We start from the raw sequence: 116,192 nt of genomic DNA on the forward strand, positions 1-116,192 counted from the left end.
CTGGGCAGTTTTCATCCTTCAAGTCTACTCTCTCTGTTTCCTCAGGAACATACAACTTGCTTGGACTCTTACAAAAATGTTGTAAGTATAAACAATTAAAGGTGGACCCTAACCTACCATATCAGTGCTGTTTAACTGCATGCTAATGGCTGAACATTTCTTGCAGCTGTCAGTGAGGTTCTTCTGTGACCCCTAGCAGTACTCACAGTCCCTTAGGGAACTGTATTTTTTAAAAAAGCAGTACTTAACACTTGGAAATGTGACAAGTCTCTGTAGAGCCATAAAATTACAGGCAGTTTTGCAGAAGTGTCTATTGAAAGGCAGCAGAGCATCCCTGCTTCTTCCATTCAGAATTGATTAAAAAAACTTCTGCCCATACCTCTTCCCTACTTTTAAACCAGAACACAATGCGCTTTTCTCTCTCTTGAATAAAATTTATTTTAAAGAGGTGTGCACAACAAGTTTGTATGTCTGATGACTTGGAAAATATTTATACTTACATTCAGAACATGTTGGAGTCCACTGAGGGGCGTACATTGTACATAGTTTAGTATACACAAAACGAACAAAATGTATTTGGCATATGTCTAGATGTCATTTACTGTGGTTGAGCAAAGCAAACATAAAAGGTTCCAGACTACATTTCTGACAAGCATTTTATTAGAAAATGTGCAGAAGAAGTGTGTTAATAGCAAAGTTCAGAAGAAATCAAGCCTATTTTGTTGGCTGGCACTTCTCTTAAACAAAGTGAATAGGGAAATGTTTGAATCACATGAACATTTCCCTATTAATACTTAAGTGGAAGAGTTACAGTGTGTAATAAATACCTTTCTCTCTCTTAAGTATGTGTACAATGTATTTTATCTTATATATAATTCAATATAGCAGTTGCAAAATTGACGGTAATACAGTAATATTTTAAGATATTTTGAGCATTCCAGACCTTTCTCCCCAGGTCCTTGAGTTTCCTTTCTGAAGAATTTTGAAATGTTGGGTTGTTGGCCATTCAAAAGAATAAAAACATAAAAATTCTTCATAAAACTGCCACTGCTCAGTACTAGCGATGACTACTTTATTGACAGAGCTCTGGTGGCAGTAACAGATCAGATATAATACTTCAGAGAAAGTGGAAGAAACTTATTTGAGACAGCTACAACCTAGAAAACATAGCTCAGTTGGTCAGAGCATGGTGCTAATAATGCCAGGGTTGTGGATTTGATCCCTGCACAGGCCAGTCACTGAAGAGTTGGACCTGATGATCCTTGTGGGTCCCTTCCAACCCAGAATATTCTGTGATTCTGTAATATAGTGTTCTTGAGATTCATGATAAAATACTGTCTTGCTTTCACATGTGCAGTGAATTTGTTGATAGAGGATAGCTGAAGACTGGACAAACAAAAATGGTTTTCCTATCTTCTGTTTTTCTGATTCTGTGAAGTGATACAGTCTGCTGTTAACCTATTAAAATAAGCTTTGAGTGCTCACCATCAATTTTCAGTTTTACATTCAGTAACAACAAAATCTGGGGCATTACTCAGGCTCAGACTGCTGCCTGGCACTAGTGGGTGTACTGTGACCTGACATGGTCAGAAGATGATCAACCCTGATTCTGAGCCTCTCCCTGAGGCCACCAAATAGTTTAGAAGGTAACTATTGAGTAGTAAGATTTTCTTGCCTTCCTGCTTGTCAGGTAGGGCAACTTTTTTCATGAAGAAAGAGGATGGAGGCAGCTGAAGATTTCAGTTAAATCAAATGCTGAATCACCTCAGGGCAAACGTTAAACCACACAAGTTCTTCTGATTTCTATGGCAGTGTCACCTTTGTAGTTGGAGGAAAGAAGTTCAGGTAGGAAGGTAATCTAGTCTGGTTCTTTACACTGGGCTTCAGCATACTGAGCAACTGGCATGGTCTAAGTGGGATATCTTTTGCAGGACATGCAATTTCAATTTAAAGAACAGGTATAAATTGTGACAGAAAATACAGTATACAGGAAGCTACCTACATACTTGTAACTAACACATGCAATTACCCATGAATGAAACTGACATTTTAAGAATGCAGAAGACTTGTCCAGTCACAGAAATCTTTCTGTTTCCACTATAGGAAGGCTTAAACAGCAAGAGAAAACCTCAAATTTTGACTTATTGTGGGTTTTTTTATACATTCTTCTTATCATTTCATACACAGACTTCGTGAGATGTAGCAACATTCAGGAAAGCCCATTGATCTTCAGTAATGGCTGGGTCATGCCTGCACTAGCAGAAGCCTGTCCCCGAACTTTTTATAATTCTACATTTCCTCTTTACAGCTGCTCACCAGCAGCCATGTTGTTCTATATAGGAGTGCTTTGAAAAAATTTGAGGATGCTAAAAAATGTCACCTTTGCAAATCAGCTTCTTTGCTGTGGTATTTGACAGGAATGATGCTGCAGAAGTGGAAAAAAAATGAAAGAGCCTTAAAAATATATAGAATTTACAAAGGGCAGGCCAAGGAGATAAGGCCATGAAATTAAGCAAAAGCTGCACTTTAAAAAAGGTTTTCTAGCTGGGGAGGTATTAGGCTTGTGCACTGGCAAAGAATTGGTGGAAGTCTGTATGCACCTTTCATAAAAGGACTTGAAAGTAGTGCTGAATATATGTCAGGGAACAAGACTGGCCTGGTAGCAGAAGGATGGAAGAGATCATAGATCATTTCTGTCTTTAATTCTTGTGATTCACATTCTATCAGTTAGCACATGGTATAGGGAAAGAAAATGTTGTGCAGCCAAATTGGTGCAGTTTTACAGATGAGATTGTTTTCAGCAGTTATTTCACACCTGCCAAGAACCACTTGAGTAAAGTCCTCAACCCATCAAACATGGGCATATTTCAGCCTGCAGGGCCTCATTGACGCTAAGGGAAAAGAAATCCACCTTTTTGAGAACTCACTGTTTTCCTTCCTGAAGCATGGTGCTGCACTTTGTAGGCAAAATGGTTGTATACAATCCCTGTAGTGTTGACTCCTTGCATTCAAAAATCAAAAGACCTCAAAAATATATTGCAGAACAACTGTAATATACTTCGGCTTCCTAGAATGTTTGTTCTAGCTTTAAAGTCTTTGTGTTTACACTATTATTAATTTTCTTCTTCAGGAACAGAAAAGAGAATCTCTTTCATAAAACCAGGGATCTCTGTAATAAGTGAATACTCAAGGAACTAAATATCCATCATTAAATCAGACATGATTCTGGGTGTACTGTTCACTTACCTGCATGAACAAAAGTTACTTGTGGGTCAAACAAGTCCCCAAGCTTTCATATGATTTGGGAATGCAGGGTAAGAGTTGTAGTTTAGAACATGGACCATTTCAGTCCGTATTATTGTAACCTGTGCTGATGGCAAGGAACAATATTAGTCTGGATCCCCAGAGTCCATCAGGGGATCAGAAAGAAAGAATTAAGTCACAGGATGGGATGAGGGTTGGTGGGAGTGTGCAGAGTTAGTTGGCACTTGTACATCTGCACCTTCACTTCAAAAAAGAGAGCCCATTGTCACCCCACACTAATCTGCATGACATCTCATGGGATCTCCTGATAGACTCCTGTCCACCCACAGCTTGTGGTGGGTGACTTAATGACTGAAATACTCCTGAGGGTCAGCTGAGGATGCAGTCCCACTGGAGGGGACACTGTATGACATGGCTTGGGTCCTGTCTGCCTGGCTAAATTGCAGGTCAGGCCACTATCAACAGCTCTCTTGTTGGCCTACTGCCATGAGATGCTAGCCAGACAGGTAGTGCTGCACCTTTTGAGGCAAAAGACAGCAGAGATAAGTGTTCTGTGATAATTTATTGTCTCCTGTGCGATGTCATTCACTCATGTCCAGAAATTCTGGTCTGCTAATACGCAGAAAAGGTGAATGTTTGAGCAGTATTTACTTTCTCAGCTGATCCAAGGTTCCTGTGTTGCAAAATAACCTGGCAATGACAGGGTGTTTAAATGGACAAATAGCTGGCAAGAAAGTAAGCAAAGCAAGCAGTGTCACTGAGGAGGTGACGATTCCGGTTCCACCCTTCCATTAAGGTGCCGCCTTTTCAGGTTTTGAAGCAAACTTTACTCTTAGCCTTCTGTAAGACCCAATGTTCCTATGTTATCTCTTCTGTTAATCTTGAGGAAAATACCTGTGGCAAAATATTCCAGTTTTCCAGGCTGAACTGATCTGGATGTTAGGAATTTAAAATTACGATCTTGTCATTAAATTGATGTGGAAAAAGGTGAAAATAATTTCATAAGGAAACTTTACTGCAAAAAGGACAAAACTCATTAAATTAGTAGATAAGATGTGTGTTATTTCCTTTTCTACAAGGAAGAGAGATTTTTTCCTCCCCCTTCTAGCCTTCTTCTGTGGAAGGCTATCCTTCTGCATGTTACAGTCCTGGATATGTGTTATCCATAAGGACAGTGAAAGGCTGTCTTTAAACACAGCTCTGCTTGACAAATATAGAAGGCAAATTGAGGCTGATAATTCATTAATGATTTATTTCTCCCTCAACAGGTATTTTTAACACAAACTGTGCAAACACTGAAGAATATAGATCAACCTAGAAAATGAGTTGTCCCCTTAAGATTAGTGGGATGATTTGCATGAATAAAGTACACTCATGATACTTACTACAGGCTGTCCTCTCTGGCATGGGTTTTGCAGCTGTGGAGTCTGAAGTCCTGTTCTGAGCAAGTACTGGTTAGAATGAAGAAAAAACCAATATCATCCCTGTACTACTACAGCTGTATCCTTTTGGTTTGAAAATTGAGCAGAGATTTTCTGGATTTTTTAAAATTTTATTTTTCCTGACCTTGACTGGGCCTTTGGCTTCTGAAAAAGCAAAATATTAGGCCATAAAGTATTTTTTCCAACATTCTTTCTACATTGAAAATAATTGTAAAATTTGAAACATAATCTGTCCAATCATTTCTTTCCACTTTTAAATCTGGAGTACTTCTTTTGGGATACAAACACAATGAAAATTTGGGTTTTCAGAGGCAGTTTTTAACCAGCGTAAGTAGTCTGTGAGGTTCTAAATATTTTGGAAGTCTGTTCAAACCCAAAGCTTTTCTACTGAAAGTCAAAGCAAGGTTGTAGTACTTTAAAGCAAACTTATTAACAGTCAACAGAGCTCACTGCTTGGTAAGAACTATTTGCCATCTTCCACTAGTTAGACCAAAAATTTTGCTATATAAATAGATGTAGTAAAAGGGATTGAACAAGACTGTAGCCTGATCATGTGTGCAGGTGGTCTGAGAGCTGGGAACCTGAAGGCAGTGGTCACCTGTTTCCTGGGATGCAGCCTTGGAGCTGGAACATACCTGCTTCTCACCATTACTTGCTACAGCCAAGTGTAAGGCATCAGAAGAAGGAAGGAAAATGCTTTTACTGAAATCTCATTCTGGCAACTCTCAGAATTCAGGAACTGTCTGCCTTGGGAATGGTATCTTTGATTCCTCAACCTCTTGGTTTGCAGGTATAAATTTGAGGGTCTCAAAACTTTTGAACTGCTAATTCATCTGTAGATGCCAACATTTTTAAGAATCTGACTCTTTTTCACTCCTATAATGCTGTCAGGAAGAGAAACATCAACTGACTCGAGCCCAGTGAAGATCCTTAGGGCAGCTGCCTTCATGTTGTGCAAAATTCCTCTAAATAAAACGGTCCAATTGTTTTGAAACAATATTGTAGAAGTGTGGATGTTTTCCCTGCAACAGATTATATAAAACCATCCTATTAACCAGTTTCTGTGGTTCCACAGACTGTTAGTGGAAGTTAAGTGGAAAGCATTTTAAAAATGGTGAGTGTAATGGTCTGTATCCAGTTGTAGTTCCTGACTGATAGTGGTGTCAGGAAAGGAATTGTGTCTGGCCTATCCAGGGTATGACTGGGGGGACCAGGCACATGGGCTTAGGTTTAACTTAGTAACTGCAGAAGAGGATAACACAGCTGAACAGTGACCAAGCGTGAGTGCAGATGTATGACATCCCTTCACCTTTATGAGATAAACACCAGAAAGTACAACTGGAGGAGAAATTGTGGACTCAGAGAGCTGTAAAAGCCGTTTATTCTGCAAACCTTGCATAGAAAGCACTGAGGAGAAACTCAGAACTCTTCTTGGTGTGATGCTGGGCTAAAAATAGCTAAATTGTAGACATACATTTTTTTAGTTTATGCTCTAGTTTCTTAGGATGGTGAAGCTACTGTAACAACAAGGGAACAGAAAGTTATTTAAAAAACCCCAAAAATTTATTCACCAAGCAGCAGTATTTGGATCATTACCCGAAATGACAAGATCCTCTACTTAGTCCATAAGGATACTGTGTCAGGGGAGGTTTAGGTGGGATGTCAGGAAAAGGTTCTTCATCCAGTGGAGCTCTGGGCACTGGAACAGGCTCCCCAGGAAAGTGGTCACAGCACCAAGCCTGACAGAGCTCCAGAAGTGTTTGGACAATATTCTCAGGCACATGGTGTGACTCTTGGGATGTCCTGTACAGGACCAGGAGTTGGACTTTGATGATCCTGATGGGTGCCTTCCAGCACAGGGTATTCTATGATTCCATGACTTAATTGGCACACATACTCGACAGCAAGTACTTTCAGTCTGTCTGCAAGACGAGATGAGTAATCAGTATTGCAGATCTGGCATGTTCATAACAGCATGTGTTTCATCCAACACACACAACACACACGCACACGTGTTATGTTATGTTAACCTAGTTGATAATTAGTCAAAGCTTTTTTATGCCTTATCATATTCATCCTGAAGCAGCTCATTGAATTATCTTACATTATAAATATTAACCTATTATTTCTCTAATATCATCCCTTGAAATAGCAATAACAAAGTTCTAGTCTTGTCATGAATGTTAATTTGCAACTGATGTTTTTGAAGAACCAGTTTACTGTCTGAAATGTTTTTCTTATAGTTGGCTTTATTGCTTTTGCCGTACTGAAACTCCTACAAGTTGATATTTGGATATATCCAAGTGAGATTACATATAAATAGCAGTTCAAACAGAACAATGGCAGTTTGGCATTTCTTCTGGAAAAATTAGGTATTTTGATTTGGAGATAATGACGATTAAACTTACAAACTTAATATGTGACAGTTACGGCAAGAAATTTGGATCAGCTCTAAAAATGACAAAGGTATTATTTTTCTCCTCCCCTCCCAGAGAGGAATGGGCATCAGGGAACATTTATTTCCTTCCAATAATGTACATAACTATGACAGTAATGGAAAGGAGGCACTACCATAGTGATAGGTGTGTTTTTGTGAAAAGATGGTTTTGCAGTGACCTTGCTGTAAACTGCACGCAAAGACTATTCTCACTTCAGCTGGCAATTATTTGCAACCTTCGTCCTATTCCTGTTAAAAGTTTTGTCATCGTTTTAACTACATGAACAATCTTTTCACTCTAACAGTGAAACGTGGTGTTATGAGATTTTCTGATCTCAGGAAGAAAAGATCTGCCTCAGGTTGCTGGAACCAAATTAATTCAGGTTTTAATTTTAGATAGCTTCTGAGTTCAGTTGTGAAGTGGGGCAGACATCACCAAACTGATTTTAAGTGACTTGAGATGCAGCAGGAATAGGCCATGAGGTGGGCTCAGAGTATTACAGGAGTTAATTTGACATGTTCATTACAGCTCAGCTTTAGTACTGGGATTTGAACAGGTTATTAAGGCAGTGAAATAGTTTTCTGTTTGTGCTCACTTCTAGTATTTTCCCCCTTAAAATTAATGATGAAAACATGTTAGAGTATAGATAATATCTGAAGAGCAATAAATCTCATTGATGAAATGTGTGAATATCCACTATCCAGAAGCAGGCTGGACAAAGAATCATAAAATAGTAGGATCCTACTCGTTCAGAGATTGTTTAAAGCTTTCCTTCTAAATAGGGTGGTTTTTGTTTTGGCTTGGGGTTTTATTCCACTTTTATTCAGGGTTGTTTCACTGGTGCCCAGCACTATTTTCTCTGTAGTTTTTGCCAAAATATGTATTTCCAGCAACAAAGTATCAAGTTCATAGAGTGACATGGGCAGAGAAAGAAAACAAGGGGGAGAAGAGGTGCTGAGGAAAATAAAACAAGAAATTCCAGAGCAGTGTGCCCCACATCCCTTTCCTTGATTAGTGCTGGGCTGTACCAAATATCTGCTGTGTAAACATGACCCAAGGCGGACGTGCAGGCTGTTTTTCAGGACCATTCCCACCTGTCACAGGGGAATGTATTTCCCAGGGGTTAAGGGTTTTTTTGTTTGATCATCCCTGTTCCAGCCCTTGGTGGAGCGGTGTGGGAGAGCGTTGTGTTTTGTTGTTAACTAGGGAGTAACCTTCACCTCTTGCATCTGCCTCCAGCTCCAAGATATTTAACCAACAGAAACATGTAGTGTGTCCACGGGGTTCGAATAAACAAGTTTCAGCTCATGCACTTTGTGTTAGCTATCTAGAGGGAATTTATTTACAGCTAGTTCTGCTGACATTTTGACCTCACTAGCTTTCTGCCCCCCTTCCCCAAATTCTTGATTGATTTCCAAGGTATGACTAATGCATTTCTCTAAATGCTTTGGGCTTCACACCCCAGCTCTTTTACTTCGATGATTTGTTTCGTCATAATTCTATTTACTAATGTTTCAGTCAACAAGACTTGTTTGCTCCCTGAGGGGAACACAGGAGTAACAACGCCTAAAATTATTCCTAATCAAGTTCCAACTACTAAATGATGAGAAAAATGAGAGATTTATTATTGTTCACATAATCTTGTGGGACATCAGATGGTTTGGTAATGGGCATCAAGATAAGCGGTCAGGTACTTAATGGAGAAGGAGATAAAAGAATGGTGATATAAAAGTTTAAAATGGAAGACTGTACCCTTCTGCCAGTGAGTGTAAATCAATTGAGAGAACGGTTGCAGACATTTTCTGTTGTTTCATTTAGACTTGACTAGGCTAGCATTTATCCAGAGATTTACCAGTGTTACAGCTTCAATAAAAGTTTTATAGTCTAGGAAAAATGAAATTACTTAATCAGTTCTAGCCCTGGTTTAAATACCATTGATTTCTGTCTGATAAACTGGTGGCAAGCAGTGCAGGAAAGCCACCTCAAGGAGACACAGTAGAGAAGCTGCAAACACTGGAAAATGACCATCTGTGTGTCTCCATCCATGTCCAACAGAAAGGGGAGGTTGGGGTCTGTCAGGGATTAGTAGCTGGCAGGAGGTCTTTGGGGAAGTGCAAAGGAGCCCTGAACTCCCTTTAGTCCTTGGAGAGGTTTCTGTGGGTATGGGGTGATAGGTATGACTATGAGGGTGATCTAAGCAGGAATTCAGGATTGGGGACTGGCGAGGTCACTGGGACTTTATGTTCTTCTACATCTACTCTCTTCTGCTTGGCTGAAGTGAGAATCTTTCCCCATCCACCACATGCATGACTATTTATGTTTTTTCCTGCCTCGTGTCACCCCAAAAGACACGATCCAGGATTGCATGGAGGTCCATAATGTTATGATTAAGACACTGTGCTCACAATATGTGGAAAAGTTAATTAATTTCAACACAAGAGAATAAGGTGTTGAAGTCACCTATTCATCTGAAAAAGCAAGTGGACATAGTGGATTAATTTGTGTAATTTCTCTTTAATATCACATTATAGGGAGATGTAATATTCCAGGGAGGATCCTACAGACATGGGAGAGAAAGTGACTTAGTCTGGAACCTCAGCGGGAAGATGAAATAAGACTCAAACTGTCTTGTGCAACCAGGCTGATGATAACAATATGGGCAGTTACCTGGGAAGGGTCCTAAGCCTTTGCTGGAATTCCAGGCACATAAGTTGGTGTTGTGTAAGAACTGTCCTCACAGAGTTTTCTAAATTCTAACCTGTTTTAAAGACTATGGTAATCCAGGTAATTAAGAAAAGGCACAATTTTTCTCTTGTTGAAATCCAAAAATCAAAAAGCAATTATACTGAGAGTATACCTACTGCAGCTGCTGCTTTATCATTTCTCATTCCAAAATACGAGCAGGTGAATTCCTTTCATTTTTTACATTGCAATTGACAAGAACTCATCAGCTAAACCTTTTAGCTCTTGCTTTGCGGATATCATAGAGCTGATAAGTAAACACTGATATAATCAAGTGACGCTTCAGCTGCTTTCTCCAAACTGTACTGAAAGCCAGTGTACACAAAACAGGAACTATAATGAAGTTTCAGCCACATCTAATCTAGTTTGAACCTTAGATGCTGATAGCAGTGTTATGTCACTTTTTGGGAAAAAAAGTATCTTGCTTGATGTTAATTAGGTGAATTCTGTATTTGAAAGTCATGCCCCAGATATTTTAAAGCCTGTCTGATGCTTTTGATACTCCTCTGATTTAGATTGATATGAAAGTATTTGTTTTTGTAGCATTTTCCTTGTCAGGGGAAAGAATTTTGCTGCATCTTCATGTGTTCTAATTGGCATTTAAAATCTAATTTTTTTTTAATACTTTTTCCATTAAATTACACATGTTTAACAGCAAAGGAAGTACATATTCTGCTATGTAATGTCCTAAAATAACACTAATACATGCTGCTTCAGGCCTGTATGGTATTTGATAAAGAAGAAATTGTTCAGGGAGTTCTTTCTATTCTATTCCCAAGCATTTATTTAAGAAAAGCAAACAAACAAACAAACACAATCAAACAAACAAAACCAACCCAAAACATGAACAAAAAGCCAAAACAAATGCCAACCAAACAAAAAACTCCAAAAAACCAAACATAAAACCAAACCCAAAATAAAACGAAACCAAACTCACAAAGAATCCCCAAAACAAACCTCTTTCCCCAAACCAAAACCTGAACAAAAGGAAAGTTAATCAGTCACAGTGACAAGGATAAGATGTACCCAAGCTGAATTCAGTGTGCTCATCAGAGTCCTTATCTGGCGCATTCTTCCTCCAATTATAATACATTTTTTTACAGAAAGATGAAGTTTGCCTCCTGCAAACAGTTCCAAAATTCCATCAACTTTGAGTATGGACAAGCTGGAGTCGAAAAGTGAGTAATTTTTTCTGAACACTTGAGCCAGTATGTGTGTGAGGAGTGGGTGAACCAGGGTAGATAGGGACTTCCCTACTGGACTTCCACTCTATCCCTTCAGTATTTTCCAGCTACAGTTAAACTGTGTGAGCAGCTCAGGAAAAAAAAAAGGGCTATAAATGACATGATAAAAGGAACTGAGGAAGCACTGTAGTCTGCTCCAGAGCTGCTGGCTGCTAGGAGTCCAGCGGGCCATTTCAGTCCAGCAGACATGAACTGGTGAGCTGGCAGGAGCAGTAAAAGGACTTGTGTTCTTGTTAGGAGTAGATTTCTAGGAAGTCGCTCAGCTGGTGAGGAGCACTTGCTGGATTTCTTATGAAGGCTGACAAGGTTTTAGAGTGGTGGTAGGGTGTTCCAGTACCTAAAGGGGGCCTGCTGGGAGAAAGCTGGAGAGGGACTTTTTACAAGGGCATGTAGTGATAGGACAAGGGTGATGCTTTTAAACAGAAAGAGAGCAGGTTTAGATTAGATACTAGGAAGAAATTCTTTATTGTTGACTGGAAGATGTTGCCCAGAGAAGATGTCGGTGCCCCATCCCTGGAAGTGTTCAAGGCCAGGCTGGATGAGGCTTTGAGAAACCTGGACTAGTAGAAGGCATCCCTGTTCAGGGCAGGAGAGTTGGAATTAGATGTTCTTTAATGTTCTTTACAATTAAAGCCATTCTGTGATTCTATTGACTCTGATTTACTCAGACACATGGAAAGGTTGCTCTTCAGTGAATTTTTGTTAAAGAGAATTCCTGTAGGAGAATAACACCACATGAGGAAATGAGGAGTTGGGGTGTTACTGACTGTTATTAACCTGGGCTGCTCATAGCAAGGATGATCCAAGCCATTGAATGCAGCAAGCTTTTTTGTTCAAAGTAAATCAAGGACTCACAACACCCTCCTAAACCAAAGCCAAAATCCTCCAGGTAAGTTATCTCTGACAGGCTGTTTCAGCTAAAGAAGCTCAGTTAGTAGCTGTTTCTTGGATCTTTTCTGGAAATGAATCTGTACAAAATTAAAAAGGAAATATTAGGGCATGTTCATATAGAATCTATTGATGTTTCTTAGAAATCCTTCTGTTTGGATATCCTACACTTAAAAGCGAAGTGTTAAAAGGTAGAGTCTTGATACCAAATGCAGTTGGTTATGATACTAAGATATTTACTTGACTGACTAAACTTGCTACAAACGTAATTTGTCCTTTATGTATTTCTCCTGAATTTTAGTGGGTTGACTGGTAAGACTCAGGTGACCGTATGAGTGTACACATTTCAGGAAATAACATGGCATGGCATTTCCTAAGCAATAAATTACAATCTTTTCCTTACAGCAGTCACAATGATCGGCAGTGACAATGACATGCTAGGTACTTTCCAAACACACAGAAGAGTCTGTAGTGCAATGGAATAACATCTAAGTGGAAGGCAAAGTGAAAGAGAAGAGAAAGTAGACAGTAAAAGCTAATTGCTATTGAAACAAACAAGATTCTCCACAAGAGAAAACAAGATTAACAAAAATCCCTAAAGACCTCAGTAGTTTGTTTGGTGTTGGGGGTTAAAAGTGGAAATAATTATGGCCTGTGGGGAAATTAATGTGTTTTGGCTGGAGAAGAGCTATTAACAAAGGTGTATAAATGGCTTTGTGCGAAACTGGATGATTTTTCAGCAGTGTCATGAGACACAATGAATGTAGGGGGACACATTTACAAAACTGTGAAAATGGAAAAAATATGCAAACCCAAACAATCCTGTAATTTCAAGGAGAAACTGGGCAGAGAACAGCAAGACACATTGCACAGGTAAATAATAAATAAAATATAGCACGTAGAGCCTATGTGGTCATTTCTTTTGTGCCATGACACATTTTCATTTTGCAGTCCCATTCCACTAGTACAGTATTAGTGAGAACACTAGTGCAAGTAATGCACCACTAACATTGCTGCCAAATTCTTCCCTGTTCTCAGAGGCAAATCACCTTCAGATATGGTACACAGACATAAGAAGGGATGGGTGGTATCTTTGGAGGACATGGAGAGGCCTTGCAATTAAAAAAGAGAGGAAGTTGTAAAGCCAAATAAACAACTCTGACCACATCACTGTTTCTATTCTAGATGAATCATCTGTGTCTTCCTCACCTTTACAAGTGGTTTTGTGCAGACCTTGTCTACAGAGGAAAGATGTTCATGTCAAACAGCGAGGGACAAGGATCTTAATTTGTTCTAAGGGCTGCTAAAATTACTCTCTGGATGTTTCCAGCCTACTTCTTCCTCCTCCCATTTTGCATCCTTTCTCACCGCTCTTTGAAATAAGTCTTAGTTAGTTAGAATGAGGTAGAGTATGAACTGCTTCAATGTTCAGCTGCTTTGATCCTATTCCTTGTGGCCTTTACAGCTGCAGGAACAAAGTTTATTCCTGTCCTATTAGTTGTGGAGCTTTATTCAGCATGTGTTGTCGTGACTTCCGTGGTAAGGGGGTGCTCATCAGCGTGTGCAGCAGCAGCAGTAGCAGCAACAATAGCAGCACCATTTGGCGCAGTCTAATCTGTGTGAGAAAGTGTTTTGTGCAGCCTGAAAGGGCTATCATATAAGAGCTGTCAGAGTAGTAATCCCTTTCTAAATGAAAGGAAAAGAAAAAATGTCACAAAAGCAAATTGGAAAGAGAACAGAAGGTGAGGGTTTGCACGTACCTCAACATCACACAGCAAAGTTCAAAGTTTCAAACAAATGTAACAGCAAGGTTACATTTGTAACCAGGGAAACAATTTTTCAGCGATGAAGGACAGGGTGGGTGTAGGAGAGGCTTTTGTTGTTCAGACATAACCAGAATAAAGGCAACAGTGTAGCAATCTGCCTTCCTCCTATAGCTCAAGAGGGTAGCTCAAGTTACAGAAAAGGGTGTCTGGGTAGAACTAAGCGCCCTAGGAGAGCATCAGAGGTGTGAAAGTGGAGATCATGTCAAACAACCAGAGACAAGGGTCTTAATTTGTTCCAACGGCTGCTAGAAGTACTTTCTGGATGTCTCCAGCCTACTTCTTCTTCCTTCCATTTTGCATCCTTTCTTACCACTCTTTGAAATAGGTGAGAAGCGCTGACTGAAAAATACACCGGAAACCCTTTGGTGCCTCAGTGGGAGTGGGAGAGGAAGGGGGAGTAGGGCCTGCTGAGGAATCATTGCAGGGACTCCATTGCATCTTGCTATGGTGGGCTTACTTCTACTTATTTCAAAAGTGCTGCAGAAAGGGATTCCTGGGTTAACTGACTACATCTATGACTAGCTCCATGTTTTAATTTTTTCTTTTTTAATCATAGCTAGAAGTATTAAGATATTACAAATATCTGCTGAAAGGAATGATTTTTTAAAAAAGAAACAAACTTGGGGGGAGAAGAGAGAAAATGAGGTGAGGAAAAAAAGGCTAGTTCTAACTAATTGAATGTTATTAAGATTATTAAACTTATGTGAAAATATTTAGTGATCTTTTTGTGCACTCTATTATATTTCTAAGCTATATATCCTAATGGCTGACTCTATTGCTTTGTGGACAAGAAAGGACTGCCAAATCAGCCATTTATTTGCTGTGGTTATTAGGCTACACATCTTTTAAGTTGTGTAAAGGACAGTAGTGTATCACAATTGTTTTCAAGAGTAAATGATTCGACTGCAGTCTCCTCAAGGCAGGAATTTTATGACATGTGCAGTGCTTGCCCAAAGAAGACTTTGTAGAGCAGCATTTACTTGTGATGCTGTCAAAATGCTTGTAATAATCATCTCTTTTTAGCTTAGTGAACATTTTTACTTTTAAGAGTTTAAGTGTCCAAGGTACCTTAAAGATGTACCCTACCCTGGGAAGGATTTTTCTTTTCTGTAGTGGATTCAGTGTTCAGGATTCACAGATTTATGGATTGCAACTATTTTATCTCCCACAAAATAATGAAAAGCGTTAACTGATAACAATTTCTAGATAATGAAAAACAATAACTGCTAACCCTACCTCCTTGTATTTTTAAATTTTTGTGTTAGATGGCAATGCTCTAACCAACTTTGCTTAACAGTGAGTGACTCTCTGGAGGTGCCTGCTGTATAATATCCTCTTAATTTCAAGATGCTTGTTTAAGGACTTGCCTGGTCTATTAACATCTGAAAGAAGTCGGTTTATATTTTTGTGGTGGATCTTTCTTTCTACTGGTGCTTGCTCTTGGCATTTGGGGTAGGTGGTGTATTTTGGCCACCAACTGCTTAGGTCCATCACCCCCAAAACCTCTGGATGATCTAAAAGGGGGTTTTCCCATTTCTGAATATTATTCTCTTAGGTTAAGACATTATTGTTACCAGCTTTTTGCTGCCATCAGCCAAGGAAAGATTGTTCTAGTTGAAGGGATCTCAGGAGCTGTGAATCATCCACATGAGGAAAAATCAGGTAGATCAACTCAGACTACCTGGTTGGATAAACCAATTTTGAAATTAACAGGAGAGTGCTTCTGTAATCCATTTTCCAATGTTGTTTATAGCTGGCAGAGAATGGTAACAATCAACCATCAACCAGAATACCCATTTACCAGCTAAGCATCTCTGTAGTCCCCTGAATATTTAGTTTGGGCTTTTTGTTTTCCCTGAGTGATCTGCGAGTCAGGAGTACCAAACAAGAGTCTTCTCTATATGAAATATCCCCATAAGACGTGAGTTTTCTGCAGTCTTTCTGACAGTTTATTCATATTTAATTGCATTTACCATATTCAGCCAAGCTGAGAATGAAATCTAAATAAAAATGCTCAAGTAGGCCACAATGCTTAGATAAATTAAGTACAGGCTAATAATCTCTTCCCTTGAAATCTCAGATGGATGATGGAAAGAGAAATATAGGAGCTAAAGTCCACATGAAATCAAACATATTTTCATCAAGCAACCACTTACTGAAAGACCACCACACTCAAGGCTGTGTTTTCTGAGTGTAAAAAACAGTGGAAGAAACAGGTTTTGTTTGCACACAGCAGGGCCCTTTATATTACCATTGCTTTTCTTGTTAGTGCTAATAAACAGATGTATTACCCCACAGTCCTGATAATTAGTCTATCATCAGAAGGAGCTGGTGTTGCAAGTATGAGTGATGATAAGGAGGGATGAGGGATGATAAAGATGAGAGAGATAAAGATAACTCATCTGGAACAGGAAGGGCAATGTGGCGGGTGACTATCATCACTGCACTTCCACTCTACAGGGAGAAAAATATGTATAAGACACAAGGACATTTTTAACTGCTGCAGAAGATTTTACTGGATGCCTAACAATAGAAAAAAACATTTATGTGGTTACATTTTCTAGGTTACCAGCTATAAGAAGCACCCATTTTCTCTGCAATTGCATCTGTGGTGTTAAGTTTAATTTCTGATCAGTACAGAGAGACAGTAATTGAAGTCAAGCCCTCAAATTGTAGTGCCGGTTTGTGTAGCTGTTTTTCTCTTTAAGAAGCTACTCATTGATTTACTGATTTTCTACTGTGCTCCTCACCCTTTTCCCCTTTAGCAGTTTGCTTTCCTGTGGAGTAAATAAATAATTGATCACCTGGAGCTTATTTTTCCCTCCCTGTCCTATGTGTAATATTTAGAAGAGACTTAAACATATCAACAATTTTACACTGCTTTTTCAACTTAATAAAAACGATCCACTTGATCTTTTTTTTTTTTTTTTTCAGAGACTCATATTCTTGAAGTCCTTAAGGCTATTCAGTTTTGCCACTTGAGGAAACATGTACACATTTCCAGAAGATATGTAGAACATTTTTCAAGTTGTAGATTGGAACTGATTATAACTACTGGGGTTTTTTTGAAGTATGTAATCAGATTAAGTTTTATGTTTTGTCCTGCTTTTTTTATACCACCTGTTACAGACTCCCAACAGACAATAGAATATAAAATCTAGTTCTTTAGCCAGCTGATCATGACTATATTTGCATAGCATGAACTTTTCCTAACTAGGCTTCGGAAAAGAAGGAAAAATAACATTTAATGAAAGGTACTTTTCATAAAGAAACTGTGAATTAACAAGCATTTCTTTTAGCAGTGGTGCTGTTGTTAAAGCTTGCCTTTATTCTCACCCTATACTTGAATAACTTTAATTTAACCCTTCATTGTCACAGGTGAAATGGATTTCCAAGCCAAATTTGCCTTTACAATGGGGTTAGCTCAATTTAGTTATATAAACTCTTAGCTGTAAAGATACAAATTGGTTGTGAGACCATACAGTGGGCTAGATTAGAGACCTCATCTGTGACAAAAACTGGAAAAAAGACAGAAAAAAATATTTCACAAGCAAATCATTTTCGTGAACTGTAACAGCTGAAGAGCTGAAACAAGGATGCCTTGAAGGCTAGGCCCTGGCTGAATACCAAAGATTTCTATCACTCCTCAGCTGGTCAGGGCAGAGACATATATTTATGGAGGGAGACAAGGAAAGGGAGAGATCACTCATCAGTTTTCATCATGGGCAAAACAGAGTCAGCTTGAGGAAAGTAATTGAATTTAGTCAAATTCAAATGAGAGTGGGATACTGAGAAGTAAAGCCAAATCTTAAAAACACTTTCCCTGGCAACCTCCCTTCTTCCTGGGATTAACTTTATTCCCAATTCTCTACCTCCTACCTGCAGAGGCACAGGGGGATAGAGAATGGGGTTGTGGTCAGTTCATAACATGTCTCTGCCACAGATTCCTGTTTAGAGGGAGGATGCCTTCCCCTGCTCCATCATGGTGTCCCTCCCAAAGGGGACAGTCCTCCACAAACTTCTCCAAAACAAACCCCAGGATGAACTTCAGTTCTTCCAAACTGCTCCAGTGTGAGCTTCCCCTGTGGTGCAGTCCTTCAAGAACAGATTGCTTCAGCACGGATCCCTTGCAGGGTCACAAGTCCTGCCAGCAAACCTGCTCCAGTGTGGGCTTCCCATGGGGTCGCAGCTCCTTTTAGCATCCACCTGTTCCAGTGTGGGACCCTCCACCTGTGGGGTAGGTGGATCTTTGCTCCATCACAGACCTCCAAGGGCTGCAGGGGCGCAGCTGCCTCACCATGGGCTGCACCAGGGGCTGCAGGGGAATCTCCGCCCCAGCACCTGGAACATCTCCTGCCCCTCGCTCTGAACTGGCCTTGGTGTTTATAGGGCTGCTTCTCTCACATGTTCTCTCTTTTCTCTGCAATAGCTTCTGTGCAATAACTTCTTTAACCTTCTTTAATATGCTATCCTAGAGGGGCTTACACCATCACTTAGTGGTTCATACTTGGCCAGCATTGGGTCTGTTTGGAGCCAGAAGGAACTGGCTCTATCAGACACAGGGGAAGTTTCTAGCATCTTCTCACAGAAGTTGCCCCTGCAGGCATTCACCCCATCCCCTCTTCCCAAAATAACCTTGCCACCCAAACTCAGTACAGATGCAGTTCCTTCAAGCAGGTGAATTTCCTTGTGGCTGATTTTTGCCTCAATACTTTAGTATTGAGTATTTAGTATTGAGTACTTTAGTATACTTTAGTATTGAGTATTGAGTATTTAGTATTGAGTATTGCACTGCCAACCCCTTTCATAGAGTGGTTGGGACTCCTTCTCTGATGAAGGATGATAAATGTCTAATATGTATCCGATACTGCCTGAAGGCTCAACATGCTTCTGTTGACGTAGTAGTAGTCAGTGTTTGGACATATCATGGTCATACAATTTCATTGCCAGCATTTTTCTTGTCTGCCTAGTGAAGGTAGTAAACAATGCATACTTCACAAAATTTACTCAGATCATTCAGATATGAGCAGAAGTGATTGGGAACTTCTCCAAAGTTGCCCCACTGCCTCCATAGTGTCTTTGGAAGGAGATGTTCTTCACACAACCCCAAATCTGAGCTCCTTTGTCCATTAGACTTAGTTCTGTGTCCATTAGAACAGGACGGAATAAACACAAAGTCCTATCTGCATGGGAAGCCCCTATTCTTTCCAGTCTTGTTGGCTTGCTTCTTGTTTTATGTCCTCCTGAAGCTGAATTAGGACACTAAAAATTCTGTTACTCTGTGGTGCCACAAGCATAGGCAAATAGTGTGATAGACTAACATGATGGAGACGAAGGATATGATACTGGTGGACTTGTAATTACGTGTATCAATATGCTCATTTTATTGTTTGCTTCGTGATCCCTGGATGGAAGTTATTAAAGATATATGGAGAAAGCATAACTATTCTTATTAAGTTAATGAAGACTATTAAAGGTAAATCTTAACATTCTGTAAGTGAAGAATAGAGCCATATTAATTTTCATCATTTTTCTGAGCAGGCGTCTCAGTAAGTGCTGGCCACCCCTTCTTTCAGGCTGCAGAGCAGATTATGGAATTTCTGTTAGCTAAGAAAAAGGCATATGGTACACTACTATTGAAAGTCAGTATGCAAAGTTATGAGACAGATTTCAGCCTGGGCTGTAGTGGTCTGTCTTCTGTCCCTGGCTTGACTGTATTTTGGGCAGGATTCAAAAAGTGGGGAAACTGGTGAAGTGGTGGGAGCCACCAGTGTTTTTATGGACAAACATGAATGAACCAGCTTTTGAGAGGTTTTTGGTAGCTATTACTCAGCTGATATTTAATATTCAGAAGGTGCAATTTTATCTTGTAATAATTCACTTGCTCTTGTCATTTTCTTTTGGTGATCTGCTTGGACAGTATTTATCAAATATTTCTGTTTCTTCTTCAAATGGATTTTACTTCATCTCTCAGCAAATGAATGTGTTTGATGAAAAGATGATCAACAAGAAATAGGAAGTCTGGTGTTTCCAAACACAGAAATGAGATTATCTTTTGTAAGATGAAAACTTGTAAACATCCAAAAATACAAGGGGTACTAGTAGTTTGAATCACAGTCTGTCTCCTCATTCAGAACTCTTCAAAATGATTGCTACTCTCACAACAATGTAGCAACTCTAAAACCTGTAGTGTAGTTGAAAACCAATTCATGGTGTGAGTTGATACTGTTCTTGAGAGAAAATCTTTCTAAAGGTACTCTTCTCGGAAGCTATATATACAAGAAGGTATTTCAGATGGCTCTTGACAACAGAATATAGAAAATGTGTTGTGCTTCCTAATTCACAAGAACACCTTTTGGTTTTGTTTGTTCTTCTCTGCTGACTTAAAAGAACAGCTACGTGTTCCTGTATCCAGCATTGCCCTTTGCTTAATAATGGTTATGGTATTTTCTTTTTTCATTCTGAGCAAGTTTCATTTTTTAAATGCAGGTAAGTTAAATATATAGTTTAGGTCCTGTTTGATGTGACTGCTTTGTCAATGGTACTTTGCTATGGAAGAGATGAGATGCTTTCATATTAAATAAACATACTGTCAGGGTGTGAAAGGGTTCCTCCCCTGTGTTGTGCTTTTGTGAGTTGGAATTATCATCCAGTACAGCTCAGGTGTGCTGTAGGGTCACGACTGAGCACCACTGCTCTTCCCTACTAGTGTCTTAGTGAGGTGCACCTTGTGTGGCTTTAAAAAACAGATAAAGTCTTATCTGTTGCTGTGATTTCAGTGAAATCCAATCTAGAGAAATTTGACAAATTGTTTTTATGAGCACTGGAGGTTTCCTTGAGATAGAGCTATATCCATTTTTAAACCAGACTTACAATTTTGGAATATTTTCACCTGCATTAATTCAGACTTGGTAAAAACAAGAAAACAAAGATACACTTTGGTTAGTGATATCTGAGACAGTGCATGAAGCAATTTTGCATATGGGTAGTATTTTAATGATATGACACAAAAAAGACAAATTTTTTTGAGATTTACTAATAAGAGGAATAATTTCCTCAGGAGGCTGGGTGAGTGAAAGGAAACCAGAACCATAACTCTATCTACCAGTGGAATTGTTTACTTATTTGAAGCAGCAAACAAGTATGGCTTGATAATTTCTGTATTTTCTTGCTTTTATTAAAAGGGAAGGAAGACAGTGTGAAGTGAAACTCTTAATATATTTTTTCCCAGGCCCAGGAATATCAATTACTGTTCTAGGTTTTAGGTCTTCCTACACAGCTGATGAGGGACAATGGAGAATGGTCTGAAGGATAAGATAGATTCTGAACACAGAGTACACAGGTATCTTTTACAGATCTGTGTGCTCCTTGTGCCTGTTCCTGAAGCACCACATGGATTTTGCTGTCCTTTTCAGTTTACATCCTTCCCATCACAACAATATCTCAACAATATAGTAAGAGTCTCAGCTTCACCCTCCTTGTAATTTATCTTTTTCTTATTTAATCGAGTGTGTAGGTGGGGGTGTCTTACAGATCACACTACAGCGTAAAATCTGAGCACTCAGTCTTCTGCCTAAGAAGTAAGGGCTTTATCTCAGTGAAATGAGACAAAGCATTTTAAGAACATTGTTAGAAGGCTTGCTTCAGGCATGTTTTTAACAGAAGTTTTCTATGTCATAACATTTGGCACATTACAAACTACAGTTCCTCATTTATCTTAACAGAGAGTGTGTCTAGATCAGAAAGCTGAAAATCTTGTGAATAAATCCAAAAGCATGTGGGTTCTTCAGGCTTTCTAAAAATCATTTACTAAATGGTATCAGGTCTGCAAATCAAAATTGCTAGTCTAAGAGTCACACTGAACAGGACACAAGAACCAAAATGTGCATCAGATGACCACAAAAGTATTACCCAAATTCAGCATGAATATTTGAAAAGGAGGGAAAATGGGCTTTTCACAGAGAAGAATTTTTAACCTCAGGTGTATTGAGAACAAGAGCTACTGCCTGAGCCCTGGTTGCCTGTGGTGTCCTGTCCTGCAGGACCAGGCTTAGTGGAATGAGTAACAAGTAACTGTATGCACAGAGTCTTCAGCTCCTGCAAAATGAATTAGTTTTGCTTGGTTCGGCTGGACTAACTTTTAACTAAACTAAATCACCCCAAGACTAATGACCTCATCAGAGCCCATCTCTTGTCCATATCATGTAGTAAAACATCTTAGCTTTTCCCCTTCTTTCAGTTACTAACAAATAAGTTGCTTTGGACACAGCTCTGCATTCATCATTCACCCCCTGATACAAAGCAGGAAGACATGACTGGTGCCTCTGCCTTATCCTATCCAGTGCTCCCAGAGAGCAGCCGGAGTGACATGGTCTAGAGAGAGAGGGAAGGATGACAGCAGTTACCATACTTTTATCTAGGCTAACACTGAGCTCAGCTTTAGCAATTTAGAGCATGAGAAGATGTATTTTGCTAGCAAAGACATAATAGGTAGTTAAAGAGCATGTGGAAAGCAGATATTTTCAGTATTCCCCCCACCAGGTTTATTTAACATGCCGACTAATTGAGAGCATCTTCTGATATCAGCTCCAGGGAAGTATATTTTCTTTGTTTGAAAATATCTCGGTAGGAAACCTGTCACTTCCTTGGCTACCTGATTGCTGTCTTTGCAAATCCAGGCTAGAATATCATCTGGAACTGAGAACTAAAAAAGTGTCAAAGGGACTAGAAGACCTTATTGTGCTAAATTCATTCACTGCTCTTTTTCTTCCTTCCAGGAACAAAAAAAAATTCTCAGGCTTTTCAGCCACAGTGTTATAAGCATCTGATTAATTTCTTGTGTAATACAGATCAGAGAGGGGAAGTAGCTGGTTGAAGAGGATGGTTTCTTACTGGTGGGGAAGGTCCTGCAAGGTGTGGCCTTGATGGCAGCTTCAGATGCGATGCTGCAGACATTCCTACTGTTTCTGAGTTGAAAAAGTCATTGGAAAGCAGCTCATACTTCTTGTCCTGTTTTTGTTTGCTTCATCCAACTGCACTATAGTGAGAAACCCTGTAATAACATGAATGAGTCATTTCTTACGTTGCTCAATATTTGTTTTGAAATTCTGAGACAGATTTGAGCACCTGACTACTTCTTCTATGATGACTTGGTTTTAAAATCAGTTGTGTAGCTGTTGAACACTTGATTTAAGGAGCTACAGCAAGTGCCAGCTCTGATCAAGCAGAGACATGCTTCTGTTCGTTTGAGAGTAGAGTTAGTCTCTGGAATGGCTCAAGGAATTTTTGTGTATGGTGCAGTTATTCACTCTCTGGAGTCTCTAAATATTTTTGTGGTCCCGAGGCACACATGGGGACAGCATCTATGCATAAAAACAGGCAGGGAACTTGTTTTTGTACCCTGCCACTGAGTCTCAGCCAGGGAGACCATCCAAGGTGGAGAGAGGGGAACAGGAGGAAGAGAAGACTTTCGAGGCCCTATCAAGCAGGACTTTTTCCAGTGTGCATGCTCTGGCTCAGGGTGTTAGAAAGGAGCTTTGAAAAATCTCTTTGCCTGCACACATGAACGTCACAGGGTGAAACAGATTGTTTTAGCCTTTTTTTTTGGCATGTTAAAATCCAAACGCCTCCTCGCCTTTTGTAGAAGAAAAGAACATTGTTCATTAGTGTATGTAGGTGCTGGTCTTGTTTTTTATTTTCACTTTCTAACAGTCAGTGAAAGCATAAAGGCATCAAGAATGAATAAATAAACAAACAAAAGCAAAAATCTTAATTATTAATTCCAAGTGGCAATCTGTGACTTTTATTTTGGGAATACCACTTGTCTCTACAGAGAGATTCCAAGGGTCCAAACTTCCCCTGTTCCACCCTTCAGTAGGTCTCTCTCACTGTAACTTGTGGTGAGTTATCCTACTGTGTCCCCACAGGGTCTCTCTGTTACTGCCTCAGGAGAACTGGCACTAGTTCCTTGATGGTAAACCTTCAGCTGGCCTGTGTATGGCATACTTGGCATGGTGAGTGAGGGCTTTGCAGAGGCTGGCCATGGCTGAGATATCTGATAAAGCCAGTGAGGCTTTTCCTCAGGGATCTATCAAATCATGAATGCAATGTACCAGGCGGGGACATCTCTTTGCTGTCTCTTCCAAAATGAATGTTGGGAGGAACCAACAAGCAGAGACACAGGTTCATCAGGCTGATAGGGGTCAGGGTGTGAAAGGGCACCTAAATCATGCATGGATTGATGGAAGAATTAATGAAAAAGAAGGACTGGTTAGTGCACAGTGACTGTGTCAGGTTTGGGAGGTCTGTGATCTGAAAAAGGTGAGAGGCTGCGAGGAGGGCACTAGAGGGAAGAGTCAGAGATGCCTGTCTTCCACAGCTGGAAGTGCTTATGTGGCCATAGAACTTCGGGCCACAGGCAGGAGGGACCTTTGGTCCAGTCCAGAAGAGCTGTTCTTATTTCTGTTTATGCAAAAGTACAAAAATTATTTTGAAATAATAAGCCATAAGAGTGGAGTGTTGCTTTGAATAATGTCCTAGGAGTATTTTTGAAGATGACAAAAATCACAGGGGATCTTGATTTTCCTGATGCTTTTTAAAAATACTGTTCTCTGCTTACTCATCTAAAATGTTTCTAACATGTTCCTGTGTAGTCAGGGATATTGACTTTGCTGGGAACAGTGGGGATTGTCCATCATGAATGGTTGACTTCCCCCTTTGCCGTAGGGAAACATTTTAACTCAAAATTTTTGTATGGGCTCTTAATGTAAGTTATACATTATTTTTTAAGAATTCTGTGAGGTAGAAGGAAATTAAAAAGTGGAATGGTTTCCAGAGGCAGCCTCTGTCTTGCAAGAAGCCTTCCCTACACACGTTTTACTACTTGTGACTCACGTTGGAGTGTGATACTAATTGTTAGTGCCAATACCTTCAGGAGAGCCCACTAATTCAGTGTGGCTCCATGTTTGGGTGCTCAGATGAGAATGTCTTTGGAAACTTCCTCTAATTAAGTCCCACTAGATTCAGTGGGTGTTAAGAGCCGCACTACATAAATACGTGAGTCTCACTGGCTGTTCTGCATTTTAGTGAATATCTTCATTTATGCTCTCTGTTCTGTCCTGAAGACAAACAAAGGTGTCTAAAGGATGTTATTTGCCCTCACACATGCCTCTGCTATGGAATCTTTCCATAGAATATCCCCATAGCCTCAGCTCACCAAAAATTGATTGAGGTGAGGTCTCTGTCAGGGCACAGACAGTCCACACATTGTTTTCTTGGCTCATGAGGCAATGAGTAACTTAGCTAGACTTGGCACCCTCTACAAGAGTGGCACAGCTCTCACATGACAGATCAGTGTGGTTAAAAACAGGAAGGTCAGCTTCCATTTTTAAATCATGGGGTGCCATATAAACACTAGGATATATGAGCTTGTCATACCTAGCAGTGATCACTGCAGCTAAATGATGTAACTGGCACACTGTGACAAGGTGGTAATTAATCTGAAGCACATTTTACCATGATTGTTCTCTTTATATTGACTCACAATAAACCAGCACATATAAAGACAGCCATGATATAAAATGCCATGATAAAAAATACATTTTTTGTTGTGACAAAACAAAATTTAAGTGCTGGATTTTTTGCTGTCTAAATCATGAGAAACCAGAGACGGAGCACATAACTCCTGACTATGGTTGTGTTCTGGGGCTTCCTGCCAATTAGGAACACAGCATTTTCTTGAGCATACCCTCTGTGAAAACAACCGAGTGTTGATCACTGGCAATCTTGCAGTACCTGTGTGCCCTACACTGCTTTGATTGACCTACTGACAGTAATGATTTAATTACTCTGACAGGCACAGAATCCAGGTTGCAAATGGTGTCTGTATTATTTTTTAATAAAATTATTATTATTAAATTATTTTTTAATGATCAATGTAAAACCGACTAGTAGAGAAACTATCATCAACAGCTATACACACCGATAAGGCTCCTGCTGATGGAGGGCCATCTCTGTTCCCTACCCTACAGAAAGAACAAAAAAAGATAGACTAATTGTGTTAACTCATTAATATAGATACTGAAATCTGAGCTGTATATGTACACACAGTATTTAACCATCATCATAAAAAAAATATAATTTTGTATATTTTTTTTCCCTCTCTTCTGTATTAATTATGTCAAGGAAATTTTGACTTTAAAAATTAACCCCAAAAAGTAGCATATTAGTACAAAAATACAATAATAAAATCTATTCTGGTTTCATCTCATCAAAAGTCAATCTTTTTGGTTGAAAATATGTAATACATGAAATATTTTTAAACCAAATTTTAAGAGAAGAAAAATGAGTGAAAACAACAGGAGTAAATCTCTCATAAGAGACTAAGCTGTAAATTAGTTGAGACAGAAATATATATTAGGTTTGTCATAAATTCTGAGTAGAATGTTAAGATAAGGATGCCTGCCTTCCTTCCTTCCTTTTCCTTAGCTTTTATGTTTGAGCTGATGTCACTTGGTATGAAATATCCCTTTGGTTAATTTGGATCCGCTGGCTTAGTTGTGTCCCCTCCAAGGATCTTGCTCACTCCAGCCCCTTGATGGGGGGAGAATGTTGGAGAGACAGCACTGAGGCTGTGACAGCCCTGATCAGCAGCAGCCAAAACACTGGTGTGCTGTCAACCACCTTCTAGATACCAATGCCGAGCGCAGCGCTGCAAGGGCTGCCATAGGAAAATGAACTCCAGCTCACCCCAACCAAATGCAAATGATTTGCCCTTACAGAAATCATCCTGACTGTCAATTATCACCTCCTTTCACATGCAGGAGAATCTGCTTCATGATCTTGCTGGGCACAGAGGGGTGACTGGAAGGTCTGTAGTTCTTGGGTCTTCTTTTTTTAGAAATGGACTTAATATCCCTTTTCCAGTGAGTGGGATCTTCCCCAGACTATGCCCTGACTAACCATTCAAATCTGTGGATATATGTCATTGGGTACCATGGACTTGTACACCTTCAGCTTCCTTAGACGGTCTTGAATTTGATCTTCTACAGCTCCTCATTCTCCCAACCCCTGCCTCTGACTTCTGCAACCCAGGTGATGCAGCTGGCATACTTGCTGGTGAAGATCAAGGCAGAACTTTGTTGAGTACCTCAGTCTTCTTCATACCCCAGGTAATCAGGTCTCCAATTTCCTTCTTGTCCCTACTCTTCCTTTTAACACCAGCGTACCTTTAGAAATTTTTCTCATTGTTCTTGATGTCCATGTCAATGTTTAACTCTATCATGGCTGTAGATTTCCTAACCCATATTTTCCTTAGGTTATCTATCCCTGTTTCCACCCTCTGTAGGCTTCCTTTTTGTGTTTGAGTTTTTCCAGGAGCTGCTTGTTCATATACACTGGCCTCCTGGAATTTTTGCCTGACTTCCTTTTTGTCAGGATGCATTGCTCCTGAAGTCCAGGGCAGTGAGCTTGCTTCTCGCCCTCCTCACTGCTGCAAGGATCTTGAACGGCACCATTTCATGGTCACTTCAGCCCAGCCTGCCCTTGAGCTTCGCCTTTCTCGTCAGGCCCTCCTTGTTGGTGAGAACAAGGCCCAGCATAGCACCTCTCCTTGTTGGCCTTTCTCTCGCTTGGAGAAGGCAGTTGTGACCAGTGTATGCTAGGAACCTCCTGGATTGCCCGTGCGCTGCTGTAGTGCCCCTACAACAGATGTCAGGGTGTTTGAAGTCCCCCACGAGGACCAGGGCTTCTGAATGCAAGTCTGCTCCTCTCTGTCTGTAGAGGGCCTCATCCACCTTCTGTTGCTGGTCAGACAGTCTGTAGCAGACCTGCACTATAATGTCACCTGTCCCTGCCCTCCCTTTAATCCTGACCCATAAACTCTCAGATGGTCCCTCATCCATGCCCAGGCAGAGCTCTGTGCACTCCATTGGGTCACTGACATGAAGGGAGACATGCCCTCCTCACCTCCACTGCCTGTCCTTCCTAAACAGCCTGTTTACTTCCATTCCAACACTTGAAACACAGAAGTCATCCCCCTCCATCTCTGTGATTCCAGTAAGATCATAGTCCTGCAGGCATGTGCATGTAATTCCTCTTGTTTATTCCCCATGTTGTGTGCATTTGCATAGAGGCATTTAGATATGACTCCCTATGAAGCTGACTTGCTAACTGCAGTGGCTGGAATTCTTTTGAACTGTCTTAGCTCTCCTGCTGACCTGTGATCCCTCTCTAGTCTGTGAGCATCTGTTGCTGGTCCTGGCACAAAACTGGTAGGAGTGGGATGGATTGAGGTTCCCCTCTTCTGGCAACTTTAGTTTAAAGCAACACCACTCCTCCCCACACCACTGCTTTGTTTCTCTGTCTTAAATTGATGACTTGTGTTTAGATGAAGGCAATGAAAAATATTCTTTATAATTAATGATGAAAATTTAAAGAGTATTTAAGCCTTCAGCAAGACCTTATTATTAACATGAAAAAATGAAAAGGACAAGACAGGATATGTTGTGTAAAGGAGTTTGGAAGAAACACTATACTTGACAAAAACCCTCATCCCCTCTCCAATCTTTTTATTGATTCACTACATGAAGCTCAAAATTCAAGAAATACTTGAATTTTATGAGCATTTTAATGTCAGTTTCTTCATTAAAGGTATCAGATCTCATTGGAAAGGTTTGGTGAAGCTTGGGGATGCTCCAGTGCTACCTCTCCACATCCAGCTGGTTATGTGGCCAGATACTGCAGGCTGCATCTGAAGTGCTATGCTTCTGCCCATTTAACTATTTCAGTACAGCCCAACCACTGCTGCTCCACAGGAGAAAAAAATAATGGTCAGCTGTAATTTTGAACTCACTGATGTTGGTAAAAGAACACTCCCTAAGGAAGCACATCAAAATGCTGAATCCTGTCGGAAGACAAGAAGGGTTTGTGCATTCACAGCACAGTTATCCTCTGCTTGTCATGTTTCTGAAACACTTTCCTCTGTTAAGTCCTTGCTGACTCTGGTTTGCATGAACACTTTGACTAACTGAGTTCTGTAGCTTGTCCTGCTGAAGTGAAGAAACTTTAGTGGTTCAGTGTAGAGGCCACAAGGTTCATGAGCACCTTGGGGACTGTGGAGACCTCCAGGAACACTCATGCTGACTGCTTGGGAGATGCCTCGTTCCTGCACCTTCATTTTTAACATCACTAAAAGATTCAGATTTTGCTTTGTGTGCGAAAAGCCGCACACAGCATCCCGAAGGCAAGTAGGGCAGCAGGTGTTATGTGTCCTTGTCAACCCCAGGAAGAGTGTTACATATACTGGAGTGCCATCTACTGGCTCTTTTCCTCTGTAATAGGTTCGTAAAAGTAGCTGTACTTCTCTTAGAAGAACTTTTGTATTATCTCCTTCACGGTAGCTTTCACTCCCTGCTTTGCGTGTGTATGTTACTTTACCCAGGATTGTAGGGTAAGTTGCATCCCAAGGAGGATCCCTCACTTCTCCCACTGCATCCAGGACCCAGATCCCCAGAGACTTTCACCCAGCTCCTAGACTTACAAAGTATTTATGCTGGTATTCAGACAAACTATACATATCTCAGCATCCTAGTTCTTCCCTGGTAGTGGTTCTTCCCACTCCTTACCATTTCTGCTGCCTTTGAAGGTATCTTGGGAGAGAAGCTCAAGTGCCTCCACTGAAACATTCAAGCACTGTACACGTAAGTAATGGCAAAACAGTAAATCATAGAATCATAGAAATTGAACATCTCAGATCAGAAGATGCCCATAAGCATCACTGCTCCTCTCAGGACTAACCATAGAACTAAGAGAGTCATCCATAATCTCCTTGATTTCTGATAGATTTGGTGCGGTAACCACTTCCCAGGAAAGTATGTTTCAGTGACTGACAGTGCTTTCAGTGAGGAATCTTTTCCCAAAGACGAATCTGAACTTCTCTTAAGCAGCTTCATTCCCTTTCTTCATGTCCTATCACTGGTTCCCAGAGAGAGGAAGTCAGCATCTCCCTCTCCACTGCTCCCCTTCAATGGGGTCACACCCTGCCTTCTTTTCTCCAAGCTGAGTAAACCAAGTTACCTCAGTTGCTCCTCTTAAATGTTGCCCTTGAGTCCTTTCACCCTTAGCTTGGTCACCCTCCTCTGAAAATGCTCCAGAGTTTGATGTTCTTATATTGAGGTGCCCAGAACTGGACAAAAGATTTAAGATGAGGCCACGCCAGTGCAGTGTAGAATGGGACAATCACATGCCTAGACCAGCCAGTGATTCTGTGCTTGATGTATGCCTGGGAATAGTTGGCCCTCTTGGCTGCCAGGGGACACTGCTGATTCGTGTTCAACTTGCCACCAACCCAAATCCCCAAGTCTCTTTCTGTGGGGCTGCTTCCCTGCCTCTTTCCCCCCAGTTTGTATGTATACTCACCATTTTTCCATCTCAGATGCAGAATCCAGCACTTGCTCTTACTAAATTTCATGTGATTGGTGACTGCCCAGCTCTCTAGCCTATCCAGATCTCTCCCTAAGCCTCTCTACCCCCAAAGGAGTTCATAGTTCCTCCTAGTTTAGTATGGTAGGTAAAATTATTGAGTGAATTTACGTTTGATTCCTGTGTCTAGATACAGGATTTACAAAAAACATTAAAGAGCACTGGCCCTAAATGTCAGTTTGTTCTAACCCCACTTAATATAACCCTTTGAGCCCAACCCATTAGACAATTCCTCATCCAAAGTATCATTGACTTGTCCAGCTGTGTGCTGGCCAATTTATCCATAAGGATACTGCGAGAGACACCATCAAAAGCTTTGCTAAAATTAAAATCCCCACACATTTCCTGGCTTCCCTTAGTCAACTACATGGGTGACCTTGTCAAAAAAGGAAATTAACATAGTTAAGCAGCATTTTCCCTTTGTTAACCTGTGCTGGCTGCGACCAATGACTTTGTTGCCTCTCAAGTGTTTTTCAGTAACTCCCAGATCAACCTTCTCCATAATTTCAGCAGGCTGAAGTGAGACTGACAGGCCTGCAATAACCAGCCTTCCTTCTTTCCCTTCTTCAAAACTGGGGCATCATTTGCCAACTGCCAGTCCACTGGGACATCTCCAGACTCCCAAGATGTTGAAAGTAATGGAGGGAGACCATGCAATGCCATCAGCCAGCTCTCTCTGTACCCTGGAACAAACCCCCGTGGATCAATTTATGTGCATCCAGGTGAGGAAGCAAGTTTTGAACAAACTTGGAGTTGACAGAGAGTGTATCTTTCCCCCAGTCATGGTCTTCCAACACCAGACTCTGAGGGCACTAGGGCCCACCACCAGTGTTGAAGACAAGAGCTGAAAAAGGCTTTAATGTTTTTGCTTTGTCTGTGTTCCTATTTATGACCAGCCTTGTCAAGAACCAGACCAGTGTTGTGCCTGATTCTCCTTTAGCTTTTCAAATACTTATAAAGCCTTTTTTGTTGTCCTTCACAGTGCTGAGCAGCCTGAATTCCAACTGAACTTTGACTGCATGCATTTTCTCCGTACATGAGGAAACAGCATTGCTGTAATCCTCTTGTGTTGCCTGCTCTTGTTTTCAACATCCGTACACCTTCATTTTTTGCCTAAGTTCTGGAAACAGATCCCTGCTCAGCCAAGCTGGTGTTCTGCCCTGCTAGCCTGACTTCTGACACTTCGAAATTGCGTGCTCCTGCACTCATAAGAGATAACAGAAAAGCAACCAGCATTCATGGATCCAAGTAAATTCAAAACCGGATCCTCAGAGGACCTTACTAAGTAGCTCCTTCTGCACCGTGAAATCTTCTCTCCCTGTATCCTCTTTATTTTCTTTCCCCTTCATCCTTACACAAAGGGTCTCCACCATGTCATCTCCAGCTGCAAGAGCCATACATTCCAGACCCAGCTTTACATAAAATGCCACCCCTTCACCTTGCCTGCCCTGCCTATGTCTCCTTAGGGGGCTGTACCCCTCCAGCATGGCACCCCAGTCACAGGCACGGTTTGCTTTTGTCAGTGATGTTTTTTCTCTAGGACTGGGCCAAATCTTCTACCTTCTCCTGTATTTTCCTTGTATATCTTTACAGTCTTGAACAGAAGTCTTCTGATGGTAAGGATGGGAGTAACAGTCATAGATTTGAAGGGATGATACAGGTAAATAAATTTATATGACTGATTATTAGAGGAAAACTGGACTTTATTTAAAAAGAGGGGACAGGTGAATGGTAAGGTCAGTATATTTGAAAATACTTATTTACACGTGTCCACCTGTCCGTCTCTGTAGTTATGTCTGTCTTCTCTGTAGCAGATTGTTGGTACAAGTTGTTCCTGTAGTGGTGGGTTCACAAATTTTTTGGTAGGTGTTTATATCTTACAGCCATATTTAGGTTTTTGATTCATGTGCTGTTTGAATACATGGAGATGGAATTAAGTTTCTATTCTTTCTCCTGGATGGAAGGAGATATGGAATAAAGCATATAGATCTTCTTGCATATAGAATAAAGCATATAGATCTTCTCTAGCTCTTCTTCGCTTTGTCGAGTGGAAAAATTTGTGCATATAAGCATTCATTTACGGTTAGAAACACCAGCCAAAAAATAAGGTTTGCATGTCATAGCAGAAGTAAACCATTTCCAGAGCCTTTATCTCCTGTAGCTAGCTGCTCTTTGGGTGCTGCTTTGAAGTTATTTCCATACAATGAAGCAAAAGAGTGCATTTTTTATATCACTGACAGGTTGACCAAGAATGGTATTTTATCTCTACCATCCAAACGGTTGATTAATTTAGCTGTAACAGGTCATGGAAAGAACGGACATAACTGACACGATGCAGGATTAATGTAGTTTAATTTCATGCTCTCTCTTTTGCTGCTTTTAAGCAAACCATCTGTTGAGTGGTCCACTGCTTTCATAAGTAATGAGACTGTGATTTTCCTCTGATTCAGGTTTTGCTGTGAAGGGAGCTCTTGCATTAAGGTGCAGTTGGTTTGCATGCATTGCCCTCTGTTGATAGCTGAAACTGCAGATCTGCAGGAGAGGTCATAGAAAGACAGAATCACAGAATAAGCTGAGCTGGAAGAAACCCATCCAGATCATTTAATCCAACTTCTGGCCCTGCACAGGACATCCCGAGAATCACACTGTGTGCCTGAGAGAATTGTCCAAACACTGAACTCTGTCAAGCTTGGTTCTGTGACCACTTCCCTGGGGAGCCTGTACAGTGCTCAACAGCCCTCTGGGGGAAAACTTTTTCCTGATACACAACATAAACCTCCCTGACACAGCTTCATGCTGTTTTCTTGAGTCCTCTCACTGGTCACGAGAGTGAAGTACTTGCCCCTTTACTTCTTTTTGTGAGGATGTTGAAGACCACAATGATGTCTCTTCTCAGTCTCCTCCAGGCTGAACAAACCAAGTGACCTCAGCTGCTCCTCACACAGCTTCCCCTCAAGAACCATCACCATCCTTGTGGCCCTCCTTTGGACACTCTCTAACAGCCTAATGTTGGTTCTATACTGTGGCACCCAAAACTGCCCCCAGCACTCGAGGTGAGGCCACCCCAGTGCAGAGCACAGCGGGACAATCCCCTCCCTTGCCTGGCTGGTGATGCTGTCCCTGATGCCCCCAGGACAGGGTTGGCCCTCCTGGCTGCCAGGGCACTGCTGACCCATATTAAACTTTCCCTCAACCAGGACCCCCAGGTGCCTTTCTGCAGCACTGCTCTGCAGCCTCTCATTCCCCAGTCTATACACACAGCCAGGGTTACTTCATCCCAGGTGCAGAATCCAGCACTTGTCTTTGTTAAACTTCGCATGGTTGGGGATTGTACATCTCTCTATTTTGCCCTCAAAGGAGTTGACAGCCCTTCCATTTAGGGACATCTGCAAGTATTCCTTTGAGTCCTGTGTCCAAGTTGTTAATAAAAATCTTGAAGACCGCGGGGCCGAGGATGGAGTCCTGCACGTCCCCACTAGTGTCCCCACCAGAGTCTCATGTTACCCTATTCACTGGAGTTTTCCCCAGCAAATTGTAATCCAGTTTTGTCTGTTTGGCTCTCTGTCATCTGTGTGTGTGTGTACGTATGCATGTAAGTATGTATGTGTGTATGTATGTATCTATCCATCTATATAGAAGCTAGAGATATGACATATCATTCATCAACACTACCTATGCTTTTATCTTTGAACATTTTTACAAACACAATGATAGGCTTTTAAGGTTCTTGAAGGCTCTGTCCAGTCACTTCTCATTATTTTGATAGCCAAAGAATGATGGAAATAATAAAACAGTAATTTTTCTCTACTTCTGCATAAATGAGGAGCATTAAGTCAATTAATATAATTTGACAGGCATGAATATGTCTGTGTGGAAAACTGCAATTAATGTGTGAGTGTTGAATCATGTAATGAAAACAAGTATGTGCTAATAGAATTACAAAATTATTTCTCAGAATTTGGCTGAGAGGCCTTGGCCAGGACAGTGCAAAATGGCATGTTAACCACAGCAAATGGATAGTGATACCTCTGAGGCATCAAGAAGCTTTAGGAGGAAAAGAAAAGAAAGTTCTTTCCACGGCTCATACCCAGCTGTCTCATCTACTTTTGGGGATGATTAGAAGGGTGAGCCAGGGCTTGGAGTACCAGGAACACCAGAGATTTAAAATGTTAATTGAGGCATTTTATCTCAGTGGTGCTGGAGATCTTTGTGCTCAGGAACACAAGGCTGTGTTTTTCCCAAGGATCTTGTGTTGCTAAATGATGACACAATGCTGTTGTGTTAAGACACAAGGACAAGGGTATTCTGAAAAAACTCTTGCAAAATTACCTTTGTCTTCCTGCAAATACCAAAGCTTATGGGAAGAAAAGCTCACTAGCACGTCATAATGGTGCAGTTTTCTGCAATATTTTCAGAGTATTAGCTGATGATCTGAATTTTGTCCAAATCCTATCTTTGAGACAGGCTTTAGTGTCTATTACATCTAACCATGCTTTTTTCTCAAAGGATCTTTTATGTTGCAAATAATTCTTAACTTTTTAGCTTCAATTTTAGGGAGAATGTGATTTTATGGCTTCAAGCATGTAGTTCAAGCCTCAATTTGCGTGTCCAGGGTTTGAACACGTTGGTATTTTTCTAGTCATGGAAAAGATCTGGAGTTTCTCCATTGGGAGCAGCCACAACTAAGTAGTAAATGCAATTATTTGAGCAGTGTGCCCATTTGTCAGCAAAGCAGGTGCTAACAGCAGTCACACTGGAAGTCTCTGCTGGCAGTGTGTGCTGCTGGATTTTAATAAAGAAAGCAACTCTATTAATGGCCACTCACTCAGCCATTCATTTTGGGTAGAATAAAGACAAGAATACGATTCTAAGTAGAATTTTTTCATTCTAAGTAGCATTATCATTAGAGGAAATATATATATGTTTTTCTTCACATGAAATTCTCAAACACTTCCAGCTACAAATTTTCAGAAGTGGTGCAAAGAACAGAACATATGGATCTGTAGAAACGCTGCTAAATATCTCCTTTTCTAATTTAAAAAATAATTACAGAATTTTAGTGAATATTTAGTGAATATTTAGGATTATAAAGTGTTTTTTGATGTTTTAATAAGACATTCCAATTACTAATAGGGCAGGATAAATTCATTGATCAAGACCAATTTGGATAAATTCCTCTAAAACATATCACCCAAATTTATTGTCATTCACATCAATTGATCAGAATTTTTTTTAATGGCTTCTTTGTGAGACTTTTGATGTTTTTTCTCTCAAGCCAGTTCTTTTTTCTACCATGAGAATCTAATGAAAATTACATCCTGCTGTACTTTTAGGTTAAATTCCATTTTTTCAGAAAAACATGAAATACAGTGTTTCAGAAATGTCAGAGAAGTTACAAATGGCTTTACAAAGAGTAATTGTAAAAGTGTGTTGGAATTCCCTGTAGTTTTTTTGACTTAGTCGTTAAATTTCCTTTTCACCAGGGGCTTAGAGAACTCTACACAAATAAAGTCTGTCTACAAGAAGATTTAATCTGTAACTCTTTTCTCAGTCAATACCTGTGCAGCATCAGAATAATGTTACTTGTTTGGCATTCGTTATGTTTGGAATTCGTTATGTAACATAATGTTAATGTTTATGGCATTCCCTAATCAACAGCTGTACTCATTGACTTGGGAATTAATTAATATTCGAAAAGACTGTGAGTCAGATTTTGGAAGTTTCTGGCACGAAATTAATCAATCTGATTTGTCATCTGACTGTGCCTTTCACCCTTGCCAGAGTCAGTGTCACTTCCCTGCTCTGCTAGCACTGCTGCAGGCTGATGCCACTAGAGGAAGTTTTGACCCCTATCCTACCCCAGATGCTTCCTGGTGCAGTCTCCTGCTGCTCCCAGACATGATTGGCAAAATCATCCACTCAGCTGTGAAAAAGCTATAGGGATAGCTAAAGGGATAATGGGGGTCGTAGGCACAGACTTACCAGTTAATGCTGTTCAGACTCCTCTGAGTCATTCAAATGCAGAGTTAGGGAAAGATTGACATTAAGTAGTATATTAGAATGAAAAAAGCGTTTCTGCTAGCACAGTGACAGTGCCATGCGTTCACATTGTTTTCCTATCTACTTCCAGAGCTCCCTGATTTTATCATGTCCTTCAACAGGCAGAATATACATTTTGTGTGCCTCTAAAAAAAATGGCATTTTAAAATTCTGTCCTGAAGAGAGTAACCTTTAGCCAAGTCTGTCAGAAAATAATTTATTGCCCTAAGTTTTGGATTAAGTTTAGAAACAGAGGAAAAATTCACCTTGAAACATGTAAAAATCAGCATTCAGTGCATTTCATGGTTGTACAAAGTGTTTTTAGCTGCTATGTAGAAATATGAAGAAGGAAATTACAGTGGCTCTTTGTGCAAAGGTTGTGACACTGTAACTTAAAAGCCGTTTACAAGCAAAATCAACATTGCAGATTTACTGAGGCATTAATGTTTGCACAAAACATACTTAAGTTGTCATTCTTTGGTGTCATTGCTCTTTTGCTTGGGTAGATTTATCTGTTTGGCAGATGACTATCAAGTGGGTTATCACTTTAGCAGTATGCAGACCGGTATGCAGACCAGTACTTTCCACTTCTCCTTCATTATGGGCTTTCAGCTGAGTTAGAGATAGTTGTGTATCTCCATCCTCAGCTTTTGCCTGCCATGCATGCTTCAGCTCTTAGAATATATACTAAATGTTTTTGACAAAGAGATGCAGATTTGAACATAGGGAATAAAATGTGATGTGATTGCCAACAATGGAAACTTTCACAGTTTTCAACAAACTCAGTCAGGACTAAGGCCAATTCTCTAAACCTGCCTGCTCTAGGGCTATTTTGGTAATTTTTTATTTATTAATAGCATTCGGTATTGTTCTGGTTTCATTGCTATTGTATAGAGCTAAGTTAAAGTTGTTTGGGGTCTTTTTGTTTGTTTGGGTTTTAGTTTTATTTGGTTTGGTTTGGTTTTTTGGGGGGTTTTTCATTTTTTTGTCTTTCAAGCATTGTGTGCTGTAAAGAGAACCTAGTGTTAATGAAGACTGTTCTCAATCTCTGATTAGTATTTGAACTCCCAGGGTAAAGGGAAATCTAGCACGTATCTCCTTGCTGTGTTAGCTCCAGTGACAAGTCTGTCTTCAAAGGTTTGCAGCCTCTTCCTGTCTCCTGTCTCCTGACCCTGGCTGCCCTTTCCCACATCATGTCAAAATTTGACTAGCTCTTCTGTGCTAATACAATTGTTTGTGGACTGTGCTGTGGATGGGATCACTGCACTAAGCTGACTTAAGAAATTGATTATTTACTTTGATTAGTGATCCAGTGTGCAGCCGCACAGTGGCACATTGATGAGGGCAGCAAGTAGTGGAACTTAGAGAAACATTTGACTCTACAGCCACAAATATAAACTACAAACCAGACTGGAAACACTAACAAGTCGTACTCTGATAAAAGTACTTTATGAAATCTGATTGCTGACTGGGTCAGGACACCTTAAGAAACAAATGAAATGGAATGTGCAAGTGACATATGTCATAGCAACTGTTTACCCGCAGACTGCATTCAGACTGCATATATGACTTTAATTCTTTTGTTTATGTATCTTTTTAAATACTGCCTTTGCAGCTCTGATTTTCAAGTTTTGTCCTTTTTTTAGGGTAAGATTAATAAGTCAGCCCTCAATATATGTCCCTTTCCTTTTCATACATCCAGTAAAATATTTTTCAATGTGGCTAATAGACGTGAGTTTTATTAACTTTAAATTCTGAAGAAGGCTTATAGGACCAGTGCTATTGTCCCATTTTGACTGCAACTACAAAATATCTTGTTAGAATTTTTTGACTGTTTCTTTTTGCAAATGCTTGGGAATCCATGCTCATCATTCTTCCCAAGATGTTCTTCTTTCTGTTATTGAAGAAATACAGAAGTCTACCAAATGAATTTTTAGAACAGGATTATTACTTTTCTGAATACTTAAAACATAGTCTAACTAGGGATATTCAGCGATTATTTGAGTGCTTTCTTAAATTTCTTATTTTGCATTAGAAGTCTTTTCCAAGTATATAAAAACACAGGATCTAAGATGTTATGCAATGACTAATATAAGAATGCAGCAAAAGGAAATAATACTAGTTCAGAGAACATATTTTATAGCACAGGGACTCTTATAATTGTAAAGGCAAACTTAATCTCTTCAGGAATATTTCAAATGTGTGATTTTAATGTTCTAACAGAAATAGGCATATGTTTCAAAACAAAACAAACCTCAGCCCAACGCTAAAGTTTGAAAATGAAAAGGTAAAGTAGCTATCATCACTGGATTAGTTTCCAGGTAAACTTCCTCCAGACACCTGAATGACAGCTCCAAAGAAAAAAAATGGCTTTCATAGCTGTGAGTGTAAGAGGATCCAGAAACCACTGAGTAGCATCTGAGAAGGTAAGCTATTCTGCAGATGCTTACACCCTTTTTCAGCTGGATGACACTGAAAGAATTTCACATAAGGAGTTATGATGGAATCATCTAGTTAAATACAAATACTTAATGCAAGAATTGCATTTCATGTTCTATTTGTAACGTAGTCTTCCAGATTTTTACTTCCAAGCCTGACTTGTCTTGTAAACTACATTTTGTCTTTCTTTCACTGTTAATTTAAATAAAAGGCCAATCTGGGTAAAACTGGTAAATTTAGGGCATAATATCCGGAAGTGAGAGTCCTAATAGAACTGCAAGGAGATGCAAATGTAAACCAGCTGATATATCAGAATCTGGCTAATTTTGCTAAGACTTTTTAAATCAGTGTCAGGCTGTTCTATTAAACCTATGAAATTTAAGCATGTCTAAGGTAAAAACTCACTTTCCTGACAGAAAAATAATCTACGTATCTTCCTCCACATGCAGACCTGTAGGTTGGTATACAGCATGAGAGCATACTCATGTGGACATTGTGCAACCTCCTTCCTCAGTAAGGCACTTAAGCACTTAAATGTTAGTGTTAGTCATAAGTAAGTACATTGCAGAAGAGTTTTTTCAGCAATAATAATAAAGAAGGTGAATAACTTCTTTGATGCTTTTAATCCTAGCATGCCAAAGCTAAATAGTAAACTAAACATTCATGAAAGATTCATCACTTACGAAATTAGTATCTTCTTATATTTCAGTGGGTGAAACTTCACCAGCACCATCCATTCGGTGACAAAGAGGATGATATTGTGGTGTGCTTCATCTTGAACCACTCAGCCTCCAGACGCTCTCCTGTATAGAGAGCACCTGCAGCAGCCCTGTGAAATATCACAATGACCAAACAGGACAAGTCAACAGAAGGAAACGGTAATTACAAATATAATTATGCAACTTAAGCACATATTCATTTTCTGCATGTAGCTCAACAGTGTGCAAGTTTTGGTTTTTTCTACTTCTTTTTAATATAAAATCTTGTTAGTCACAATTCATTATCTTTTGTTCAATGATGTGTCTTATTTGGAATTTGCTAGTTGTAGCATGGTAGTGTGGCTTTCCACTGATTAGTAAATCAAAGGATTGTGACCACAGCCCTGTTACTTGTCTTACATTTATATGTGGTTTGTAGGAAAGACTAGGAAAACTGTGCTATTTTGTGGCTTCTCTAAGGTGCACAAAAACAATGCCTCCTTTTCTTATAGCTTTCAATATTTAGTATGAAATGTCGAACTTTCTTTACAGTAAGATTAACAATATTTCCATAGTGATACTATACTGTTCTAGATCTAAGAAAGGCTTTTGTAGGATAATAACGGCTAATGGCTTGTATTGGCAATGTGCAAGGCAAGTCTAATATGGGAAGTGCTCTCAGCTCTCATGAGCAGTACTACTCTTTCTAAAGCAACGATCTCTGTTGTATGCAACAAGCATGATATTTCTTATTGTCAGCATGGAAGAAAACTTCCAGGGGTCTTATTCTTTAGCTCTTGCTAAGTACCAGGGCTGGTACTACAAACCAGGTCTTTCTAGATTTTTAATCCATAATTGGAGCACTCAATAGTAAGAAAATATGTTCTACTACTATAGAAAATAGCAGAAGGGACTGCTGAGCATTTTGACAGAGTATAACACACCATTCATTTTAGAAGTCCATCCCATTTTCTTTCCTTTTATTGTCTGATCTCCTCTGTTATTTTTCTTCACCCCCATTTTTTTCTACAAGACCCTTTACTGACCAATTTAATTTTCAAGCAGTGTATGCTAATGGATCTCATTTTGACATAAGAGAATCACAGAATTTAATGCAGCATAGGCAAAATCCTTAATGGCTACAAAAGAATTTTTATCTCCATAAGAAACATTGTGAGCATGACCATAAAACATATATATTTTTATATGCATTTATAATGAACAAATTCTAAGACTAAAAGGGTTCTAAGTTTGCCATAAACATCTGCCTTTTACTTGAAAATAGCTGACTTGTATGGTGATTCTGTGACTTTATTATTAATTCAAATTATAGAGGATATAATTCCCATGGCAAGTCAATGCTGCACACTTTTTACCTGGAGAAGGTAAAGAATTTTGTTGCAGAATCATGATCACTCTTTGACACCTTTTTAAATGAACATTTATCTTGTATATATAATTTACAATAAAATCTAACAATCTTAATGACAGATACGCGTGTATTTGGAGATGAGATCATGTGAGTAAACTTAGGGCTGCATTCTGATTTCAGAACACTTGAAAAGTCTATTACAAGTAACTATGAGACACTTTCAGAATGCAGTTCTCAATCCACTTCTAACTTAAAAAGGTCCAAGGGCTGGAGTTATGCAGCACAGAGTTCAGGAACTAATCTAGTTGCAGTTTCTTTCCAGGAGGGTTTGTTTCATCACTGCTGATAGTCCTGAGGAATATTCTTGCAACACTTACAAATAATGCATTTTTGCTTTTTGATATCTTTATCACCAGTGAAACCATTCTTGGTTTGGTGATTCTTCTTGTGTCATAACATGCCTGCTGCTAAGTCTAAAGTAGTAGAAGCTGTATGGTTCATTATACTGAGTTCATGAATGTGAACTCATTGTTCCTGGCATCTCATACAGGAAAAGACAACCTTGGCCAAAAATCTTCAGAGTGGATTTCTGAAAGGGAGCGGTTGAAAAGTGCCTATTACCTTCTAAATATAGTAAAAAGAATATATGATGAGCTGGTCAGCTCTAGTTATCAACCTTTAAAGAGCCTTCTTCTCATGAGATAGCAAGAAATAAAATTGCCTTCAGATTCACTAAGAACATTTGTAACTTGAACATAAACTCTTTTCTCCATATTATCAAGTGTTCTTCCCATTTTAACAGTATTATTAGTGAATGACAATGAGCGAAATAAATCCCATTTCAGAACCAGAAAAGGCCAGACTGGTATGGTTTACTGCAGTCTCAGACTTCTCAGAGTGCACTGAACACTTAGTATTCTGACCCTAATTCTTGCAGTAAAGACTGCAACAAAAGTGAAAAATTGCCCACCACTACACCATTGTGTGATGGAGACCAAATGCAAGTGTCACGTCTCCTTGTTGTTTTATTGCAGTAACCAATGGATCCTGCAAGTTTGTAATCTCTCTAGCCTTGGATAAGGCAAAACACTCCGAGGTAGATCTTTGTCAGGCACAGGTAGGGGAACATAGGTGTATCCACAGAGATGGAGTAAGATACAGAGGCCTGGAAATTTTTGTGCATGTCTCCCTGAAGGGGGTGAAATACTGTGGGGCTTCTCACTCAGTTGTCTTCCTCCTCTACCTTTTGTAAGCTTTATAGCCGTAAAATCAGATTTGGCCTAAAATACTTGCACGGAAATCAAGCAATAAGCAACTTATTTATCCCTGAAGGGAAGATTAGCCTAGAAAAAGTCCTGACTCACAAACTGAGAGCCAGCTCAAACCTTGCTATGTGTGAGTACAGCCCAGAAGGAAACTGGGAAGAGGAGAATGTAATCAGATGATGTGCCCCATGCTAGCTACAGTGTCAACATGACCTATGTTAGATCAGTCTCTGTCCTTTCAGTAGAAAATCAGTAATTTTTTCTTACCAATTGAGAAAAAATGAGCTATTTATGGATGTGAATTGAATGGATTTCATTTGCTCCCTGTGGTGCCCAGGTGCAGTTTTCAAATACTGCGTGGGTTACAACTAGGTGGGCAAATTTTCTTTGCTGCAGAGCGGGAAAACTCATTTCCCCTGAGACAATTTCTGGAAACTCTTTAGCCATATAGGCTTTCAGGGCACAGCATGTACATTAGTAAGTCTTCCAAGATCCTGGTGTCATTATGACATTGTAGCATAAATATTCTGCCTACTTTAGTATTTTTGATATTGCCAATTTAGGTGGGAAAAATAAGCAATATATTAGACAGTTTCTGTGTAGCTGAATAGTAATTATATTTTACTTTATAAATTCATAGCTACTGCTGGTCAGGGTACATTTTTTGAGTTGTGTAATTTTTATTTTTGTTCATTGGAAGTAAAATTTGTGACACTTACTGGGAAAAACAGAGGAAAAATAAAGCATGGTCTCACATACTGAGTGCTATGGTTGCTCTATAAATGTAATTTTTATTTGAGATTTCTGTGTTTCAAGCTCTCATCTTTTGTGCCCAAGGTGGGCCAAGGTGTTCTTCCCAAAGTCTGGAAAGAGACTAAGAGGATGGGGTGTCTAGTGTTATGGTCTCAAATTTTGGATGTTGAAGTCTGCACTAATTCACTTTACAACATTCTGTGATATCTTGATATTTGATTTGTGGTGTATCTCACCAGAAGGGTGTTACTTCTAGTGATATTTATTGTTACAGAAGTGTTGTGAGATACTCTCATGTTTCAATGATCAGGAAGAATAATTTGGAAGTGTGCGTAAATATGTACAACTGAATATTACAAAACTCTTCCCTCTTTTTGACTAGTACTTAACAGGCATTTATTGTCTAATACAATCTTGCATTTCTGACATTTCCTTGTGTTGGACACTCGGTTTATTATCCATGTAGGCTGATGTCTTTCCAGCACTGAAAAGATGTGGTCCAATTCAGAGGAAAACACAGTAATTGCTTACAAGGCTCTGTTGGTAGATGATCCATTTAACTGGCTTGACAATTAATTAATAAAGTAGGAATTTATTTTATGACATATATAAAAAGTCACACAGCATTTTTTGATATACAGGTTACTTTGCATTCCACTGAATTTTTTGTAGCATCAAAATGCAGAGTTGCTTAGCAGCAGTCAGCTTTACACAGTAATAGTGGGAGCACAGATATTACAAGACTGGGCCATGTTGTACGAATTAGTTTCAAGAATTATTATCCCTCTCACAGTGAAAGATCCTGAAAACTATGTCAGTACAGAATAAGTTTTAAAAAATCCAAAGCATGAAATCCGGGTAGTAGCTTCTGATAGAAGGTGTATGAACAACTTGGGAAAACAAGGTAAGGATAAAACAATCCTTATGATCTACTAAATAGACACCTCATAGAACAAAGACTATGGTGTTAGCATTTTTTTCTGTCCTTCGTTTCCTCAGCAGCCAACATGTCAATGTTTGGAGCACTCTCCTGAGCTGTCTGATATTCTGCCTTGTGGCTGTGACTTGCAGGTTAGTCTGAGCCCATATTCAGGACACCATCTTTAAGTCTTGTAGTCTTATATATGGCTATAGTCTAAATAAGACTTCAGGTAAAATGATAGCTTACTTAGATTACACTATCACTGCCCTTAATCTAGAAAGATGAGAAAGTTTCCCTTAAACAGGTGTGAAAAAAAAAATAAGAAAGTGATTGGATTTCCTAGAGTAAAAGGACTTATGGACTATATCTTCAAACATACTTAATGATCTATATGCAAATACAGATCTTGTCATTAGGACAAGATGATGTATCCTGGAAGATGTAGAAGTTGAGCTTTTGCTCTGGGTCACACTAACTCAAGTTAGCTGAGTCAAAGGCTGCTATTAGACTATGAATATTAATGATGTGAAGATAAGGGGTTCTATCAACCCTCTTCTGGAAAAATTAGTAATTCTAGACAGTGCTTTCGTGATACTTAGTTATTTTTACAGGAGGATTCACTGAACTTTCGATAAGTGGGATCACATGATCTGTTTAAATATTCCCTCAATATATGATTTTCCCATATAGTGAGGATTTTGTTCCTGCAACGAATACTACCATTTAACTTCAACAATCCAAAGCATAAAATATGCATTTCATCTTTCTTTAGGATAACAATACAGGAACGTACTCCACTGTTTCTCTATGTTGTGGTTTATAGCAGAACATTTAAATTAACTGCTAAACTGCATTTAGATATAGTGTCATCATGAAGCATAATTTGTGTATTGTTAAAATGCTTCTGCGATAGTTCATTGAGACAGGCTTTCATGCAAGCACCTGAACTGCCCCATTGTGAACTGCCCAGCCTGTTCCTTTCCTCTTTGAAAAGTATCACGGAGTTTATGACCTGAAATAGCTTAATAATAATAATAATAATAATCATCATCATCATCATCATCATCATCATTAAAGATGGTAATAATAATGTTACATACGGTAATGTATATTTATCTCTTGTTACTCAAATACCCAGCCAGCTATCAACACTGGTCTTTATATATAAAGATATAAATAAATGCAAAACAGACACAAAAACCAGTTATTAATACAGCTTGTCTGAAATGCAAGTTGCCAGGGGTAGCTGTAGTGTGAATGCAGTGTGGGGTGGCTGTGTAGCTTACATGAACCCATGCACGTATGTGGTTCAGGACAATTCTCAGGGGTGGTAAAGATCATCCAGTCCCTCTCCTCAGTGATTTTTTTCTCTTCTAAGCAACATGAACTGCTATCACAACTGTCACAAGTCAGTAACTTTTAGTTCTACCTTGAGCTTGAGCAAAAAGCTCTCTGCATGCATCTATGTCCTAGCCAAAGACGTGGAAGAGGTCTCTTATTTTGTAGACACACTGGAATGAGAAGAACACACTTCTAACAGTCTTCATAGTAACATAGCTTATCTCTATGTGAAGTTCAGTTTGGAGATACAATTTTAAATCTTTGCAGACACAAATTTTGAAGCTGCACTAGTTCTTGCTGGGCATGTTTATAGTACCCACTTTCAGCTGCATAATTCCATGTAATCACTGGTCTTGCTTTCTAGGTTTGTTTTGTGGCAATAGCTATTTCTGTTTGATTTTAGGCTTTTTCTTTATTTTTTAAAAAATCATTCTTTATCACTCATGTACCTGGTAATTTAGATGAAAAAAACCTTTAACACATAGAACTTAACATTCGGATATGCTCACCCTAGCAGTGTTTTCCATGCTTTTTTTTCAAGCACTCTGAAATCTGTAAATTAGCTTAGAATTTTTTCTCAAATTTTCAGTGTAGTAAATCTGTTATCCTTATGCTACTAGAATTAAACAGACTCCAACAGCTATCTTTTACCTTGTTTAACTCTCTGTGTCTCACAATCCCTTGTCACTGTTATTGTTATGTCAATATGATGTCGACTCAAGATTGGTAAACTTCACTGCTAATGCATGTTCCAGTATATATGATAAACTTCCATTTGTCTGCTGGTTGTATGGCCTCATCAGACTCTGCACTGAGGCCAATCTCTAACCCATAAAGTACTTTTCTTTTCTGGGCATTTCTCTTTGGCCATAGGAGATCAGCCAAAGCATTTGTTTCGATAAGAAATAGTGCCCTAGTGTGGCATGTGAAGTATCTCTTTAGAGGTGTCTGTCTTCATCTTTGCAAGCTTTCATTAGCAGCACAATGGTCTTTATCAAAGGAGATCCTGTTACTGTCAGCAGCAGAAGGTATGTGTCCAGGCAGAACAAAGGAACACTTATTGCCACATTTCAATGGTGATATCGAATGACAATATTTTTGCATAATCTTAAAAATCATGGTGCAGATGTTGTAGAAATGGTAGAAAGTGTTAATTACAATTAAATGTTTTGCATAGGGAAGTTAGACCCAGTTTAAATATGTTACTTAAATTCTAGTTAATAACTCTTTTCCTATAGCTGCACGTAGTGAAACAAGACCCTGGATTCCTTCTTGTTTGCAGCCTTACATCTTTTACTCATTTTCTTTGATACTAGGCAAAGTCAAGAAGTTGCCCTTCATAGTTTGCTACAGCAGTCCCTAAATAAACCAATTTGTATATAAATTTTCAATGAGTCACTAGCATCTTAGTAATATTTATAAAAGAAATTGGGGAACCAGGGAATGTGTGAAGAAAGAATATAAAGAAAAATTCAGAAATGTTAGAGATGAATGAAAAAGGAAGATACCTACAGTTTCTTCCCAAAAAATGCAACTATATGGATCATCACCTATCACCTATCCAGAGGGAAAGCTGGACAATATACACATGGAACATGCAGATTATATAGGTGTGGAATGACTGCTACCTACTTCTACTGTTTCATGGTAATCTCTCTTAGCCTTCTCTTTAATTTCCTACTACCATCTATTTCTGTAAATACCACTGATGTGTCTAAAGTGCTTTCCCATGCGTAAAAGCTCAAGGATACCTTAAAAGAGCCCATTAGAACCTGGCTTCTCAGATATTGCTTCTGAAGAAATTTTGCTAGGGAATATCAGTAGCAGTTTCAGAAATAACCCGTTAAGTAGTATGTCCATACCAATGTATTCAAAGAGCACATTAATTAGATATTAATTAGATATTATGATATATATAATACATATGAGAGTATTTTAATTTATTCTCTATAAATCCATGATTGCAGTTTCAAAGTGTACCAGGCAAATGAAGTGGATAATTTTCTACTTATTGATGGGTAGCGCAGACACTGTCTCTTGTTGAACTTACAGAGAATGCAAAATTAAGCAAGAGATCCACTCCAAATCAAAGATGTTTCTAAGGAGACTCACTACAATCTTCTATAAATAGACTATCCCTCTAAAGCCTTCAATGTTAAAATCATCTCATGTGGTAGAGTGGTAGAATAGGATTGTGGTAGAGCACACAATGAGCTGGATCAAGTTTTGTCACTGTGCTTAGAGATTTGGTTGCTGGAACTGAGAGTAGGTCTTCTCTTTCTTCTGGAATTGCACTCTTCAGCTATGCTGCAGCTCTGGATCTTCATGCCCTCCAGTCAGTCAAATCACAAAATGATTCTTTCAGTATTTTTTAATCTCAGTCAGTGTTTGATCTTTCATGTTTAAGAAAATCTCAGAGAATTTTCTGAGAAGCATTTTCATCCTTGTTCTCCAAATTTTAGGGTATTTTTAGCATCCTCCTTTCCTATATATTTCTTCCACGAGAAAGAGTTCCTCCCAGCATCCCTTTGAGGTTTATTTATCTGAGTGCTGAAGGAAAGTGTAACTGTTTTTTCTATCTTCATTTACCTCTTGAAAACTATTTGCCATGTTCCAAAAAGCTGGGTTCGTAAAATGTTGTAAAGAAATATAAAGCAGTAATTGCCAAGAATTTCTTGAAAGCCCTGCATTCCTAATGATTGATCTACTCTTCACATGCACTGGCCTTTCTTTTCATTTCACAGATGGAAGTGATGACAATGAAGAAGGCAGTGCAGTTGAGAATGAAGAAACTGTCAAAGGAACAGGTCAGTAATGTGGATTATTTTGAGGCCAGACACAGATGCTTTCTGATTATTCATAAGAATGAAGGAGGAAGAAAGGTCTCCTTCTGACATACTCCCATTCTCTCATGTGTTTTTAATTTTTTTAATCAATCACAAATAAAGGGAGGAAGAGAGCAACACCAAGAACCAGAAGGGGACGTGCCAGAGGGAGAGATAGGCATGGTGATGAGGAGGATGAGGATGATGAAGATGGGACAAGGAGAGCTGGGCATCGCAGGCACAGAAACCGTAGACGAGGACGACCAGCTGGAAATGAGGCCAGTGATTCTGATATGGAACCTGCAAAATCCAGAAAGAACCAGGAAAATCAGAAATCCAAGGAAGATGATGAAGAAGAGGAAGATGAGAAAGAGGGTAAAAGTGGGAAGGGTAAAAATGAGAAGGAAGTGGACAAAAAGGCTGATAAAAAAGGGAAAAAAGAAAAGGCCAACAAGAAGAAAAAAGACAAAAAGAAATCAGGATCAGGGTAATGAAGTTACTTTTTTTCTTATAATAAAACCATAGTTATCTTACATAAAACCTGTTTTCATTCATAACTGCGAAATACCAAGAGTCAATATGAGTCCCTTGTGACAGCCAAATTAGAGCTGGACAGATATTCTTTCCTCCTGCAATGAGGAAATGCTGGCTGAATGAAATGAAAACTTTCCAGAAAATCATATCTAGTTATATCCTAAGTTTATGAGCTGTTTTCTAGAGAAAACATGTCAGAGGAGAAGTGAAAGTGGTGGACAGAGGTGATAACAGGTGAGATCTGCCCCGATTTTTCTTTCCGCAAAACTGAAATGCCCCAAACCCCAAGCTGATAACCCTCCAAGAAAGCCAAGTTTTATTTCCAATATAGAACTGAAATCTTGATGCTTCTCAGAAGATCGTATTCTTGTTTCTCAGACAGCTTTGAGCCATATTTTTAAGGTCAGTGCCAAAATTTCAAGAACTCAGAACCAAAAATTGAGATGAGATTTTCCAGTCTGTCTCCCACTCGCTTCCTCTGAAATGTCACTTTACAACTTTTCAAAGCATCTAATACCACCTGGGGTTTTTAGAAGACTCCAATGACAGGGAGCACTTCAGAAAAATATTTCTACTTCTCTGCCATCCTAGCATTCCCTTGTTCCTTGTCCGTTCTTGTGCTTTTGAGGGAAGCAGCCCCTGGGAGCAATGTATAAGGGAGCAAATGGAGCTAGGCACACTTATCTCAGTGGAGGGGAAGAGAAACTCCCATTCCTCATTCAGCACATTTTACAACTCTTTCTGTTCCGAGAGGCATCACTGGAGAGCACAGCAGGAGTAAAAGGAAAGAAAAAAATACAGTGAGATATGCTGTTGTATTAATTTGTCTGTGATCCCATTTCTGTATATTTCTACTTCACTTCACTTCCTGATGAGAATGGCTAAAATCTTTTTTCTGCTGGCTCTTCACTATGGTGGCAATTATACTCCTGCACCCAGTTTGCTGTACTCATAGAGCAACAGTCCTGAATGTGCAAACCTATGTTCCTTTGTTTATTGGTTTCTTCATTGTAAACGTTTACTCAGTGTTAATAAAAAAAGGTCATTGAAAATAGAAAATTGAATGAGGGCACAAAGTTTTTCATTTCAAAGTTCTTAATATTAAAATACTTAAATTTTGGGCTAAATAACTAGAAATTGATACATTTAAGACCATGTTCTTAAAGTAGTAAGCCTATCAACATTTGAGGAAAAATTGAGGACACGCTAGAAGATAACTCAAGAACATTGTATTTTTAGACTTTTACAGGAGCTGCTGAAAATACTTCAGAATAGTATTTTAAAGTATATTCAAAAGAAAAAATGAAATAATGTAAGAATGAAGGATAGCAGGCTGGTGGTCTGTTTGGCTGTGATCCAGACAAAGGATTTGCCAAGCTTCAGGAAAGAAAAGAAGGCTGGCAGTATAGAATACAGCCTGTCTAGCAAGTCCATGAGGACTGTCCTGGGACAGGACCTATCACAAAAAATACTCTCTACTGTTTAAGCATAGACCTTGCTGATGCAGTTTTTTAATTGCCAAGGTGTTTCAGCATGAAATAGCATTAAAAGAGTGAAATCAGAAGTTGAGAAACAAAACACCAAAAAAATTTCCCCACATTAAAAGAAAAAATGAAACAATTTGACAGAGAGATAATGTTGTATTTACTGCTGTCATTGCGGCCTTTGCTAAACTTAGCAACATTGCCCATTTTGGTGAGGTCACAGTACGTCAGTAGAATCTGCTGCTTCATGGTCTGTACTTTTCATTTAAATCAGATAAATCTCTTCACACACTACTTTTTCTTCCTAAAGGACATAAGCGAATCCTGGAAGAACTCTGAATTGATTTGCAGAGTTTGTTTAGTTGTTTTGGTTTTATTAAAACTTAAATATTCTGCTCTTGGTTTATTTGTGGTAGTGAGTTTCACAGGGTGATTCCATGATGAAAGGAGTTCTTTCTTGCTGGGTTTTAAATCTTCTGTTCTTAGATGTTAGTGGTTGTTGGTGAGGCTGATTGTTACCTGTAAATGAGGGTTTGAGGAGGGTCTACTCTACACTGTTCATAATCATCATCCCCAAAATACCAATGATAAATTGCTCCCTTAGTCTCACTCTGGGGATTTGATTCATGGATTAAAAAACCGTTTAGTTCTTTACTGCCTTGTTTCATTTTGTCCGACTGATCTTAGAAACTGTGTGCAGTCACATGAGGAAAAAAAATTGTTAGAAAAGGAATTCTATTTTTCCTATCGCATAGCTCTATCTGTGAGTAGATAAACTGACCTTTATTAGGTTTACTTGAGAGTATAAAACTTATGCAAAAGCCCAGAGGTACACGGAAGGTTAAGGCATTACAGACACTGTTACTTTTTGCTAAGTGAATAGCACTAACTGAGAGGCAATGCTATGGGGATTACCCATAAAAATAGAATTTACACAAAAACCTAGAAAGAAAGGTTTCAAACTTAGTCAAATTTATTTAATTGTCATGCTATACTCTCTAAGTCGTACCAGTCTTATCCTGTAATGTCCAAGCTCAAAGAAAACATTTTCATCCTAATTTTTACTGCTAGAAGCAGAAGTAATGAGAAAAGTAGTTTACATCCATAAAGAGAAGATGAAACTAAAACCAAAACAGAGATGTCTAATAAAGTCATAAAACCAAACTACAGATGAATAAAATGAAGTCCGTTATGTATGTAACTTGAAGAAGCAGTCATTTCAAGAGTTCTATTGACTTAGATGTGTATTGAATTGGAGCCAAGGAAGATGGGGGCTTGATGTCATGTTGTTTACAGACACTTTATGCTGTATGTTAGCCTGCAGGTCACAATGAACCCTTTTGGACTTCAAATGTACGAATCAAAACCTTTTATGAAAGGCTAAGACTTTTGGTTGCAGAAGACGGAATTTTGAATTCCTGACTTGAATAACATGGGGTTCCACCTCTTGAGCTAAAGGGGAAAAGTCTGCTGTTACTGCACCAAGTTTGGCTGCATAATACAAACACACTAGAAAATCCTGATTTCTTAAAAAAACTCTGAAATTTGGATTTTTTATTATTTTTCTGGTTCCAAAGGAAAGTGAAGAATGGAAGATGGGATCTATTTCTAAAGACAAAAAAAGCAGTAGTTGGTAAAGGGCACAAAGTCCATTTTATCCCTACCTGATCTCTTTTGTTTTGTTAAGCTTCCTTTTCTCCATAAGCTCACTGCATCAGGACAAAGCCCTCATATTTCCCACCCTCTCTCTGCAGCATTGTAAACCACCATATTCCAGCTTTGCATAACCCAGCAATCTTCCATCAAAGGAAATATTTAATATCAGGCATGTCACTCTGCTTTGTAAAATGCAAAGCAGTTAATAGAAACAATGGATTCTGAGCTCTCTCAAACCAGACTCTTTTAACCCTTTCGTTCTTCTTGAAGGCATGACTCTCTTTGCATTCTCCCTCAAAATTTTATGCACAAATCACTTTGTTATCCTCTATCCATTTGACTTCAGTTTTCTCAACTCGCTCTTCACAATACTGGTATGACAATAAATAGATGTGGTGTTCAGTAGCAGTTTTTCTTTATGTAGGTTTAAGTTTTCCGTGATACTGTTTTTTATCATGTGAAGCCTGAAAGTATAAGATTGATGGGTTCAACTTTCTAAGGTGACAGTCTATTCAGTATGGATCACAAAGATTCTCTGAGCATTGGAGCACCTCTCCTACGAGACAGGTTGAGAGAACTGGGATTGCTCAACTTAGAGAAGAGAATGTTCTGGGGAGATCTCACTGTGGCCTTCCAGTGACTTAAGGCAGCTTATAAAAAGGAGGGAGAAAGACATTTTACATGGCCAGACAGTGACAGAACAAGAGGCAAAAGTTTTAAACTGGAAGAGAACTGCTTTAGATTAGATATTAGGAAGAAATCTTTTACTCAGAGCGTGGTGTAATACTGGAAAAAGTTGTTCAGAGAAGCTGTGGATGCCCCACAATTGGGGAGCGTTGAAGGCCAGGCTGGATGGGGTCCTGAGCAACTTGATCTAGTGAATGGCATACTTGCATGTCAGGGAGCATTGGAGAGAGATGGTTTTTAAGGTCCCTTCCAACCCAGACCATTCTATGATTCTATGTCTCTATGATAATAAACAGCATTTTAGCCTTTAATAGCAGGGTGACACACAGCTATGACAGCCTCTTTCTTTCCTATGCTAACTTCTGTGTGTCTGAAAGTTTTCAGCTCCTCCCCTAATTTTTTGCTATTATTAAGTATATTTTATGAAGACTATAGGTAGATGACCAATAAGAAATTCGTATTTTCCTGTGTTTCAAAAAGTATTTTGTTTTTATTTTATTTGCTTGCTTTGAGTCTTATGAATATTCTTACTGGTAAACCCTTGTGTCATGTATGTCATTTAGATCTCTAAAAACACTGTTTTGGTAGAAAAAAAGGTTTATAATTTTTAAATTATCCAGGAGATAGAACCTATGCATTAGGTAATGAATCGTTCAGGGCTCACATCAGGTTTCAGATATCAAACTCTCAGAATGGTGAAGTATAAGCAAAAGAGTCTGAAAACTACTTGCTTGATAAAGTCTGAAAGAATTGGTCCCCAAACAAGCCAGAAAACCATTAAAAAAAATACAAACCAAACCAACCTGCAGTACAGTTTTAAATAGTCAGAAAACAAACAAACAAACAAGCAAACAAATAAAAGAAGCTAAAGAAAACACAGCAAGAACAAATAGAAATGCATCAGTCTGCTAGTACCAAGACGTCACTTAGTGGTACTTGTCGCTGTCAACTTTTTTAGGGCAGGAAGTCAGAATCTAATGATTTCCTTTTTATTATTTTCCTGTTTGCTGGCATAACAAGAGCAAACACCTGTTGCTAATGAATTACTACATACCATTATATGAGATGCAAGATTTCTAACAGAAAAGAGTACCTATGCAGATTTTAGGAGAGTGAATATTGTTTTAATCGGCAGTTCTTTGCAAAGATACTGCAAACTGATGTATGGATAAGTTCAGATCACAGACACAACATACCTGGAGATGCCATTACAATTGCATCTCCTTCCCTTGAGTGCTTGCTGCTTTCTCGTGGTCTTGCTGCAATATGGCTTTGAATTCTTCCTGTCTATGAAATGCTATTGCCTTGCTAAGTGCATGGGCTGTTATTTGGTATTTAAATTTGTCTTGGCTCTGGCTGTAGTGTCTCTTCTTTCTACTGTGACACACTAAAGTGAAGGAGTTCACTTTTATGGCTGCAGTTACAGCATCCTCACTTCACCATGGTGGGTTTGGGTTGGACTCATAGGAGGCTAGTTACAGCTGCAGGAAAAATCAGTGACTGTCAGATGTTACCCCAAGAGTGCTGCCCACTGTCCCTGAGATGCTGAAGGTGTAGTGCTCTGCACTTTGTGTGCAGGCTTTTCTTTTCACACTAAAATTAATAACAAGTGTAAATGAAGTGTGTCCTTCCTTCTGTGCAAATGTGGAGGTGTTTATCTAGTCTCAAATTTAAATGAAATTAACACAAAGTATGTTTTTCTGTGAAAACTTTTGTCCTATCTGAGTTTTGGTGGTATTTTTTGTTTCTGCTTTTGCTTGAAGCTCTGATTCTGAATCTGAGGAGGAACCAATTACAGAGGAGGAACTGGCCAAGCTGAAAGAAGAGGTAGAAGAAAAAAAGAAACTCATTGCCACACTACGAAACAAGCCATGGAAGATGAAAAAGAAGTTGTCTGTCCTTAAGTATGGTTTGATTTCCATAATGGATATGTGCTATCCTGCTCTACACTGTTTTTCTGAATTTTCACTTTAGTTCTGGACCTACTCACAAAATTAGCTTCAAACCACCTCTAATCTCTCTTCCCTAGGATGTGTTGTCACAGTAAATGGAGATAAATGGTGTTGCAGATCAGTGCTTTCTTGTCTCTGTAGAGCTGAAACCAAATATGGAAAGCTAATATCTTTTTGTTTTCAGAATTTTCATTACAAGCCAGTGCAAAATATTTTCCTTTTCTTCAATTAGGTTGATGTTGGTAAATTCTTCCATTGCTAAGATTAATATCTCATTAACATTTCTCAGAAAAATGATGCAATTTCTAGATTACCTCAAGATTGTTGGGGAGAGCAGAGAGGATTTATCTCCTAGTCTGACTTTTAGGAAAGAAAAACTTTTTAACTTACAGAAAAGCAAACTGGTTGGAAGCAGAACTTGGGCTTTCATTCATTTTTATGTATGCCACATAGGAAATTGTATTTTGCCCTAGCAAACCTATGGTTATATTTACTTGGAAGCCAAAAATGAAGTATACATTTACAGTTAAATTTCCACCAAGCACACGAACTGGGTAAATAGAGAGAACTTTATTCTTTTGACAAAACTCTTGTGCTCTCCTGTTTTGGATAACTCATTCACTGCAGCAGTACCCAAATACCAGCAAAACATAGCTAGCAGAGAAAGGATGGTCTGTCCTGCAGAGAGATTTTAATATGGACAGAAAACACAGTCATATGAAATATGGTATGGAAGGTCTACAGATTTGTCCTTCTAAAAGGTAAGGTAATTTTGGAAAGGGTAAACTTGCATAGAGGTAATGGAAGGAACCAAAGGAGGTAGAAGAGAACAGTATCTAGGAGATGTAAAGTAGAAGCATTGTGAAGGTAAGAGAAATTTCAGAAAATATAAATGAGCAGAATAGATTTTGGATCTCTATAACTGAAGGATCCCCACGTACATAAACTTAGTATTTGTTTCTATTCTTCCTATGGAGAAAGCTGCTATTTTTATAGCCATTCTTCAATCCCATAATTCCTAGCAATTCCTAGAAAATTTCCTGACTTGGTATGTCCCTTGGTCTATTGTTTGTTATTGGTTTTCCATGTAGTGGGTAGCGATGACACTGTGCCATGTAGCTCAAGGATGATCAAGAGACACTTTGGGCCTTGGGGTATCTGGTAAGGAAAGCTGGCTCAGAGGTCATCTTTTCCTCTGTACTTCCAGTTGTGGGCAGTGATCTTGGAAGAAACAGATGCATCCAGTCTATTAACACAATAATTCACAGAACAAATCCTCCTAGAAGCTCTGCTAAAGCTCTTGGAAGATGGGGAGCTGAATTGAGACAATAAACACAACTTCACTAGGGAAAGAACTGCCTGAACAAACCTTCTGTGAAGAAGTTACTACATCAGTGAACAAAGGAAGGGCTGTACGTGTCATTTAGATGGACTTCTGTAAGGTTTTTTGACATGGTACCCCACAATATCCTTCTCTCTAAATTGTAAAGATATAGATTAAATGAGTGGGCAGTATGGTTGCTAAGAAATTGTCTGAATGGTCACACCCAGGGAGCTGGTCGTCAATGGGTCAATGTCTGCTTGGACATCACTGACAAATGGTGTCATTTGGTGGTCTGTGTTGGCACCAGTGCAATTTAATGTCTTTATCAATGACATAGATGGAGGAATCAAGTGCACCCTCAGAAAATTTGCAGATGACATCAACCTGAAGGATGAGATGCCATCCAGAGGGACCCAGACAAGCTCAAGAAGTGGGCACATGGGAATCTCATTGGCTTTAACAAGACCAAGTGCTGCAACTTTTTCGGGGCAAGCCGCGGCATCAATATAGGCTGGGGGATGAACAGATGGAGAGCAGCCATTTGGAGCACTTGGGGCTGCTGGTGGGTGGGAAGTCAAAGAAAAGCCTACAATACAGGTTTGCAGCCCAGCAAACCAAACATGTCCTGGGCTGCATCCGAAACAGTGTCACCAGTAGGGTAAGGGAAGGGATTCTGGTCCTCTAAACCACTCTTGATCTTCACAGTGAAAAAAGTGAGGAAGAAGACGTGGAGGGGGATGAAAAGATGTTATAACAACATCACCTCTCTCCTAGGCACAATGCAATAGACTTGTTAGGCTGTCGGCTGGAGACACAGTGGTCTGTGCTACTGAGAGTATGAGTGTGCTTAGAGTCTAGACTTTTTATAATTTCCAAGACAAATATTCTCCTTCAGAAGACTTTTCTTGTTCTAGTAATTTTCCCTCTACTAGTTTACATGGTTTGTGAATAATATTGTTTTGTCTTTTCTATGGGAGATGAGAACTTGTGACATTTCTTCTTGTCACTGCCTACTCAGGTCAGCACAAAGTTACCTGAAGAGCCACCAGGTGATAATAACCATCAATTATTACTTGTAAGACTGAGATTTAGAGAGAGGGGGAAATTGACTGACTGATTGATTGATTGATTGAGACCCTTGGGAGTCAGTCCTGAAGGGCAAAGGAGTCCAGGACAGCTGGATGTGCTTTAAAAAGGAAATTGTTAAATATTCAGGAACAGGCTGCCCCACATGCGGGAAGACAAGTCATTAGGGAAAAAGGCCATCCTGGCCAAACAGTCATCTTAGGCTTGATCTCAGGAAAAAAAAAGAGAATCTATTGTTTCTGGAAGGAGGGACAGGTACCTGGGAAGACTACCAGGATGTTGCAAGGTCATGTATGAGGAGATTAGAATGGCCAAAGTCCTTCTAGAACCTGAGTGGCTTCTAATTCTAAAGACAATAAAAAAGTTTCTATAAATACCTTTGCAACACAAGGAGGGTGAAAGAGAGTCTCCACCACTTGTTGAATGCAAAGGGTAGTGCAATGACAGGGAAAAAGGGAAAGGCAGAGGTACTTAATGCCTTCTTTGTCTCAGCCATCAAAATCAAGGCCAGTTGTCCTCATGGTACCCAGCTGCTTGAGCAGGAAGCTGGTGATGGGGAAATGAGCGAAGCCCCCATAGTCCAGGAGGAGATGGTTAGTGCCCTGTTATGCCAGTTAGACATGCACAAGTCTATGTGTCCCGGTGGGATCCACCCTGTTGCGTGATCCAGGACGGTGTCACTGATGGAAGAGACAGGGCAGATTGCTTGGATGCAATAAGCAATTTTATTGATACAGAGCTGAGTATTTATACCTTTTCAGCAGTAACTAAAAATAGATTCTTATATAAGCAGCAATCACTGTAACAACCATATCTATGTTTCTTAATAACATTGCAAAACTACAAGCTAGCACTAACTGACACATACCAAGCATGCCATTCCCTTATACTAGCTATTTCCTGGTAGGCTGTACTGCCTGCCATGGTTCGCGGCCTAGCAGCGTTAGCACGTCCACTTCTGACATGAGTTTAGCAGTGCTCTCACTTCTGCTTTCTAGCTGTGTCTCCACACCACCCCACAGGAATAAGGGAACTGGTGAAAGAACAAACCACTCTCAATCATGTACCAGCAGTCCTGGTTAACTGGAGAAGCTCCAGCTGACTAGAAATTAGCACATGTAACACTCATCTACAAGAAGGATCAGAAGGATGATCTGGGGAGCTACAGGCCTGTCATCCTAACCTCAGTTCCAGGCAATTTATGGAAAATATTATCCTGAGTGACATTATGCAGGACAACCAGGGGATCAAGCCCAGCCAACATGGATTTAAGAAGGGCAGGTTGTGCTTTGCCACCTTGTTCACCTTCTATGACAGAGTGACCCTCTTAGTACATGAAGGGAAGTCTGTGGATGTCACCTATCTAGACTTCAGTAAAGCATTTGACACTGTCTCCCAAAGCATCCTTCCAGAAAAACTGGCTTGTATGGGTGGACTCTTCAAGGGGTAAAAACTAGCTGTTTGTCCGGGCCCAGAGATTGGTGGTGAATGGAGATAAATCCAGTTGATGACCAGTCACTAGTGGTATTTTTCACCGCTCAGTTTTGGCTTTGGTAATGTCTAACATTTTCTTGATGATCTGGGCATTGGAGTTGATTGCACCCTCATTAAATTTGCAGATGACACCAAGTTGGGTGGGAGTGTTGGTCTGCTCAAGGGTGGGAAGGCTCTGCAGAGGGACAGGCTCGATCGGTGGGCTGAGGACAACTGCAGGAAGTTCAACAAGGCCAAGTGCTGGGTCCTGCACTGGGGTTACAGCAGCCCCATGCAGTGCTACAGGCTTGGCATGAGGTGGCTTGAGAGGTTGCTTGGACTTGAGGAACTTGAGGTGTTGCTTTAACATGAGCCAGCAATGTGCCCAGGTGGCCAAGAAGGCCAATGGCATCCTGGCCTGTATCAAGAACAGCATGGCCAGCTGGACCTGGGCAGCGACCACCCACCTGTACTGGGTGCTGGGGAGGCCACACCCCAAGTCTGTGTTCAGTTCTGGGCCCTTCACTTTAAAAAGGACGTTGAGGGGCTGGAGCGTGTCCAGCGAAGGGCAACGAGGCTCCTGAAAGAACTGAAGAACATCTCTCGTGAGGGACACCTGAGGGAGCTGGGGTTGTTTAGTCTCAAGGAGGCTCAGGGGGGGCCCCACTGCTTTTTGCAACTCCCTGAAAGGAGGCTGTGGTGAGGTGGGGGGCCCGTGTCCGCAACTGTGCCTGCTGTGAGAGGACAAGAGGAAATGGCCTTAAGCTGAGACGAGGGAGATTCAGATAAGATATTAGAAAAAATTGTCACTCTTAGGGTGGTCATGCATTGGAATAGGTTGCCCAGGGAGGTGGTGGAGTCACCATCCCTGGAGGTTTTCAATAGGCATCTGGATCTGGTGTTCAGTGATTTGATTTAGTGTTTTTGGGGGTTACAGTGGTGGTGCTGGTTTGACAGTTGCACATAAGGTCTCTTAAAGGTCTTTCCCAACCTTGAAGATTTTATGATTCTATGATTTTTGGATTAGAAGAAGGTACAAAAAATTAAAACTAATGGGCCAGAGCTTCAGCTGCTGCAAACTGGAAACCCCTCAGGGAAAGCTATCCCAGCTTAAGTCTGAGGGTTGGATTTTGGGAATGGCATCCCTGTTTGCGCATTTTTCTGCTTGAGTTTTGCACCCATGTGAAGAAAAGGGAAGTGTTTAAATGCTGTGTTACTGTGTGTGTCTCTGGTATACTCATCTCACTCCCCTTATTAGTCCTCATAACACTTGAGATAGAAAAAAATTTGTACTATAAAAACACAAAGTTCTTTAGTAACTGGGTAGTTTATATCCAACAGCAATGTTTATTATGGTACCATATAATTAGAGAATTGAGCACAAGAATCCAGAGATGTGCCAACTGTTCTCTCTAAAACTGTGCCACAAGACAGTTAGTACACTATCAAAACAACTGAAATAACAAGTTATATAAAAAAAGAGAGTAAAACCTCAAGCTTAGGCTTTTTGAAGGACTTCCAATTAAACACAGACTATAAAGAGAAACATGAGAACTACTTTTTTTTTTCCCCTAGGAAAATCAGAGCAGTGCAGAATTGGTTATTCACAAAGAATCATGGAACGGTTTGGGTTGGAAGTGACCTCAAAAATAATTTTATTCCAACCCACCTTCCATTGGAAGGGCACCTTTCACTAGACCAGGTTGCTCAGCACCCCATCCAGCCTGGCCTTGAGCACTTCCAGGGATGGGGCATACATGACTTCCCTGGGAAACCTGTGCCAGCACTTCACCACCTTCACAGGGAAGAACTTGTTCCTAATCTCTAATACAAACCTACTCTATTTCAGTTTGAAGCCATTCCCCCATGTCCTGTCACTACATTCTCTCATAAGAAGTCGCTCCCCCTTCTTGCAGGCCCCCTTCAGGTACTGGAAGGCCACAATTAGGTCACCTTGAAACTTTCTCTTTTCCAGGCTGAGCCAACCCAGTTCCTTCAGGCTTTCCTCATGGGAGACTGGCTCCATCCCTCTAACTAAGTTGCTCTGAGAGCAACTTGGTGGCTCTCCTTCGGACTAGGTCCAACAGGATGATGGACTTCCCTTTTCCACTGATGTGGACACTCCATCATAGCAGATCACATGCTAGGGACAAAACATATTACGGCGATTTTTCAGTGTTTTTGTAGCATAATTCATTTTATTACAGGACTTAGATTACCCATCAAGACAAATGAATTAGAAATAGGTTATTTTATAAGCATACAAACCCGAAGATGTATAAGGTGCATGTGCGAGATGGTGGAAATTTCTAATCTTTTGTTGCACTCTTTGTACTCCCATCAATCAGTATTTCATCTCTCTTACTGTGGACATACTGACAATCCTGGAGGCCAGTTGTCTTGGAGGCCAGCTGGGTATTAAATAACACTATAATTTTCCCACTATTATTGCTGAACTGCTTTTCAAGTGAGGCTTTTCAAGCCTGACAATATTTGTTTTGAATTCTGTTTTCAGCCAATCTTCTGAAACTTGCAAAAGTCCTGGATCATCAAGATTCATGTGACATTTCTTTTTATGGAGATTTTAGTTCTTAGAATCTGAAACCTTCCTGACCTGTTACTGAAAAATGTGATCAATCCTCTTGAATCCTATTCACTAGCAATAAGCTCTAAGAGTTGTAATGCATCCTCTCTCTGCAGCACAGAAGTGCCTGAGGTACCGTACACCTCGCACTTTGGAAGCTGTAATTCCACACCTCGTATTAATAATTAACTCAGGCTTCTCTGGGACAATAATGCCTGGCCCTCTGAAACATTTATTAGTTCTTGCATCTGTAATTCAATTAATAAGCTCTCTCTAAAGCTTCTTTAAATTCACAGTTAGCTAGAGGGGCACACTTTGGCCTATCTTGTGATACAGATAATTTACCTCTAACACATGATACCAGTGATTACAAAGCTTGGTTTTGTTGGTCTGCGTTGTTTTTGACACATCCTTGTGTTTGTGAAGTCTCATTACTTCCAGATGGGCATGAATAGGTATATATGCACTTTTGGGTTTTATTGTGGTTTCTAAAGTAGTTCTAAGACTTGATCATTCTTCCTGTTCTCACATTTTATTTATAGGACAAAAGAGACGGAGGAAAGGACAAAGTTTGACAAAAGTCTGCAGGGATGTACAAATAGATGTCTTTCATTTATATAGTTTAGACATCAAGGTAGAAACCTTAATTAAGTAATCTGTTGAATGATATTTAACAACAACACGTGTCACAGACATGGAAAGGATGTGGGAAGCCTGGTCTCTGACTGAATGGTGCCAAGTAGATGCTGAACTTTTAAGGCCAGGAGGTTTAAGTAACTTACAAACCACAGAGGTCAGGAGTAACTAGTCAGTGGAGTAATTAGTCAGTGGGGCTAATCTGCTGCAGAGCTGGTGGGGGAAGAAAAGCTGAGGAGAGAATGAATACATATTCCGTTTAATGGCTCCAGCAACATAAGCAATATGAAAATGTTATTTAGAATGTTATTGGTAAAATCCACCATGTACCAAAAATATGAGCTATGCCTGTAGAACATCAAAGGTAACTTGATTTCTTTTATTCAAACAATGGGAAAAGACTTCCACTATTCTTTTACAAAGTAATTTATTTAAAAAAATTATCTTGATTTCATAACAGTAATACAAACCAATTTAAATTGGAAAAGAACCCTATGATCCTTGAGTCCAACCATTAACCCAGCACTGTCAAGTCCATCACTAGGCCAAGCCCCTCATTACTATATTTACACATCTTTTGAAAACCTCCAGGGATGGTGATTTGGCTGCTTTCCTGGGCCGCCTGTTGCAATGTCTGACAACATTTTGGTGAAGAAATTTTTTGTAATATCCAATCGCAACCTTTCCTGGAACAAATTGAGACTGTTTCTTCTTGTCCTGTCACTCGTACCTGGAAGAAGAGACTGAGTCCCTCTTCACTATGACCTCCTCTAAGGAGGCAAGCTGACTGAGAGTGCCCTTGATCCCCTCCTCCAGATCATCAATAAAGATAATAAACAGGACTGTTCTCAGTACTGAGCCCTGGGGAACACCACTGTGACTGGATGACAGATGGATTTAACTCCATTGACCACCACTCTTTTGGCCATATAGCACATGCTACTCTTTCATTAATTACATGATGATTATTAACTATGTGATGATTTTCACGAGAGTTAGAAACATTATTGGCAGTTTTTAATGCATATTTGAAACATCTTGTCATGGTCAGCGTGCATTAATGGTCAATGCATGAATACCAGCAATTCTGTTAACAACAACAAAAAAAAATTAAAGTTCATTGTTATTAGACCAGAGTAAAATTCAGTGTAAATGAAAATAATACTGCAAGTCCACTATTTGGACTTAGGTAATTTCTTTCAGGATTTATACAACAAACTTTTAAGTATGGGAAAGCAATTTATAAAAAAATTAAAGGAGTTGCTTCCTGCTTCTTTCATGAAGCATGAAAATACCTTCATAAACATTGTGTACATATGGATTCAATATTTTTTTGGTCCAGTCTTGCATGTGCAACTCAGTTGACTGCACGTGTAACCACTCAGTAAGAAATAAGTCGTTTGTTTGTGATGTAGTGATTAAATTAGTCCACTGCAGGGAAACAGGATGAAAATCAGTGAAAAATATGTTGTAAAGCATTTAGGGAAGAAGGGGTGCAAGGGGAGAGGAAATTTCAGCCACTGGCAAAGCAAAATCCAGGGAAGTGTTCAGGAGCATCAGCAGCATAAAACCTGTAGGTCCAGATCACCACTTTCATAAAGCAATGTTTTGGTTTGTCCTGGAGAAAAAGCTTAAATGCTGATAACACTTGAAAGATTGCTTGATGGGGATCCGGGAGGCAGATGAGGATAAGAAAAACTAGTTTTAGTAGAAAACATAGCAAAATTAATTTAAAACTAGTCAAAAGAGGGTTTGGATTAGCAGTTTAAGACAAATATTTTTAGGAACTTCGTTGTGGAGAATTCCTTCCTGTTTTGACTTAGCTTCGTTTTATAGCAGAACAAGTTTGTGGAGAGTTTTAATGTTCACCTATAGATGCAAAATGTACTCATATATGCTATTGAGAATTTTTTAGTGTATTTATTGCTGTTTTCAGATTATGTCCATAAATTTCTAACTTATTGCTTCACCCTAAAAACCCAACCTACAATTTGAAGATTTCGTATTCTGCAGTGTAATGTAATTAGTGACTGCAAACACAAGTTTTCTACTCTGTAGGTTTTGATTTCAGAAAATTTTCATGAACAAGCCTGAATTACCCGGTGAAAGAAGTGGTAGTAGAATACAGTATGCTGACCTGGGACATAGGTAGGCGTGCAGTTTATTGAGTCTGCCTGCTTTTATGGCACTGTTCCAGCACTGACTGCTGAATTTAGGAGGAAGCTGCCATCTGCTGTCAGGACTGCCTTATATCTGTCGATAGAGCAGCAAGATTTTAGATTCTGAGGCTTGGATTTAAAGGCGACCTTGGACACAGGTTTCCTGCAGCTGAACCAATCTATTTTCTCTGACTTACATGGGAGGGCTGTAATTTAAGTGTAGATATTTCTGGGAATCAAAATGAAAAAAACGGTACGTGAGCAGTGAGCTGCAAAATCTCAGGACTCAGAGTGGCTTGGAAAATACAGAACCCTCAGTCAGTGTCAATGTTAGCTAAGTACAGAAAGATCAGACTTCAAAATCCAGAATACAAATGTGATCCAGAAGCATGGAATTGGAAATAAAGAATCTGGATCCTTAAAAAGACACTGGCTCCATCCTCAAGGAACACTTTCGTAGTGATGAATAGGTGGGCTCTGTGGCTGTGGGGCTGGCTGGGTATTTTTAACTTTTTAAAATCTGAATCTTTTCTTTCCTTGTGCTATAGAGAGAAAAAAAGAGTGATTCATGATCTCAAATGCTGGGAAAATGCACGCTGAAATCTTGATGAGGTCATGTGAACTTGCACTGGCCCTGATGTTTCACCAGCTGGGGTTAGGTGAGAGCGCTCTGAAGGAGAGAGTGCTCAGAGTGCTCCCAAATAGGGAAAGCTCTCAAGCACTGAAAATTAAATTTAGTAACTCATTTTTGCACTTATGTGCACTTATATGGATTCTTGGTACTGCAAGCTAAAGCAATTGTTGCAGTGGGTGTCTAAGTTGTGAAAAGCTTCAACAGATCTTCACATTGAAGATCACCCTAAGCATTTGCAGTTACTAAAAATATACAGTTACTTTTATAGATGTTGAGATTTTTAACCATTAGTTTAGAAAAGTTATGACCTGGCTAATGGCCACCTTCTCACATAATTTTAATTCTCCTTTATCTCAACTACACTGCTATACTGCCACTAACACTGCCAGATTTTGCAGTTTAACACCATCTTTTCCTTCCTTGTATTAAATATGTGTGCAGAAAACATAAGCATAATAATTAATTTTACTCAGTATACTTATCTGTAGCTGTTCTGGAAAGAAAGAGATGTCATCACAATCAATATTTTCCCAATAGTCTACCTTTTCCCAAGTGCTTTGCAAAATACCAAACATAATGTGCAGTGCTTTGAAGTTATCCAGTGTGTTGACAAAACAGTTTAAAGGATTGTGAGTACACTGACAGCTAAGAATGCTTGGTCTGTTTTCCAGTGGTTTAGGACATTTAGCCTCTAGAGCACATTTTCGTAGGAGAGATATAATGGAAAGTCATAAACTGAAATTGGATTAAGTGGAGGAAACATTAGTATGCACTTGATCTCGTCTCTTTATTGTTTTAATCCACAGACATTATGCATTTTAAAAAGAGCTTAAAAGTCTTCCTTTCATATTTGTATTATTTAACTCACATAACCTACATAAGCCAAATTTTAGCCTTTTGGTGACCAGTGAAGCTGCATTTTGAAGAAATTACTCTGGGACTGGTAAAGCTAGAGAAGATATACACAAAAATTTGGAAGAGCTAAATTAAATGTAGAATTGAGAAGGGTAGACACAAAGGAACCAAAGCTCTAGTGTCCACATATCCCTCCCAAACTGGGAATGCATCCTAAGCCACAACACAGAGGGGGGAGGTTCAAATGTATCCAGAGCAAGATTAAGACACAAATGAGGTCAAATTTTCGTAATCAAAATGTTAATTCACTCTTACTCATTATCAAAGAAGAGAGCAAGGGAGAAATTAGAAGAGTAGGAAAAAGTGAAGAATTACAGAAAGCAGGAAAGGTAATCACCACCAAGAATCTGCACCATCCTGCAGAGATCCTTCTTTCTTCTGTTGGAATAAGTGCTGGAATAACAGAAATAACTGTTTGTACATCACACAAATGAGTGGCAGCTGAACTGCAAAAGTCACTGTGACTAAAAGTATTTGATAACATTGACTGGATGTAGGCAGATCTTAGAGCTCCAAATATGTTTGTATTAGAGCAGGTGACTGAAGTTTTTGTATTTTTGCATTACATATACATTACTTATATAGTCATCTGCAAAATACAAAATATCAGAACTTTCCTTTCCAAACATTACTGAGGAAACAAGATTTTATAAAGCTCTATGAGGAGTAAAAAAATTATATTAAAATGATAGAGACAATATAAAATTTCCTATACCATAATCTGTATCTCTCTTCTGCCCTCATTTTCCAGGGAAGCACAGCTTTTTGTTGAAAAGTTTGAAGGTGCTCTTGGGAAAGGAAAAGGAAAAAAATTCTATGCATACAAAGTGATGATGACCAAGGTAAATTCATTGTTTCACTAACTTTCTGTAAAGCTAATGGGGAAGACTTCTGGAGATTATTGCCATGGGTACACATCTACCACAGTAGCTTTTCTTGTCTTTCTATGAATTTTAAAACTTTTATTTCCACTGCCCTTGCATGAAAATATTTCTAACAAATTCTTACAGATTGATTTTTGAAACTTGTCATCAAAACAAAAATCAACTGTTTTACAGGAGTTTGCAAGCATTCAGTATCTCGTGAAAGTAATTTCTCTTGGTGTAGATTGGGTATTTGTGTGGACTGAATCCAAAACTCAGTCTTTCCCTTGAGACAGCCCTCTGTTAAGGATGAAAAAAATAAAGAGGAAGAGGAAGAAAAAGAGAAAAAGAAAAAGAGGGAAAGACAAAAAGAAAGGAAAAAAGAAAAAGGAAAAAAGAAAAAGAAAAAAAGAAAAAGAAAAAGAAAAGGAAAAAAAGAAAAAGAAAAAGAAAAAGAAAAAGAAAAAGAAAAAGAAAAAGAAAAAGAAAAAGAAAAAGAAAAAGAAAAAGAAAAAGAAAAAAGAAAAAGAAAAAGAAAAGGAAAAAAAGAAAAAGAAAAAGAAAAAGAAAAAGAAAAAAAGAAAAAATTGGCATTAAAAGAAGTGATTAGCTAATAATTCTTGTGGTAGAAATAGGAAATTCACACAAACCCAGTAGGAAACAAAAGGAGATGACTCTTCACAAGCAATTACTTTGTGGACTCTGCCAAAGGATGTTGTGGATGATTAAGGGGTTGCATTAGCTCAAGGAAGAGCTGAGCATCTGGGCACTGAGATGATAGTGTGGTTTTTGTTTTTTCTTTTCTGTGACTCATTTCAGAAATGGATGAAATTTCAAAGAGATTTTGAAAATTTTAAGACAGCCTGCATACCCTGGGAAATGAAAATTAAGGAGATTGAAAGTAAGTAAGTAAGAATAGGATCTAGTACCACATTTCTGATGTCTGCCAAAGTGATAATTCCTTTAGAATATGTGTCTGTATTCAATGCATCGTTTAAAATCAATGAGTATTTATTTTCTCATTGTTGAGCTTGATTGTATAATTAGTTGAAAATTTTCTTCAGAGACTATCACTTTACAGATAAAAAATCGTCATTGTACAGGTAGCAAGCAGTTCAAGAGCCAGTGTTTAAATTAATCCTAGAAAAGTGTAATTGTGATTTAGCCATTCACTTTATTCACCTTCACTTTATTTTGTCTGTATTTATTTTATACATATTATACTATACAGGCTATAGTGCAATTATTTCTGCCACTTTTTTTATTAGCTTGAGCTTCATGTAAGTTGTATTTCTCTCATTTTCAGCCACATAATACAACACAGAGAGAACAATAGTGGCCCTGGATGCCCCATGTATAAACAAGGCAGTGTAGTCATTCCTATGGGTATGTCTGAGAGTAGGGGTCTGTCACAAGTTGGTTTTGTGTTTCAGTTCCAGTGATGAGTTTAAATTGCAGCCCTTTATTTGAAGGAGATTTGACTTAAGTGCATGGATACCTGAGTGAGGGACTATTAAAACGCCCTAGGGTGTATCACTGTGTCCCGCAGCTGTAAGGAGGAGGAGAGAAGATCCAGCAGGCAGGAATTGTGCAGCAAGGTTGATTTATTTAATTATTTTACAAACTCTTTTATAGACTTTTTTCTTCATAGTCTAATTGGACAAAGGATCAGCCACCCCTTGGGGTGATTGGCTAGAATCCTAAAACATCCCTTGCCAAATAGGTTTCTACTATACTATAAACAAGACTTTTCAAGGTTGCAGGTGTTTAATTGTTTACAGAACTCTGCTACTATGTTTTGTGTGAGAGAACAAGTCTCTCATGGACTTAGAGAATAGCAAGAAAACCCTTGCTAGCAGCATTTTTGTATCCACAAGGAACTGCCACTTAGATTCCCTTTACAACAAATACTTCTCATTACAACATAAAGAGCCTTTCTCAGTTGTGTCTGACTCTTCCAGTCCTCCAGCTATCCAGACAGATCAGGTAACAAACAGCTTGAAGCACTGGGCTATCTCACTGGGCTATCCCTTCTTCAAGCTGAGTCCCTTCTAGGACCGGGAGACTGGCTTCAGAACAAAAGGCATCAAGCTCTGCTGTGCTGTGTCCTCACGTTGGCAATACGTGAATCTGATGCTGGGGCTTTGGTGTTCAAAAGAGATAGACGTTGATAAATGCATGAAGTATGTATATTTAGAAAATAGAGGCTTCTTTTCCTTACAGGACAGGTATGTGGTATTATCTGTGCAACAGGACTTTATGGGAATCACACAGACCTGTACTGGGAAAGGGTGACTCTTACTCTGCTGATGAAATTTATACAATGCACACCAGTCTGCATGCCAATGCCTACTGTGGTGAGGCTGTGGATGCAGGAAAAGATGGCTAAAGTCTACTTAGAAGTATTCCATTCATACATGGAACATGTTGCACCTCAGAGTAGATTTGAAATACTGGTAAAACTTGGACTGATTTCGTTCACAGCTAGTGCAGTCCATTTGCGACATTTTCGGCGTTCCCTGTTGCAGGTCCTTGTTTGGACCTGCCCATTCTGAAAATGCAGTTAAGGGCAGTCATGGCTAAACCACCCTCATCCATACTTAAGCTTCTTACTTACCAGAGGTCTCTGTTCTTTCCTGATTGGTGAAAAATAATAAAGCCCACGAGCAGTCTGTGCATTGGCTTGCAATAGCTACAGTGATGCAGGTAATTCCACCGTGTTGCCTCACTGCAGGTGTTCCAGGTGGATGCATGGCAGCAGTTTCATCAGGATAACTGGTACGAGAACTACAACTCAGTGCGTGAAAAGAAGGTATTCCCGTTGGAATGGGGATATCAGGATTTGAGCAAAAAAATAATGTGACATGGAGAGGTCTACAAAAGTAACCTGAAATCAGAAATCTTCATAATTTCTTGCACTGTATTTTTGCAGTCCATAGCATGCCCCAAGGCTGTAGTTCAGTTATAACTGGGTAATGTGCATATCACAACCAGATAGACTAACTCAAAGTCTCTCAATCTATACCTCTCCCCAGACTTCCCAGTATGGCAGTCACTGCTAAGATTGGCCACTTCACACAAAATTTCAAAATTATCATTTAATTGAACTGCGAATAAAGCAGATTCAAAATGCTGAAATCCTTGACAGAATGGCTTGTTCCTCCCTTTGCACTGTGATAAATGTGTCCTAATAAAGAAGCTTCGGTGGTTCGATGCTGCATTTGTCCCTACTGGGTCCCTCATGGACCGCTTCAGCAGCACTCTCCCAGCACCTATGCGTGCACACAATCTCACCTTTGCAGGTAGTCACGAACAGCTTCTCACACACATAGTCTATGCACGAACCAGAGACAGAGGCGAGAGGGGTTCTCTGCATGCAGTTCTGAGGTGTTTAATGGCAACACACCCGAAGGGAACAGAGGCAAGAAGAACAACCAAACCGAAAGCCCACGCCAGTTTTATCCCGAGAGCTCCCAAAGGCGGGCAGAGCATCCAAAACCAGCAGTCTGAGGGCTAGGGGACAGAGGCAAGGTTGAGTGACGTAACAGGGACCAATGGGAGAAGGGATGGGAGGGGGAGAGGGCCAGTGACCAGCAGAATCTAGACAAAGGGAGAACCTTCTAGCACAGTGTTGTAAGGAGAGACCACATTTAAGGCAACTTGAGGGGTGTAAAGTGGACTTAGCCACTGCAACATTTCCCCCTAATTTACCTTAAAAGAAGCCCTCCTCCATTTATGTGGAACTAACCAAGGTGGGAATCATACTTCCCTTTCCTATGAGTGGGGAAAGTGTATTTTCATTTTTGACAGTGAGGGTCCAGGGTTGTGGCAGTATTTCAAACAATGAATGGATGGCAGAACAACTAGAAACACTCGCAAAGCCCCTGAAAAGAGGTAACCCCTCCCCTGAGTTCCCAATGTCCCAATAAGTCTCAAGTTCCTTTGACAGTGCTGGGTGCGGTGGACCTTTCTGGGCTATCGAGGCTGCTATTTCCATGCTCTTATCAGCCACAGCATCTGTAGCCACAGCAGTGTCTCTGTGTACTTGCTCGGGTTAGGGACATTTAGGAGATGGCAGGATGACAGGTGCCGGTTTCCACGGGGGAGTTGGGGCCAGTGTCTTTGTAAGGGTCTCAAATAAAGTTGTTAAGAATCAAGGCTAGATTATTGAAAGGTCGAATCACTCGAGAATAGCTGAAACTGAAAATGTTCATTCTCCCTTTATCAATTTACCTTTTCCATCCCCCCTTTTCAAAAAAGAAGGTAAATTTGGGGTATAGGAAGGGTAAGGGATTATTCGGGTGGGGAAAACATGAGGGGAGGTGAGAGGGGTTCAGGGGGATTTTTAACTGAAGCAGTCTGGAGGGGGTGCAAATTAGATGTTCATGTGGCTTGTCACTTTGCATCGATGCCGCCTCTAGGCAGCACTAACCTCGTCTTTGGCTGATTCAGCATCAGGGTTATCTGTGGTTTTTTTTATGTTCTCAAGAGCTGTTGTCGGTGGTCCAAGGTAGGGTTTGATATTCTTTCCCAGCATCCGTTTCAAACCTGCTGGTGTGGAAACACAAGCATATCCCCTTCCCCAGGTGATGAGTGGAAAGGCTCCCTGAATTTGACAGCTCTCTGGATCCTTGACCAACACCAGTGGCTGCTCTTTTAATTTAGCCTGTGTTGAATTGGTAAAGTGTCGGAATATAGGGGGGCAGGGTTCTGAGAAGGAGTTGTTTAAGAAATTGATGGTAAAGAGAGCTTTGGAGAGTCTCACAACAGGAGAATTAACCTCTGCACCTCCACGTTGTTGGTCAAGGACCCTCTGGAGAGTTTGGTGGGTCCTTTCAACAATAGACTGTCCTGTGGGGGAGTGGGGCATGCCTGTGGTGTGCTGGATGCCCCACTGACTAAAGAAATCTTACAACTTATTAGAAACATAGGCAGGACCATTGTCTGTTTTCACTTCTTTGGGCACTCCCAGGGTGGAAAAGGCAAGGAGAAAGTGTTTTATCACATCTGTTGCCTTTTCTCCCACATGGGCAGATGCAAAGACAGCTCCAGAGAAAGTGTCTACTGACATGTGGACATATTTCAGTCTCCCATATTGGGGGACATGGGTGACATCTGTCTGCCACAACTGGCAGCTGCTGAGGGGGTTTACCCCTGTGCCTAACAATGGTACCTGATAATGTTGACAGTTAGGGCACGTTGCTACAATTGCCCTTGCTTGATCTCTGTGAATGTTAAACATTCTAATGAGGGCAGGAATATTTTGATGGAAAAACTGGTGGCTTAACTTGGCTTGTGCAAAGGTGTCAGGTAAGTTGGGACTGTGCACAGCCATGGCCAGGGTATCAGCTCTCCAGTTTTCCTCTGCGATGGGTAATGGCAGATCTGTGTGTGATCCCACATGGATCACATGATAAGGCTGCTCTGGCCTCTGTTTATGCTCTGGGATTAAACCTGCATAAGCGTATTAAATTTTCTACTGATTGAGCTGTTACAGTAAAATATTAATATATGTGCCCCAAATAGCACAAGATTTATTAGGTTCATATTATTGACTGAAAGAATCTGTTACATATCTGCAAAACAGTGTGGAAATAACAATATAAATAACAATATAAGTTCCTCTGAACAGAGAGATTTACTTCTCATTTGCTGTCTGAGTGCACCAGGCTCCTAAACTGTGTGTGTGAAAAACCTAGAGAAAGGTCATTTTTTCCCCTGCAAATGAGTGGTAATGGAACTGAAATCTAGTACTTTTCTAGCTGACAGCTCTCCTATAATAAGCAGAACTGTGCTGAAGCAAGCTGGGGTTGAATTTGGGCTTTTATTTTTGTTTGGCCTGACTTGCAGACTATGGGTCAAATCAGGCCCTTGATTCTCAGTGCTTCTCCTGTAGCCTCGTACCTGTGCACAGGGGACTGTGTGAGGTCAAATCCTTCATCTAGGGATGGGGCTGCCTGCACACCCAGCTACATATAGAGCACATAAACAGAAAAGAAAGAGAAAGAAAGGGTACAAACACTTGCAGATAACTTTTTTCATCTCTTGTGAAAAAATCTGGTGAGAACTCTGGTAACAGCACTGGAAACTGTTTTGTCTCCTTGGAAAGGCTTTCCCCACTGGCTAATTCTGCGCTGCTTCCTATTAAAACTGGGCTGATTATGGCTTAGCATGTCAAGAACGCTTAAAATCAACATCAGACAGAGAAAATATAAAAAGAATTGAAACATATTTCTGGAGATTACTTAATAATAGCAAGTATCAGAGCTTCTATCAGATCCTAAATAGTCAATTTAACTAATACTATATTTTTGTGTCTGTTTTCTTAGCCAGCTCAATGCATATTAGTATGCGATATGCAGAAAAGTTATTAGAATTATGGTAATAAAGAGAAAAAATGAAAATTAATTAAATTTAGAATTAATTAGAATTTAAAATTAATTAACATTAGAACCAATTAAATGTGTAACTAAAACCCTTTCCTGATTTTATTTATTTTAAATAAATTTTGTGCATCTTTGGATAAAATAACATCAAAGGACTACCTTATCTGCCTTTTTATCACATCTCATGTTTTCACAGGTCACTTTGGCTCATCAGTAGCATCTTATTTCATATTCTTGCGTTGGATGTATGGAATAAACATGATTCTCTTTGGACTGACCTTTGGTCTTGTAATGGTGCCTGAGGTGGGAATATTTTCAATTATCTTTGAGGATTGCATTGTGAATTTCTGTCTTTGCAGTGAGATTTCATAGGACTGGAGCTTTAAACAAGTTTTTCATCTCTGTATGTTCCATTTGAAAGTATTAAACCATACCAGGCCTGTAAAGATGGACTTCCTTTGTGGATAGTTGTCTCTACAGAGAGATGTCTTGAAATAGACAGGACAGAAAAGTGTAAAATACATATAGGGTTGTCTTCTGAAATGGTTTGCTGAGTCTGTGATGACATAGGCGTGGGGTTTTTTTGTTTTCAGGGGGAGTGGGTTGGTTGGTTTGCTTGTTTTTGGTGGTTCTATGCAGAACTGAGTAGAGGAACTGAGACCAAGAAGACATATGACCAGAAGACCAGGTGGACTATCTTGACTAAATGTGCATTGCAATAGAAAGGTATATCTTGGGGGTCAGAGGATCCTTTCAGATGCAATACTCACTTGCCGATAGGTGTAACAGGGCTGTAAAGTCATGAGAGACCTCTGTGCTTTGCACTGTGCAACATCACTGTTAAGAGTGGTATGTAGAGCAGATATTAGACTTAGACATGAATTACTTCTATGAAATATATACTTTCTGAGTTTCTTTGAGCCACCATATTGCCCTTCCAAAAGCAGGGCTTTTACGGAATTAAAAATATTGTGTCTTATCCCTGATTTCAATATTCCATGTTCCTCTTATCTTTCTTATTTTGTAGCAAGCAGATGAGAAAGAGTCAGGTAGGAATTTCCATCAACTTCCTAGCCCAGCATTTCAATAGCATGATCCATCCTGCTAGATCCCTACAAATCTCTGTGGTTTGATGGGATTCATCATATGATGTCATTGTAAAAACCTCTCTCAATTATTTTTGAGTGGCCTTGGGAATCCAGAGAGGTCCTAGATGACTGGAAGCTGATATATGTTGTTCCAATTTTCAAGAAGGGCAAGAAGGAGGACCCTGGGAAGTACAGGCCTGTCAGTCTCACTTCAGTGCCTGGTAAACTTAAGGAAAAGGTTGTCCTGTGAGGTATTGAAAAACAACTTAAGAACAATGCAGGCAATGGTCACAGCCACCATGGCTTCATGAGAGGAAAGTCCTGCTTATCAAACCTGCTTTCCTTTTATGACAAAGTAACCCACTGGGTTGATCAAGGGAAGCCAGTTGATGCACCCTTTTTGGACTTCAGTAAAGCTTTCAATGCTGTCTCTCCCAGTATCCTTCTGGACAAAATGTGCAGCACACAGCTGGATGAACACATCATGGAATAGGTGAGCAACTGGCTTATGGTTAAGTCACGAAGGGTGATGGTGAATAGGGTGGCATCAAACTGGTGACCTGTCAATGATGGGGTTCTGCAGGCTCCATCCTTGGCCCTCTGCTCTTCAACATCTTCATGAATGACATGGATGCAGTACTGGAAGGGATACTGAGCAAGTCTTAGATGCAGATGATACAAATCTGAGAGGAGCTGCTGACTCCCTCAAAGGCAGGGAGGCCCTGCAGAGAGACATTGGTAAATTCAAGTCCTGGGCAGCCACCAACCATATGAAGAGATTCCATGCCTGGGAAGGGCAACCCTGGCTGGGTGTATAAACTGGGGTATGAGAGGCTGGAGAGAAACATTGTGGAAAGGGACCTGGGGGTCCTGGTTGAGGGACAGTTGAACTTGAGTCAGCAGTGCCCTGGCAGCTGGGAGGGCCAAGTGTGTCCTGGGGGACATCAGGCACAGCATCGCCAGCTGGGCAAAGGAGGGGATTGTCCCACTGTGCTCTGCACTGGGGTGGCCTCATCTTGAATATTGTGTGCAGTTTTGGTCACCACAACAAAAACAGACATTAAGCTGTTAGAGAGCATCCAAAGGATTGTGAAGGGCCTTGAGGGGAAGCCGTATGAGAAGCAGCTGAAATCACTTGGTCTGCTCAGCCTGGAGAAGAAGAAATTGAAGAGGGACCTCATCACAGTCTACAACTTCCTCATGAGGGGAAGAGGAGGGTCAGGCACTGATCTCTTCTCTATGGTGACCAGTGACAGGGCCCAAGGGAATGGCCTGAAGTTGTGTCAGGGGAGGTTTAGGTTACATATTAGAAAAAGGTTCTTCACCTAGAGGATGGCTGGGCACTGGAACAGGCTCCCCAGGGAAGTGGTCACAATCTCCAAGTCTGACAGCATTTGAGAATTGTTTGGACAATATTTTCAGGCACATGGTATGATGCTTGGAGATGGCATTTTGCAGGGTGAGGAGTTGGACTTGATAATCTTTCAACTCAGCATATTCTCTCATTCTGTGATGTTCCTTAGAAGCCAAAACAGAAAAAAATGTCCAGCAGTTTTCAGGGTAAGCCTGGAAGGGACCCTGAGAGGAGATACACTGTGCCTGCATCTTACCAGCAGCAGGGGAATTGTCAGAATTCAAAAACTGATTCCCTACCATCTTCCCATACATTTCAATTAAAATATCCCAATAAAATCTGTACTGAAAGAAAAATTAAGATTTTGGTCTTTGTAAGATAAACACTGCTCATTAGAGAAATATGGGTGGACTTCTGTCCTTTGAATGTAAGCTGCCTTTGAATGTAAGAGGCTATGTTTGGCAATCCATGATACTAGTGGAATTTTAAATTTAGAACACGGCACTGAATGCATATACTAAGCACAGTTTCAATCAGTAATGTGAGGAGCAGTAAAAGGAATTGTAGAAGGAGGTCATTCTCATTAAGGAATTTACGACCATGAAATAAGTCTTTCAAAGAAATGACAGATCACTGTCCTTTTCCTTTGTTTCTTTTTTGCTTTAAACTATAAATCACTCTCATTTTTTGGTTTCAGGCTTTGATGGGTAAGCCATATGGCTCTTTGCCTAGAAAAACTGTCCCAAGAGCTGAAGAAGCAACTGCTATGAATTTTGCTACTCTCTGGGATTTTAGTGTAAGTTCATAATCTTGCAATATTGCATATCCACATGACTTTTATTCACAATTACTTTATTATTTAATGCTCAATTATTTAATATGAAGTATTTCAGGAGGTAATTTGCAAGATAATTCATTTACTTTTTTTTTTCACAAGCTCTCTATATAGAGGTTTCTTTCAGACAAAACACATAATGAATTTCGATATTCACAAGCACGTCTCAGTATATGTAGCAATACAAAGACAATGGGGAAATATCTCAAAGCTGGTTTGTTACTCCAGGGTAGTGGATTTCCATTTCTTAAGTGTGAATTTGGTCTTCTGGTTTTATATGATTAGGATTCTGAATTTTAAAATGCAGTATGAATTTGGAAAGAAAAGGAGAAGAAAATAAATAAAAAATAATAGTGAGCTCCCTACATCTTATCCCTTCCATTACATACAATGCCAGTGATGGATTCTCCTTGGATAGAAAAAGAATTGGAAGATCTTTCTAAAAATCTACATATGTAACATTTTGCAGTGACTGCTTCATGAAATAACATTGCATCTAGTGCAATCAGAAGTTGTGTATTTGAGGGAAAGTAAGAGTAAATCTAAACATGTAGCTGGGAAGTAAGATAATGATAACGAAATTGTAAAATGAGAAATAAGAAGATCAGGGAGACATTGGAGAAAAAAGGAATTATAGTAACTTGAAGACTTTGTAACAAGAATAGAGACTAGAAGAGCTTTATTCACAAAATCAGAACAAAGTTTGTAAAATGAATGTATTTGAGAAAAGATGGATGAAGACATGGTGGAAAGAAAGGAGAAGATTATAACTGTGAGAACCAGAATCTGACGGGTCTGAAGAAGTATAACAAATAACAAAGTAGTAGTTAACACAAGGAGCAAATGCAAACATAACAAACATGGAATAAAGAAATGAGAGAGATGGAAATATTGGGGGAAAAAAAATTTTTTTTGAGGCATGTCAGATTGACAAATATTCCCTGAAGACAATGACACCTTTGTTTTAGCAGCACAGGAGATAGTACCTTTCATCTGCTATCAATGCTTATGTGCTATCAGGTAAGTTAGAAATTAATGATCACATGTCAACAATCACTATTTTATCCTAAACAAAACCCCAGCAAAACCCAAAGGAGTACAAGTCCTATGAAAGGACTTAAAAAATGCAGCTGGAAACACTGTACCCATAAGACAAGTGACCATAATGGAACTTGAGATAAGCACAGATGCTGCAGGAGGGGGGAGTTAATTCCAGGCCTAAGAGGTTTGGTTAGCTCTTGGACAAAAATTCCCAATGTGGCAAAGGAAGCAAGTGAGACAGCAAGCAAGTGCTTATGCACATACCAGCCCAAGTCATAGGAACATCGTGGATACCTGGAACTTGGGCTATATAGAGGTGATACCCCAGAAGAATGTCTTGGGACCCCACCACTGCGGGGACCAGGGTGAAGAAGGACCGGCAGGATGCCAAAGGAATTCATGTGGTGATAGTGGTGTCTTTCAACTGGTGATCTCCTTCTACTTAGTTTCTCTCTCTCTCTCTCTCTCTCTCACTCTGTCTCTTATACCCTCTCACTCCCATTTCTTTCTCTCTCTGTCTACCTCCCCCTCACATTCACTCTTAAATAAAGTCTGCGCTATTGACTTCAGTGTATGGTCTCTTATGGTCACCTAATTTCAGGCAGAGGCATCTCTTTATAAATGGGTCATAAACCCCACCACTCTCTGAGACAAACAAAGGAAAGATGAGCTCAGCATGTCTATTGTTCTTTTTTTGTACTTGAAATGTATGCACATTACTGACATGGCAAAAGGAAGCATATTTGGATTTTGCTATATTCTACTTGGAATTCAGTTTTACCATATTTTTCAGATTATAATCCAAACATAAAAAATCACACTCTCAAGGCTTATTGCAGTAACACATTCAATCAGTAGTCTTTTATGTTAGGCTCAGAAAGGAGTGAAAGAGATTTTCCTTGAACACCTATTTTTACAGAGCTAAAGTTATTTCTAATGTTATGGTTAAATGCTGTGGAGTAAACATACTGAATGATACACAGAGCAGGAATTGTCTCTGACTTGCAGAACACAGAAAATAAAAAGGCTCTCTAGAGCTGCATTAGGCTGTATTGAAACCTGGGCTGAGATGGAATTGTAGGATGCCTTAGTGACCAAATAGATGCAATATATGTACTAGTGAATGTGAATGTGTCCTGAGTGGTCTAGATGTTTTTACTAGTAGTTAGCTAGAACTGTGCTCTATTGTAATACTTGCCTTATTAGAGATGAACATATTTTTATCCATTATGCATAGGCACATGTCTCAAAGCTAGTCAGAGATGAAGAAAAATGAGATATGTTGTTCATGATATTTTGAATAATAATTATATTTACCACATATTAATATTTGATTTTCAGCTTAAAATTGTGAATTAGGTTTTTCAAATAACCCTGTGACACATTTAAGGTAGAGTAAAAACTTCAATAATTTAAGAGCATGTTCTGAAAAAATAAGTAAGAGAAAGATGTATTAATTTTAAGGAAAATGGGCAACTGAAAAACAGAAGTCAAGCAAATGGTTTTTTAATTCACCAACCCTTCATCTCCTTGTATTACTGTCAAAATTATTCATGGCCTATCCTCCAACTATGAGGTCAAATACTATTGTGCTTGGAATTCTTACCTCCAGCTGGAGGTTTGCCACTGCTGTGCATGCACTGAGCTGTCCATGTCAAGGCTCTGGCTTTGGTCTCCTTTTAGGAGGAGAGTTCTTGCAGTAACTTGAGAGTTAACAGGAAGTTCTAGCTATTTGGTCCACGTAGATACCAGCAATTTCTTACAGTTGATAAGGTACTAGTAAATATTTTTGAAAAATCATCAGTCTGACCAGTAGAAGAGAGGGAAACTCATACTAAGATATTTAGAAAAGAAGATAGATTTTGAATTGCTGAGAAAGACAGTGCACTTATATTGCATTTTTTGCAGCCTTGGAGTTGAATCTAAGTGTGCAAAAGCTCTATGTACTGAATAATTACCCATAAAATGCACCTACCTATTGGTTATCGTATATATTGAATGTTCACCCAAAGAACAGCAGACAACTGTGGTTAGACAAAGAAGGCAGATGAAATTTTCGCTCAAATTTATACAAATAAATTTTAGAAAGGTGAAAATTAAGTTAAAAATCCAGCATTTTATGTGCAAATAATCTGAAAAACAAATTTTGTAAAACAGTATGTTTCTTTCTTTACAAGAAGTATGTTGATGAACTAGTTTTGACTGATTAAATTGTAGGTGGATTGTAAATGAAGAATTTTAAAGACAAAAGATTTTGAAGTTGCTATGAAATATACTACATCTTTTTCAAATTAAGGGACACATTTTCTATCTTATGAGATTTATTATAGAGATGCTTGTAACTGATTTGAATTCACTGAAATGAATGTTTTAATACACTGCTATTGATACAATTACCAATTATGTGTAAGTAAGAAAAGTAATATTATAATTTTTTCTGACTTTTCAGGGCTTTGCACAGTATTCTGTACTCTTTTATGGTTATTACAATAACCAGAGGACAATTGGGTGGCTCAAGTTCAGGATGCCTCTTTCATATTTCCTTGTTGGAGTTGGGTCTATTGGCTATAGCTTTATGATTGTCACTCGAACGTAAGTTCTCCTTGGCTCTGGAAAAAAGTAGGTAATTCCACTGTTGACCCTGGAGACTGCCTTTTTAAAAAATGCAGTAATTCTAAGGACAGGACAATGCAAGATCAAGGTCAAACTTATGTAAGATTCCTTAAACCTGTATTTATTTATCTGTTCTTCTGCACTGGAAGTTTTGTTACAGTGTTGTGAAAGTGGGACTAAATCTTTACTGAAATAACAAAACATTTCTCCCCTGAACTTCAAAATGAAAAATGAATGCATAAAGTGAGGAAGAGATTTGTCATCCCATCTTTTCATAATACTTGGCATCTAGTAGATCATCAGCTAAAATCCAGGAAATTCAATAATTCTACCTTTAGTGATATTTTATGTGAGTTAAACTCTTCTATGAAGGAAGAACACAAGAAAGAAGCATATGGCAAATAATTCTGCATGTAGCTCACAGTTCACAGTAAATGCTGCCAATAACATAGTCTTTAATACCCTTGGTTCAAGCAAGATGACCACCTAACACAGTAGTACAGTCAGCTCTAGCAGTGCTATTAAAAAAGCCTATAGTGAAAAAATAAGAACCTTGCAAGTCAAGATTCAAGGACACTATGGGTTTGGCACAGCATAGTTTTAGGTAGCGTAAGTTAGGTATACATACACATATATGTATTTTTGGAGAGGAAACAAACCACTTCAATAAGTTAGGAATTGGTTTAGTTCAAAAATTTATTTTAAAATATTTCTGATAAAACAACTGCCAAGATTAGAAAAATCTTAGTCTCAGAAAATTTTATTTCAATGACTTTCACTCAGACAAAAAATATTCCTGACAGCAGGAAAAACCTGTAGCCCAAAAAAAAGGAATATCCTTGAGAAAAAAAAACATTGCATGTGCTAACTTTCCATCTGGCCATATGACACTAATGATGACTAGTATTTAGGAATTCATATGAGAGTTCTTTTCTATTTCTCCAGAAATAATCACAGTGAGCACAGAAACTAAAAGCAATGTAACAGGAAGTGCTATAATTTTTCTGCTGTTGACTGGGAACTTGCAAAGGTCTACGTGAAAGAGGTAGTGAGGATGATAAGCACTATTATTTTATTTAGGGGAAATATTTAGATGTAGGGTTGCTCCTCTCTTCAGCTCTTGCAGTGTGTAACATAAAATGGAAACATTTTTGATCTCAAAGAGATTATATTCTAACCACAAGTATGTTCATTATTTTGTTAGAAACTCTTGAGAAGGAAATATCTTAGTCTATAAACCAGAAGCAGGGCAGATTCTACCAAGAACCTTTCTTGATCTCTGACCCTTCTGGACACGACCAACCCTGCTATTGATTTTTGGCATCTCAGAAGGATTTTCTGTATTGTTGACTTACTATTGTCTTCCTAGATTTGAGAGTATTTTAAAAAATGTGCTACATAGAATGCATTAATATTAATAACATAACTCAGCTGAATTATTGAGATTTAAGTGTTGCCTTTTCCTGACCAGAAATACTGAAGACTACGTGATTTGCACCTCATCAGTACACTCTATACTTGTGCTTAATGACTTGAATTAGTTGACAAAGTATGTAGAAGCAATACCACTGTTATTACGTGAATGAAACCCCTTTAAAACAGAGAATTTTGTAGGCATGTTCAAGTCTAATCTGAAGAAATATTTTTCTGAAGAAATAATTTGATGTTTCTGGACACAGCAATAAATCCTTCGTATGTGCACAGGAAATGACAGGGAAGATAGCTGTATGAGCGATATTTTATGTGTTACAACAATGTTTACTTCTGTCTTGTTATTTTAGAATATTGATTATATTCTTTGTTATATTTATTTTGTTCTGTTTTATTTATGTATTTATTTAGCTTATTGTTATTTTAGAATTTTTTTTATCAGAATTTTTCTTCTTTTTCTACTTGTGAACTCTCTAATAAAATCTATTGCAGTTCAGGATGTTCTGCACCTTTCTATTTAAGAGATGTGCTCAATATTGTTCTTCTATTAAGTTTCTTATCTAGCAGAATTTTTCTGAGGGGTTAATGAAATACATTCATTCTTTCTCATAAAAAATGTGTGTTGTGAACTTATAAAGTGTTTAAATATGAAAATACCCATCTTTTGCTCTTGTCTCAGAAAAAAGATTTAGTAAAGCATAGCTGACAGCAAGAATGATGTAGGGTTTTTTTCAGAAAAAAAGTTAGAATTTAGGAACCTTTTAAAAGTCACGCCCACAAAGCAGAACTAGTGTTAACAAGGTCTTCTGTGTCTTTCTGTTTTTTGTAGAATGGCAAAGAATGCAAATGACGATGGTGGTGGGGATGACACTAGTTTTAACTTCAGCTGGAAAATGTTCACAAGCTGGGACTACTTGATTGGCAATCCTGAGACAGCAGATAATAAGTTTGCCTCCATCACAACAAGCTTTAAGGTAAAACAAAGTTTACTGAGGAGAGGCAGCACAATCTGGCTTTCACACTGGTATGAATTGGATGGAATTAAGTTCAAGAGTTAGGTGTGCTGAGGCTTAGAAACATATACTTGGATTGGCATCTGTACACCCTTCTTGGTCTTTGTGTCTTGCCATGAGACTTTTTTTCTTTTAAATTGTGAAATAACATTACTATCTTTTGTGTCCTCTGTGCTGGCAGTACCAGTTTTAGAAAACTAATTCTACTGTAAAAATAATATTTTCCTTTTTCTCATTTCTGGTGGCTTCCAGTTTCTATGGCGTTTGTCTGAAAATCTTTTTTAAAATGTTCCTCCCATTTTGTCAACCTCACATTGTCAACTTCTCTTGTTACAGAGAATAGATATAAGACAAAGTAATAGAATAATCTGTATAGGGCTATTTATCAGAATATCAGAAAATGGCTGCAGAATTTTGAGTTTATACTTGTTTTTCAGTAAGAAAATTTTCTTTTTAGATTTTCAAGTTAGTTACAAAATACAGCCCAATTTGCAAGACAATGTTCTTAGGCCCCTTTCCTGTATATATATACAAGTATATATACCCTGTGTATAGGGTATGCTGATTTCAAGAGTAATTGTGTAAGGAATCTGGGGCAAGGTGTAAGACGCAGGGCTGTGAAAGCTGGATGTTAAAGAATGTGTTTCTGCACTAAGGTGGCTGGCACACAGCAGTGGAGCATGCAAAGGAAGATTTAATTTTCAGTGTAATAATGTACAGGGAATACACAGGCAAAGTATTGTGAGACAATGAAGAAGATGCTAGGCTTGCAGTTGCAGCGACAAGTGTGACACCATGGGAGCTGGAGGAGTGAGCACTGGCTGCTCTACTCAACTGCACATGTCCTGTCCACAGTAGTGATACAGCCACTCACCCTGCCCGCCTCCTAAGCCGCAGGCATAACACAGAACTGCACTCAAGTGTAAGTCATCAAAAGAAGATTCCAAGAAAGCAAATTCTGGAGAAGTACTAACTGAAAGCATTGAATCTGTGTGAGCTTGTCCTGCCTGTCTACTAAGAGCAGATGCTGAAAGCTGTTTGGGAATATAAATCAGTTGAGAAAAAGGCTTAATTTTGAGAAATAAACTCATGAAGCTTTCCTGTAATTCTTGCAAACAAGCAAGGAACCTCAGAGAGAAAGGGTGAAGTCCTGGCTTATGTGAGATCATGGGCGTTTAGTTTGAAAGCTGCTGCAGTCTCCTGTCATTTATGTGACAAACACATGCTGTAAAAGGAGCAGAGCCATGAAAGGCAATTATTACAATGCAGTTCAGCTTCCCCTCTGGGCAACTGATCTCTATACCAAAGTGAGAAGCTGTAATAAAACTTCCTTTCATGAGGACACTCCAGAGCAAAAGCTCTTTCAGCTGGCAAAAGTAGAAACTGGAGATTATAGTTGTCTCAGAGTCTTAATATTTATCAGTCATGATCAAGGGTAAATGTGGGGCAAACGTTTTGTTCTGCAGTCTGAAACTCTGCACAGTCCAATTTTTTTGGGATTTCTACATCTCAACTGTCTTTTCATTCTTTCTGAGCTGCTGACTTTCAGAATGAAACTTTTTCCTCTTTTCTTACAAATGCACATTTTTAAAGCATGATGTTTCCTTTTCTGACAGATATTCACATATTTATCCTGCTGTGTCACTCAGTCTCATATCACCTTGCAAGCTGAAAGAACGTGCTGGGTTTTTTTGACACGAGTACAAGTGTAACAAGACTCATTGGGGACACACTCAACAAGGGCAAAGGAAACCCTGGGGAGCCAAAACCCCAGGATCTGCCAGGACCCAGACAAGATTTTATGAGATAATATACATTAATCTTGAAACATGAAGCTGAGATGTGTATTTGCATCTTTGTAATTTATTTAACTGACTTCTAACAATTGAGGAAACAATGTGGGGTTTTGAGCAATAAATTATTCATAAAATTCTTTTCTTTCTAACAAGTGCAGGAAGCAATCGTGGAGGAGCAGGAGAGCCGAAAAGAAGAAAATATTCATTTGACTCGATTCCTGAGGGTACTTGCTAACTTCTTAGCCCTATGCACACTTGCTGGAAGTGGCTACCTCATCTTTTTTGTTGTCAGAAGATCCCAGCAATTTGCCTTGGAAGGTCTGGAGAACTACGGGTGGTGGGAAAGAAATGAAGTTCGTGCTAGTGCATTTCTATAATAGATGTGGTTTGAAACTGTGTTTCTCTGCTTTGCATGTTGCCTTTTTTCCCCTGGTAATTTAAATACTCTTGAGTGTGGATGGTAAATGTCTAACAAAAGAATTGCTTATGTGTCTCTGCTTCCTACTTCATCAAATTTCTTCTTTGCTTCTTTCAAATATTCCTTAGTATTTAGCTTTCATTTGAGGCCTTTACATTTCCTCCTCTGTGCTCTTAGGATTATTTTCCAGACACTCTCTGGATTAGTGAGATCTCTTCAATCTTGTTGCTTTCCTCTTGAGACTGACCCAAACAAAGTGATTGGTCTGTGGGCACGGATAAAGTTATTTGGGACCTCACGGATACAACTCTGCAGTGTGGCAACAGGTTGAAACTGATACCTTTCTGTTCCACTTACCCTGTCCAAGGGTCCTATGCCATTTGTTTTGTGCCTAATCTGTGCCTAATGCTTTCCTCAAAAGCAGGTGCAGCCTGCCTGATAGAGGTGTACAGTGATGATGGTGACTGTGTTTGCTACAACAGTGTGCAGTATGCGCCTGAAGTCAGTGTGCTATGTGAAAACCTGGAAAGGTTTTACTTCCTTAGCAAAAATGCTACTGTGCATGTTGTAAAACTATTTTGTTACTTCAAGCTTATCTTCTGAGCTGGAGTGTAAAGTACATACCTGACTTAAGGTAAGGAAAAAGGTGCTAGCCTCACAAAGCTAATGAGATGGGCAATGATGGAACAAGGAAAATCAATCCAGAATTTTCAACACCAAAGCCTGACTGAGAAAGTAATATTAAAATATCAAATAATCCACCTCTAAAATCCAGAGAAATAGGGTTGTTGAGAGTGGATTAAGTTACTTGTTATCACATTTCAGTTTGATAGGAAAGGAAAAATTGTGTACAAAACTTCTTGATTTAAGGCAACACAAGCTTTGAGACAACAGAGCTTGGAGGAATTCAGCTTTCTCTCAGTTTAAAGGTGTGGTAACAGATTTGTACTAACAAGAACTGGGCTACTGAAAGCTGTTATATTAGTTTATGCTGTAATCTGGAAGGTAGGTAACATTTGTCTTTACGCTCATAGTTTTACTTTTGTTTCTGTAATAAAAATAGAGTTCTAAGGAGACAGAACTAAGATCTGGAGCAGGTGTATCTCTAAAGGAGAGTGGATAAAAAAACAATGACATTTTTTGGCTAAATTTTTTTTTCTATTGACAGGTAATTAACATATTTGTAAGTACAAAACATTGCCCTTGATTGGATATTAATATTTGATTACATAAATGTATTTGGCTTCTGAGTAACATTCACACATTTTCCTTATTTTATAGATCAAACTTTCTTATGTCTGCATCATTAATATATGAGTTGAAAATTTGATCAGAAAAAATCCCAGTACCTAATGTACAGCTTAGAGTAAACAAAAGTGCAGCTCCTACCTATAAGGCAAGCAGCAATATCTAAAAATTTATATTCTTCATAAAAGTATTAAGCTGCTTTTGTAGAAAATGTCATTACACTAGATTCATTAAGAGATTGAACACTGTTTGCATACAGTTATGCAATGGAGAAATCCAGGATAAATATATTTTTTGTCATTTATTCCTGAAGCTCACAGCACAATAAAGTGCTGCTGCTGACTTTTCAGAGAAGACCTTTTTCTCTCTGACTCTCCTTCCCTCTGAGAATATTGTAAGTTTTTTATCTCCCTCTCCATATCAGCAGTACCTAGTTCTGTCAGAACACAGTTCAGATACAATTGTCTAGTGAGTCGTGCAGAGGAGGAAATTAGTGGAAATAGGCAGACTGGGACTGTGTGCAGATTTCATCAACTTGTGATACTCAGAGAGGATTTTGGTTTCTATTAAATCAAAAACCAAATAAAAAGTAGTAATGGAAATATATTTTTCACCCAAATCAATAATAATAGAAGAATTTATGTCTCACATTTCACTGTAAACATTTTTTCCCCCTCTCCTCAGGTGAACACAGTTATGTCACTTTTGGGAATGTTCTGTCCGACTTTATTTGATGTAATCAGTTCTCTGGAAAATTACCACCCTCGAATAGCTCTGAGATGGCAGCTGGGAAGAATCTTTGCTCTTTTTCTTGGCAATCTCTACACTTTCATTATCGCCCTAATGGATGAGATCAACCTCAAGGCAAGATATTTACATTCCTTCACTATGTTTGAAATGTAGCTGGGCAACATTGAGGACCTCCAGACAGGCACAGACACATCAGTGAAAGACATTCTTTTCTTTCTGTACAGTAAATTACATCCATGCCTAAGCTAGCAATGGGAATTTTGGAATAGAAAAGCTTGAGGGCTGGTAACAAGCTCATGTTGTTTTATTTTTCCCTGATTTATTTCTTAGTTGGAAGAAGAAAAGATAGTCAAATATAACATGACAATATGGGAAGCCAGTCTGTACAATGGCACTATTCCAGAGAATTCAACTGCTCCTCCAATACAGGTGGACCCTGCTGATGTCCCCAGAGGGCCATGTTGGGAAACAATGGTGGGACAGGTAATGTAGCTGCTCAGAGCTCATATTTGAAAATAGGTCATACAATCTCTTGCAGGACATGATATCTAAATCCGCTTTATTTTGGCTAACAAGTGTCATTTAGATGAGAAAATGTGAGAAGCAGGTGTGGGAGTTTCTCTTGAACTAAAAATTTTTTTTAAAATTATTTTATTTTCTTTGTCTCCTGTCTAACAGGAAATTCTTTTTTCTGTTTGTTGACAGAATTGAAAGCATTTCTGTTTTCCCCCTCCTTTTCACTATCCTCTTATATATTCCCCTTCCTGATGCTACCTTTGCCTTGCAAAACTTGTCTAATAATTCTGAAAAAAAAAGGTGTAGCGCAACAGGGATATGTGTGCAAGACAGCTCTTACAGCAGTATGCTTTTGAAAAGACATCTCTGTCTTTAGCCAAGCAAAATAATGCGAAAGAACAATATAAGTTTAGTGGCAAATCTGCTCAAATATTTTATTTGATTCAGTTGAACATTTATTCTTATTGACCCATTAGTATAAACTGTGGTTTCCAAACAATTTTCTAACATACCCTTTCCCTCTATTTTATCCTACTTCATTATTGTTGACTTGGCCATGACAACAACTTCAATATTGAATCACCTTTGCTGTTCCTCTGTCACTCTCACAATCTGCCCTCCTGAATGAACAAATCATGAGCAGGGACCATATTGGCAAAATCATCCCCTCTCTTCTTTTTACTGATGCTGAATAAAAAGCTAAGAACACCAAGAGCTCATAACAGAAATAATTTTACCCTTAATTACTGATCATTACTGATCAGGGACAGTAATAACTTTCTGGGCTATCCAGGTAAGGCCTGTTACAGCAGGTTTTAGTGAAATATAAAAAGCCTAAAATAAAAGTTGGGGCATGAGGATTTGAATTAAGATTTTCTTCCTTCCTCTCTGTATCCACTGGACATTGGAACTCCTTGAGAAAGAAGCCATTTGCTTTGGGTTTTTTTAAATAATGTTCTCAAAGTCAGAGGAATCAAAAGCAGTTTAAGGTATCAGCTCAGATTTCTGTTATAGCAGTGATCTTGACTAGAAGTCTTTCCCAGTTTAATCATACCCTGGAAGTCTCATCTGATAATATGAGCACAAATCAGAGCAAAGGATACCTCTAGAAAATGAGGGGCAGTAGTTCTGGCACATTACATAATCAGTGAATGTAGAGAGAATAAGAGTTTTATCTATGTTGAAGCAGAATAAGCACAATTACTGAACTAGTACAGTATTTAATTATTTTTGTAATTATTAATTGCTTAAATATGTTCTTAAAGGAGAATATTGCTCTAACAGGAATTTGTGCGCCTGACAGTCTCTGACATGATGACAACATACATCACAATTTTAATTGGTGATTTTTTGAGAGCCGTCTTTGTCAGGTTTTTCAATTACTGCTGGTGCTGGGACTTGGAGTATGGATTTGTAAGTATCTGATTTTAAATGTCTTTGCTATCCATCACTTCACAATTAAGTAACAAATTTCATTTTCCTTTCAAAACTACAGGGTTAACTTTTGGTTAGATACACCATCTGCAAAATCCCTGCACTACATTGTGTTAGCTTTTCTCAGAATTTGTTTGTGCCTTAATATTTGTCTTTTTCTTTAGACTTTGGTAACTCTAGGACTTCTTTAATTTATTTGATTTTGTGAGAACACTGGGTACACACTTTTCACACCCTTACAATTTGAACATTCCACAGAATATAATCTCATTGATTGGATAGGGCCTTCTAGCACACAGTTCTTGCGGAGAAAAATAGGAAAGATCCTCTTCTAGAAGTATTTATATATATATATATATATTTCATTAGAACTAGTTTAGCTGATGTAAAGTTAGTAAGGCCCATAACATAAGCAGGCATAGAACTGTTCACTCGGAAATTGAGACTTTTGGTCTCACACTGACCTGAACCAGGTTAAATTTGCCACCTATTATTCTGTAAGGTCTGATGCTGTTTTTCATCTTTTAAGTAATAATCATGGTATTGCCAAAGCTTATGAAGCTCCTGAAGCCTCTCTTGTGCTTACTGAGAAGTACAGAAAAGAGCTAAGTAATTTAAGACTATCAAGGGTACCTCTGCATAAGTAATCATTGTAGCTGTTATTTTGTCCTTCTTTCCTCAAAATTTTGTCTTTGTACAAGTAAAAATTCCTTGCATTGCTAAAAACTGCATCTTGGGAAATCCCAGTTTTCCAGAGGAAGAGAAAGGTTTGGTGTTTTCTATTAAAAACCTCAGGTTTCTGGTACAGCAATCTCATTGTTACTTGCTGACTCCTATGAAATGTCAGCATTATTTCAAGGTTTTACCTTCTGCCTCAAACAGGACTAGTGTAGGGATGGAGACAAAGACTACCAGCTGAGCAGGTTGTGGTCAAACCAGTAATAAATGTTGCAATATCAAAACCAAATAGAGTTTGAATATAGCATGAGCAGAAATATTGCCAACAACACATCTGCTTGTAGGGGGTCCTGAAACTGTTCTGTAATTGACATTTTTATTTGGCTGTATGTAGGAATGTCTGTAATGGTCTGGCCCATTATGGTCCTCAGGTCCAGTAATCTGCATGAAAAAACAGCTGGAAGTAGAAGTTGAAACTGGAAATCACTGAGTTTCTGGAAACATTTAATCTTAAAATCTTCCTTAGGAAGTAGCTGTAGCTGTGGCCATGGATATATATCCATTAATTTTCAGCCTTTTTCTACAAGAAAAATATTTTTGACCATCAAAATGTCCTTTGGTGAAGAATTCCAGAAATTAACTTGCACATCGTGTGGGAAAACCTTCCTTTTCTTTGTTTAAAGATTGGATTTTAAATTATTATATCTGTTAATGCTAGCACCTATGTTATAAAAAGCAGTCATACATTATTTGATTCCATATGATCTTATTAATCTCTCCATGTTGCTTTTGATATTCTATCTTATACAGATCTTCTTAGTCAACTGCTTTTCAAGTTTAATACTAGTAATCTATTTAATTTTTCCCGTTATGGAAGCAGATTCATAAATATATATGACATAAGTATATCAGTTCACTGTAAACATACATATATGCGTGTGTGTGTGTGTGCATGCACAAAACTATGCAGCGCAGGAACTTCAAATATTTCAACAGCACAGCACAGTGCAAGTCAAAATTGTGACTGCAATTGAAGATTTCAGTAGAATGACTTTGTCTTGTTTCAGCCATAAGGGAATTGTTATTTTTGCATCTCATGCCCCTTACACCCTCTATCAGTTATGGATATAATAATTACCTGGAAGAGGTCCATTATTCATGGTCTTTTTGTCCATCAGTATGGTGAATCATGCTATGGTGTATACATGTATAAATAATACTTGTACATGTATAAATAGTATGTTTGAAACACATATTTAGGTGTAAGAAAAAAGTCTACAACCACAATTACTTACCAGAAAGTTTTGATCTGGTGGATGTGAACAAAAATTAATATGTGTTGCCTTTCAATTGTTGCTTAAATTCAGTGTATTCGATGTTTCCAACTGGAAATGTTCATAAATTAGAAATTAATAATTAAGGTAAAAGAAGAGCTGGGTAAGTGATTAAAGATTTGAAAAACCAGAATGAAGGGTCAAATTAATAGTTCAGAAATAAAAGACTAAACAATTTTTGTGGTAATTATGCATCTACACTGGAAATAAAAATGTATGACACAGGGCTTTCTTCAGCAGACAAAGTGATAATGAGATGCCATGGAGTTCCCTAAAGTTCTGAATCTTAAAGGAAAAATTAGAATCAAACACTCAAATTAGAAATAAGATATTCATATTAAACAAAGAAAATGATTGGCAACTTCTATCAAGGTTAAAAGGAATACTTCAAAAGTTCAACAGCTGAAATACAAAAAGAAAATGAAAAATAGTGCTAGAGTTCAATCAGATATTAAATCAAGTAAATCACATTCCTTACATTAAATTTCACTGCTGATGCTATACTGGAGGACACATCATTTTGACAACCAGTATCCATTCCAATAGAAATTTTCTGAATTGTTGCTTTAAAATTTACCCAGTACCCAGCATGATTTTTAGTTCTCCATTAGCACCTGTCTCTGAACAAATTTCAGAAAGATTTTCAATAAAATACTGCAATATTATATAATATATAATATAATATATTAAAGGCTATCCTGTGGCCTTGAATTTTATTATTTATTTCATTATTCACTGATAAGATGTAAGAAGAGGCCTTGTAACATGCTGCCATTGTGCTGCTGCTGTTGGAAATGAGAATTTTAATCTACTGTAACTCACCTTAAGATCCTTTGTGCAAACCTAAATCTCTCTCATGTTTTTCAGCCATCATATTCTGAGTTTGATATAAGTGGAAATGTGCTGGGACTGATCTTTAACCAAGGCATGATCTGGTAGGTGTGGCAAAGCGTGTTGTATCTGCAGGATGGCATCAGTTATCTGTGTCTGTGAAGGATTTTTCTGAAATCCTGATTGTGTCCCATTTCTTTAATTTTATGGATGTTAATGCAACATGTACCAAACTCTGGTAAACTGCAACCGGTGGGAACACTTCAAAACTATTTCTGGGCTAAGATTATTGGACAACATACATCAGGCTTTTGCACTGAGCTGGTAAGATCAACCAATAAAAAGCTGCAAGGATTAATCTCATGCTTTTGTTGACTGACTGCTTGCTGTCGTGTTTTACTTTGAAATTTAGCCCTTCAACATACCTTACCACTCTTTTCCCATGTTCCTGTGCAAAAGGCCTTAAAGTGAATGTATTTACACTTATCTGTCCAGTCACATGGATGTGTAAACAATGCTACTCCTGCAGCATTAGTCCTTAGATGTAGAGGAGAAAAAAAATCTAGGTTTTAATTCCATTTTTGGACTTTACATGACTGGTAAAGAACACCATCATGTAGAGTCCTCGTGCAAGATGCTCAGTCTTCCTCAGAAACTGTTCTCTGCAAGCACTGTTGACTTCTCAGTTCTTGCTAAGGCCTAATTTTTACATTTATTATGTCTTTGGTGATCAGGTTTTTCGTGTGGTGAAAGCCCTCACTTCTGTAAAGCCCTTTATCTTTTCATTTAAGGCATATGAAAAGAGGAAGGAGATATAATAATATAATAAAGCCTGTCATTTTTCTGTACTCAGAAGGTCTTTCCAACCCTAATGTAAATATATTTCCTGGTTTGTCTGAGGCACTCAGGGCCAAAGCAGCTTAGCTTGATCACCTTATCACCTGATCACATGGGCAAGGATTAAGGAAGAAGCAGATTCCCGACCTCTTATATTTTGTATCATTTGGCCAGGAAAATGAATTTAGCTGCTCTTCAGTCAGCGTGACACAAGAAACAAGGTGTGATTAAAAAAATGTGCCAACTATTTCAGTGTCATAACCATGCAACCATATATAATGAGGAAAAAAATCTATTCAACAGAATCAAGAAGCAGGTTGTTGGCATGAAGCACTAAATGTCCCTGGCAAGAGAAGATAAATGTCTATTAAGCAAAAATATCCTTCATAAAAAGGTGCTAGTATATCAATAAAAATAATAAATTATGAATGAAATTATTTTGTTTATATTTAGCTGTAGGAATTGTTAATACCTAGTTTTAAGGCTGTTCTTTCTTATACAACACAAGAAAGATGCTACTTGGACAAATTAAGAGTGACTAGCATTTCATCAAGTCTTGAATTAAGTTGCAGAGAAAGGTGACTTGGAAACAGAAAGTTCATAGAGATAATTCTCTTCATACACCTTCAGCTTTTCTTAAAATAGAGCAAAGATAAAAGACCAGTTAAAATACCCCATAAAGTCGGTTGTATGAATTTCTTAGGGCACTGTGTGCATGGTTGCAAAGCACATTGACAGAGGGAATGGGTGGCGTACCTAGGAAGACAGAAGTCCAAAGTAGTTAACAATATAACAAAAGTTAACCATAAATAACAAAGTGGTTATTTTTTTTTTATTTGTTTCTCTTCTAGGATGGGATCTTTTTATGCTCCATGTCTCCCAGCAATCAATGTGTTCCGCCTCCACACATCGATGTACCTGCAGTGCTGGGCAGTGATGTGCTGCAATGTCCCCCAAGAACGGGTCTTCAAGGCTTCCAGATCCAATAACTTCTACATGGCCATGCTGCTTTTCATCCTTTTCCTCTCCACACTGCCTGCTGTGTACACCATTGTCTCCATCCCTCCATCTTTTGACTGTGGTCCTTTCAGGTTCTTTGCATTTTATCTCCATCTTTTGCAGTTGTTGTAAAGAACTGCTTCAGCACATCGCAGTGAACAATGCAGGAATGAAAAAGTGCCTCTATAATAAGCGTTAGCACCTGATATGCTGAGTCTTTAATCGTGGTGTATTTCTCATTGTGGATAATTACTGAAGCTGGAATCCTGAAAAACTGACTAACTCTTTAGAAAGTTTTATCTGGGGTGTAGAACAGAAAATCTTTTCTTTTTGTCAATTTTACTGTAAAAAGGTTATCCTTACTGCTGCACTGAAGAAAAATTATTCTTAAGGAGTAGAGCAGTGAGCTGTTGTGTTTGAAAGAGAGGGCTTTTAGGAAATGTCTGTACGACCTGTAGGAAGGGCAGATCAGAATGTGTAAGGGTGTGCTAAATGTACTGTGGTTCAGTCTTTGAATGCTGGGACCCTTCAACTCACAGAATTTAATGTGTCTGTGCTACCTCTGTGAAACTGAATTTGTTTCTGAAGTCTTCAAGGCCTCCATAGTCATTGGTCCCTTCTAAACACTTAGACCTGCCCTGCAAACACATGCTTTGCATTCAAGCTAGTTTAGACTTTGCCACACTTTCTCCTTCTGTGCACAGTACCTGAAAAGTCTAGGATAATTTTCATCATCTTCACCTGCCAGGCAACATGAAATACAAATACAACGAGTTGTATCACATGACAACAGACAAGACAAGAAATTAAAAATTTTAAAAGTCTTTAGCCTTTGAGGCTTTTCTTTGAAGAAAATATTAACGAAGCAAGAGTAGGAGAATAGTAAAAGAGACATTCTGGTTGCAATGCAAGGTTGAAATAATACATTACTGTTGTGAGTAAAATGACATTTGTATGATCCCCAGTGCACTTTGCATAGGAGCAGCAGTCTCACAACATTAAATTTGGCCAAAGGCAAAATGACAGAGATTGTTATCACAATAGTCTCAGGTACCTAAAAGGGAGAATCATCTGACATGACAAAAATTCTGATGAGACAGAAACTTGCTTGAATTTAGAGAAGAATTTATAACAAAACAAGAGGTACAATTTTTTTTTTTTTTTTTTTTTTTTTAATTTGAGTCCTAGCAAAAAAATATTGAGGGAGATATTTGGGGTCACATCTCAGTAGCAGCAGTTATTGAATTGGGTATAAACTAAATGGTGAGACTACTCCTCAAAATGAGAAAGACAATGCTTGCCACTTTTTCTCTGTGAAGTGCAGAGATATGTTGTTCTTCATCAAAAAAGTGAAACCTTCAATGTAACTCTTAATGGGGAGCGCTTGAAACTGATGAGGGCTCATTCAGCTCCAGTATAGGTAATGCTACAGTTGAACATCCAGCGAATAAATACTGGTAGAGTATGCCTCTACATTTAAAAACCAAAATATTTTCCTGTTGGTAACTCAGTGTCCCATCCTTTTTGAAATTTGTGAATATTTTGGGGTTTAGTTCCGGGTTTTTGTTTGCTTTTTTTTTTTTTTTTTTGTTAAATTTAATCCATTCATTAAATCAACATATGAAACTCAACAGAGACCTGCCAGGAGTAGGGAAGATGGGATAGAATTAGCAATATTGCAGTAGAGAGAGCTTTGTGTGTGCTGGAGAGCATGAGGAGAGAAGAGAATGGAGTTCCTCATCTACTGTGAGTGGGTAGGGCAAGTAGAGAGAAAGAAAAGGTCTGAAGAATTCTATCTGAAATATGTTTATTACTTGAAAGGGTGTAAACACTGAGGATGAGTTAAGATAAAGACCCATTTGCCAGAAAATTTGTCTCTGAAAACCGTGGCAGGAAACTGCAGTGACCAGACAATCAGGTGGCAATTTGGTGACAATTCCTACCACTAAGTAAAACTACTAATTAGAATTAATATACAGAGACCAATTTTGCCAGTCTTGTCCAGGTTAAAAATGTCAAACTTTTGTGCCCTGAGGCACAGAAAAAGGCAAAATAAACAGAAAGTGACTTTTGGAACAACTATTGATACACTTCTGAAGGAAAACAGTCTAGGAAGAAAACACTTTCTAATGAGCTGGAACAATTACATATGAAGGTAACTAGATTTCTGCAACAATAAGAAAAATATCCTGAAACACAGCCACTGACTTGTGTAGTATTGATACACACCAAAGAGAGACGAGAATTGGGCTGAACAAAAAACAGTTGCAAACAGACCACTTTTTGCTTGTCAACCATAAAACCCAGGATTTTATTTTTTCCCCCATGTATTCATAGACCACAAATAGTACTTCACTCATTGGTTGGGATGGAGTTTGCAACTCATACACTGATTCACTGAAGAATAATTTGGGTGGTAACCTGGCAAAATCTATTAGCATACAATAAGAATTTTGGTGTCTATTTTTCCCCCTAGAATAAATAAATACTACTTTAGACAATATTCCCTTCAGAGTGTAAAGTTTTAAATAATGTTAACATAACATTTACTATCCTTTTTCCAGGTTTGATGTGATAAGATTAACTTATATATTTGTAGTTGCTACAATATTAGTATGTGTTATATTGTCAACTTTTCTGTTTAATAGTGGGAAGACTAGAATGTATGAAGTCATATCAGAAACTCTGGAGCACGACTTCCCTTCCTGGTTTGGGAAGGTATTTGGTTATGCCTCTAACCCTGGACTTATCCTACCTTTTATATTGCTTATGGTGTACGTATAGAATATTAACTCAATTCTTGCTTTTTCTAAGGTCAGCTAAGTTTCTTTCACTCTCAGCCATCACTGCCTGAATATCTAATAAATGCAGTGCTCGTTGTCCAGTGATGAGTGTCTTGAAGAATTCATGAGTCTTTTTTTTGAGCATACTTAATGTGCATTTGCAGAAAGGTTGATATCTCTTTTTTGTTCAATGGCTTTCTTTGTGGTTTAGTTATTCTTTTAAAAAATGTTGTTCCTGTCACAAAAGTTACAAAACTACTAAAATGCAAAAGGCCCATAGGGAATCTGCAGTGCTGTAACTTTGATCACCTTGTCCACTATTCAGAACAGCACACCATAAATCATTACCAAGTTCAGTGGAAACATGAACATCATGAAGCAGAGTTATCCTCAGTAATTTTCAGGAAATCTGATATTCAGTGCCTTTACACATAAAAACTATACTCTATATTATTTGGACAGGAGTATGGCACAGGGTTTTGGAGACTTTGTGAAATAAGGCTAGTAGAGATTTTTGTGAGTCAGTACCTGGTAAAGAAAAATGACCCCAGAATATTTGCTCTTAGAGATTTTATAGAGTCCTGTTTTATCAGGGCATTTTAACCTGCTGGGTTGGGTTATTATATTGGGTTATTTAGCATACTGCTGAACTAAAAGTTAATTCTATACAGAGATGAGCTGGGATCTAACATTGTATTGAAGAACTGCAAGTAAATGTAGAGAAGATTGCAGAACACAATAGAAATTACAAAAGGATTTTATATAAGCAATGCGAAATACTGAGATGAAATTTTGCCAAGGTTCACTTAACATCATGTTCTATTTTAACCCTTAACTATAAAGGGTAAGGACACTAAAAATAAGGGAGAAGAAAAAAAGAAAGAGGGAAAATACAAGGCAAAATCAGGCAAAGCAGAGGAAACAGCATATGCTGATTAATTATTTACTCCTTATGTCGCTTACAGACTTCATAGCAGGTTTTTTCTTAATAAATCAGGATGTTGAGGACTACTAATTTCATAGAGTTATCACAATAGTAATTCAATACACTAAAAGATGAAAATGTTCTTACATTTTTGCTTAGTAGAAGAGGGAGATAATAATTTAAAAAAAAAGGAATATTATTTTGGTTGTTTTCTTGGCAGTATTTCAGATTGCTTACTATATTTGTTCAGAAACTTTCATAAATATCATTTATGTATTTTTAAAGTGTGTCATGCAACTTATTTAACTTTAATAAGTTGTTCTATAGAAGTCACTTCACAGTTAAGCACTACTTAATGAAACATCTTTCTTAAATACTGTAAGATTGAGTGTACAATATTAATAGATAGAATAAATTCTTTTGTTTTTCCCCCCCTGAAATAACAGTGCCTTCTTCATAACGTAAGGAAGCACATTGTTCATTGTCAAAATACTAGTACTGATTAAACATAATAAATGAGAAAAAGATACAGAGCTTATACTATCACAACTGTAATGGTTGCTACAGGAATGTTCTGAGTCTTTATATTTAAATCACTGTCTAACAAGAAACTATTATTCTTTACATTTAGCCTGAGTCTTTATTATCTCAACGCGACATCCAAATCCTACAAGGAAGCTAACTTGGAACTTAAAAAGAAGTTACAAAGTGTAAGAATAGAGACTTATTGATTTTTTTCATTTTACAAAATATTAGAGAAGCTGTTCAGGTCACTGAAAGATCCCTTCTCTCTCCCTATCATTAGCAAGCAGAAGAAAATAAAAGAAGAAATAAACAAAAGGCACAAAAATCAAATGAACAAGAGGAAAATCCATTTGACACAGAACCACCACAGGCAAAGCCTAAAGGAGACAAGCAAGATGAATCCACTCCAAACAAAGGTAAGATCTGGTCTGAATGTCTCAGGATGAGGAATTCATGTATGTGTGATCCTAGTCTGCCGCACTGACTTGGCTGCTTCCTCTTCTATAATCTCCTGAAACACCTTCGAAATACTGAATCACAAGTATTAACCTAATCTCCAGTTCACACTTCTTTCTTTGGCTTGTTTAAGAAATTTTGCAGCATTATTCCATACCCAGCGGCACCAAAGCAAAAAGCTGAACTATAATGAAGTGAAAGTCTCAGTCCTCCTGAAAAAAATTAAAGCCTGGTTTAAGTTTCAGTGATCCGTTTCATCTATCACAAACCAGTCAAAGCTTAAATCTCCTACCCTTCTGTTATATTTTGTTGACCTAGAGCTATGCAAAAGAGCATTTTTCACCTGTGTCAGGTTGGCCTGGAAAAGGCGTACTGAGAACACAGTAAGCAATCCTTATCTGAAAGCCTGGCTGGGGCAGGTGGCTGTCAGTCTGACCTGAGGGATTTTGCTGGCTGTTTCCTTTCCCTCATCATGCGTGTGTGCCCTATAGCCACTAAACTGCCTCGAGCCTAAGAGGGAAAACCAAGTTAGAGATGACTGTCTTTGCAAGAGCCATGTGTAATTACTGCCCTCATCACCACGGATAGATGGTATCTAACTGCATCTTGAGAAAGTCCCCACCTGCCCGCATGGGACAGAACCGGATGGAAAACACAACACAAAGGTCATGAAGGTGCATAACCCCAGGCGTTGGCAGGGGAGGCCCAGACTTTGTACCGCACTCTAGGGTGGTCAAGCAGCTGCTGGATTTCACTGTCAGGGAACTTCTGATCTGCATGCTCATTTGTTAATTCTGTCCTCCAAACACATTTCAGACAGCAAGAAAGGACAGGATGGCAATGAATCAAAGAAGACAGCCCAGCCACAAGAAGTCAGCTCCTCTCAGATACTCCAGCATCCTGGCCCTGCCCTGAATGGCCACTACCCTCCACAGGGCCGAGGAGGAAACCTTCCTCCACCATCCATAGCTGTGACAAGGCCACCAGGGCCCAGGAGGCCCGGAGTGCCAGGCTATCCACCTGGAAATCCATGCCTCCCAGGGATGCAGCCAGGAATTCCCAGGGGTCCTCCCCTGTACAGATAAGGAGCCTTAAGAATAGTGTAATATGATGAAGGACACTGAAGGATGGAAGAGTGGCCCTAAACCCAAACACACTCCTGTAAGAGCAGAACCTCACCATGTTTGTTGTAAATCTTCATGTGCATAGAAGTAACCCATTTGCTTCAGTTTTTTGCAGCATGGGAGCTTCAGAAGAAAACATGGCATATGTCTTCTTGTGTTTGGAGGCATTGTGGAAATGTGTTGCCTGTATCAATAAATTGTTAAAATTACAGATTTTTATTGGGGATACTTGTTAGAAGAGTGGAAAACAATTTGTATTCAGATTTTTATTGGGGATACTTGTCAGAAGAGTGGAAAACAATTTGTATTCAGTTGACTTTTCTTAAATGCTTAAAAGAAATTGTGTCACTAATATCTTTTGCTTTTCCTTAGAAGAACATTTCACTGAAAATACAGCTGTGTATAAAGTTTATGAGAATCAGTTAAACCCTGCATATATCTTGTCCTCTGCAGGTGAGATATGCGTAGCCAAAGATTTCAGATTGTACAGGGGAAAACTAGGACCAAAACAAGGGAAAGCTGCATGTAAAGTCTCTGTAAAAGTATTAAAAAGGAAAAAGAAAAGAAATAGTTCACCTATAATTATGAAGAAAATTTAACTCCTATTACAGTACCACTTTTAGCTAGTAATAGTTTTATCATGTTCTTAAAGACTAGAAATAAATTTAAAAAATCAGATTGGTAAAGAAATAGCTCCTGTGCAGGAAAACATATTTGGGAAATGGAGGTAAGACAATTATTCATTAATTTCACCTAAATGCTGTAGTGGCATAGAGACATTTAACATTGCATAAGAATAGGTACGGTATAATCTTCTCTGTGAATTTATGACTGGATACTTGTATTGGTCTCTACCTAGCCCAAGGTGGAACAGGTTATTTTTCTGACAGGTCTTGTGGAAACACAGGATAGATGTAAGCCCAGGGGCAAGTTGATGTTATTTATTCCAAAGAGATAGGTTGATTTTTATGTTCTGATCTTATTTCCTTTCTCAGAACATTGGTCTTAATAATTATTTGAAGGGTCACAAGCTTAGTAACAAAATTAATCTACTGATAGTATTCCAAAAAATAAATGTAATTCCATTGAGGTCCTTCTGTGTAATAGAGGTTCATTTTGTATAGTAGAAAAATCTTGACCTAGTATAAAACAATCTGTGACATCACAAAACAATCTGCACGTAATTAAATCATGGAACATATTAAAAAAAGGCTTACAACCAACCCCAACCTCCCCCCCCAGCATAACCTATGCATCACCATAAACCACAATTATCCAGATACAACTTCCAGGTCAAGCAGTCTTTAAATCAATTGCCAGAGCCTGGAAGGATTAATCAGAGGAGACTTCACTTTGTACTTGACTTGATTCTTGTACTGCTTCCATGAGTGTCGACTAGTAGACGTATCTGCAACTGGCAGGCTGTGAGTCTTACATTTTAAATTAGAGAAAGCACAGATAAGTGCAGTGTATGTTGTTTCATCTTTCTTCTCATCTATGAACTTCAGATTAATGGAAAAAGTACAGTAATTCAAACCGTTTAATAATTTGAAATTTTCCAACAGGATTAACTTTTAAATTGCCCATGTCTCTAGCCCAAAACCACAAGATTGTCAGTCGTCTTACTGAAGCTAAGCATGGGACCCAGTATTCTAATGTTTTCATGCTTTTAGCATAAACTTTTTCCTACAGGCTGGGCTTTATCTATCCTGAAATATTGACTTGCACAGAGACTTTATGTCATTGTTTGTTAGCATTTCATAATAAGAAAACTCTGGCTATTCCTTAGAAGATAGATCATTTTTTATAGAAAAGGTGAAGAAACTGAGTTTAAAGATATTTTATAGCTTGGTGATCCTGCTGAGTTTTTCAAGAGGTGTTGGAGTAAATTAGCGTTGTAAAGTACTTTTAATGCAGTCTGGTTCCCTAAAATGGAGAGGGATGTTTAAGTACACAGACCTTAATAAGGGTTCCTTTTTCTGTCAGGAGTGAAAATTTTCTGTGGATGTTAAAGGCTTTCTCATTGTTAATGGGTTTAGTATTTCATTCTGTGGGATTGGTTTACATCATGAATAGAGGAGAGACACAGCAAAGAATCCACCAGCTGAAATTTTTCTGGGGAGCTTTCTGTTAGATCTGTATGCTGTATTGATTTTCAACAATCAATGTGTTCTCATAATACATGTGTATATGCAGAGATGAACATGTAATAGCCAATATGAATAACAACAGCAAAGCTAGATGTTCATCAGGCTGCTGTGACTGAAAAGGAGATATTTATTCTTATTCTTTGGTACTTAAAAGTAAAGGTATTTCATCACTATGTTTTGAGATGCTGTGATTTCAGTACAACATAGAAACGTTGCTAATGTTAGGATGCAAAAACACTACCAGTATCATATGTAATGATATACCAATATCATATGTGTAAACATTCTCTGTGAAATATTTTCTTGTACTTACATTATTAGAAGGTTTTAGATTAGTGTAAAAGGCTGAAAGATACTTGGCATTAATAATAACTCAAGGTAGGAATAAATATAATCCCCTTGTGTGTCTGGGGAAAAACTGAATGTACTGATCTGCACTTCAAGACTCTGATTATTTTATTCTGCTTAACATGAAGATTTAAAGAAAGGAGCTAGTATATGACATCAGAATATTTTGCTTTCTTTTGAGATATAACATCTCAGTTGCAGTGCATAGTTATAGAAAGTTATGAATCACATCTGTTGGAGTGTTAGTAAAGTAATAATGAAAAGTAGTATTACACTTTGAGGCTTGCTTTGGTCACTGACTTTTTGTTGAAATGTTCTGCACATTTTTACATAATAGTCTGTGCTCTTAATATCACAGGTATGTAATTTTTCAAAAATATTGGCAATTTAGTTTTGAAATTGCAAAAGGAAAGAAAATTTCCGATACCTGTGGTTGGTTTTCCACTAAGATCCATTCTTATATGTGTACATTCCTATCATACGCAACTAATGATGTGTTCAGTAAACAATGTTCATCACTTACTATTTGACTCCTATCCTTGCCAGCTCTCCTCAGTTGTGGAAAGCTTTTGATATACCACATTCTTAATCCATTTTGAAGAACTTAATAAATAAATAGAACCAGAACATTTTTCCTTCTCTTTCTCAGAAATAGATAAGAAAAAAATTCATTTTGTAACTTGCTGTCAATAATAGTTATAACCAATTGTCTCAAAATATTGCATCAGTTTTAACAGTTACATTGGAAATATTTAAATTCTGTAATTCTTAGAGCCAATAGTTTTCAATCTATAATAATTGTATCCACCAAAACTATAATTTTAAAATATTGAACTTTCTGACTACAAAATGGTACACGTAGTTATCCCAAGTGATTGATCCACAAGCTAAAAACTACTTTCATGCAATGAACTTACCAAAAGAGAGAGAACTGGCTAACAGAAGATTGGGACAATTAGGTTGCACAATTGATAGGGAATGAGTCTTAGATTTTTAAACTTAAATAAATAAAAATAAAAACTTTTTAAGACTTGGAAAAATTAGTAGAAGAAAGATAAAAAGTGATATGTAATAATTTCAGGAAACAAAATCTTCTAAAATAATTTCATAAGTTCTTAAAGTATGAAGGCCAGTTCTTGAGCAAAACACAATAACCTCTGGAAATATGGTATCAATCTAAACCATAACTTATATAAAATAACAATCTGATCCTTATAGTGTGAAAATATGCAGCAAAATTTCATTGTAATTAACATGGGATTAATTTCTTGCTAGCTGAAAGGAAATGTGATATTTCAAAACTTTTTTTTATTAAATTACCTAAGAAATGCTCTGCAGATAGAGCGATGGGTCCAGATACCTTGGATAGAAGACAATTTTGGAAAGTCTGCAAGTCACACTCACTTGTCTAAAGGAATCATATTTAAAATGCTGAGGACATTCTTCCCCAAAGCTGGTAAGCCTAGTAGGCTTGTTGTTATGATGATTAGTGAGAGATGTTCTGCCTGAATTAAAGTGCAAATGAGACCATATGTTGAAGTAAATAATTTCACAGGATCACAGAATCACAGAATAAGATGAGTATATGGATTTTATTTAACACTAAATATGAGGTAGAGACATAAAAAGAAATAGAAGGGAGGTTGTGGGGGTGGGGATGGGGAGAGAGAGAGAAAGACAGAGAGCTCAAGCTGAAGATAATCACACCCATGGAGCCAGGCTTCTCCATGGTATGGATCCAAGAACTGTTCTTCTGAGGATATCACCTTTATACATTCTAAGTTTCTGGTATCCATGGGGTGGTAGTAGATGCTGTTCTCATAACTTGGTGGGGTGTGTATATGAGCATTTCCTTCCTTTCCCACAGTTTGTCACATGGGGAATTTTTGTCCAGATATGTTAACCATGATGTGCTAACCAGATCTCACCTCTTCAGGCCTGGAATTAGTGCCTTTCTGTCCTAATTTTTATCTCAAGTTCCTGCTGTGGTGGTCTATCTTATGGTACATTACTTCTGTGGCCTTGATAGTGTTTTGAGCCAAGCAACTGTGCTCTTAAAGTCCTTGTATGAGTAAATAAATAAGACTGAATGACTCTAAAACCTCTTACATAATTTTAAAGGCATGCTCTTGTTGCCAGTGTATTGCACCATTCTGGCACCTTCTGGTGTCTCTGACAACCACACACAACAATAATGCTGAAGGACCATATATCAGCCATGTTCCAGCTGCAACTGCATTAAAAATAGAGAAGTCTTTGTTGCGTTTTTTAACAAGCAGTTTCTTATTTTCAAGATCTGCTTCAGTCCTACCACGTGAGAGCAGACTGACTGTTCTCTCTGTGCCACTGCTGCTCTTGTGTGCTTCATGCAGATGGGTATTCTCAGTTTGTAAACTCTGCTCTCTAATACTGTCTGCTAAAATAAGCTCCTTGGCACTTGGTGTTTCCTATCCTCAAATGAACTTTGTTGCACAGTGGAAAGCAAATACTCTGTTGTTTCCAGAAACAGAGGAATATGGCATAACATGTATTGAAAGTGAGATACTCTGAGACACAGTGACAATTTACTATAAATTACATCTTTCAGAGAAACTTATTGCCCACCATCTGCCAGTATAATATGAAGCTATTTTTATCACCAGGCAAGACTAGGAGTAAATCCATCTGTCTGTCTATCTATCTATCTATCTGTCGTTCTAACAGCTGATGTCCTAAGTTCCAAAGCAGGTTATGTGTTAATATCTGGTCTCCTCTCCTGATTCAGTATTGCCTCCCAGGGGCAATTAAAAACCTGTGATTAAGGCATGTTGTCCAGACAGCTTCTTGTTGCCTGGAATTGAAAAAAACTTTCCAAACAATATTGAAGTGGTAATATAACATGCAGTTCTATAATGAAAGCTTTCAGGTGCACAAAATATAGCTATATGTGCATGCACAGTATCAGATTTCCACACTTTTAATGAGTTTAATTAACTACCATATCTAGCAGGTACATCCAATAAAAGACTGGTTGTCCTGGTAACCCACTCTTGGACCTGCCCTATCGGAGAGATTCCAAGGGGTTCCTTGCCCTATATTTTTATGTGTCTCCTAAACGCTGGTGTAAAACAGGGTGTTCTTATTAGAAATTCTTTTCTTTAAAATAAGATGAAACAGAATTTCAAGAAGGTGACATAAATGTGTGAGAAAGGGTAACCTACTCTTCTAAAGTGTAAGAAAATGTTAAAAACTATACACCTATATATAAAAAATCTACAAAGCTACAAATATATAAAAAATATATAAAAGCAAAAAATCTTTAGGCATCATACACTCTAGCCCAGCCATTCTCTCCACATCAGGATGCTGAAGTCGCTGCGAATCCTGATCAACAACCTGTGGGTCCCCATCTTCTAAACATTGCCTTAAATCAAGGAGGACTTAAATCGTGGGGCTGTCTCCCGGCATATCCGTTCAGTGGAGATACAAATGAATCATTGTCAGCACAGAGCTGCCTCTAACCTTGGCTTGCTCTCTGGTTTGGTTTCCCTTTGCACCAGGATTTTAGTAATACTTCCATGGAAGGTTGCAGCAGGATCAATGAAGAGCAGACAGATCCTGATGAGAGGACAGTGACTTTCTTTCCTTTGTCTGTGTAGCACTGTGGTGGTGGCTGTAGTTCCACTACCCTGGTGACAAGTTGGTCCAGCCATGCCATATGGGACCAATCTGACAAAGCAGAAGCAAGATCTGTTTTTTTTCCTGAGCTGCCATGCTACCTTGAGAGGCTGCTCACCCTTTTCCAGACCTGCAGCTGCTGCTCCTGTATGCGCCATAGCTGGGACAAGGCACAACATGTCTGCGAATCCTCTCTGTTCATGAAATATATCCATGCTCTGCCTGTGAAACTGGCAATCCCTGTGTGTTAAGCATGCATACTACTCTAGAGGCACTGTGCTGGGATGGCCATGCCATGGCTGAGACAGGAGGAGGCGTGCTCTGTGTTTGACCAATGTTGCTGAAAGCGCAAACTGGCCAGGCAGTCCTTTTCTGACTGTAGGACTTCCTTTACACATGGGTTCCATCACTTCATTCCTGTTGTGATGTATAGATGAGAGAAGTGCCAGTACTCTTCCTCTTGCTCTTAATTGAGTCAAAGGCTAAAATGATATTTGCTTGATGTATGAGTTTACCTCACTGTCCTACAGCCAGTTCCATATGCCATTTTACAGAGTACTGCTGGAATGCCACTGGTTATATGTATGATTATTTAGGCCTTTACCTGAGGTAGGCCAGGCTAGATATGTTTACTTTTTAAAGATTATATCATATATCTGGCATGACTCCAATGCTTTCTAAAGGCACTCTTTGAATCCTGCCTTTAACTTGTTCCTTTATCTGAAGGTACCTCTCACGCCAATAAAATTTTGTTGGTAGATTCTTTTCTGTATTTTTATATTCCAGAGTGTTTGAACTATGAAATAGTTTGTCTCAGTAGTTCACCAGTTTTAACTGAAGGACAAATATGTCACATTTTTCTTGCAGTATCTGAACTTAATGAAATTGTCCCTCAATTCTTCCTTGTCTTTCTCTCTCCCCTGAAATCTTGCTCTCTGCCTTGCTTCCTTGCTAACTGTGGACAGCACTTTTAGTTTAGCTTCTATGCTATTCAGTCTATCACTTCAAAATAAAGATCATAATCCAGCATTTATGTTCATTGACTGCAGAAGGACGCCTGGTGTCCTCACCTTATTAATTGCTGAATTCAAGTTGAATTTAAATTATTTAAAAAAAAAATTACCTTCACTTTTTTATTTCCAACTATTTTACATTGTGAAATTTACTGACTACATCATGTCCTGAATGATAGGTGAACTTTTTGAGGTAGCTTAACCTTTTTACCTGTTTGTGAGGATCCCACTGCAAAGGTGCTCTAAATCTAATGAGGATCATTGAGACCTACTAATAAGTGGTCATCTAGGTGCGTGAGTACCTAACCATTATTTCCCACTGATTCAGGCCATCAGATATGTATTAATCTATTACCTGTATGCATAATAAGAAATGTTTTTAAAGCTTACAGTGAAGTAAAAAGGGCTTTTTTCCCTTTCCCTTCCACTTACCTCAAAAAAAAATAAAAAGAAAAGAAAAAAGAGAAAAAAGAATAATTACATGTGCCTTGGTCTTCTCTCCAGTAGAGGTCAGGACAACATAAGATACTTCCCAGCATCTGTGTGAGTAACTACTTTAGGAAAGAATAAATCGTTACTACTTGATCACGTAAAAGTTGACAGAACTAAGGCTGCTAAACTTTCTGATCAACTGGGAATTTGTGGACGTGCCAGAAGTCTGCTGATATGATGTTTCAACTGATGCCAGTGGTACAAGTTTTCCTGTTCTGTGGCTATCTAAAAGAAACAATTTATTAGGCCATCTGAAATATTGCATGGGAAAATTCAGGGATAAAAAATCCCTTTCCAACATTAATGCATTTTTTAGAGATAATAACTGGTAGTGTAACTGCTTGAGAATCAGTCTTTTGGTTTCTGCTCTTAAAGCAATATTGCTGAATCATATAATCCAACCTATAGGTACTTTGCAGTTCAAAATAGTCCATCTATTCTCTCACTTCAAATACGAAAAAATGTAATCCTTGTTCAAAAAGCCAGTTTTACACATTATTTACATTATACAGGAAAGGCAAACTGCAAACTTGTCAGAGGAAATTTTCACTTCAGAAGCTTCTATTTGGTCAAAAAACCAATGCCCTCTGTCTTACATGTCTTGTATAAAATAACCAAGTATCAATACTTGATGAAGTATTGATTTTCATCTTCCTGGATAAATTCATAGGTGTGTAGTAATATTCAGGTAGATAAGTCTTATGGAGAAAAATTTGGGAAACATTTTTGCACAGCAAAGATGTTCAGATAAACTGTAAACTGTAGCTCCTTCAATAGAGGCAGCAAACAGCTCTGCAAAGAATTCATATTATGGTGAATCTGTAATGGCCCAAACACCACAGTAATGAGAGGTTTCAAGCAAAGATACGATTAAAGAAAAATCCACAGCCTTTATAAGCTGTGACAGAATAGGGCAGAGGGATTTTCCTGCCTCACATGAACTGCCCATGGAGGTAAATACGACACTGTTTTAAAAAGCTGAGACATCTGTTTCAGGAGGTACAGGCATGTATCCCTTCATTTTCCTCATCATGAGTGAAAAAGTTCAAGAATACTTCAGACTTCACATTTCCATTTCCTAACACCAAACAAGTATGAAAATGCAGAAAGGATTCTGTTCTCAACTCAATCTAAGGTAGAACAGCCAGGTTCCATGCACAGCAATGGTGAATCCAATTCCCACTTTTCATTTTTGTTGACTACAACAAATAAATGTACATCAGGTAACAATACTCCCTCCAGACAATTTCTGCACCAGAAAAAACCTAAGTCACCTAGGGTCTAGCTATCACTATACAACGCGGCCTAAGTTTGTTTTGTCTCTTGTAAGTCACAAGAAAATTAAAATAGTTTGAGAATCTTGCAGCAAGAAATGAGGAAAACAAATTCCAGGAGATTGTGAATTTAGAACCCATACACCATGGAATCACAGGATCACAGAATCACAGAATGGGTAAAGCTGGAAGGGACCACAGTGGGTCATCTGGTCCAGCCTCCCTGCTCAAGCAGGGTCATCCCAGAGCACATGGCACAGGACTGTGTTCAGGCAGTTCTTGAGCATCTCCAGTGAGGGAGACTCCATAACCTCTCTGGCCAATCTGTTCCAGTGCATGGTCATCCATGCTGTAAAGAAGTTCTTCCTCATACTCAGGTGGAACTTCCTCTGCATCAGTTTCTGCCCATTGCCCCTTGTCCTGTTGCTAGGCACCACCAAGAGAAGCCTGGTCCATCCTCTTGACACCCTCCCTGCAGATACTTATATTGATGAGATCCCCCCCTCAGTTGTCTTTTCTTGAGGCTGAACAAGCCCAGCTCCCTCAGCCCTTCCTCATAAGAAAGATGCTCCAGTCCCTAAATCATCTTTGTAGGGCTTCACAGGACCCAGCTGCTCCAGGAGCTCCATGTCCCACTTGTACTGAGGAGCCCAGAGCTGGACACAGCACTCCAGATGTGCCTCACCAGGGCTGAGCAGAGGGGCAGGATCACCTTCCTCGAGCTGCCGGCAACATTCTTCCTAATGCACCCCAGGATACCATTGGCCTTCTTGGCCACAAGGACACACTGATGGCTCATGAATAGATTGTTGTCCACCAGGATCCCCAGGTCCTTCTCCACAGAGCTGCTTTCCAATAGGTCACCCAGCCTGGACTGGTGCATGGAGTTGTTCCTCCCCGGGTGCAGGATCCTGCATTTGCCCGTGCTGAATTTCAGAAGGTTCCTCTCTGCCCATCTCTCCAGCCTGTTGAGGTCCCTCTGAAGGGCTGCACAGCACTTGGGTATTGGCCACTCCTCCCGGCTTGGAGAAATCAGTGAACTTGCTGAGGAGGCGTCTGCTCCTTCATCAAAGACATTGTTACTGGGCCCAATAATGAATTTTGACTGATACCTATAATGACAGGCCTCCAACTATCCCTTATGCCACTGATTACCAACCTTTGATATCTGCCATTCAGCCAGTTCTCCATCCATCTCATTGTCATCAGCAGGATAATTTTTTTTCACAGCATCTTTGCTAGCAATATTTTACTACTTATGTAGGATTGTCTGTACTCCTCTATGGCATGCCGAAGATACGTAGCAGAATCACACATGTTACATTTCAAGTGATGGTATAATCTCTGCACCTGTGATGAATTTAGCTTACATTCCAGCAAGGTGGCTTGAATCTGCTCTTTTAGTTTGGCTTCTCTTGCTAGGGTTGGTCTACAAAAAAATAAAGGCTATCCAAAGTGACTCAGTTGAGATCTCTCTGTTAGACAGTCAAGGAATTGGTGGATGCTTTTCCTGTGTCATCTCCACCCAGCAGAAAGATACAACTGAGGGGCCGTACCCAAATCCACAAAACCAAGGCATTTAACTCCCACTTTGATGGTTTGCATTCGAAATAACAGAGTAAAATTTTTCCTCCTCTGGCTACCTTGTCTGAAATTAACTGATGTTTCTGTGGACACATCTTTCCACTAGCAAAATTACTCTGATACCCATATGTCTCCTAGAGTATTCCTAGATGTGATTAAAGCTTGATGGTTTCAAGCACCAAAAGCAGGGCTGCCCAGTATATGCCTAAACTTTACAAGAAGTAACAAAATCAGTTTCAGGAGGAAATCCTGTCAGCTGTGAGCTTTGAAGACCACAGTGTAAACAGTCAGGCCAGTGCTCCCATTTTTCTGTCCTAGGGTCCTGGTGGCAAATGGACTTTTTTGAGCAGGACTCTAGTGTCATATTTCTGACACCAGATTTTACCCAGTGTCTTTTGCCTCTCCAGGAAATATTGCTACAGCAACCTACTCTGTAGATGGCACTTTCTCCTTTTCTGTTTCACTAGCAGCAAAGCATCTCTGTGCCAGAGATAGACTCCAGAGCGCAGTGATTATAGGGGCTATTCCCTGAAAATGCAGGAAACTTGCTGCTAACCTGTGTGCTATGTTTAGTTGCCTATTACTCGCCAGTTTTGCAATTGTTAACTTGGTGCTTAGCACATAAGATTTTCCACATTTCTTTTCAACGTTCTTAAAATGCTCACTTGGATATTGAGATTTCAGGGCACCTCCTGCCAATGTTCACAGACGGCAAGGATGTGTTACAGGTAACATTTATGTTATTTTGTTGGTGTCCTAGGAAATCACAGGTGTGTTCTACAAGGGATGCCAATGAAGAGTAAAAAAAAAAACCAAACCAAAAAACCCCAAAATAATTTTTACTGTACCTCTGCACATAATTTATATGGGATTGTGACATAAAATGTATGATTTTCTGCCAGGCAGATTATGAAATAAAGAATATTTCAATCCTAGGTTAAAATGGGATCCTTTCTTGTTCTGAAGTAATTATATAATTTTCATTCATGTGTTTCTTATTTCACCGACTGACAAGGCAAGTTAAAGTACTGTTGTGCCTGTATGTCCTTGAATCCAGGAAGATTTCTTTTATATAAATCCTTCTGCAGGTACTCTTTTGACAGATTGTCTTCATCTATAGATTTTTTGTTGCTGTTAAGGAAGTGTTTGGATAGCATTATGGCAAAGGAAAAATATATTTACCATGAAGAGAAAATAAGACTGATCTGTCAAAAATGTTGTAGCAGTAGAAACAGATTTTACAGATGTTCAAAACATTCTTGAAATCCACATTAATAACTGCATCAAAGATTGAGCTGATTGAGCTGATCAACATCCTACCCATTAGTAGGTTATTTATGGATGATTCTGCTCTTTTATGCATCTGTTTTATAAGTATTGGCAAGAAAATGAAATGTATAATAAAGTGACGCATAAGTTGAATAAATTATTTGCTCTCCTTTGCTGCATAGGTTCACAAACGGCTTCTTCTCCTTTGCTAGCTATGGAGCATCGCTGTGAATATTACTGATGTCTGAAGGAATTTCAGCCTTATGGACTTGCATTTCTTCTAAGTCTAATATTAAACTATGAATTCTCTGAATCTGTTCATTATGCCAAGTGTGTTCTATATAAATTTTTTTCTCAAATCTAAATTCTTCATGTGTGTGTGCTGACCTCTAGTCTTACTAGAAATGTACTCCTTAAGGAAATATATAAGGAAGAGCCATAAAACTTAGGACATAGACTTTTTAGGTGATGGTTTTAAAAGATCATGGGGATGGAATGTTTAATTTACTTTTGCTTTCAAATATTGTAACCAAAAATGCATACTTACAAATGCTAAAACATCATAATTGACCAAATTTTTCTGCCTGTTAAATAATATTTATTTCTACCTCTGTAAAAGGTTCAGTGTGGTTTTCTGCATCTAACCCATATTGACAGCCTAACTTTTCTCTTGACATAGAAATATATTCTCCCTCCTCAGTAAGGATTCCTGATTTATTTTATTTTCTCCTGATTTGTTTTTTGAGCTTTTTTTTAAGTTTGTAAAGTTTCTGGGAGATGAAATCTTGTCCACCTTCTTCCCTGGAGTACCTCTGCCTTCATCTGATTATTATGAACAAGATTTGACCTTGCAGTTGTGGATTTTACCAGGTGATTGTATTTTGTTGTCACACACATTCACAGGTTTGTGCATCAGTACTTTAAAGAAGCAAAATTTCTCACAGACAGCACAATAACAAAAAATTAAAGAGATTTTTTTTTAACTATGTAATGTCTTATTTGTACAGTAAGAACTTTAGTTTTAAATATTTAACTTGTTTCTGGATTCTCTAAACTGGTGTGCTCTTTTTTCTGTCCCCACATTTCTTTTACATTGTCCTGGCTCAATACCATTGTTATTAGTCTCAACTTCAAAATAATTCATTGCATTAAAGATTCAAAACAACAGTTAGTTTTAAAGAGGTGCATTTCCTTTCAGTATAAAAGAGCTAAAGTGTATCTTTCAGAAAAAAACATTTGCTTGTGTGCTAGGGAAGTAGGCACAGAAAGAGGCAATGAAACCGCTGTGACCTTGACCTGGACGGGTATGTTTGGTGAGACAGAGAAGACATATGTCTCTTTCTTCCTATATGTCTAGTCTGTCAAAGTTTTTAATTTTTATAATCTCCCTTTATGAAATAAAATTTTGCCATGTTCTGTTCTTGTAAATATACTCCATAATAAAATTATTTACAAAGGACATCATATTTGTGTATCAGTTGCACAGGATTAGTACTTAAATGGAAGTTTTTCTGTCACTAAAGTATAAACAGAAAAAAAGAGAAATGAACAGCATGTGCAACAAGCATGTCTCATAAAAATTTATTCATTTTGATAAATAAAGGTTAAAAAGTGTCTTCCAGTATCTATAAAGCCATGTACTTACATAGCTCAATTTCTAGCAGTAAAAAAGCCAGTGGAGGTTAGCTATAAAGCCTATATATTCTCAGAGGTGGGGAAAAGTGAAAGATAAAATGTCGAAGATTTTACAAGGGCCGTCTCAATTAGTGGTGGCTAGTACATCATATACAGAAAAGGACAGAATCTAGGTTGTTCCTGAGATAATGAGATATTGTCAGACATGATCTATTTTGTCTCAGTGAATGCATGGACATTTTTCCTTTAAGTATAATTTTGTTAAGATAATGTAAATCTCTTTGAAGAGCAGTGAAGTGACACAGTGCAGGCTGAAGAAACATATTGCGAGGAAAGCACATATCCTGCTTTGCTGAGTGTAAGGTTTAGACTCCTAGGATATTTTCTCATACAGCTGGACCTCTCTTTAAACTTAGTGGCACCCTTTTTTTTAAAGTAGAATAAAATCATTAATGTTGGAAAAGACCTCTAAGATCATCAAGTTCAATTGTCTGCTTCTGTTTGCTGAGGTCTAAAGAGAAATATAGGGAAACCTAACCTTTCCATCAGAAAATCAGCAAAATACAAGACATGAAACAAGCTGTTTATCAGACCACGAGGTATCTTTCGTTCTATAAGGGGGACTCTTTCCATATAACTAATTTGCATGTAGGCAACTCCAAAATTTAATTTCTTAGTCATATGAAGGGGAGACTAATGAAAAGCTACATGTTTTTTCTTACATGGAATTTGTTTTTGTGAGCTAGGAGTGCTTCTCTCTTCTACCTCCTTACTGTTACTTTGACCATGATTGCTTGTTCACAGGAACATATGCTTTTTAAAGATTGCCACCAACACAATGGATAATAAGGGCCAAAGGTCCTTTATTGTGGGAACCCAGAGTGCAGAGAATATTTCTCTGCCTGTTTTGAAGGGTTCTACCCCACTGGACAACACTGCTTTTGACCTTTGTCCATGGAGAAAATTGCCTATCCTCTGGGAAAAATAAGAATCTACACAGGTGTGAGCTAGGTGATACAATATTATGTAAGATTGTCACAGGATGAAAAATTTAGAGGTTTTGGGTTTATTAATATAGTAAGTAGATAAAAGCAAAAAACATCAAAATGGAGGATTGTTGTTGTTCTCCAGACCTTCTTCTTCTTCTTCTTCTACTACTCCATATTCTGCAGTAGAAGTAGTTCAGGATAATTGGATAAAGAATTCCTCTGTTCCTGTCTGCGTGACCAGACAATTTATTAGACATTGGCAGAAAAGTGAAAATATCTTTCATTTAAAGTTTTCATTGGGTGATTTACCTTTAAAAGGCTGTTTAATCTTGATCATTTGGCTTTTCCTGCATTCTCTGCTTCATGCTATGTCTGGGTCATGTCAGTTGCTTGTACTTCTCTGATAAGACTTAATAAACAACTACAGAAGGAAGAGAAGGCTAAAAGTCCCTTTTGTCTCTGACTCCTGGCAAAGACTCTGAAAAGGCCTCCCCCGGCAGGGGAGACACAATTAAGGCTCTGGACTGTGTCACTTTATGTAAGAGTCAGCTCTCTAACATGCATGGTGCTTAGCAGTACAACGTTTGTCTGTAGCAGAAGTTCTAAAACAGGTGCTAATATGTCCATGCATGGGACATTTATGCTCCAAACAGAAGGTTCACATGACACTTTTGCTTCATTACACTCCTACAAAGTCTTTCTTGTTCTCTAACATAGGTTGTTGTGGACAGTGTTGCTTGTTCTCACTTGGTTCACTTATTTGCCTGTCAGACATTTTTCTTTTCTAAGGGCAATACATCTCTAATACTGCTCAGAGTTTTGAAAAGAGGGAGAGCAGAAGGATCGGGAAGTTAAACAACAATCTGACAGCAAATATAGTGATGGAAGGGCTAGGGAAGAACACTTCATCTATTAAAGTTCAGACTCATACTTGCTGTCACCACAGTCATAAGCATGAGCACTACATATTCTAAGGAGCTGTACTCAGAATGAATGTAGAATCCATGTTGCTGGAGTCACCAAATTTCAAGAAGGCCATAAGTAAGGCCTCAGCAGTTGGTACCATTTGGCAAGGTTTGACGACCAAAGGCACTGCTCTGTTTGCTGCAGGAGGGTTTGTGCTGTGTGGACCATGCTGTATGACCAAAGTTTTTAGCAGTATATGAAATTGTACCCATAAGGTATATGAAAAAGTAAGGGATTTTTCTGCGCTGATAGCGAGAGGAAGGTGGCCAGGTGCAGTGCTTTATTTAATAACTTAAATGCTTGTCAGAGTGTGTCAAAGTGCTCTTTATGTCGAGAGCCATCTTGGATTGGAGGGTATTGATCATTTGTAATTGTCAAATTATTATTTAGTCATAATCTTATATTCCATATAGAACTATAAACAATATGAGAATATAAAATAAAATAATAAAACAAACCCTCCCATTGCTCCTATCTGTTCTAGCTTTCTTCCTTCTAAAAAATCTGCAGTAATAATAACTTTCCTTGGGAGAGCTGGCTACTTCTATTCTGCTTCCGTCGAGGACAACCTTATGGTATTTTGGTTAATGCTTCTGCCAAATCTCTGCTTTGCCTGCTAGTAATGTGTAAAAGCAGCTATGGTCTCCTCTTCTTGCATGGCCAGTTTATTATACTGTGTATGTATCATCTTTGTTGCTGCTCTTTGAGGACTGTTTCACAAGCTGGATTTTCAACAGTCATATCACCCAATACTCAGATCTGTTTATTGGATCATGGCATCCGCCCAATTTTTCATGCAACATTCAACTGACTGACCCAGTGTATGTTGTGTTTCCAGATTTTTTACTTTTGTTTCCAGAGCACTATATTCATCAAGTCACTGTTTTTCTCTCAGCATAACAAAGGTCCTTCAGACCTCCTACTAAGTTCACAGGGAACTATTATTTCCAAATTTTTAGAGACCTTTTTTTACTATTTTATTTTACAGTGGACTTTTCATAAGAAGGAGTTACCTAAATCTCACTTTTCAGTGTGGGAATATGTGGAAGACAATACACAGATCAAGAGAACCATACCATGACTTGAATGTAAAGAGGGAGAGCAGAAGGATCAGTAAGTTAAAAAAAAATCTGACAGCAAATATAGTGATGGAAGGGCTGGGGAAGAACACTTCATCTCTTAAAGTTCATGTTAAATCTTTCAAAATTATAATGACATCTTAGAGTGAGATCTTTCAGAATCTCAGGATGAACCTTTGCTTTCGTTCCTCATCAGACTCCTTATGCTTCTGTTACTCTTCCCTTCCTTTCTCCCTCTTTTTCTTGCACTTGACTTTTCGGCACTTTTCTTTCGTGTCCCAGATGAAACAGCCTAGTCTTCTCCCCAAGAAACCTTTTGGCTGCCAAGTTCACATCTTTTGAATTCCTCCCTAAAACCTACTTCATCAGGGAATTTTCACTTTTTATCCAAGCCAGATGCCTTTCTTGCTCTGAATATTTTTTCCACATCTTTTCTTGTTTGTCTTAAGACCTGCATACCTGGTAGTCAAGGATTACCAGTAATTTTCTTTCTTGAAACACAATGAGAATTCCTTAAAAATTCACTATTTTGACTGAAATAGCCTAAGGGTCCCTCTATCCTTCTGTTGCCATTCAAAAGCAACTCTTAAATAAAATAGTGTGTCAGAGGCAGGGAAGGGTGCAGGGATCACCTCATTAATGGCAAGACAATGGCCCTAAGGACTCCAAGTTTCTACAGCTGGCTTTTCTGTGTGGTATAAAATCACTTGAAACAGATAACTTTCCAATAAGTCTGCAAAATCATGTTCTTGGTCGTACTGCCATGAATATTAAAGGTGTGCCTTTAATAGTGTTAAGGGGATAGAAACAGAGTTTACTAGAAAAAGAAACAGTCCCGCTTAAATCTCCTAGAATGTTACTCTACATTATTTACCTAGACAGCCGTTGTCTTCAAGAACTATATTAAAAATATCGTAGTTCCAAAAATAAAAATGTAATAACTGCTACTGACACTAGCAGTCAGTTTTCAGGAGCCTTGAAAGGACATGCAACAAGCTCACTTGTCTCATTAAATTTCATCCTCTGTGAAATAGTGACTACAACTTCACTAACATTATAAGCAATATTTACGTAGAGATCAACTAGTGCTCTTCTCGTGTTTCATTTCAGTAAATTTCGATGGTGCTGTTTTGTGTTTCAGATCACAAATCACCATACCCATGTACAGATGTAATTCAAAGACATAGCAAGGACATTTCACCATCAGATGGAGAGTCTAATACTATGAACATAGTTTCAAACACACCTAATTTTGAAAGGACACTTCTTTTATTCACAGAGTCATTATTACTAATTTATTACTAATTATTACTGTGTGCATTTTTGAGAGAAATCCACTTCTGACTTTTAAGTCAGT

At 38.7% G+C, this 116,192-nt stretch overlaps 1 protein-coding gene across 1 annotated transcript; it reads left to right on the plus strand.

The window, feature by feature from the left end:
- Positions 1-14,029: 14,029 nt before the first annotated feature.
- On the plus strand, positions 14,030-98,590 carry TMC1 (transmembrane channel like 1). Its single transcript, XM_032097430.1, has 21 exons — positions 14,030-14,169; positions 39,511-39,679; positions 47,897-47,959; positions 48,101-48,464; positions 54,102-54,242; positions 65,853-65,943; positions 66,784-66,865; positions 72,547-72,653; positions 75,490-75,588; positions 79,118-79,260; positions 81,542-81,686; positions 83,680-83,874; positions 85,872-86,051; positions 86,268-86,420; positions 87,738-87,866; positions 90,767-90,834; positions 92,419-92,658; positions 95,215-95,340; positions 96,906-96,984; positions 97,080-97,215; positions 98,072-98,590. The coding sequence occupies exons 2-21, from the start codon at positions 39,646-39,648 to the stop codon at positions 98,338-98,340; spliced, it is 2,844 nt and encodes a 947-aa protein (XP_031953321.1). The 5' UTR covers positions 14,030-14,169; positions 39,511-39,645; the 3' UTR covers positions 98,341-98,590.
- Positions 98,591-116,192: the final 17,602 nt, after the last annotated feature.

This window comes from Corvus moneduloides, chromosome Z (assembly GCF_009650955.1).
Source record: "Corvus moneduloides isolate bCorMon1 chromosome Z, bCorMon1.pri, whole genome shotgun sequence".
Lineage (NCBI taxonomy): Eukaryota > Metazoa > Chordata > Aves > Passeriformes > Corvidae > Corvus > Corvus moneduloides.

Bases quoted from the DNA above. Each gene is read 5' to 3' on its own strand.
- TMC1 (XM_032097430.1), top strand. From the start codon at position 39,646: ATGACCAAACAGGACAAGTCAACAGAAGGAAACG. The intron at 47,960-48,100 runs GTCAGTAATGTG...TCACAAATAAAG, and splicing joins AGAAACTGTCAAAGGAACAG to GGAGGAAGAGAGCAACACCA. The intron at 81,687-83,679 runs GTAAAACAAAGT...TAACAAGTGCAG, and splicing joins CCATCACAACAAGCTTTAAG to GAAGCAATCGTGGAGGAGCA.